The 144,179-nt window shown below is 38.5% G+C and overlaps 6 protein-coding genes and 4 long non-coding RNA genes across 16 annotated transcripts in view; 3 read left to right on the top strand and 7 right to left on the bottom strand.

Moving 5' to 3' along the window:
• LOC112842741 (uncharacterized) overlaps window positions 1-1,575 on the top strand; it is a 2,652-nt gene extending 1,077 nt beyond the window's left edge. The window contains exons 2-4 of one of the 2 annotated variants that reach the window (XR_003214749.1): window positions 387-835; window positions 926-1,044; window positions 1,134-1,575. This is a non-coding gene — a long non-coding RNA (uncharacterized LOC112842741). Of the gene's footprint in view, window positions 836-925; window positions 1,045-1,133 lie in introns of both variants that reach the window. The other variant, XR_003214748.1, reaches the window with a different exon arrangement.
• A 3,595-nt stretch (window positions 1,576-5,170) lies between these two features.
• On the bottom strand, window positions 5,171-7,648 carry LOC106097911 (putative nuclease HARBI1). 2 transcript variants are annotated; one of them, XM_019348013.2, is made up of 3 exons: window positions 7,244-7,648; window positions 6,009-6,822; window positions 5,171-5,911 (listed from the first exon to the last, which is right to left on the bottom strand). In XM_019348013.2, the coding sequence occupies exons 1-3, from the start codon at window positions 7,282-7,284 to the stop codon at window positions 5,705-5,707; spliced, it is 1,062 nt and encodes a 353-aa protein (XP_019203558.1). In that variant the 5' UTR covers window positions 7,285-7,648; the 3' UTR covers window positions 5,171-5,704. The 2 variants fall into 2 exon arrangements, with proteins under 2 accessions (XP_019203558.1, XP_025755812.1); XM_025900027.1 differs by having other exon boundaries at window positions 6,009-7,648.
• Window positions 7,649-38,280: 30,632 nt separating this feature from the next.
• Window positions 38,281-48,262, bottom strand: LOC109195650 (deleted in malignant brain tumors 1 protein-like). Of its 5 annotated transcripts, none has more exons than XM_019348010.2 (9): window positions 47,421-48,262; window positions 44,897-45,028; window positions 44,370-44,411; window positions 44,167-44,199; window positions 41,366-41,689; window positions 40,855-41,163; window positions 40,116-40,430; window positions 38,779-38,870; window positions 38,281-38,688 (listed from the first exon to the last, which is right to left on the bottom strand). In XM_019348010.2, exons 1-9 carry the CDS (start codon window positions 47,485-47,487, stop codon window positions 38,584-38,586), a joined length of 1,419 nt encoding a protein of 472 aa, XP_019203555.1. In that variant the 5' UTR covers window positions 47,488-48,262; the 3' UTR covers window positions 38,281-38,583. The 5 variants fall into 5 exon arrangements, 2 of the variants coding, with proteins under 2 accessions (XP_019203555.1, XP_025755811.1); XM_025900026.1 differs by having other exon boundaries at window positions 38,779-38,861; XR_003214746.1 differs by having other exon boundaries at window positions 38,636-38,688; window positions 38,779-39,823.
• A 7,815-nt stretch (window positions 48,263-56,077) lies between these two features.
• On the bottom strand, window positions 56,078-67,084 carry LOC109195397 (deleted in malignant brain tumors 1 protein-like). Its single transcript, XM_025900028.1, has 5 exons — window positions 66,263-67,084; window positions 66,047-66,079; window positions 58,420-58,728; window positions 57,600-57,908; window positions 56,078-57,503 (listed from the first exon to the last, which is right to left on the bottom strand). The coding sequence occupies exons 1-5, from the start codon at window positions 66,300-66,302 to the stop codon at window positions 57,178-57,180; spliced, it is 1,017 nt and encodes a 338-aa protein (XP_025755813.1). The 5' UTR covers window positions 66,303-67,084; the 3' UTR covers window positions 56,078-57,177.
• A 1,598-nt stretch (window positions 67,085-68,682) lies between these two features.
• On the top strand, window positions 68,683-70,396 carry LOC109195653 (uncharacterized). The gene is made up of 3 exons (XR_002057209.2): window positions 68,683-69,237; window positions 69,321-69,450; window positions 70,329-70,396. It is a non-coding gene; the product is annotated as an uncharacterized LOC109195653 (long non-coding RNA).
• A 6,283-nt stretch (window positions 70,397-76,679) lies between these two features.
• On the bottom strand, window positions 76,680-77,881 carry LOC109195654 (uncharacterized). Its single transcript, XR_002057210.1, has 3 exons — window positions 77,795-77,881; window positions 76,825-76,887; window positions 76,680-76,702 (listed from the first exon to the last, which is right to left on the bottom strand). It is a non-coding gene; the product is annotated as an uncharacterized LOC109195654 (long non-coding RNA).
• Window positions 77,882-88,603: 10,722 nt separating this feature from the next.
• On the top strand, window positions 88,604-113,233 carry LOC100702590 (B-cadherin). Its single transcript, XM_025900443.1, has 18 exons — window positions 88,604-88,765; window positions 90,341-90,455; window positions 94,560-94,648; window positions 94,778-94,993; window positions 95,318-95,461; window positions 96,005-96,160; window positions 98,940-99,081; window positions 99,433-99,605; window positions 100,010-100,138; window positions 100,723-100,908; window positions 101,987-102,237; window positions 105,618-105,760; window positions 109,733-109,824; window positions 110,034-110,166; window positions 110,454-110,651; window positions 110,753-110,865; window positions 111,107-111,220; window positions 113,171-113,233. Exons 1-18 carry the CDS (start codon window positions 88,715-88,717, stop codon window positions 113,231-113,233), a joined length of 2,508 nt encoding a protein of 835 aa, XP_025756228.1. The 5' UTR covers window positions 88,604-88,714.
• An 8,218-nt stretch (window positions 113,234-121,451) lies between these two features.
• Window positions 121,452-122,480, bottom strand: LOC112842740 (uncharacterized). The gene is made up of 3 exons (XR_003214747.1): window positions 122,172-122,480; window positions 121,694-121,776; window positions 121,452-121,603 (listed from the first exon to the last, which is right to left on the bottom strand). It is a non-coding gene; the product is annotated as an uncharacterized LOC112842740 (long non-coding RNA).
• Window positions 122,481-124,744: 2,264 nt separating this feature from the next.
• On the bottom strand, window positions 124,745-137,709 carry LOC109195396 (deleted in malignant brain tumors 1 protein-like). The gene is made up of 5 exons (XM_019347402.2): window positions 137,670-137,709; window positions 133,505-133,828; window positions 126,538-126,846; window positions 125,703-126,011; window positions 124,745-125,607 (listed from the first exon to the last, which is right to left on the bottom strand). The coding sequence occupies exons 1-5, from the start codon at window positions 137,707-137,709 to the stop codon at window positions 125,252-125,254; spliced, it is 1,338 nt and encodes a 445-aa protein (XP_019202947.1). The 3' UTR covers window positions 124,745-125,251.
• A 1,154-nt stretch (window positions 137,710-138,863) lies between these two features.
• Window positions 138,864-143,882, bottom strand: LOC112842739 (scavenger receptor cysteine-rich type 1 protein M130). Its single transcript, XM_025900029.1, has 5 exons — window positions 143,790-143,882; window positions 143,635-143,667; window positions 141,733-142,043; window positions 139,744-139,826; window positions 138,864-139,653 (listed from the first exon to the last, which is right to left on the bottom strand). The coding sequence occupies exons 1-4, from the start codon at window positions 143,827-143,829 to the stop codon at window positions 139,806-139,808; spliced, it is 405 nt and encodes a 134-aa protein (XP_025755814.1). The 5' UTR covers window positions 143,830-143,882; the 3' UTR covers window positions 138,864-139,653; window positions 139,744-139,805.
• Between the last annotated feature and the right edge of the window lie 297 nt (window positions 143,883-144,179).

Genomic DNA, 144,179 nt, shown 5'->3' with positions numbered 1-144,179 from the left:
CCACTTCATTTAATCGTTTGTGTTGGTTAAAGGAATGCACCACCTTTTTATGAAACTGTCACTCACAGTCATCCCTCAAGTTGAACAAGTGGAAAAAGCTTCTAGCAAGCATGCATTGCCCTGCTCTGGCAGCGTCGCCATTAGCTTTAGCTTAGCACAGTCACTGTAAAGTAGAGGAGCCAGTTAGTAAGTCGTTTGCAAAAGTGAACCAAAAATGTCATAATTTTTCCTGGATATAAAGACTTACACAGACATCAAGATAATTTCTAGTTCACAGGCTCAATAATAATATATATATAACATCAGGTTTTTGTGTTTCTCCTAGTTGAGTAAACGTACATTATAATGTCTCATGAAACTGTGTGTGTGTTTCTTTGTAATTTCAGAATGGCTTCATCAAAAAGCCCTCGTAACACCAATGAGGCTGCCACCATTAACTGTAAAAGTGATCTGTCTTAAAGAAACTCAAAAAGTGACTGATTGGCATTTCTCCAATGGCCATGCAAGGCCCAAAACTGTACATAATAATAGTATTGCAGCAGTAAGTGATGGGACCAATCTATTCAGATTTATTGTATTTGAAAGCTTGGCCTCCCAATTTAAAGAGGGCAAATCTTGCACCATAAAAAATTTTGGAATGAGCAAATTTTGAAGCGCAAGGTCGATGCTTTCCAGTAAAGACACAGCCATCTACGTAAGCGCCCACATCCAGGTCAGTCAGCAGCTGGAGGATGAGGCAAGGCCACTTCTGGGGCCACCCACCACTTTGGTGTTACTGAACAACATCAGCCAATCTCAGATGGATTATGTAACAGTAAAAGGATGGGTCACAGCTGTAAGTTTGCTCACATTTATTTACTACTAACGCATTTAGATGTAGCTTAAGGTTTTAAACTTTTCATATAGCAAGTTTTAATTTCATAAGATGAAATGAGAGGTCAAGATGGCACTCTGGAGAGAGGCTGTGTGCTCACCCCAGTCTGTGTAGGATCACCAGTTGAAATAAGTCATGTCAGAGGAAAGAACTCACTGACTGTGATTAAGGTCAGTAAATTACTTTATGCAGTGTGTTGATTCTCTTAATACTGGTCTTATAAGTTATTTTTGTTATCGCCTTCTTTTCTTATCTACAGCCTGGAACTGGGGTCCATGAGGTTAAACCCAAAGGTTACAGAACTATTGACTCGGATAACATACCACATATTGTACCATCAGCTGTGTGACTCAAGGTTTTCCCAGACAGCCCAGAAATCCTTCCTTCACCGATTATGTTGCATTACAAAAATGGCACAGTAATCGATGCCAGAGGAGTAGCACCCTTTAGTGATTTCCCAGCACTTCTATTTATTTACTTATTTATTTAATGTATTTCTTTATTTATCTGTTTATCTATCTTTGAGTAATCAGTTAAAGATGAAAATTAAATAAGTTATGAAAAAAATCAGTTAATCAGTTCATTGTTTTTTGGGGTTTTGTTGTTCCTGACTGTTTTAATAAATGCTTTTCAAACTTGGTGCGTCTTATTTAATATTATGAAAAATGTATTTACTTATACTACAAATGAGTTGAGGGGGCAGCACTAAATTAATAAATTCCAATTGAAATGGCTGTGACGTAATCGGCCTTCAAATGCGGCCTCCGAAGGATGCAGCCTATAAATTGGGACTTAGCTACTGTTTATATTATGCCAACCATAGCTGTGTAGCTAGCCACCTCGTATGATCATATTCCAGCTAGCCCAACTTCAATAACCCCACAAATGTCACTACTGTTTAGTTTTTGTCTTCATTTATGTTGGAAGTGATAGCAGAGCTGTACATTTAAATTTTTCAGAAATCCCTCAGTCAGAACACTGTATATTATGTTTAGTTGGAAACTAGCAAGTTATCACTCTGCTAACTTCTAACTCCATTAAATTTCAGAAATTCGGTTTTCATGGATGTTAAACTTAATTATTACACCTGGTAGGGGAGCTACACTGATCATTTTATTAAAGATGAAATAATTTAGACAGTTTTTAACTCTCAGTGATGCCGCAGTGTTTGTTTGACTTTTGGACCTGAAGTAGAGTTTGTACCAGGAAACGGCTAATGACGTCAGACTTAAAGACCGGACTGAGCAGTGTCCGAAAGCAGACAACATTCTCAGCCTCGCCAGGTTAACCCTTTAACAACTTAACCTTGTGTGTTGACTAAGAGGCTTAAAAGGCTTAACACTTCCGAGTCGTGGACCTTAAAGCTACCAAAGTCTCAGAATGACAATCGAAAATGTTGGCTAAATATTGGTGGTGGTAGTATAATTGCTGTCGCCATCATGTTTTCATTATTAGCGGGTGCCCTTTGCTCAGTCTAGTGAAAGAGGGGAAAAAATGGGTCAAAGGCTATGTCCACACGTACACGGGTATTTTTTAAAACTGAGATTTTCAGTTTTTCGTTTTTAAAAATAATCCTGTCCAGACGTGCAGTTTTGAAAAATATTTCCATCCACATGTAAACACCAAAAAATGCAGTCAAACGTTGTCATGAACATGCCAAATCCTAGCCATGTAGAAATGTTAGCCAATCAGAAGTCTAGAAGCCTGGAAGGGAAAGAGTAAACAGGGTTTTATGCAAACCTCAAGTAAGTTTTTGTGTTTTTCTGGAAAGGCAGCTGATTTTGTGTTACTTTTCAAGTGCCTTCATCATTTCAAATGTTAATAACCAAAGTATTTTGCCTGGTGTAGACTCACAACTTAGGAACGAACAAAATGCATACAGCATGCATAAATTTTAATTAATAAAATTTAATTTATTTAAAACCAACGTCGGGATTTAGGTTGTGAAACCGTCTATGATGCCTCTGTCTTTCTAAATAGAGGGACAGTAACTGCGTGTGTATATGTAAGCGTGTAAAAACTGCAGATAGTCAGATTAACAGCAACAGCATTTTGTGTATAACCGCCATTGTAGAAATCAATCTCATGTAAACAATAACGTAGCGCACAGCGTCGCCTCAAAAGAGGCGCTCACCTTTGACGTTGCATAAGTAAATCTCTGTTTTCCTTGTCCACATGTAAACACAAAAACAGATTTTTCGAAAATCTCCACCCTGGCAGGAGTTTTTAAAAATCTCGGTTTTCAGTGATCGAAAATGCCCATGTGCGTGTGGACGTAGCCAAACTATTAGCGCAATCTGTCTTTTTTTTTTTTTTATTAAAATGGGTTGAATTATCATTGCCTTTACACTTTAAAATGAAAAGATGTTGTTATCAACATAGATAACTTAGGATAAATTACATACTTAAATAGTTTAGATAGACTATGTTCCTTTTTCTTTTATTTTTACCTTTTTTTCAACAAATGCAACACCCAATATATCATACTTTCTTTGTTTTAGATACAGGGGGTGTCCAAATTCATTGGCTGCATCCTCCTGAGGATGCATTTGTAGACCGATTAACTCACAGCGACGCGCCGAAGGCAGTCCAAATTCGTAGACTCCTCCGAATACAGCCGACAAATGCCTCCTCCTTTTCCCCGAATTTGAAGGATGGGTCGGGTGTGTCCTTCGTGGCCCACCATATCCCAGAATTCATAGCGCGGCCCAGCCAAACTCCAGTTTCCGGCAATGGCGGCCGCTACTAAGTTTTAAAATGACTCTTATTAATCTTTCTGGGTCACAAAATAAACTTTTAACATATTTTCAGGCGAGAATGTGGGTGTGTAAACTTCAAATATTTTCTCGGTTTATCAAGATATCACATATTTGCATAAGTGCTTCGATGTTTTCGGAGACGTCTGTTACCCACCAGCTCGATAGCTAGCCGGCCCAGAATTCATTGCGGAATTTTTCAAGTAACGATGGCGGCACAAGAAGATAAACCGGGAGACGAATACACTTATAAATGTAAGTATATGAAAATCTGGTGGTACAAAAGTAAAATTTTTATAGTGGTTATGTTGTTAGGTTTGTGAATTTGCATAGACTTGTATTATTTATTTAAACAAGCTTCATAAAAAGTGCCCGTAAACTAGCTTGTATGGTGGGTCCCGCGGTTTTTCATTGCCGCTTACATACAGCTAAATGTCATTTTTCCCAATTAACTTTTTTGTGATATGTTTATAGGGACCAAAGAGCAAACGGCAGACTTCATAAAAATTAGAGGAGAAAACGATCACCTCTTCACCGGGGTAAAAAATTCAGCCACTGTGGGATGGAGGAACAAGAATAAATCAATTTACACATCATATTCATCTGAGTACGGTTTCAATAACCCTCATTCTCTACAGAACCTGTGATGTCCAGAAGGTATTCCTCTTGTGCTCTGCTGTGAAAACTTTTGGATTTAGGGATTATCATAGTCGTCATGGTTTTCTCTCTTCTCTTATTTTTTTGTGTGCGATCAGGACTATTCTCGAGAAGATGGGCCTGCAAGGGAAAGTCACCCCCTTGCAGGCCAAAAAGAAGTGGGACAACTTAAAGAAAAGATACAAAGTATGTGTGTTGTCAAGAAGATAACTTTTAAGAATAAAATTTAATAAATGTACATTTACTAAAAGTTGTGTTGTTTTTATTTGTCTGTCATTTCTGATTTCCTCTGCCTTTAGGATTGCAAGTATCCAGGGTCAGGAGAGGGAGTCAGTGGGAAGCCCAATGCTGTTACTTGGCCCTGGTTTGGCCTCATGGATGAGGTGATAGGACAGAGGCCTTCCATTAGGCCCGCGGTCCTAATTTCCTCTCTCCCTGAGGACACTCCAGGGCCAAGTACAGCAGTGGGTGACCAAAACGAGAGGGAAGAGGAGACAGATGAGGAAGGAGGTCAGCCACCAACAACAGGAAGGAAGAGGAGAGGGGATCAGAGAGGACATGCGGTAAAGGCCTCCTGAGGAGAGGAGAGAACAGGAGAGCAGGGACAGGATGGACAGACTTTTTTCTATATTAGAAAGATTAGTTCCCTAAATAAGTTAAAAATATATTCAAATAATATTCTTATGTTGTACTATTTGTTATGTCATTGTAAATGTTTTTGATTAATGAAAATTAGTTCCCAAATCGGTTGTGCCTTCAGATATTTTTTTTATTTGAATACATTTCTTACTTTTTTCTATTTGTTGTGATATTTTAAAAGTTTTTCATTATGAATAAATTGATGAAAACAATTTTCACTGAACTCATTTTATTTACAGTTGTTTTTAACATGTATGAACATTAATCAAACTTTGAAGAGTTTTAAATTGATATTTAAAGGTAAACAACAATAAAACAAGAATATTTCTAAAACATGAATTATAGTTAAAGAACGAAAAAATATATACAAATATTAACAATTTTTCACACAGGATTAACCTAAGTGACCTGTTCCTGGACCTTTTTTTTAATATAGTTTGATAGATCACACAAAGAAAATCTCTGGCAGTGTTGCTGGATCTGCCAAAGGAAGATCAGACATGGATGGGGTGGTCGGAGAGTGGAGAATCACAGAGGGTGGTCCGCAAAGAGAGTTTTAGGATGCTTCCTCCCACTGTCCACTGCATTGTCCATCCACGGGTTTGCAGGGCTGGCTCAATCAACGGCTGCCACACCACTAAGAGGTTTTTCAGAAATATGCAAACCGGAGAAAGTGGATTCTATATTACTACTAGTATAATACTTGTAACTCTGTAGCAGACAACAGTTTGAAAAAGTGCTATTAAAAAAGATGCCTAGATAAATGTTTACTTGCCTGTTAACAGTAGTCATGATCTGGTGGTACCTCCTCCAGGCCAGACACCTCGGCAGACAGCTGGTCCCGTAAAAGAGCACCACTGAGTGCCTCCAAACCAGCCTCCCCCTCATCATCCTCTGCTCCATCTTCCTCAGGTTCATCCTCAGGAGCCACAATGTCACCAGCACTGAGGCAGATGTTGTGGAGGACGGCACATGCTGTTATGACCTGTAGTGATATACATACACACATCATATATATATATATATATATATATACACACACACACACACATATATATATATGACATTGGGTGGTCACTTACATGAGGTACAAAGGCGTGGTGCACCTCCAGCGCTTGCAGGAAGATGGCCCTGAACCTGTTCTTCATCATCCCAAAAGCACGCTCTATGATGGAGCGTGCCCTGGAATGATGGCTGTTAAAGCGCTGGGCTCCCACACCTTGGACTGGCCTCTTGTAGGGTGTGATGAGGGGGAGTGGACGCTGGAGGCATGGGTATCCTCCATCTGCGAGGATGAAATGCCCTGGAGGAGGGTAGACTGACTGACTGTACAGTGGGCTGTGGCGGAGCACCCTGGAATCATGCACCGACCCAGGCCAGCCCACGTACGTGTCGATGAAGCAGCCCCTATGGTCACAAACCGCCTGCAAGATGATGGATGGAAACAGTTTTCTGTTCCTATAGCACTGACCATCAGGGCCACTTGGACACTTGATGCGGATGTGGCAGCCGTCGATTGCACCCACCGCTTTCATAAAGGCTCTGTGGCATGCCAGCCCTGCAACCCCACGGGGCACTACCTCCAGGTCCTCTGGGGACGTTGGGAGGTGGATGACCTGGTAGCGAATGGCCAACACCTCTTTTGTGACTTGGTGGACGATGTAGTGGACAGTAGAACAAGGCATCCCAAACACTCTTGAGACCACCCTGTAGGATGCTCCACTTGCCAACCAGAAAAGAAACACCAGGATCTCAATTGTGGCACCCCATCCATGCCGCCAATCCTGGTTTAGGAGATTTAGCAACACTGCCAGAGACTCCCTGCTTAGCAGAAAATCAGGCCTTGGATCCTCCTGGTAAAAAAAACGGTCCAGGACTGGTACACTTGGGTTAATCCTGCAGTACAACGGCATTGTTTGGTTAAGGAAAAAGGTGGAGAACAGCATAAACAGTTTTAATAGAAAGCTATGACTTCATTTATTTTATGACATCAAAGCATTATTCTGATTACTAAGCTTGAGTAAAATATAGTAACACTGAGAAAAGACATTTTATACATTTCATCTGTGTAGCTAAGCTTTTTTGTGAACTCAAAAATAACCCTGTTTTCAGCTTTCTGACAATTTTACTGCCATTTTATGTACACGAATAAGTAACAGGATCATATGAATAATTGAAGATAAAGTGAAACTTATAGAAGAACATTTTCTAAGAGATTTTGTTCATATATATTGAATGACCGCCATCATTCAGTCACTGAAATTATCCATAAAACTAGCTAAGTAATTCCTAAATGCGTCTAGATTAATAGTTTTACCTGGATATGATTGTCTCTGATGAGCCTGCGGTACAAAACATGCCGGCGATGACGATGGCGACACAGTTTTTGTAGCTCGTCGATAATTAAAAATGTACAAAAAAAACGGAGCAAGATTTCAGGGTCCATTTTCGCTTTTCGCGCTGACGACTGGAAATACTCGGAATTAAGGGTGGGAGTAGATCTTGAAGGCTAGACCGTCCAATTTCACAGCCGTTTACTTCCGGCCTACCCGACCTTCTGAGGCCCACGTAGACTGCGAAGGCCGGGTCCTCAGGAGGATGCAGCCCATGAATTTGGACACGACTACAGTGATCTCCTCAGAGTTTTTCAAAAAGAGCAACCTCTACGGCAGCCCTGAGAGGCCAAACAGACTGCAACTTAAGATAACACCAGCAATAAGAAAAATGCTGCAAAAGCACACAAAACACAACGGAAATAGGAAAAAAGAAAAAAACAGATTTCCAAAAGCACAACGGAAGTATTTCTGGGGAGACAATAACCCGACGGACCAGCTGCAGGAACCAAAATATTTAGGCTAATAGGTAGGCTAACATACTTACCTCTCATCTTTTCTTTCCTCACAAAACCGATAGATCTTTCACTTCTTTTAAGTGTCTCCCAGCGCAATTCTTAGCATATTTTGGTTCCTGCAACTGGTCCGTCAGGTTATTGTCTCCCTTCCCTTGTGCTTTTGGAAATCTGTTTTTTCCTTTTTCTGTTTTTTTCTATTTCTGTTTTCTTTTTTTTCTATTTCCGTTGTGTTTTGTGTGCTTTTGCAGCGTTTTTCTTATTGCTGGTGTTTTCTTAAGTTACAGTCCGTTTGGCCTCTCAGGGCCACCGTAAACCTCAGCCTCCTTTCAAATAATAACTTCAAAAGAAAATATCAATCATTTTTAAGTAGAAGTAACTATAACTTTCTTCATCACAAGCTAGCTGGTGTTATCGGTTAAAAGGCCTTTAATGAGTAGGTAAAGTTCTAGAATAAACCAATACATTTTAATTATCAAAAATAACCCTATGATTTTTAAACTGTTAGAATTAATTTTTACTTAGCATGTTTTACTTAATAGTAGAGAAGTCCAGGAATATCTGATCAGGTCACAGTCTTGTTGAAAACGGCAGTTTGTGAAGAATGATGTGGCTTCTTCTGAGGCTCGTCTTCAACCCAAACAATTGGGTAGAATTTTGACCAAATATTTGATCAAAGCTACCCAACCTATGAACCGACAAAATTATTGAAGCCAGTGAGTTAATTAAAGAACCCAGCACATCACCAACCCAACTCCTGAGCCATAACTTTTGAACCAATATTTGATCAAACGAACCCATCCAGGCTTTTTACCCATAAGTTGAGTTATGAAAATATACCAGCATTTTTTAGTGTTATTAAGAGTAAATGCAGGTTAAATAGAGTGGCTGCAGTAATGTGGCTGATATTAAAAAGAAAAATATGATTAAACAACATTTAAACAATTTAAATTCCAACAAAAAATTAGACTTGTGTGTTTGTTTCTATATACACACTACAGGTCAAAAGTTTTAAAACACCAAAGTTTTTCCAGTTATTTATTGCAATTCAAGTCGTTCAAGTCCAAATAATAGCTTGAAATGGTAAAAAAGGTAAGTGGTGAACTGCCAGAGGTTTAAAGAAAAAACAAAAAAGCCACAATGTTACCCAAAACTAAAAAATATTGTACATTTCAGAATTACACAAAAAGGCCTTTTCTGTGGAGTGCCAAAATGAATTAAATACACCATGTAATAATTAAATGTGTCGATAATTAATTATTAATTAAATAAACATTAATAATTAAATAAACATTTAAATAATTACTTAAATGCCCACTCATTTCATTTAAAACATTTAATGAATTATTTATTAAATGATCCAAGATAATCAATAACTATGAACTGGTGGTAGTGTGGACTTGGGGCAGCCAGGTATGCCAGAATGCATTTTAAATCACAAGCAGCAATGGTGGCGACGCTCTAAACTGTAAGTAAAGTTTTAAAATACCCCATTTTCTGTCACCAACTACACTTTAAATATTGTTTTAGCTGCGAATGTAATGGTGTAATCTTCACGTCTGCTCAGGTTGTCAACATAGAACATGTTTGAAAAAGTGCTCCAATGTTTTTGGAGATGTCACTAGCTCCACTAACAGTCAGCTGACAGAGTGTACAGAGCTCACAGCCCTGCTGTTCCAGGTTAACTGTTTTTTTACATTAACCAGTAAGATTTGTTTACATATTCCACTCTCCATGTTCCAGATGTTGCATCCGCAGATTCTCATTTTCACCCAACGGTCGTCTCTTTATGTCAGTGTGTAATCATGTGGTTTAAAAGGTCTCCATACTCTGAAGCTCCTAAAGATGCATACAAGCATCAATATTATCTTCAGACGATAATGAAAATGTTTTAATTAAAATTCCGGTAACTGGCACACAGCTTTAAAACCTCCGGTTAAACGCTGGACTTAATTCACTCAGGTTCTGTTTGTTGGGTCAGGTTTACACCACTGTTTTATTTACAACTGAGCAAGTCAGTTCAGCTCCGATTAAAGTTAAGTTTCATAACTATAGTTTTACTCAAGTTTCACTGGCACACGTGTTAGACTGAAGTCTTAGACCTTCCTTCATTATCTGGTGTTCATATTATACACTATTGGTCCAATCCTGATCTGAGAAATATCACAATATCCATTCATACATTGAGCTTAACAACCTTTATATGGAGCTCGGACATCTGTGCATTGTCATTGCTAAGTCTGACCAAACAATGGATAGACTTAAATTTTAATTACAAAAAAACTGTCTTGCAGGCTAAACAGTTTCATGGTTCGAAAAAAACCCCAACTATAGAAATCACTTTTTTTATACTTAAGTGTTAAGTTTTGTATAGAAATTACACAAAATTCAGTCTCAGGTTACTCTGACATCCATCTTGATCAATGATGAGTGTCATGAAACCGTGTTTTCATTATTTGCCCTGCTTTCCACTCTGGATGTCTATTTATGTTAAGCTTTAAGTATAAAAGGGTCCATTCGACAAACTGTTTTTTTTTCATTATTTTGTGCTGATATTGCACTTCTTTTTTCAGAACCAAAGAGTTTTTGATATTTGCATAAATTGCATTTTAAATATTACTTTAAATACTTAGATTTAAAGTTCTGCTACAAGTTTAAATAAAACTATTAGTATTGCTGAACTGCAAAATATTTTGGGTGGAGTGTATTTTTTGCATTCAAGTTTAAGAAAATAGCTTTAGTTTTTTGTCTTTTTGAATTTGAGTATGAATTTATACAAAATGCAGCAAGATATTAAAAAACAGTTTTGATTATAAAAAAAATCGGATTCATATCGGTATCGGTAGATATACAAATTTATGATATCGGTATCAGTGTTGGACATAAAAAAGTGGTATCGTGCCATCTCTTGATAATATGTGTTGGATTTTTTTGTAACCGTGAATTTTGAGTTAAAACTAACATTAAAAATCTTTTTTATACAAGGAGGAAAGAGAAGGCACATTTCCACCGAAAGGAGCAGCCATTTAAACAAGCATGCTGTTCGTGACGGTACTAACGCGTTAATGTGCTAACGTGTTGACCCTGTGCAGCCCCATGCATGGGGCGATCCACGCTAACTTGCTAACGGAGATTTGCGGCGTTAATGCGGTCATGGCGATAATGTCATTTTAACGAGATTAACACTGACAGCACTAGTACGTATACTTAAAGGTAGCAATGTTACAGGCACCGTTCGAAAGACAAGCATTTGCAATATGTATACCATAACATTTATGTTACCATGTTTATGTTACCATACAGATTAAATTCAAAGTTAAAAATCCTCAGGTGTAATGTCTTTCTGTGTAAATATCTCATATTACAACGTGAGACACGTGGCTTAAAATCCAGTGCAGCCTGTACAAGTACAAAATTTTTCTTTCTAAAATTAGAGTCTGCTGCTTTTAATCAGGTGTGGTCTGAAATCTGAAATTTACAGTAATGGTTTTGACTTGAACAGCATTAACCCCGCCCCCTGAGTTTGATGGCTGAGGCTGACAGGGTCAAGAGTACCAATTTGAATTGAATAAATACATCATTAAATAATTAATTAAATGTATAAATAATTAATCATTTAAATGTGTCCTTAATTAAATACAGTTTTAAATAAATAATTTATTAAATGTTTCAAATGAAATGAATGGGCATGTCATTAATTTTTCAAATATTTATTTAATTAATTTAAATTTTAATCAATTATTGACACATTTTATTAATTATTTATAAACCTACCTCACGAGAAGTGAATCTCCCTGCTGACAGAGTTATCTCATACACACAGCTGTACTCGCCTTCATGTTCAAAGTCAGCTACAGGGAAATTAAAGGAGCTGAATGGTTGACAGATGGCTCAGTGTGTTTGGTGCGTTTCATATCGGAGCCATAGAAGATGAGATTGAAAACTCCTCCAGGATAGTGTTCATTATTTGTGCAGGTGAAGATGCAGCTGTAACCCTTGATGATCTCTGGACCTTCAGGAACCCTGACCATAGGGCAGGGCCATATTATACAGTAATACCAGTATAATGTTAGGCAACGATAAGAAAATGAAATATAGAATATGGGTAAAACGCGCATGCGCAGTGCCTTTGTTTTTTTTATACGCTCATACGCACATGGCAGAAAAAGTATGGCGGTGACGGAGAATGACAAGGACGAAAGCGCATCTTTGAATGAAACAGGTGAACCAGAATTGGTCAGTAAAAATGATGCAACTTCAGTGGTGTGGAACTGGTTTGGTTTTTGTCCATCAGATACCCACCAAAGCCCAATTTTTTGTAGAACGTGCAAGCGAGCCGTCGTGGCGAAGGGAGCAAACACTACAAACCTATTTCATCATTTGAAGCAGAAGGACTTGTTGTACAGCAAGCTGTTAAAGCACGTGAAGAGGTGTCCGTGAAGAAGAGTCAGTAAAGTGATTCTCGAGTATTGAACGATTCGTTCATGATTTGCGCATCACTAATTCAGAGTGTGGAAAGAGAAGGTTTCAAAAAGATGCTTAAAACGTTCGATCCACGCTACAAGCTACTGTGGGGATTAGAGAAATTATTTCAATGCTATTGTTCATATTACCATGCCATTAATCACATAATCTCCAAGTAGGGATAGTGCATTTAAATGTTTAAACATATTGGCACCCAATTAAGCTTTTATTACAGGTCCAGGAAGAACCACTTTAAACTGTGGAGTTGAATCTATAATTTTAAAGGCTTTTGAATGTTTTTATATTCTTACACTGGAGTCTTCGGTGGGGAAGAAATTGAGTTGCAGGCTGACAGGAAACGCCAGGCTTTGCAAAAGTGAAACTGAAAACAGAGTCTGAGTGCAAGTATTTTGAGCAGGTTATTTTATTCTTTGATTACCCAGATAGCAAGACGACATTGAATCTATGTTGATTTTTCATCCAAACCGTCGTATATGGTCGGGGTTGAAATGGCAATGTTGTAACAACATTGAAATACTGTGGTAAACCGACGGTCTTACTATAGAGACGTTGTAACGATGTTGATTCACCGTTGTTTTTTTGTCATTGATATTTGATCTATTTATAGTCGACCAGGTGACAACAACAACGTCGAGAAAACGTCTATTTATAGTTGACGATCATTCGGCTCCGGTCACCATCAAAAACCATCGATTTGTAGTTGAGCATTAAATTGCATTGCAACTGATCAGGTATAAAGTACCAGAGAAAGTAGATTTATTGTTCATTTGTTATCAATGACTTGGTCTAGTTCACCAGCTTTAAAAAATCGTGTCTACGTGCAATTTATGTATAGTTGACCGAAATTAAAGCAGCGATCACTTGGACTATTCCGCAGCACCCCTCTCACATTGGTACATCCCCCCAGGTATTCATTGTCTTCTACAGTAGAGCGGGACATTTGATTTACTCTCAGCGGAATTGACCGGAGGAGGCATCAGGTCATGCACTGCACTGGCCTGCACCACGTTTAGTATAAGGTAAGAATGAATGATTTTTTTTTTTCCTACTCGTTATTTCCATGTTTGCATTTGAATAACAGTAAAAAACTCGTTAATGTTGTACATTAACGAGTTTTTTACTGTTATTTACGAGCCGGAAATTGTGTCTACTTCTTACAATCCGGCAACAAATAAACTGCACTGCGAACAAAGTATATCAACAAAGAAAACATTTTCGTTTCATAATTTCTTCGTTATATTCCCTTACAAAGCTAGCTTTAACGCTTCGAGGTTTCCTTTGTTCTTGCCGTGGCCTCGGCGCTTGACCCAGACTTTCGCTCTGTAGTTGCTTAGTACTACAAAAAATTCTAAATCTGTGATATATGATTGATAAACGTAAAGTTAACTGTATAAACGTGTTCAATGACTTTGTTACTTTTGATGATTGGAGAGCACCCGCTTCAATTCACACACGAAAACTTTAGACTCCGTTTGAATGCTCACGCAGCATGCCCACGTGACTGTACGTTGCACGCGTACATGACTTTCCGTTTGTGCCTTGAATAATGAATAAGGCTACGTCCACACGTACCAGCGTATTTTTGAAACCGCTGGTTTTTCTATGCGTTTGCACCTTTTGTCCACACGTAATGTATGTCTGGCCGTACATTGTGTTTGTATTTCCAGGCACATTTCACGAAGCAGAACGCAGTCGTCAGAGATATCCACGTGAACGCTGTGATACGTCTGACCTTCAGTCCGAAAAAGAAAACCCGGACCAGTCTTAAAAGAAAGCACAAGTAAAACCTTTTTATTCACAAACATATCTTTGATTGTTAAGAATTTATGATCTTGTCTTTTATACATATCTGTGGTGCTTGCATACTGCAATATCACCACATAATATAGTCCAAAAAGTGGAAGTTTGTAAACTTTTTAAAAATGCAAAGCCGTGTACACTTGTGCACTTCAAAAATTCATTGTATACTGTACCTTCTTGCACGTCTCTGTTTCCTGTGTGTGTTGTTAGAAATCAAACTAACTTTAGGAAACAATATGCCAAAAGCATATTTACAATTACTTAAGACCGTTTTTAATTTCTTTTCTTTAGACCAAATCCCCTGTACACATATACGGACTCAGAGGATGAGCAGCCTACAAAAAAACGGTTTCCCCAGGCCCCTCGAGTGAAAATACCAGGTAATAAAATACTGTCTAGTGTCTGTGTACATATCTGTGTCTGACACAAGGAAACTTTTTTGACAAGTTGTCTGTATTCTTAAATACTTAAAAAATTATCTTTTTCTAAACAGCCCTCATCACTCCGCAGTCTGCCCCCCAGCCCACTGATAGCAACCATCATAATGCCCCACCCAGCTTCCGGCACCTTTCGCCACTCCGGCACAAACCGACACAGCTTTGCGATCTCGCCAGCATGCAGAGTCTGATGTCTTCCCTATAGATGGTATGCTTTTAAAAAAGCTTTAAAGCTGCATCACAATGTCATTGTACTCTTATCTAAAAAAAAACAATTTATACTCCTGAATGTCATCTTGTTGTGATTTTTTTTTCTTCTGTAGATTCCAGAGACTCTGTGAGGCCACTATTACAAGGCAAGTTTGAAAATCTTGGAATTTCACAGTTTAGATGGTATGACAAATATATGTGACAGGCAAAAACTAGTAAACACTTTTAGCAGTTACAAGAACTAACAAATGAATATCCAACAAAAGGGAATAGAAATACATTGTACTGCCAATACTTTGGTTTATTCTTTGTATGACTTGAAAATCAGGCTTTAGGGAAAACTAAATGACATGTTTCTATCATCAATTACATGAAGTAAACACACAAGCACTTGCATACACATTTAAGACATGAGACACGCTAATTCCATCTCATAAAATGTGTCTATAGGTGAGACGCTTTGCGTTGATTGGTGCTGCTGGACCACACTGGAGGTGCGAGTCCGCCGTGTAATGGTTTATGCCATTACAAAGGAGCTGGCCTCTGTACTCAACTGGGCAGGGGAAAAAACACCAAGGACCAGACAAAGCAAAAAAGGGCATTTAAAGAGACAGCGCTGTGCAGATGCATATTTGGTAAGTTTTAACATTTATTGTAGTTTTATGAGCCTAAAGTGAACAATAAAGGGATCAATTGATGTGCTGGGTGCGTTTCACATTTCCTATGTCTGTTTTTTGCTACATTACTTTGTCTTTCTTAATAACAAGACTTTCATGTCCGGTTAATGTGGAGATGGAGTCTTTGGTCTTCGGCTTGTTTTGTCCTCGGGTTGTACACTTTGTACAGCCCGAGGACCCCATGTTTTCTTTTTCTTTTTTTTTTTTTAAAGGCTACACGGCACACCATGCTAAGACATATCACATTTTCAGCTTATAGCTCTTTGGGAATCAAATGCGACAGTTTGCTGATTTCCGCCTGGTGACTTTCATGTTTATCAGCCTAGGAGTTTACATACTTTCTCCCTGCTGAAGACAATTAACAAGAGCTTATTCATGTGCTCTAATTCCCTTTTTTTGTCTTTGTTTTTTTTGTGTGTGTGTCTATTTTTGTCCTAGATGGCCTGGCGCAGCAGGTAGGGGCGAACTCTATGTCTGAGTTGGTCTTTGCTCAAGCAGTCCAGAAATGGCTCAGATATGCTCCAGATCGTACGGGTGGCGCGCAGGACGCACATCATCCATCTGCAAAGTGGGGGTGCGTACGTGTTAGTCTGTTCCAGGAAGTACACCAGATGTCCCAGAGATAAGTGACAGCGAAGACGAGCTGAGGGGAAGCACCGAGCCGAAGACGATGTTCTCTGGACTGTGTCAAGGGTTGACAGAACATTTGTGGTTTTGGATTGACGTATGCTGTATTGTGTCTGAGAGGGGGGGGGGAGCAGTATCACCCCCAACCCTATAAAGCCTTTGTTTGACTATTGTACGATAGTTCGACGCTGAAATCTGCACAGCGTTCGGACTCCGCACGTGTGTACATTAAAATGTCGTCTAATTGCACCAGCCCGGATCTGTGATTATTTTTGGATTCCTCCTCAATATCTGAACCTTAACATTTGGGGGCATCGTCCGGTGAGAGGGGGAATTTTGGAGGTGTAGACGGAGAGATCCGGGGTCCGTGGTGATTAGACGGGCAGATACGAGTCAGTGGTTGAAAGTGAGTGACAAGCCGGCTTATCCAAAGGTAAGGCACATACCTGTTGAATTTTCCAAAGTGTGCCAGATCAGATTGGACATGACAAATTAAAGTCTACTCACTGAAAATTACTGGTGAATGTCTGTTTTGATTTTGATGGTAATGTCATGAGCATGCTGGTTGAAGTAATGATAAGTTATAAGTAAAAGTGAGTTAGAGTCTCACTAAAGGTACCGGGTTAAAGTCCCGAAGGAAAAGGAAAAAGAGTTAAAGTGAGTTAGAGTCTCACGTAGAAAGTAGGGAATTTGGTCAGTCTGTGGGTTAGAGTCCCATTGGTCACTGGCCCTATTCTGTGATGGTCATTTTGTGGGTTAGAGTCCCCTATGTCCACAAGGATAGGTCTGCCTAAATCTTACTCCTGTTTGGGAGTGTAGATTGTGGGTTCAAATTATTCTAAATTTTTCTAGAACGACAGCGGCGTCTGTTAAGAAGCGCATTTTTCTCCTTGGTAACGCTTGCGCCTGGGCAGGACGCTGACCCTTGACCTACCCTGAAGAGTAGGGATAGTACGGTACGACAAACCGGGAAGGACTTGGGAACCTTCGAAATTGCTAGGAGTTAGAGTCTCCTATTTTGCGCTTTTTTGGCTACCTGTAAATTAAGTTAGGGCTAGAAATCTGGACAGAGCAGTTAGAGTCTGGTCTGGTGAATTGGTTGCAAAAAAGTCAGGGACTTTATCGGTTGGAGCCGTTATGGTAAATTTATCGAAATTTGTAGGAGCTAAGAGGCCTAAAATCTGTGCAGTTGTAATTATAAGACGTCTGTGTAATATAAACTATGAGATCTATGTGTGAGATCAGTCTCTGTGTCAGCAGTGCACAGCCGGATGTGCACTGGTGGTGTGTGTGTGAGAATGTAAATGAGCAGCGGTGACGTGCATGAAGGGTGTTGCTTTCAGTTTCGAGTGTATGGAGCTTTGTAACTATTGTTTGAAAATGTTGCTAAATGCCTGTAATTAAGAGGCTGGTTTTGCGTATTACGAGAGTATAAATAGAGTTTGAATTCATTACTGTGGATGTATAGTCATTGACTGAGTTTTGACATATATGTATAGATTGAGTGTATTGTACAGTATCTAAGACCACTATATATTTTCTTGTAGTAACCTCTCTTGAGTAATAAATGGTGGTGTGTTTTATTTTTTCAGTTATGTGTGTGTGATGAGAAGCTGTGAGGATGATGAGAGGTTTCAGTTTTTCTTTTCTTTTGACTTGCTCTTTCTGATTATGGAAGGCATGTCCAAAATACTTGTATGAAAGCGTATTTTAACCGTGTGAATGCTGTCAGTATTTGATTTGAGTGACTCTGCATGATTTGTCTGAGTGAGTGAAAAGGGGGAAGTTTGAGAGAAAAGGCAGTGTGTGTGAGACGATTCATGTCTGAAAGAGGTTAGAACGTTTAAAAGTGTGTATGAAATATATTTCTTTTATGATGTAAAGTAGGATGTTTAAAGTTTGAAAGTGCTTTTAATTCAAGAAACGCATGAGTGATGGTATGAGAGGTTGAGTTTCTTTTTCTTTCAGTTCAAAAACACATAAGTATATACACTTAGTACACCCACTCAAGAAATTATTGTGTGACTGATGCTACAAAACTGACCTAAGGAATGGTGATGTGTGTGAAGAAGTGTTAATTGTCCTGATGTTTGAAAGAGCTCTATTTAAATGTGTGTGAGTGAAATGAAGGTGTATGGTTTTTCGATCAAGATTTAGTAGAATTACTGATTGTTTGTAGACTGTGAAATTCAAAGGGAGACAGAGTCTGGCTGTTGCCTGCAGAAAGTCTCTGCAGAGTCTGCAGAAACAGGAAGTGTGTGTGTGTGTGTCTGGGACAGGAACTTTGCATGCCCATAAAAGGGGAAACTCACGGTGACGCACCCGGAGAGGAGAGACAGACGAGTTAACTCTAGGCAGATGAAGCAAATGGAGGTTTTAAGATAAAAAATGAATATGATACTAATTATATGCTTTAGTGTGCCAATACAGGTGGACTTCTCTCAACATTGGAACCTTGAGTACAGCGGCATAACAATAGATTAACAGAATTGGGAGAAAATAAGCCAGTCTTTGGCTCGAAATTGTGCGGCTTGATCTCTCACTTTGTCCCTGAAACTGAGAAGAAACTCAGAGGACAGTCAATTTCCTGATGAAGACCGACAGAACATCGTGGACTAGAAGAATTAACTGAAGCTAAAAGACAGTGCAAGCGAAAGCAGTAACACTGACGACGACTGATGAGTCCAGCAGTATGAAAGAAAGCACGTGATGCAACATGCATGCTGGTGAAGAACAGTGTGATATGTCTGCTTGAAGGCACTGACTCTCATATTTGCCAAGCTTGGAGCAATCTTGGAAGAGAAGACTGAAAAGATGAATGGAGAAGAAAACAGAACAAATGAAAATAAGACTGAAGGAAGAAGAATACTGAAAGATCAAAACAGAGAAGAAACAGATTGTGTTTGCTGGAGCTTTGAAGGCCGAACAGGACACGGTGAATGAAAAAGGACCAGTGAGAGATGAAGCTGGACGAGTTTGATTGCGAGAATACAGGATATGATTGGATTGAAATTGAAGCCGGAACTCATGATTGTTTAGGGATGTCCACCACATCACAACAAAGAGGTAAACAATACAAAAGGTAAAAATAATCAAAATAGCTGACAACTAGAATAATGAATAGAAAACACACATACACAAATTGTTACATGTGAAATTATTTTTGAAATGAATCAGAAGTGAGATAGTTTGAATCTAAAGCTCAGTGAAAAGATGCATAAATTAAATATGAATACATAAAAATGCAATGAAGAGCACAATATGGCATGCAACGAAGAAAGCAGCTTACACTCAATTAACATGAAATGTAACGAGGAAGAACACGCTTATATTCATATTCATGACATAAACATGACATAATTGGTATTTGTGACAGGGAAGAGAGAAAAGTGGGTCGTTTAAGCACTCGTGATAATAATGAAAATGTCTTAGTTTGTTATTTTCAGGAGTAAAGCAGACCCGGACCAGTTCTCCAGATCCAGCAGTCGGAAGGAAATTGTAGGTTAACATCAATGGATAAGTTAAGGCAAGTTTCTGGTTGAATTGTTCACAGCATGATGTGTCCATGAACCTGAAAAGCAAGCCCTAACACCTGGCTGAAGACCAGGAGGGCGGTCATTTAAAGTGGGAAATTAAAATTTGGGTAAGTAATTCGGGGAAGGAGAAAACTGACTGCTTAACTGGAGAATTGGGAAAGTGTCTGGGAGACTGCGAAGCCATAGATGCAAAAATAACACACACAAACAGAAAATGCACTAACCTTACAAAGACAAGCTCAGGAAGATTAATGCATAGATATTGATTAAACCTGGCTAAGAACACAAGCATATGCAATGAAGATCAGCTTGCTACTTGTATGAGTGATAGAATGGTGTGAATCGTTAATAAAATAGACTTAAAGCTTGAAGTTGACTCAAAGAAGTTAGATGACAGGGGAGTGAGTTATGGAAAAAACAAACAAAAGAAAAGTGATTAAAGTAGTCTAAAAGAGTGACTTAGGAGTGCTCTCGTACTGAGTGATTAAAACCAGTGATTATTATAGAGAGAAAATGAAAATAATTGAATAAGGTGATAAGGTTTAAACATGTATTTCTTTTGTCACGTTGACTTGTAGTGATGAATCAGTATGCAAATTACCTGGAGTGAAGACACTTCCTGTGTCTGAGGCTTTCAGTTCAGGAAACGGAGCGGTGGCTGTTGAGGATTATTTGGCAAAATATATAAGGGTAAAGTAACACGATAATTGATTACGGTGGTCAGGTCTGTTCAGAGGTGCAGACTGGGACAGGAAATTTATAATTGAGTGAGGATATGTTGGTGTAATGGGCTTATATCTGAGGCTGAGTCTGAGCCTGAGACATGGTTGTGTGCAGAATGGTGCAGCTTGTGATGAGGTCCATGTTGCAGTGAACGGGTGAACTTTGAGATGGTTTCAGATTTTTGAGGCTGTTGTTTCTATTTCGAGAGAGAGAGTTTGATTAGACATGGATATGTCTGAGAGGGGCCCGAAATTTTTGTAGTAGTGCACTCAGAAAAAACCTGTCAGGTGATTTTGTTTTGTACTTTGATGAGCTAATAATCAGCTCTCTTTTTTCATTTTTGTTCTAAGCAGGCCTGGAAGAGAGTGAACTGACAGCGCTGACAAAATTACCGAGTACAAAAATCAGGTGGGCTTTCCAGATCACAATTGGCGGCGGAGGAGTCTACCGGTGGAGACCTGATTGGTTGCAAGTCTCTGTCTAGAAAAGGATTGTAGCGATTCAATCCAGTCAAAAGTATAGAGAACTATTTTCCTAAGAAGGAAAACGAAATAAAACAAATGATTGAGCTCATTTTGCTGATGTGGAGCATCTGATGACGTGCGCAGAGGGCTGCAGTATCAGCAAAAAATATCATGTGTGAATGCATGTGAGTGAATGCGAGTGATTGGACCAAGGGGGGAAATAAATAAAAGGTTGACAAACAGGAGGAGTGGAAGACTTAATTCTGGGGATGCTGATGTTTCCTTTGAGTGAATTTCTGTTTTATTGATTGGGGGTAGACCATGTTATTACATTATAAAATGCTAAGTGCTAATAGGGAAACATTGTTTGATGTAACTCAAGTTACCATTAACTGAGGTAGCACATGATTAATAACTGTTCTGTTTAAGTTAATTTTTTGTTATGACACAGACTGGATCATAAAGGGGGAGTTGAGTATGAAATGTAAAGTACAGGTTTTGTTTCCAGGAAGTTCCAAGGATCCAGACTTTGCATGGAGCAACGATTTTGAGAAGATCCGATATGATGATTAAATTGATTTTATTCCTTAAACACAGGTTTTCAGGGCCGGAGCAAAATACCGGAGAGGAAGATGGCTGAGCTGTTCTGAGAAATGATATGACTAACCTTTTTTTCCCTTTTAATTTCCTAAGCTTGGGTGGAGCATTTTGAGTTTTTTGCCACTTGAGATGTGTCAAAAAAGAGAGGGATTTAAGATTTAATTTGTTTAATTTGAAATGGGTTTTAGTATGATTTTATAACTATTGGGGTTGTTTGATAATTTAGATATGGTAAAACTGGGGCAGAGTGTTATTTTTAAAGAAAGGATTAAAATGAACTGAATTCTGTTTAGAAGATAAATTGCTGGTGTTGATAAGAAGTTGTACACCAAACTTAAAGGGAAACTGTGGGAATAATAATAATGGGGAAAATAGCGAAGATGTTATGAGTAGAAAATGTGTGATTTCTTTTTGACTTTTAGAATAAGTTGTTATAATGTAGGCTTTAGAAACAGATATTAAACAGATTTATTTCTAGGGTAGAGGAGAGAGCTTTTTACGAGGCATTAACACACATGACAGTATTGATTCCAGGCAAAAGGCCTGAAATCCATTTAGCATTTAACTGAATAGGAGTTCTGCTTGTAACTAAACTGTGTGACATGTAAAATATTGAGATAACACAGGCAGCTCTAAATTAGTCTTATTATATAAAATGCAGTTACAGAATAACAAATGCTTGTTGAAGTGACCAAGTTTTTGCTTTAAAACAGAAGTAAAAGGGGAGAAAGCGTATATATTTTGCTTAAGTCTGATAAAGTATAAATTAGAATGTACCATTGCATTAAGAGCAGCAAAATGAAATAAAATGATATATTAAAACAGGTTATAACACAGGAAATGTGAGTTCTAAAATACAGTTAGAGTTCAGCTTTTAGCTATGATGAAATTTATTTAGGAGCTATTGATAATGTGCTTACACGTAGTGATTAAAGTGGTTGTTTTTTCTTTGATCCTTTAGTAGAATAAGCCGTTATGGTGATTTTCTTGATACATTTTCTTGTGAAAGGTGACGTTAGGTGAGAGCTCCGTGCAGCAGCAACAGTTTTGTGCACAGGAGCAACAGGAAGCACATGCAGAGACGTGAAAGCAGCGCTTTAAGAGTTTTAAAATGATGACTAACTTTGGATAATATATAGAAATAAAAGTCAAAAACCAAATACGTTATTAGGTTCATGTTTTGAGTAATATTAGGTTGAATCAGGTTTGAATAAAGAGAGCAATTGAGGAACAGAGTAAGTTAGAGCCGTAGGAGGAGAAGGTGTTTTCTATCCTTTGCAGGAGGCCAGATTTCCACAAGAGAGGGACCCAAAAAAAGGGATAGACCACTAGAGATTCACAAGTGTAGGGGGTCTCTCACTGGGTATGATTGGGTTCAGGGGTGAGGGAGGAGTGCTGATTGAGCTCTGCTTGCACTCTTATTCTCTCCAGCCATTGACCAACTTTAGGCTCACTGATACTCTGGTGTGATTAACCTCAAGCATGAGTGTTGTTACGACCCGTCTAGGGCCAGGCAATAACATGAACGAGGCACTCGCTTCCCCCCCAAGACCCAAGCAGCCACAGGAAACAAATCCGTTCGTTATATTGTGATTTATTTACAAAGTGGAAAAAAAAGAAAAGGAACAACAGAACGGGAGTGTCAACACTTCAGGGTGAGCCAAGGCCAAAAATAATAAACAAAACAAATCTACACAAATCCCGCACCCCTGACCTTACCAAAACAAAGTCAAAAATAAAGACAGAGTCTGACCTCCTTAACCAATTCAAAACAGGAGAAAAACGGGTGATCAAAAGAAACGGCAGCTCACCCCTACCCACTCCACTTCACTTCCACAACTTTCAGGCCACACTGCAGCCAGCGGCTGCCACAGGTACACTGCTGGGTAATGGGGAGAAAATGCGAGGACCTCTTCCGCCGTAGCACTCCAGCCTCCTTTTAATGGGCGGGGCCTCCAGCTGGAACCAGTCACGTCAGGGCGGTGTATCCACGCACCAATCGGAGCAGAGCCCTGGCACAGCTGAATTAACATAAACAGATATTACCTGCCCAGAACAAACATATGAAAATTACAAGATCGTAACAGTGTTCTCAAGTGGGAGCTGGCATTTTATTACTAAGACCACCTAGATGACATGGGGTTGTCTGGTTCGCTAAGTCACAGGATCCCTAGAGAGGGTCAGAGTGAGAAAAGTGATCCTAATGTCCATGATGTCTTGGATGGACATGGGAGCAGCTGAATGGGTCGAAGAGTGACACAAGAAAATGGTGTGGTGACGTCTCTGAAAGAGACGTCAAGAGAGGGAGTGTGGGGATTAGAGAAATTATTTCCCTGCTATTGTTCATATTACCATGGCATTAATCACATAATCTCCAAGTAGGGATAGTGCATTTAAATGTTTAAACATATTGGCACCCAATTAAGCTTTTATTACAGGTCCAGGAAGAACCACTTTAAACTGTGGAGTTGAATCTATAATTTTAAAGGCTTTTGAATGTTTTTATATTCTTACACTGGAGTCTTCGGTGGGGGAGAAATTGAGTTGCAGGCTGACAGGAAACGCCAGGCTTTGCAAAAGTGAAACTGAAAACAGAGTCTGAGTGCAAGTATTTTGAGCAGGTTATTTTATTCTTTGATTAAGCTCTAAGTAGTTGTATTAGATTGAAACATTTGTTTTATACATTTTACATATAAGTCAAGATAGACACACACAGGATGGCCTTAGCCTGGTTGCTTAAGCTGAGGTCAATTAAGGTGCAGCGTGTATGTACCCACATACACACATACACACACACACAGTTTCAGTTGTGGCCTTCTGTCTAGTGGAAAGGTTACAAGGTCTAGCTGGGGAGCTGAGAGGTGAAACAAAGGGCAGCAGAAGCTGACACACATACACATACATATTAGATAGACTCATTTATATAGGTAAGAGTTTAATCATGTTTTGCTATAACTGCAAAGTGGGGGTGCGTACGTGTTAGTCTGTTCCAGGAAGTACACCAGATGTCCCAGAGATAAGTGACAGCGAAGACGAGCTGAGGGGAAGCACCGAGCCGAAGACGATGTTCTCTGGACTGTGTCAAGGGTTGACAGAACATTTGTGGTTTTGGATTGACGTATGCTGTATTGTGTCTGAGAGGGGGGGGGAGCAGTATCACCCCCAACCCTATAAAGCCTTTGTTTGACTATTGTACGATAGTTCGACGCTGAAATCTGCACAGCGTTCGGACTCCGCACGTGTGTACATTAAAATGTCGTCTAATTGCACCAGCCCGGATCTGTGATTATTTTTGGATTCCTCCTCAATATCTGAACCTTAACACTACCCACCAAGAAATACTTCTCTAAAGTCGCCTTGCGTGCTTTATATGAAGAGGTCCATCTTCAGTGGAATTTTTTGCGTCCACCATGGACACGTGGTCAAGCCGAACATCAGACCTCTTCATGAGCCTCACAATGCATTACGTGGACAAAGACTGGAAGCTACAAAACAAGTGCCTCGAAAGAAGTTTTTTCCCCGAGGACCATACTGGGGAAAATATAGCCAAAGTCTTAAAAGAGTTCCTCAGCTCGCGGAATCTTCAGGAGGAAAAAGAAGTGTGTGTGACGATAGACAACGGGGCCAACATTGTGAAAGCCGTCGCACTCAACAACTGGGCCAGACTTTCATGCTTCGGTCATCGCCTGCACATTGCAATAGATAAGTTAATTATAACGTCAGATTAAGCACCTATTGTATTAGTTTAAATGATGGTAATAATACTGTTTGTGTTATTAAGCTCTGGATGTGGGTTGTTGTACTGCAGTGAGGTCAATAAGTATTTGATCACCCTGTGATTTTGCAAGTTCTCTGTTTTCTGTATGGAGGAGTGGACCAAAATCCCTCCTGCAGTGTGTGCAAACCTGGTGAAGAACTACAGGAACCGTTTGACCTCTGTAATTGTTAACAAAGGCTTCTGTACCAGATCAAATATTTTTTGACACAGTATTTCACAAATAAATTGTTCAAAAATCATACAATGTGATTTCCGGATTTTTCTTTTTAGATTCTGTCTCTCACAGTGGAAATGCACCTGTGCCAAAAATTGTAGACTCCTCCTTGCAAGTTCTCTAAGTAAGAGAACTTGCAAAATCACATGGTGATCAAATACTTATTGACCTCACTGTATATATATGTGTGACTATATATATACATATATGTGTGTGTGTGTATCTGTGTAAATGATTGTGTGTTATACATAAAACTTAAATGTCACACATTCCACACCGCAGTAATATTGCTGAGTAATGAACTCTGTCTCCTTTTGAATAAAGGACCCAAAGATCGAACGAGCAGTTGTGATTGGGGAAAGAAGATTGTTGGTGCTTTTGGCCACAGCTGGAAGTGCCAGTGAGCTCTGCAGGCTACCCAAAAAGAACTGGGCCTACCGGAACACAAACTCATAACTGAATGTTGCACTTGTTGGGTTCAAAGCAGAGAATGATCCAGCGGCCGCTGGAACAAGAAAAGGCTATAACACAGGTTTTAGCTGCTGATAAAACCACAAGGCACCTCATGTTGACATGGAAAGACAGTGTCACAGAGAGGCTTGTTAACATGGCTTCTTTCCTTGATCCATGTTTTCATACAGAATATTTCAGTGAGAGTGAAAGCGTCATCGAAGTTCAAGGCATGAGTGAACTAGAACATCTTGTGTCACACCAGGGTAGCACAGTCACAGGTTTTTCAGAAACACCTCATACATCTGCTGGAGACCAAACAAGTCAGGGAGCTGTTAAAAAACCAAAGAAGTTGGCGGCAAGATAGATGTAACTGCAGAAAGCTTATTGTCTGAACTCAGCAGTTATGTGAATAGTCCACCAGCAGATCGTGAGTATGAACCTCTTTTGTGGTGGAAAGTTCACACTGTAAACTTCCCCACATCAGCAGATTAGCTAGGAAATGCCTCTGCATTCCAGGAACTAGCTCTGCATCTGAAAGGTTGTTCAGCACAGGTGGAAATGTTGTAACTTGTTATAGGTCCTCCCTTAAGCCCACATCTGTGAACATGTTAGTGTTTCTGACAAAGAATGTTAAAACTTGAAATGTAAGAAACTTGCAGGAGCAGTAGCATAATTTATCCATGTTGTGTTTGTTTTGTTTTTACTCAAGAGTTTGTGCAATATTATTATTCGACTTATTGATTTTGCACACTGCAGTTTTGTTGCAAAGTACCTTTTAAGTTTTGTGGATATACATGGTTATGGATAACCATGAATATAACAGGATAACCACTGTTAAATTCTATGTAGCTGCAATGCACATAAAAAACAGCTTCTTGTTTAAGCGAAAAGAAATTGATGGGTTTTTTACACTAATAAAGTTGTATTCTGTCTCGCATCAATTATATCGTCAGTTATATCGTTATTGCAAATTTTCAAATCTATATTGTTATAAATATTTTTTGGCCATATCGCCCTGCCCTACCTGACCAGTCCTTCATTTGGAGATGAGATTAAAAATTCACAGTAACTGCCATCTCCTTACAAATGTTTCTTAAATTAACCACTCTTATGCAGACTGTATGTAAGGCTATGTTCACACAGGTCTTAATGCTAAATTCCTATTTTTTGATCAAATCAGATTTTTTTTTGTCTGGTTGTTCACATTACAAATAAAATCTGACAGCAAACACGCTCTAGTTTGAACGGTTCACGGCCCTAAAAGCTGCCTGCATGCGCAAAAGAAGACGTCACACACAACGCACTCTGTTTACGGAAGTAAAAATGGCGGCTACAGAGCTAGTAGGTGTTGTTGCAGCAGTTTTTCAATTTCTGCACAGTCGTAACCGACAGGATTTTGACAAATTAATTAGAGAAAGAAGGACAATGGGAAAAAAGCCCATGCTTTAACAATGGCCTTGTTTGGAGAAGTGGCTGCTACCTCCGTGCAGAGGTATATATGGACACGGAGACATTTAGCTTGAATAGAATTGTCTCCCCATATGCTAATCAAATCCAAAACCTCAGTTTCTGTCCATTGACTCGCTCCGTTTCTAGTTTCCGCCGCCATGCTTTCTCGTTTGTCTTTTCCGGCACTGATAATTGGCTTCTGTCTTGTGTCAGTGACGACATTAATGCGACATGACCATTCAAACAGCAGTAGCTTTCTAAAACATCAGATATGTATCGGATTCAGTACCACATACAAAAGTGACCTAGGTTGGATTTGAAAATATCGGATTTGTGCTGTTCAAATTGCCATACCATGATTGGATATGGGTCTCATAGGGTCAAAAAAGTTGGATTTGATGCGCTTTCACCTGCAGTGTGAAGGTAGCCTATAGTGATGTGTCGGTCGGGAACGAAACGGCTCTTAAAGCCGGATCTTTGACGTGAACGACGCGAGCCGGCTCCGTATCGCGAGCCGTGTTTTTTATTTTTCCTTTCTCTCACCCTCTCTCTCGCACTTTTTTTCCGCTTCACTCCGCATGCGAGCCTTGTGCTTTGCACTGGGAAGAGGGGGGAGGGGCGGTAGTTACACTCGCAGTAGCACAGGAACAGAGTGGGAGGAAGAGACAGAGAAAGAGAGCCAGGGACAACAACGTCACATTAGAAAGGTATAGTCAATTGTGGATGATAAAGGATTCAGAAAGTTTATTCATGCAGGCCCATATGACAGAGAATATGCATCTTCTTTTTGTTTTCATATTTTAATTTATATTTAATTGTGTTGTGGTTTGCAGTGTTTTGTGTTGTTTCACTTTAAATTTGTTTAAAAGGAAAAAGCTAAAAATTTAAATAGTTAAAAGTTGAAATGTGAATAGTTGGTTTATGTATTATATGATTTATTTATTACATTTTATGTGGAGTGAATAAATAAAAGTATAATTACGGTGGCCCCTAGAGACAAAGCACGTACAAACTCCAAAACACGTAAAAACTCCAAAACACGTTAAAAACTCAATAGCACATACAAACTCCGAAGCAAGTACAAACCCTGAAGCATGTACAAACTCCAAAGCACGTAAAAACTCCAAAACACGTACAAAAGACAACAGAAGTGCTCCAGAATGCTAGGCACAGTGTTGAGCTTTTGTTACCTAGTGGCTACACAAGCCAGGAAGTACCAACGACCGGATTTGGTCTGTGGTAGCAACAGGTAAATGAACTTTTTTTTTAAATTATTTGAATATATATGAGTGCTTGTGTATAAATACACAAACAATACACATGTGCTTTCAATTGTGTAATTTAAGTGATCTAAGTAGCTGGAAGTTCAGTTAACGCTAGAAATGTGTTTTGGAGTTTGTACGTGCTTTGTCTCTAGGGGCCACTGCATATATTTATATATAAACATATATAAATAAAACCACTTTTTTTTACATTAGTAATTCCTTTTGTGCATAATTTTATATTATTGTTAATAATAAATTAATTAAAGCAACAAAACAACCTGAAGAGCCGGTTCGGAGCCAAAAGAGCCGGTTCTTTTTAGTGAGCCGAGCCGAAAGAGCCGGTTCTCTATAAAGAGCCGGAAATCCCATCACTAGTAGCCTAACTAACAACTCTCTCAAGCAGCTGGAGGGGAGAGGGAGGGAAAACGGGGACAAAGAAGGGCGGGAACAACTAATCTGTAGTGCCCTTTTCACTGTGCAATAGTTTTCTATATTCAGCGGTGCAATAGACTCAAAATAGTTGGAATGTGCAATTCTCTGGTATTCCTATTGCTATTTATCTGTATTTATATATGTCTCTGTATTTATATATGTACATATATAGTATATGTCTATTTCTGCTTACATTCTTTTGCAAATTCTGTCAGTGCTGTGCTACTGGAAACAGAATTTCCCGGTGGAACCCACGTGAGGGATTAATAAAGTTTTATCAAATCTAATCTCTAATCTGATGAATTACCTATGATTGCTTAAAATGTTCATTTCCAGAGAAAAGACACAGGCAGACTATGCTAACAGGATGTGATGTTACAACACTAGTCAAATATTAATATATAATACATTTGTTCAAGACATATTTTTCATGGAAAAAAAATATTAAAATACTGAACAATAGGAGTGGTGATTTCTAGAACTTTGTATGTATAATTTGGCATTTCTTACTGATGTAGGCCAAAAACTAAATACATACCTTTTCATTTGGGTTTAAAGGTTTATTTGCAAGGTGCAAAAACAGAAAACATTGAAAGTTACTGTTAGATTTGATTAAAATGGACGAATGAGGAAATGTTTAGTGGAAACAGTTTTGTGATTTGCGGTGTAAAATGTCTGAATGGTCAAACTGACTTTTTTTTAAAATGTTTTTAAAATAATAACTTCATGTTTTTAGATTTTAATGTGTAAAGAGGTTTACGAAAGCTGGTGGAAAAATTATAATTTAATGCTATTAAGAGTTTCTACTGGACATTAAATGCAGCAGAGGGGTTTGTTAAGGGTCCGAAATTGAGGACGAGAGTAAAACAATGATAGTCCAGAAAAGGCCGTTCAAACAATTGATTTTAATGAATACACGCAGCGTGGGGAGATGTAAACTGGAAACCATCAGTTGTAAATCCCCCACCAAAAATACACTTCAGATTGCTTTTATAACATCAGGGTATTATGACGCCCCCTCATGCGTTTACAAGCACATAATTTGCATGTACAGAACATTATTTGGCTCTTCTACAGACACTGATCAATCTTAAGAGATAACTGCAGAGACAGGAGTTCCCTTTCTGGCATCCATCCAAATATGGTGGTGAGGTCCCCATGGACTTGTCCTCCTCTTTGCGTCACCTGTTGCTAGGCAAACTCAAATGCAACAAGAAGCTGACTACATTCAGGCCTTTGCTCAGCCACTATTTTACTGTAACAAAATACTCAGCATATAAGCTTTTAAGATTATAGATTTAACTCAACGATTTAAAGTGGTTATAACTGCACCTGTAATAAATATGTTAATATTTGATTATGATAACCCCTGTAATACAAATTATAACATAATGCCAGCAACTTCAATAAACACTTGAATAAAATGATAATTAATGCAATGATAAAGATGATGGTTATGTAAAATAATCCCTGTAATTCCACAATTCCCTCTCTTGACGTCTTCCAAAGACGTCACATTCCCAGGTCCACTACCTTCGCTCTGACCCTCTCTAGTCGTCCCCTGACTCAGCAAACCAGACAATAACCTCACGACATCTAGGTGGTCCAGTAATAAAACGCCAGCTCCCACTTGAAAACACTTCATGCTTAAGTGGTCTCTGCTCCTTTCCTGGGTCCCTCTCTAGTGGAAATCTAGTGGAATGGACCCTCGTCATCAATCACTAAGTAAACTAAATTGGCGCAGGTCTCAAATAAGAAGCAGAAGACACTTGGGCCCTCGCTCAGGCCTGCTACTAGATTTATGTGTATTGTAAGCATGCATGCAATTAACCTGCTATGTTCCCATCTTCCCTCAACATGTATCACCTGGACACTCTCACCAGTGAAGCTTAAAACCCTCTTGGATAGAACATCAACTCTAAACAAGCACAGATATGCAATGTGTATAAAATGAACTAAACCTGTGAATAGAATGAATGTGATGACAAACATATTCAATGCAATATGAACCCTGTAAACAATATTACTGATAAACAATGTTTCCTTATTATTTTGTCATAAAATAAATCAAACAAATAACTTAAGCCGTGTGACGGCACCTTGCGTTTACGCCAGGCTATGAGCTGCCCTAAATCTACTTGCTACACCCCCTTTTTCACCTAGTTTAATTTTTTCAATCCTAGTTTAAACTTTTCCTAACTTCCCTCAGTGCACACTGTAAAGTGTAAAAGATACAATTAGCTTTCTCCTGGTAAAAGGTCCTACATTATTTTCTCAACCTTTGGAAACCTCCTCTATCGAGTTAACCCATTTCATTTTTCAGACTTAGGCCTGATTTCTTCGCCCCCTTTAACGGGTAGCGCATATCCGGTCTGAACACTGTGTTTGGGCAATTTACGAATTGTTGCAGGATTTCTATGTTATGTAAATTTCCTCTCATCCCTTTTATGCTTCCATTATAACCTACGTCTAACAAGCTTTTGATCTTCTTTGTAACATAAACAACTAGGTGTATTTGTGCTCTGTTTTTCTCCTTTCTCTGGTTGGTTCCGTTCGATCTGGGGCTTCCAGGATTCTCGCCCCCCTAAGTCGCTGTGGTCCTGAAATCTTCTCCTGTAAAAGATAGAAAACAAAAACCTCTCTCTGCTCCACCTCACTAATCTATTGTGTTCATCCAATGTTCCTTTAATTATTCAAACTTGGTTCACAATATCATGTTCTGGGCTTTATCCTTTTTATTAACTTTACTTAATCTCAATACTCTTTATGTGTGTGAGCAACGCTTTTAGTTTTATTAAACACACCCCGGGTAAAATATACACCATCCCCATGTCAGCCTAACTCTCCGCTAGAAAGCACGCTTCAGAATTTCTATCAGGATTTACACCTCTTTTTGCTTCAAGCATATACCTAACATGCAAAAATTACTGTTAATGCCAGTTACACAAGTTTCCATTATTTACAACATTTTGTTTCACCCGTCTCACCCTCACATGTTTCCTGTTCACTTATTACATACTTATCTTTAACACCGTCTGCCTCACTAGTTGCTAAGCAGAAACAAAGCACCATGTGTTCCACCTTTGCCCTATAAACTAAATCTATGTCATGTTTGTGTCTGTAAGCATGTTTTGCATTCATTCATTACACTCCACGCCATCCCTGCAAGTTAAGAGCTATACAGTTAAAAGCTACAGGCCTTTGGCCTCGCCTATTTTAAATCAAGCAGGGGAGTTTCATTTTACTTTAAAAATAACTCTATTTAAAAATAACAATTTCTGCCTCAGTTTTACCATATCTAAATTATCAACAACCCCAAAAGTCATAAAATGATCCTAGAACCCATCTCAAATTACCTCTTAAATTCCCCCTTTATATTTGGACACACCAAATGTGTCCAAATAAATAAAAACTCAAAAAACTCAAAATGCATCACCCGGGGTTAAGAAATTAAAGGAAAAAGGTTAGTCATATCATCTCTCAGAACAGCTCAGCAATCCTCCTCTCCGGTGGATCTGCTCCGGCCCTGAAAACCTGTGCTTAAGGAATAAAATCAATTTAATCATCATGTCAAATCTTCTCAAAGTCCTTGCTCCATGCAAAAGTCTGGATCCTTAGAATTTCCTGGAAACAAAACCTATACTTTATATTTCATACTCAACTCTCCCCCTTTATGATCCAATCTGTGTTACAACAAAGAAAACTTAAAACAGAACAGTTATCAATCATGTGTTTCTTCAGTTAATGGTAGCATGAGTTATATCAAACAATGTTTCCCTTTTAGCATTTAGCATTTTATAATGTAATAACATAATCCAACCCCAGTAAATAAAACAAAAATTCCCTCCAAGCAAACATCAGCGTCCCCAGAATTAAGTCTTCCACTTGTCCTGCTCATGGCAAAAGCAAAACAAAGCATCCCCTTTCTTTTCCTCACATGGTAAATTGTCTGTCCACATTTACTCGTTCCCACCTTAGTCCAGTCATTCACATTCACTCACATGCATTCACACATGATATTTTTTGCTGATCTGCAGCCTTCCGCGCACGTCATCAGATGCTCCACATCAGCAAAATGAGCTCAATCATTTGTTTTATTTCGTTTTTCCTTTTTAGGAAAATAGTTCTCTATACTTTTGACTGGATTGACTCGCTGCAATCCTTACTTGGTAATTTGTCCGCGCCGTCAGTTCACTCTCTTCCAGGCCTGCTTAGAGCAAAAATGAAAAAAGAGAGCTGATTGTTAGCTCATCAAAGTACAAAACAAAATCACCTGACAGGTTTTTTTCTAAGTGCACTGTTATAAAAACTATGGGCCCTTTTAGACATGTCCATGTTTATCAAAACTCCCTCTATTAAAATGAAAACAACAGCCCCACAAAATTTCAAACAATCTTAAATTTCACCCATTCAACCCACTGAAAACCTTGTCCAAACTGCACCGTTTTACACACAACAATGGTCCCTTTACCACAATGTATCTTCACCATACTTAGATTCAGCCTAAAATATAAACACGTTATAACAATGTGTCAACACTAAATTATAAATTTCCTGTCCAAATCTACACCTCTGAACAGTCTACTTTGCTTCCTTTCCTCAAGGCCTCAATCACACACACACAGCAAGCTCCTCTGTCGTCACTCACTCGAGCTAATTTGCATAGTGACTCACAGCTCAACAGCCAACTTGACAAGAGAAATACATGTTTAAACTTATCATATTATTCAATTATTTTCATTTTCTTTCTATACTAATCACTTACTTTGATCAATCAGTGCAAGAGCACTCCTAAGTCACCCTTTTAAAAACTGCTTTAATAGTTTTCTTGTGTTTTTCCATCTATTTTAAATCTTTCCATCAATTTTATTAACCATTCACACCATTCTCTCACTCATACAAGCAGCAAGCAGATCTTCATTGCATATGCTTATGTTCTTAGCCAGGTTTTAAATCAATATCTCTATGCATTAAGCTTTGATTAGACAAGCTTCATGAGCTTGTCTTTGTACGGTTAATACATTTTCTGTTTGTGTGTGGTATTTTGCATCTATGGCTTCGCAATCTGTCAGACACCTTTCCAATTCTCCAGTTAAGCAGTCAGTTTTCTTTTTCCCCAAATTACTAACCCTCTGTTTTGATTTCCCACCTTAAATAAAGCACTCCTAGTCTTCAGCCAGGAGCTAGGGCCTGTTTTCCAGGTTCATGGACACATGATTCTGTGAACAATTCAACCAGAAACTTGCCTTAACTTATCCAGTGATGTTAACTTCTAACTTTCTTCCGACTGCTGCTGTGGAGAGTTGGTACGGTTCTGCTTTACCCCTGAAAATAACAAAACTAAGACATTTTCATTATTACCACAAGTACTTAAATGACCCATTTCTCTGTCTCTAGTCAGAAATACCAATTATGCCATGCATGTAAGCGTGTTCTTCCTTGCATTTTACGTTAATTGAGTGTAAACTGCTTCTTCATTAAATTAATTCATTGAGTTTCTCATTGCATTTCTATGTATTCATGTTAATGTACACTACGTGTCAGCTGTTTCTTCATTGCATCCTATATGTTCATATTTAATTTATGCATTTCACCACTGAGCTTTAGATTCAAACTATCTCACTTCTGATTCATTTCAAAAATATCTCACATGTAACAATTTGTATGTGTTTTCTATTCATTAAGGTAATGACAATTATTTCTTTCATTATTCTTACCTTTTCTAATGTTTACCTCTTTGCTATGCTATGGTGGACATCCCTAAACAATTCATGAGTTCAGGTTTCAATTTTTAATCCAATTATATCCTATATTCTCGCAGTCAAACTCGTCCAGCTTCATCTCTCACTGGTCCTCTCTGCACAATGTCCTGTTCGTGCTTCAAAGCTCCAGCAAACACAGTCTCAACTCAGCTGCTGTCTTCTTCTCTGTTTCTTTACAGTCTTTCTTTCAGATTAAGTCCCAGCATGGCAAAATATCACTCAATGTCCAGTGCTCTTCCACAATTCTTTATCCCACTGTTCAACTGCCCAGCCTGTATTTTCACAGTACATCTTGCATTACTCTTACATGCTGCTGCTGGTCGTCAGTCGTCATCAGTGTTAATGGATCAGTGGCACTGTCGTTTGCCTGCTGTATTCAAGTCCACGATGTTCTATCGGTCTTCATCAGGTGATTAACTGTCCTTTGAACTTCTTCTCCGCTTCAGGGACAAAGTGAGAGATCCAGCCGCACAATTTCGAGCCAAAAGCTGGCTTATTCTCCCAATTCTTTTAATCTACTTTTCTGCTGCTGAACTCAAGGTTCCAACGTTGAGAGACGCCCACCTGTATTGACACACTAGAGCATACAATTAGTATTATATTCATTTTTTTATCTTAAAACCTCGATTTGCTTCATCTTCTTAGAATTTAACTCTGTCTATTTCTCTGGGTGCTCCCCTGACATCATCAGTCACACACACACCTTCCTCTTACACACACAGGAGCACAGTATTTCCTGTTTCTCTTTCCTGTTTCTACAAATTAATCAAACACTTGTTTTTTCATATTTACAGTCTACAAACCCTCTTTTAGTTTTACTAGGTCTTGGTCTAAAAACAATACACCCTCTTCTCACACACACACTTTTAAATATACTAAGTTTTTGCATTTTTGTCAGTTTTTGTCACATCATTCGCACAATACTTTCATAATCATCTCACACCCACTGCCTTTTCTCTCAAACTTCTCCCTTTTTCACTCACTCAGACAAATCATTCAGAGACATTCAAATCAAATACTGACAGCATTCACACAGTTAAAATCACTCAAAATACGCTTTCATACGAGTATCTTGGACATGCCTTCCATGATCAGAAAGAGCAAGTCAAAAAAGAAAAAAGAAGACTGAAACCTCTCATCGTCTCACACACAACTTCTCACCACACACACATAACTGAAAAATAAAACACACCACCATTCATGGCTCAGAATATATACATCTATCAGAATTCAGTCACTTACTATACATCCACTACAGCAACTCAAAACTTTATTTATAACCCTCTAATAAACATAAATGGCGTCTTAAACACACGCATTCAACAATGTTTGCAGCAGTACTTGTGAAACCAACTGTGGTTTAAGCAGTTCACAGCTTCTTAATTTGCATTTTATTGCCTTCTAGGACATTCTAGTCTCTAATTCCTCTGTTTACATGTTATCTCCCGTTTGACACACACAAACACCACCAACACACACTCCCCCTAAAAACCCACAAAAAACTATCCCTAAAAACACACACAAAAACCCTTAAGAAACTTCATTCATTTATCTATTATTTTAAACCCTTAAGATGTTGTACTGTGTTTCCTCTGTGCCCGTTGCAACCTATATTAACATAAAGCCAAAATGTAAACAAGTCTGTCAAATCTAACTACTTATATATCATCGGACTAAAGGAAAAACCACTCACAGTCTTCTAAAGTTCTCCTTTGCCCAACAAACATCAAACAACTTACACCTATATGTATCACTCAAAGTCAACAATGCATTAGAAACCCCAACTGTAACTGTGTATATTATCTCAAACTGAAACGAAACCCATCTAGAAATCCTAGAACATCTTACTTGAACACACCAAAAGAGACATCACTCACAGACATCTTTATTAATGAAATTAGTTCAAAGTCAATTTCAGTCTTCAGACCCCAAATAACGGTCATAAGTATCAACATTTTATATGTCCCATCTTAAAACCCAGCAAACAGTCATACAGTCATGGCAAGAAATAAAAACTTTACTTACAATATTGTAATAAGCGTCTTAAACACAGCCATTCAGCAAAGTGTACGGTCTCTATCTAAACTTCCTAAAACTCTAGAGACCTTGCAGCTGCCTTATTTGCATTTTCACACACACACACACAGTCTAAAAATAATACCAGCCTGACTCACAGACTCAGACAAGTCTCTTAATATATTCACACAGACGTCTTTATAATTACAACTGCAGTATTAGGCCTGTTAAAACCTAGACAATTTAGACAATTTTAAGTTAACCCTCCAAGGGACAAACTCCAAGTTTTTTATTGTCAATTACCCAGTATCAGGTCCAACCTGTCTCTGGTCTAATCTCTAAAATCCCTAACTCAATTTAAAAGCGTCCAACGCCCAAGCTCCAAGCTTTACTACCCAAAAAAGCGCAAATACCGTTCCAAACGGTCAAGTGGTCCAACCACTAGTTATTTTGGAGATTCCCAAGTCCTCCCCGGTCACCAACCGTACTAACCCTATTCACGATAGGTCAAGGATAACCGTCGTCATCCAGGACGGAGCGTTAACTCCGAGAAAATGCGCTTCTTAGCAGTCCAACTGCCGTTCTACAGAAATTTGTAATACTTTGAAACAACAATCAACACCTCAGAACAAGTGTATGACCGACGCAGGTCCAACCTTATAACCAATTGGAAGTGTAAACCCCAAAACGCCCAATTACCTATTATTCTAAATTCTCTTTAGCAGTCCAACTGCTTTTCCTTTAATCAGTACTGTTACTTAACGTTCCATTATCATTACTTCAACTTCAATTCTCATGAGATTTTCACCAAAATCAAAACAGACATTTAACAGTAATTTCAGTGAGTAGACTTTTAATTTTGTCAGAACCAATTCAGCACTGTTTGGAAATAATTCAACAGGTAGTGCCTTACCTTTCAATAAGCCGGCTTATGTCCACTCACTTCGACCACTGACTCGTGTCTGCCTGTTTGAGCACCTTGGACCCTCTCAGTCTCAATCTCCAAGTGTCTCTCCCCTCAACCCAGGCCAATGCACCAAATGTTAAGGGTCCGAAATTGAGGACGAGAGTAAAACAATGATAGTCCAGAAAAGGCCGTTCAAACAATTGATTTTAATGAATACACGCAGCGTGGGGAGATGTAAACTGGAAACCATCAGTTGTAAATCCCCCACCAAAAATACACTTCAGATTGCTTTTATAACATCAGGGTATTATGACGCCCCCTCATGCGTTTACAAGCACATAATTTGCATGTACAGAACATTATTTGGCTCTTCTACAGACACTGATCAATCTTAAGAGATAACTGCAGAGACAGGAGTTCCCCTTTCTGGCATCCATCCAAATATGGTGGTGAGGTCCCCATGGACTTGTCCTCCTCTTTGCGTCACCTGTTGCTAGGCAAACTCAAATGCAACAAGAAGCTGACTACATTCAGGCCTTTGCTCAGCCACTATTTTACTGTAACAAAATACTCAGCATATAAGCTTTTAAGATTATAGATTTAACTCAACGATTTAAAGTGGTTATAACTGCACCTGTAATAAATATGTTAATATTTGATTATGATAACCCCTGTAATACAAATTATAACATAATGCCAGCAACTTCAATAAACACTTGAATAAAATGATAATTAATGCAATGATAAAGATGATGGTTATGTAAAATAATCCCTGTAATTCCACAGGTTGCACTACTGTGGTGGATCTGTTTAAAGTTAGACTACCAATTATGCCAAGAAGAGTGTTCAAATGTCCAACCAGAATATTATCATGAGCTTGTTGATGGCTGCTAAAAGCATCTGATTGAGGTGCAACTTTTTTTTCCCCACAAAGCAAAATTTCTTTCTGAAGGCATCTGTGTGTGTGTAATATTTTATTCTATTTCTTGGACTGCTTCCTCCTCGGCCTCCACTTCTTCAGCCCTGGAAACATCCGTCTCATCGTTCTCCTTTTTGTCTGATTTCTGCTTTTTGATGACCTGGAGAGATGGGACACAATCCATGTTACTGTCCCTACACTTCTCAGCCACTACTCAGTTTATTACATGCAGTTATTTACTCTGATGTACCTTATAGTAGAAATGAAGGGCAATGTTTTCCAAAAGCAGAATCAGTGGCAGGAAAACACATCTCAGGACTGGAATTATTGAATCTGTGGAATCTGTATAGTCAGTTTTTCATTAATTACATGTCTCCTGTGTACATACTTTTACCACCATAAAGAGAAAGGAAAGAGATGCAGAGATTAAAATAACCCCAATATTCTGTGAATAATTATACCTGAACAGATGACACCAGCATTGTTATGGTGTGTACAGCTCCTTTTTACAGCTCTGTGCTGACACTCAGTTAGAGAACTTTCATTTCCTGAACAGGACACATCATCAAGCCAGATTGGCTCACTTCCTTCACCAGGATGAGCTGACTTAGTGGCATTCAGGGCTGTTCCACAGTCTAACTGTCTGCAGACCACCTCAGCATCATTTAAGTCCCAGCCATCATCACAACCTGTTCCCCAACTTTTTTGATAGTAGATTTCAACTCCTCCAGAGCAACGAGTGGTCCCACTGTGGTTTGTAGGCAAAGCAACTGGCAGTTTGAAACTATGATGAACAATAGACATATTCCTCTTTGGATTACAGCAGCACTGGGGAACATGTTTTTACCCCAATACTGTATGACCTCATGTCCCTTGCTTACCCTGAATTTCAGCACAAAACACACATTGACAACCCCCCCCTTCCAAAAAAAAAAACATTTGATAATGAAGTAATTTGAAAAAAAAAATGAGAATTTGAAATGGATTCTAAAAGTATCTCGCCTGAACATCCATTTGTTGTGTGCAGTTCTGTATCCCAAATCCTCTGTGATTACACTCGGTAAGAGATTTCTCGCTTCCTGAACAGGACACATCATCAGGCCAGATCCTGTCTGTTCCTTTACCAAAATAAGTTCGAGTGGCCTTCAGGGCTGTTCCACAGTCTAACTCTCTGCAGGCCACCTCAGCATCATTTATCTCCCAGCCATCATCACAGACTGTTCCCCAGCTGTTCTTGTGATAGATTTAAACTCTTCCAGAGCACAGAGCTGACTGGGACCCAGCTAATCTGATTCCTAACAGAACACACGTAGTCACGTAGTTTCGTGACACAGAATTCAAGACACAGAAGGACAACAAATACCAAAAAGTAAGACTTGCTGTTGCAAAAATTCAAAAGAGAAAACAAAATTAACAAACATCAAGTATGACAACACTGAGAACAATTTACACTAGGACAACACGAGCGCTCAAACAGACCAAGGAGAAGGCAAAAGGACTATGAAATATATAAACAGTCTCTCTGGATTACAGCTGTATGGACCACTTTGTTACTGAACCCTGTGTATGAGATAACAAGCATCTTACCTGAACAGATGACGCCAGCATCCTCATGATGCTTACAGTCGCGCATCCGAAATCCTCTGTGCTGACACTCAGTTAGAGAACTTTCATTCCCTGAACAGGCCACATTATCAAGCAGGATGTCTCCTTTTCCTTCACCAAAGTGAGCTGACTGAAGAGCACTCAGTGCCATCCCACAGTCTAACTGCCTGCAGACCACCTCAGCATCATTTAAGTCCCAGCCATCATCACAGACTGTTCCCCATCTTTTTTGATAGTACATTTCAACTCTTCCAGAGCACTGAGTGGACCCAGAACCAGCTAATCTGATGGGTGCACCTAAACACAGAAAACAAATTCCTTTATTTTAAATATAACACACATTATATTTTAAATGTTTTTTCATTTTTTATTACTTTTTGAAGATGCCAACTACTTAAAAATCTTAATTAGAGACATTTGTGCACAAGTTTCAATTACATGACATTTACTTAAACACAGTACTGTAGTCTTTTAGGGATAGCCACCTGAAGATATAGTTTGATGAACAATGGACATATTTCTTCTTGTATTACACTTTAAGTCATTGTGAAACATGTTATTACTGTAAATTCCATAGTGCTGTTATTGTATGAGCCAAATTTCACCACAAACCACACACTGATAATAATAAAACAAACAAACAAACAGATCAATGACTTGTTAAAAAAAACGTCATTTAACCGCATTCCACATTTTCTGGATGATCCTGAATGTATCTCACCTGAACAGATGACACCAGCATCCCTACTGTGAGTACAGTTATGTGTCCCAAATCCTCCGTGCTGACATTCAGTTAGAGAACTTTCACGTCCTGAACAGGACACGTCATCAAGCCAGATTTGTCCTGTTCCTTTACCAAAGTGAGATGACTGAGTGGCCTCCAGTGCTGGTCCACAGTCTAACTGTCTGCAGACCACCTCAGCATCATTTAAGTCCCAGCTGTGGTCACAGACTGTTCCCCAGCTGTTCTTGTGATAGATTTCAACTCTTCCGGAGCAAAGAACTGACTGGGACCCAGCTACTCTGATTCCTGAACAGAAAACATAAAATGCAAATATTTCATGTTCTTTTAATGTTTAGCATGTTTAGTGAAGGAAACTATTTTAGTATCTGTCAGATAAATCTTTTTTAAACAAAATCCAGTTATTTTAAGTTAGATAAGATAAACAAAGAAAGCAGAAATTCAAAACAGACAGGACTGAATGCAGTGCATGCTGCAAAAAGCATCTCACCTGAACAGATGACCCCAGCGTCCTCATCGTGTCCACAGTTGTGCGTCCCAAATCCTCTGTGGTTACACATAATTAGAGAGCTCTCCCATCCTGAACAGGCCACATTGTCGAGCCAGATTTCACCTGATCCTTCACCAAACTGAGCTGATCGAGTGGCCTCCAGTGCTGGTCCACAGTCTAACTGTCTGCAGACCACCTCAGCATCATTTAAGTTCCAGTCATCATCACAGACTGTTCCCCAGCTGTTGTTGTGATAGATTTCAACTCTCCCATAACACTGAGTGGACCCAGATTTATCAGGGTCCATTAATCTTATCTGAGCATCTAACAAAAGAAAGAACAGATTACACAGCGTGTTTCTTAGTTTATTATTACTCAAAGTAAAACAAGCAATAATGCTGTAAAGGAGCCGCTGATTGTGAACAAATGATTATTACACTATTATATCCAAAATATCTGTATTGGGCTTTTGAGATGGCCTAATAATTACTTAATTTAACTTCTGAGTATGAAGCAAACTTTTGTGTAAAACCAATTTATGTCCTGATAGTTAAGCAAGCCCATGTCTGAGTCCAACAGCAGAGAGAGATAAAATCCTGATAGAGAAGTAGATCTGGGTGTGTTACAAATGAAGCCAACATGAAAGTTGCAAAGACAGTTGCAGTTCCTCTAATAACCACTCCTTTTTGGGGGGGGGGGGCTCCAAAGGAAGTCAAAACAAATAAAAAAAGCCAATGTGGTTGTTGCAAAATGCTAAAGTTGAAACTTGGAAATGTCAAGTCCAAAGCCTGTGGGTGACGACACAGTGGATGTGTTCATCTTTTATGCCATCTGTGAAAGACATATATTGTAGTGAATGTAACAGGAAACAGTGGCTCAAAACTGACTCTTAGCATCAACTTCCATATAAAAATCAAACACAAATAAGACTGTGTAGGTTTTGGTGTGTGGACCCAAATGCAGACAAATGAGCGGTGGAACTGAACTTAACAGAAAGCAAGCCTTTGTTGTGGCAGGTGACAAACAGTTCAAAAGAGGAAACTAACAATACAAAAGCTAACATAAAACATAAATACATGAAACCTGAAAAACTAGGAAAAGCATGAGAAGGTGAAACAAGGAGACACCAGGAGGGTTAATCTGACAATGAAAACAGGGAAACTCGCACAATATACACACATGAGGGTGATGAGGGAAGTGGAAATAGAGGGAGAACACAGCTGGGACGAATTAGGCATGAAGAGACAGGAGAAAGAAAAACAGAACACACTGAATATGGGAAGAGAGACTGTCAAAATAAAACAGGAAACACTCATACTAAGACACAGACTTGACTCTGAGACCGCGGGAGAAACAGGCATGGGAACAGAATTAGGAGACGAAACATGAAGACATGACTAGGACCCAGAACAAGGACAAAAGGGAGCAAGGGACATGGAGTGGAGAGATAGGGGAGACAAACACAAGGAAAGGAACATGTAAAAAGAATAGGGAAACAGGACACAAGGACACACACCAACAGAAAGAGGGACACAGAGGACAAATACAAAGAAACTAAACTGGGATCACAGGGAAAAGAAACTAAATAGGGATCACAAGGAAACTCAAAGACATAGCAAGAATTAAACTCAGAACTTATGGAGGGCCAGGAGTGACAAAATGAATGAATTAAATACACCATTAAATAATTCATTAAACGTGTCAATAATTAATTAAAATTGGAATTAATTAATTAAATAAAAATTTAGAAGGAAAAACATCTCAGAGAAGCTGCTGGTGACCGTTCAGCCATTGAGAGCATCCTAATATACTGCATCACAGTGTGATTGCACACTGCATCCAGGCTGAGCTGAAGCAACTGGCAAACACAGTGAAAAATATCATTGGTTGCCCCCTCTCTGCTGTCACAGACATCTACACATCCTGCTGAGAGAGACTCCAACTCTCCAGCATTTCATCTGCTGCCTTCTGGCCTTCCTACGTCAATCCAAACCAGGAGAAATGGACTCAGGAGCAGTTTCTTCCCACAACATGTCACTATCCTGAACACACACATACATCCCACCCAAACTCACACATCAGTAGGGAAGGGCGTGACTTTTGAATGTTTTTGATGCCCCAAATCATTATTGTCTGTTATCATTAACAGAAATAAGAATAGCTAAATCACCCATTTAGAGATTTTTCTTGCAAAATAGTTAGAAAATAAATAAATGAAAACAAAATAATAAATAAAAATAATATAATAAAAAAAAAACCCCAAAATGTATCATAAGAAAAAACAAAATGAACAGAAGAAATAAATAAATTTAATGTAACTTCATGTTATCACTGCATCATCTTTGTTCTCACATAAACAAAGGCTTGGTTTAACATGCAAGTTATACTTATTTATTATTTAAACCCTGAAACATGAAAACTTTGTCACAAAAAAATCTTTTTTTCTGAAAATTTAGTGTTTAACCTTTTTTCTTTTTCACCTATAAACTGTATTTTACTTTTCAATTTACGGATTCAAATTAAACTGGGAAATTTATTCAGATTTTCTGGAGAGGAAAGAAAAAAAAATCAATGAAAAACTCACAAAAGTACGTATCAAATATGATACACTAGCCATTAAGGGGTTCACACATAGCTCAAGTTCCCTTTCTGTTATTCTCAGTGAGATCAAGTAGTGGGTAGTAGTACGTTCATTTTCTCTTCAATAGTGATATTCTGTTCATTTATATGATACCTTTTACAATATGTGAATACTATTTGCAGTAAACATTTGTATGTGAAACTGATAATACATGACTAACCTTCAGCAGGTGCAGATGTAGACAGATAGAAGACTGTAGTAAAGAAAATATAACTCATTATGCTGAAATCAAGTTTTTCTTGTTCTCTAATTTCGATACAGTAAATAGCAGGAAAAATCATCAAGGAACTTAAACTGAACACTGATTATCAGAGTACTCTGACAAAGAAAGAAAATACTTAAATCAAATACAATTCATCTCACCGATGGCCAAATAGAAGAAGTTTCTCTGTTGTGTCCGCATGTCTGAGAAATAAAACATGTTCTTTGTTAAATCAGTCACTGGTGACAGAAAAGTTCAATCTGTGGTCTACCCAAATACTTCCTTGTGTTCTTCCCTTTGAAACACCTCCTCCTTCCTGGTATATGTTTAAAGTAAAAGCTTACAAAGTACAACACAGTCAACAGAGTCTGCATCAGTATAGCAAGATATCTATTGCTTCAGCAGAGAAAAGTAAGAATTAACTTTGCAACTATAATTCAAATTTATCATTAAAATATAATAATAATTTTAGATTTGTATAAACAACAGCAGAGTGTGGAGTGTCATGTGACCTATCTAAACAAGCACAAAGCAAATTAAAGAATAAAGTTTAGTTTGGTGTCTGTATTACATGTGAGAATTTTTTGAAAAAGTTTATATTTTTTTGTACATTTTTAAATTAATTAATATTTCATCTTGCGGTCAGCCAAATGAAATAAATTAAGACTAAGAAAATTAGTGTTCTTACCAGTTCTGTAATCCACAACAGTTAGAGAGCTAAAGTGAAGTTTGCGTCTTGATATTTGCAGTTCTCCACAGACGTCTGAAGGCTGCAGGTATTTGTTCCATCTGCAGTCTCGAGCAGATGGGATGTTGCATGCTGTCAAACCACAGTTTCACTGATTAAAACACTAGATCTTCTACTTGATATTTCTGCCACACTGTTGCAAAATGACTACAATCCACAGTGTTTGTGAGTACATCAAACATTTTCTTACACTCGAAACACTTCAATGAAACCATGAAAATGTGCAGCTCACTTAAAACATCTTTTTCCAGCAAGTCCCTCAGGACCATCTGTCCTTTTTTATCCTTTCCCTATGAGGATGAAGCAGGGAACTGTTTCCACAAAAAAAGATGATAATAAGCTCTTTCACATGTTTCTGGACTCAAAAACTATGACAAAAACAAAATGACATGCTGGTAAACACCGGAGTGTAGTTTGAGTAAAATGCCATTCATCCATCTAGTCCCTACCACTTATCCTTATTAGGGTCGTGGGGGGGTGGAGCCTCTCCCATCTACCAAAGGGCAACAAAATACTTGTCTCAGGTCATTACAAAAGAATACTGTGTTGACAGTGTTTGGGGATAAACTCACAGTGCAAAATCTAGCATGTGTAAAAAATAAATACATGAAATTTTAAAGCTTTCCACCTACACTTCTCAAGTTCAACTGTCAATTTGACTGAAAACTGTTGTTTCATCTCTGAGACAGAAAAAATGAGTGTCATGGTCTTTCCTTTCTTCCAACACTGACTTGACTGTTCTCTTTCCCCCTGTGTCTTTCTATGTTATGCCACATGGTTCCTGCACTCTGCTTTCTGAAACACCTGCAATAAAATGCCACTTATCTCCTGTTTAAAAGCTCTGGCTCAGATTGTTCTGTCTGTTTATGTGTTACTGACAGCTTAGGGATTTAAAGTTCACATTGATATTAGTGTTTCCATCTTTTCTTTCTTCTCCTCTGTCACAGATTTCTCCCAAGTGTATCAGCCAGTCTCTCAGTGCTATCCAGCATGTTGGCTGCCAATGCTCAATACTTACCAAACTCTACCCACATTCTCTCCTTGAACATTATTTTACGTACTTTAATAAATCCTTAAACGTTCGAATTATCTTGTGTCCTAATTTTGTCATCACATGTTGAAAAGGAGTTCAGACAACTCTAAGTCAGGCAGGTTTGAGTTTTATGATCACCCCTTGTTTACACTGAGATAAACTTGGCACATTGTGATGGTGAGGACAACTCAGTGTTTAAAAGTAGTTTTAAGCTAAAGGCAAAATAGCTCACAGTGACAATATTAATATATCCATGTGAAAACAGTCATATAAAGACATATTTTCCGACTAGAAAATGCTTTTCACTGTTTACCAAGACTAGTTCAAAGAAACCCAATGGCTCACAGCTGGATTTGCATGAAAAATAACAAGCTATGGGGGTAAAGCACATGAAGAGGAAGTACACGTTTCACTCTCTAACCTCAGAGGTTTTAACCACTGACAGTTTTTTCCTGCCTCAGTCATGTTTGTTGGTGACACCTTAAGAAGAAAAAAATATCCAAAACCAGTCTTATCAAATGTCTGATCAAATTTTGCAATCCTACTCATGCATTAGTGGAAGTACAGCTCTTTTGGAACAAACATTAATCAAAAAGCCAAATGTATAATTAAAGTATTTTTATGTTGAGGACAGAGCTTTTTCCTTTACTCAACTAACAACTTAATGAAGTTAAAAAGGCTGTGTATATTTCTGGTTATTATTTATTTTGATATTTTATTTCAGCCTATGAAATAGAGTAATATTGTGATATTATTAAAGAGTAGATCTTTTGCTGTTGTCCATCTTAAACAGGGCTGCCAGGCTTTCTCTAGGTCTGGGAGGATGCCATAGGAACCCCTTGAAAGGAGAAACCTATACAGTATCCCCTAAAAATGAAGAAAAACCACCATCAGAGGCAGCAGAATGCTGGGATTTATAGCGAAAAGAGAGAATCTCAGCTGGGCAACAAAGTAACTGGACTGTGCAGATCTGAGACACCGAATCTCACCGATGAACCTACTGGAAACACTGGACCAAGTCAGCAAAACACTGTGTGGTTTTATTCGGTGATGAATGATAAGATGTTCTAGCTTCTTATAAAGCATCAAACTTGTTTTCTAGGCTAAAAGATGATCTTCTAGATTAGTGAGATGCCATTTCCTCTCCAGCTTATGAGTTATCTACTTTAAGATGCCCATTTGACACTTATACCAGGAAGTCAAGGACTTCTAATTTGAGGCCTTCTTTTTCAGAGCAGCTACAGGATCTCCTACAGTATTCACAGTTGTACATAGTAGGTAATTATTAACAAGATAACAAGGTAGCTGCTCTGCTCTGTCTTGGCACAAGGTGTAGAAGATAACATTGGATGAAATGTATCCTTAAACTTGTTTACAGTGCTTTCAGAAAGACATCTATTGTGATGAAAGTGTAACGCAATCTGTACTTACGCCAATGCTTTAATGCTTGGAAATCAGGACTGTTGACCTTGGGCAGTTCACTAGGTGTCAGTATCATCAATTTCACCCCGATGTCTAGGCCCAGAATCACAGCTTCTCTAGAAATAGGTTACAAGAATTCAAATGTGTCCCAAATATCTGTATCCCATCAGAGGCTAGTTTCGTAAAGGAGATTGGTAGTAGCTGCTCCACCACAGGAACAGTAAGGCTTCCAGCACACAATGGACACCACACTCACTTAACATAAACACATTTATTAAACACAATTTTAAATAATAAGCCCTTTTTTTGTAGTGTCTTTCCACTCAGTGTCCCAAGGAAAAAAAATAAAATAAACACAAATATGTATCCTTCAAGGTCCTTTGGCCAAAAGAAAACCACCTGAGCTCAGGGAAAAGTAAAGTGCACTGTTGGGGCCCTTTGAATTGTTCCTACCGCTCTGTTGGAACGGTGTAGCATCCAATAACAGTATCCAGCAAGCAGAAGCATCCGTCCTCAGCAAAGACCATCTACTAGCCAGGACGGCTCAGCGGAGTCATCAGATGAGGACTTCCACAAGGCAGTTCATCCAGTAGGATCCAGGGTATCGAAAGGGCAAACAAACCAGCCAGAGGGGTTCATGTAATGGCGAATGGCTGTCGAATTCAGCTCAGCTTCACGCTCGTACCGCTACAAGACTCCGAATTTCCAGCTCGCAGAGGGCACGAGAGGAGCATGCGCCTCATCGGACGAACGGAGGAAAAACTCTGTGGCTAAACTAGGGAGTGGCTATGCGCAAGGCACAGTGGTGCGTTCAGTGACTACCAAATAATCAGAAATCCCATACTCAAACAATGACCGGGGTTACAAAAGCGATTTTGTGTAACCAATATTATAAATTTAAATGGTATCAGGAAATGATCAGACAAAAATGCATTTTCAGGAGATACTGTTAAATTCATTCATTTTCGATGCCATATATCAGAAGAACAACATCTAGAGTGTGATTAAAGTGGTGGCTGGGTTCTTTTACAGTTTAAGAAGCCTGTTGAATCCTCATAATAGATTAAATGTCGTATTGAGGCTGTCATTTTTAGCATCTACATGGATGTTAAAATCACCCAAATAATTATTTTATCTGAGCTGAGCACAAAACTTTGAGTAAAGCCCAGGTGGACGATAGATAACAACAAATAAAACTGTTTGAGTTTTCTGGCAAGGGTGTGCAAGGCTAAGCATCACGTTTTCAAATCAATTGAAACTTTCCTACTCCAGCTGTTGATTAACAAGAGATTGCTGCAAACAAGCAATGAATTCATGTTCTAACAAGAATATGACATCATCTGATCATGTCTCTCCTACTTTGAGTAGAACACCAGGACCTGAAAGAGGTGTGCAGCAGGAGGAGACAGCTGTGAAGCTGCTGGAAGTAGCACAGAGTGTGCAAATAAACAGTTGCTCATCGTGGAACAGTGTGTGTGTGGTGTCTTTGGTCAATCACACAGACCTTTAACCATTTGAAAACATCTGATACAAAAAATCCAAAAAGAATAAGAATAGCCGGGGTTTTTGAGCAGTTCGAATCCGAGATCAGACAAAAATGGGACAACATTCCTCTCCAAAAATCCAGCAGCCGGTCTCCTCACTTTCAGATTCAGAAGAGATGCTACACAGTGGTAACACTAGTCAAATATTAATGTGCAATATTTGTTCAACATGTCTTTCTTTTTTACAGGAAAAAATATTAAAATCATCATGAACAATAGGAATGGTGATTTCTAGAACTTTGTGTATATAATTTGGCATTTCTTGCTGATGTAGGCCAAAAATAAATACACAATGACATTTCATTTAGTTTATGGTTTATTTACAAAATGCAAGAATGGAAAACATTGAAAGTTACAAATGTATTGTGGATGAAATGGGAATTAAAACAGTGATAGAGCAGCCACTTTGCCACCGGGGGCACCAGTTGACTTGACTCAATCTGAGTGCACACAAAGTAAACTGCACGCTTTAGTTGTGAGGTGACAACGCTGAAATCGGAGTAATAAAATGATAATGATAGCAGAATGATGAGACAGTAAAGATTAGTCGCCTCGTGCATGAGAATATCACCAGATAAACTCGCCACAGTTTTTAATATTTTATTGGTCAAGAGCAATAATATGGAACGCCAGGACTGCCATAATGAATTACTTAAATACACCATTAAATAATTAATTAAATGTGGCAATAATTAATTAAAATGGGAATTAATTAATTAAATAAATAGTTATGACACATGTAATTAATTAATTATTGACACATTTAATTAATTATTTATGTATTTCATATTTTAATTAATTATTGACACATTTAATTAATTAATTATTGACACATTTAATTAATTATTTATGTATTTCACATTTTAATTAATTATTGACACATTTAATTAATTATTTCATGATATATTTATTTATTTCATTTTGGCAGTCCTGGCACCTGGCTCTCATCATGAATTAATTTTATCTGTCAGCCTCACCCATCAAACTCAGGGGGCGGGGTTAACGCTGATCGACTCAAAACCATTGCTTTGGCCTGGTGGCCATTGTTTTTAGCCCACAACAACCGGCAGAACTGAACTTTGAAAAACCCTGTTTGTGTGTCACCAAATACTGTTTTAATATGTTTTTAGCCGAGAATATAGTGGTTTAATCTTCATATGTCTGATCGGTTTGTCAAGATACAGCCTCTTTGCAAAAGTGCTTCGATGATTTCGGAGATGTCTGCCCAGTCTCACGGCAAAGCGTGGGATAGACCCGCTCGCCTCGCAAGCAATCGAGCTGTTATTACCGCCGACAAAGCGCAGGCCCCGGTACACAGCTGTAATAACCCCTGCTGACACTGACTTCTTTTACTGAGGTTATATTTATCGGGGTTTTATTTCCTGATGTTCTTATGTGTCCTACGTGTTTCAGTCGCCAATTCTGAATTATAACTAACATTAAAAACATGTTTAAGGAGGAGAGAGAGCAAATAAATTCGATTAACAGCTGATCTTTGGGTTTCTGTTCAGTAATCAGCGTGACCTGTGTATAAACGTATAAAAGAGAAAACGTTGGTGTTTCCGTCGTGTAGTAACTGCTGGCTTTAACTGTACAAAGGTTGTTCGACACTATGAAACACATACAGACTTCATGATGTTCGGCTAATATTTTTATTGTGAATATTAATCATGAGGGTGACCTGTACACCACGGAGCAAGATCAGCATCTCTCCACGATATCTTCAGATCTCTGAGTTAACACAGAGTTTCCCAGCTGACTATCTAACTGTCATCTACGAATATGTCATGGGTCATATCAATATGATTTTACAGAAAAGCATCCTTAATACTGCCAACTATTCCAGAGACGTGAAAATCTACAGCATAAAGAACACAAAAATATAGCAGTCTAACGCAACACTGTAACAGAGATGAACCGTCAGTTTGTCGCAGATCAAAGTGGAATGAAAGTGATTGGTTGAACAGGTGTTCGTGATCTGTGTTATCTGCATTTTCATCAGCGTAAGAGACTCAGCAGCAGATTAGACTAACAGTTATACATTTAATAAATTACCAAATGAATCCACGATCGAACCTGTTCCGACAATTTGAGTTTGTATTCCCTCAGCTGCAGACTCGCTGCTGTTTAAATGTTTGAGAGGAAGATTAGATATAAAGCAAACATCAAACATAGACTCAGTCTGCGGTCACATTTGATATGAGGCCAGCACGGATATTGGCTGTGTCCTGTTTTAAGATCATACATGTAAAATTGTTGTCTGACCTCCGTCGATCCAGCCGCTCAGAGTCCGTGGTTACCATGGTTACTGCATAAGCAGCTATAATGTAAACATTACGCAGCATGGGTGTTTATGTTTTTCATTGCAAAAGAACTGTCTGAATGGTTAACTGACGTTAACTTGGATAAATTATAGTTAAGGAGTATCACAGATAACGCCCATGTGAGCTGCTGAAATCAGTAGGCTATTACTGAAATACACGTGCTATATCATAAACTACGATATAAATAGGGAGGTCCTATTAACATGTTTAGTTTTAAAGGACACCTTCCTGCCTTTAGTCTCATTCATGAGCAGTATTAGTTTTCTTCTAACATCCAGAAGTCTGCACGATGTGTTTCATAGTTTGTAACAAACCTTTTACAGTTAAACATAACATGACCGAAAAAGCACAAAAAAAAAAAAAAGAGAGAGAGAGAAATCACACAAATTATATGTTAAGCTCATTTATTTTTAGTTAAGTAAACTCTAAAAATTCTAACATAGCTGGTGCTTAGAATACAGTTAAATAACTATTAAAAACAGATGATATAATATTTCTGTCCAGGTTGCAGTCTTCATGATGAACATGCTGTTGCAAACTCTGCTCCTCTCGGTGGAAATGCGCCTTCTCTTTCCTCTTTGTATAAAAACATTTTAAAAGTCAGTTTAATCTCAAAATTCACTGTTAAATCCGAAACACACCAGATAAAGAAAAGCGAATAGTTCAGTCTAACACATGTGCCAGTGAATCATTAAACGTCTGTAAAACTCTGCAGTTATGAAACATAACTTTAATTTGAGCCAAACCGATTTGCTCAGTTGTAAATAAAACAGCGAAGTAAACGTGACCCGACAGACAAAACCTGAGTGAATTAAGTCCAGCGTTTAACCACTGAGAGCTAAAACTCAGGTGAGGTTTCAAAGCTGTGTGCAGGTGATTGGACATCAGCTGCCGATAAAGTGGGTTCGCCTATAAAGTCCTCTGTAAGGAAACAAGCTCCAGCAGCTCTGCGCTCGGGAAAAATACTATATTTACTTATGTTGTGCAGAAAAATGCGCTGACATTGCGTTATATCAAGCACCGGCTGCCCAGTTAAACTGTGACTATCACCAGGTAACGTGGGCGTGTTTCTTGAATTAGCAGCAGGTGTTAAACAGCTGACAGGTGAGGAGGACGCATGCAGGTAAACTGAGGGCCTGCTGAGCTGATCGCTGGTGTCCTGAGAAACATGTCAGCTCGTTCTTTATGTTACAGAAGCACAGAGACACAAGAGCAGGCGGAAAGAGACGATCGTTCGGTGAAAATGCGAATCTGCAAATGCAACATGTGGAACACGGAGAGTGGAATATGTAAACAAACCGGTTGACGTAACCCCCTCGGTGCACTCTGCATGCTGACTGTTAGCAGAGCTACTGAAATCTCTGAAAACATCTGAGCACTTTTGCAAACATGTTCTATGTTGACAACCTGACCAGACATGTGAAGATTACGGCGCGACATTCGCGGCTAAAACACTGTTAAAAGTGTAGTTGGTGACAGAAAAACGGGGTATTTTAAAACTACACCACCACCATTGCTGCCTGTGATTTGAAACGCATTCTGGGATACCTGGCTGCCTCAAGTCTACAGAAGCAATCGATTATCTAGGATCGACCTGTTTTGACTTACATTGCACGGCAACCAATCAAATGTTAGAGAAGCTGCATGGGCAGCGTTAACCCCGCCCCGTGAGTTTGATGGGTGAGGCTGACAGATAAAATTAATTCATGATGAGAGCCAGGCGCCAGGACTGCCAAAATGAAATAAATAAATATATCATGAAATAATTAATTAAATGTGTCAATAATTAATTAAAATGTGAAATACATAATTAATTAATTAAATGTGTCAATAATTAATTAATTACATGTGTCATAACTATTTATTTAATTAATTAATTCCCATTTTAATTAATTATTGCCACATTTAATTAATTATTTAATGGTGTATTTAAGTAATTCATTATGGCAGTCCTGGCGTTCCATACAATAAGACTATGGACTGTGTTTAAATTAACCTCACAAATGAAATATGCAGTGTTTATTTGCTGGATTGCCAAAAGCAGAGAGACAATACCCCACATCTGTTTGACCGTAACCAGTTAATTTGCTACACCAGTTAATCTGGACCAATGGAGCTTCTGGTGCCTATGACACCTGCTCCCTCCTCCCGGAGGAAGCGGCATCCCCGCCGCCGGTATTCTATATGCCTAAGCCTGAGACTGATTCCCAGCCCACATCAGCTAACGCTGGGGCCCCCATGATCCAGCCAGCCTTCAGAAAAACTGTTTGTTTTCCGAAAATCTGAATCTCCTCAATCTGAACTGGCTAATCCAGTGTTTAGTCCATAAGGACATAATTTCTCCTTCAGAAGGCAGAGCACCAGCTGCTCAAGGAACGGGTGAGACAAACAAATTTTACCATTAAATTTTTGAACAGAATCAACCTTTTGGGGTAAAAAACGAATGTGTGAAAACTTCGCTGGCAGAGATGGAGGAAAATGTAAGAAAGTGAGGACTGGAGAGGATGAAGGATTATTTTCAAACTTAAGTCACAGTCATGCTATTAAGAGTTTATACTGGACAGTAAAGGCAGGTTAAATAGAGTCGCTGCAGTAATCTGTCAGACATTTAAAATACAAACATAATTAAACAAGATTTAAACAATTTTAATCTAAATTCCAACAAAAAATTAGACTTGTGTGTTTGTTTCTATGTTTCTATTCTATTTCTTGGACTGCTTCCTCGTCGGCCTCCACTTCTTCAGCTTTGGAAACATCCGTCTCATCGTTCTGCTTTTTGTCTGATTTCTGCTTTTTGATGACCTGGAGAGACGGGACACAATCCATGTTACTGTTCCTACACTTCTCAGCTACTACTCTGTTTCATACATGCTTTCATTCACTCTGATGTACCTTATAGTAGAAATGAAGGGCAATGTTCTCCAAAAGCAGAATTAGTGGCAGGAAAGCATATCTCACGACTGGAGTTCTTGAATCTGTGGAAAGAGATCAGTCATTATCAGTATATCAATTGTGTCAATTGTTTTAACTACCTCAAAACATAAACCATAAACCATCTATGTTAACATGAACAGATTATGAAACAATGGGCTCCCAGGGAATGGCAAGTAAAAGTCTCTCCTCCCACAAACTTCCTACATCACACTTAGAAACGTCAGAAGCACATGGTTTAGGAGGTGTGGCTACATCTGACCAATATGATGACCACATTGCATCATCATCAGACTGAACAGCAGCCACTAATGAACTACCTACAGTACATTTAGATTTGGAAATCTTTTGATAGTCAAACAGTTTTTGTTATTTCAGTTGTGTAGTTACACTTATATGATGTACAAATGTTGAGTTCTGTCATGTACTTACATATCACAGAAACATAAAGCCAATCTTTAGGAGAAGTAAATGTCCCTCCTGACAGAGTTATCTCATACACACAGCTGTAGCTGCCATCATGTCCAAAGTCAGCTACAGGGAAACTAAAGGAGGCTGAGTTGTTGACAGATGGCTTGGTGTGTTTGGTCCGTTTCATATTGGAGCCATAGAAGATGAGATTGAAAACTCCTCCAGGATAGTGTTCATTATTTGTGCAGGTGAGGCTGAAGCTGTAACCCTTGATGATCTCTGCCCCGTCAGGAACCCTGACCATTCCTACATCTGGAGATGTCACAGAGATCCTGGACTGCTGCAGCGACACTGAGAACAAAATAAACAACAAATAAAGAAGCTGTAGTAAATAAAACAGGCACCAGCTGGTGGCAGAAAAAACCCAAACTCTATTCCACTGCTTTGATGTTATATGAAGACATTTTATTTTCAGTGTGTGCAGGTGGCATTCCTCCAACTGCACACACTGAAAGGAGTTTAAGTATCTCGGGGTCTTGTTCACGAGTGACAGCAGAAGGGAGCGGGAGATCGACAGACGGATTGGTGCGGCGGCCGTAGTGATGCGGACGCTGTACCGGTCTGTTGTGGTGAAGAGAGAGCAGAGTGTAAAAAGCGAAGCTCTCAATTTACCGGCCAATCTACGTCCCTACCCTCAGCTATGGTCACGAGCTGAGGGCAGTGACCGAAAGAACCAGATCGCAGATATCTCGCGGCTGGCCTGGGAACGCCTTGGTGTTCCCCCGGATAAGCTGAAAGAGGTGGCTGGGGAGAGGGAGGTGTGGGCTTCTCTGCTTGGGCTGCTGTCCCCACGACCCGGCCCCGGATAAGCGGAAGAAAATGGATGAATGGATGGAGGTGGCGCTGAAGGAAAAAGAGAGTGTCATCTCCCACAACAGCATGGCTTCATAGAGCCTTCATAGAGGTGGTAAACTTGGATTGTCTGCAGTCCAGAGCTTTCACCAATTAAAAACAACTGATGCATTACAAAAACAAACAAACAAAGAAAAATATTACAAAGAAGAGCCAGGACTCTAGATCACCTTGAATCTTTTATCAGTCTGGGACAACTTTCCTGTCTCAAAAGTCCAGCAGTTGGTCTCATCAGTTCACAGTTGGTTACAGACTGTTGGTTACATCCACTCTTAACAACTCTTAACTGTTGTGAAGAGTGGATGCCTCACAGTGGTCCAAGTGGCCCAAATTTTGAAACACGCTGTCATTAAATTCAAGCTCAGCCAATATTTTTCTTAAATTTTTCTCTTCTGTTGCTGCCCCTCTCACTGACTTAACCAGTCCCTCAAAGCCTTTCGTTTGGTCTGATGGGTGCCAACAAGCTTTTGAAAGCCTTAAGGGCATACTTTGTTGCACCCTCATTTTGTCTGCTCCTAACTTCTCTTTACCATTCAAACTGGAAATAGATGCCAACGCAGTTGGGGCACGAGCAGTGCTTCTCCAGGAGGATAACCAGGGCACTGACCATCCTGTGAGTTAATTCTCTCGCAAGTTTGATAAACATCAGCTCAGGTATTCTACCATTGAAAAGTTTATATAGAGGCAAGTCCGAATCCAGTTCAAGTTTTCATGGATCACAACCCTTTGGTGTTCCTGTCTAGGATGTGTAATCACAACCAGCGACTTATTTGTTGGTCACTGATTATTCAGAATTATGTTCTCGAAATCTGTCACAAAAAAGGTTCAGAGAACATTGTAGCAGACGCACTCTCCCGTGTTACTTAGACATGTTACCAAACCCTACGATTGGATCTTAATGGGTGGGGGTGTTACATGCTAAGATACGCTGCTTTGTTTTTCTGCTGTTCTTATCTTTCAGGTTTCAAGCCTCCACCTACTGGCCAATTCAAAGATAATTGGCATGTGTCTATTGGCTGGTCTGAGCACAGTAGGCCAATTACTCGCCAGGGATCATTACAAAAGAGCAGCTCCCTGGCCAGCTGAGCGTCTTCTGACTCTTGAGGAACTTTTGTTTGAAGGCTTCTGTGTATGTAAAACAGAGTGTGTTGGTGGGAGGCTGGACAGGTAAGCTTGGCGTACCCCATACACTGGCACCAGAGGTTTGACTGTTACAGACAGTAGGGTTATGCAGTTAATGCCACTTTTGTATGTTTTCATTGACCTTTTTTTTCAAGCAGCTAGGCGGGCCTTTTGTTTTGCATATTGTTTTATTTAGACCTAGTGAAGTGTAACACTTCTCCTTAGCAATTATCTATTAAAGTTCATTCAGGTGAGATCCCAGTCAGACACAAAAGCAAAACTTGTGAATATGGGTATTTTCAGCTTTTGCAGACAAGACATTAAAGATGTTTATTCACTTAGTGTGTGTTTTGATTTTGGTTCATACCCTCTAAGAGGTGACTTATGAGTGACCTTTGAGTGTTGCTGTTATTAAGTGATAAACTATTGAAATAAAGACTTTAGTTCTTATGTTAATAGATGTGATATCATGCTAATAACCTGTAGTGGGTGTTACGAGTAACAACAGTATTTCCCTGTCACTTAATCACTGTAATATAAGCAATAGTACATTTTATTACCAGTAACGGAGACGTTGACAGAGTCACTTGTGGAGATGCTGGAGCTGTATGAATATTCACACTGGTACAATCCATCCTTGTCAAAATCTACTTGGAGGATCTTGAATGTAGCAGAGTTGGTAGTTGATGTTTTTTTCTGACTGAATGAGCCTGAAATCTGCTTCAGAGTAAATTCTCCTTGTAGAAGCTGTTGGCTTTTAGGTGATATTGAACAAGTGATGCTGACGTTGCTTCTGCGCTCAACTTTACCAGCAGGAATCATGAAGATTCTGGGCTTTGGGAGGATCACTGAGAAAACAGCAGTCATGGAGAGATGACTCAATTAAAAATGGAAAAAATACCTTATTATATTAAGAATTATGAATATTTTTTTTAAATTCTCACCTGAGCAGACAACACCAGCATCCTTACTGTGTGTACAGTCATGTGTCCCAAATCCTCCGTGCTGACACTGAGTCAGAGATCTCTCACTTCCTGAACAGTCCACATCATCAAGCCAGATGGATCCACTTCCCTCACCAAAGCTGGCTGATACAGCAGCACTCTGTGCCGTTCCACAGCCCAGCTCTCTGCAAACCACCTCAGCATCATTTATGTCCCAGTTATCATGACAGACTGTTCCCCAAGTGTTGTTGTAAAAGATTTCGACTCTTCCAGAGCACAAAGTGCTTCCAGATAATTTGACTGGCACACCTAGGCACAGTAAACATAATTTAAAAATCTAATTAATAGATAAATAACATCAATAGCAATAATATTGAACATTTTGATTGAATGAGTGTTATTCAGTGTGTAATTATTTCATGACTGCAATCCTTGGCTTAGTCTACATACATGAATTATAAAAAAACAGTAAAGGGACAGATTCATTTCGACTCTCCCTGCCAACACTTGTACTGTTTTTCCAGAGATCTGTTATGAAACACAATGAGGTTCTATTTATGGAAGGTTCTCATATCTGGAATTAAAATAAAACAAAAGAAAAAAGTCTTGGAAGGAAATCTATTGTTTATGAAAGTTAAAGTGCTAAATCCAGATATTGTCAAACAAATTTTCAAACAAATTGCCATTGTCATGGTCCCCACCTAAATGCAGGGGTAGATATAAACACACACTACATGAGATAATGACTCTATTCTAAAACTGTAAAAATATTGTAACAGTTATTATTTATTATTTACCTTTGATCGATAAAGTTTCTCACCTGAACAGATAACACCAGCATCCTTACTGTGTGTACAGTTGTGTTTCCCAAATCCTCTGTGCTGACACTGAGTCACAGATCTCTCACTTCCTGAACAGGACACATCATCAAGCCAGATTTGTCCTGTTCCTTCACCAAAGTGAGCTGACTTAGTGGCATTCAGAGCTGTTTCACAGTTTAACTCTCTGCAGACCACCTCAGCATCATTTAAGTCCCAGCCATCATCACAGACTGTTCCCCAGCTGTTGTTGTAAAAGATTTCAACTCTTCCAGAGCAACGAGCTGACTGAGGCCCAGCTAATCTGACATCTAAGCAAAGAAACATAAAGCATATACTTGATAGTGACTTTATTGAAGGTAAATAATTCAACATTTGTATTTGATACATTTATTTAAATAAACTCAGTAATTTGAATTTAAACGAGAAAAAATTACAATATCTAAACACCGTCAACCAAGTCAACTGAGTATCCAGAAGTAAGACACAAAGACAGAGCAAACATGAAAAAGTGAGCCTTCACTGTCTATTGCAAAAATCCAAATGAGAAAACAAAAATAAAAATCCAAAACAGCAACAAGGAGAAAAAGTAACACTGGGAGAACACATAAGCTCATATAGACACTCAAAGGCTGTAGAGCTGTACTAGTAAAAAGACTATTGAAAAACAATTTTAAAAAAGCATTATTACCACAACATGCTGACATCAGGCTGCTTTTATTACAAAATGATGATGTCAACATGTTATGGCTTCATTATGATGCCGTAACAGCTCTCTCTATGCCCTTTGCTTATGACATATCACTCGATATGGTTGCTGGACATCTTTTCCATGATCAACTTTGACCTTAACATTAACAGCTAAAGTCACACCTAAGTGTTTAGCTAACCTAGATACTCATAATCCCCAAGGCGTAGTATATTGGTGTAAAGTTGGAAGACGATTCTGATTTTTACATTTGGTGTGACCTTGACTTTGACCTGATTTTCAGTCTCACCTGAGGCACCAAATTCATTATCAAGAATAATCTATGTACACAGTGACTGGGGATGAGAAGCTGGTTTCTATAGAAGAAATCAAACACAAGCGAACAAGTAAAAAAAACATTATTACCAAAGTCAAACCAGAAAAACAAACACAAATTAATGATGCCAAAAAAATAATAGCCACATAAAGTGACGCAGGAGATTCTTAAGAAAGTTAAGTCATTTTTACATTATAAGTAACATATATATTTCTCTCCTGATTACAGCTACATGGACCATTTTGTTACTGAATAATAATTACAATAATAATAATAATAATAATACAATTTTGCTGGAGCGGGGAAGCTAGGAGGAGGAGTTGGCCGTCCAACTGGGGTCTGGAATGTGGGGCCTCCCTGCTGCTGCGGAGTCGGGGCGGTCTGCTTCTCCCCAAGGGTAACACCACCTGGGTCTGGGTGCAGTTTCCCCTTCCAGGGGCAAGGGTACCTAGACCCGGTTCTTAGAGTACGCTTGGGGAGTGTGATTGTGTGTACAGCGTCTCTTTATGTCTGTCTCCACGTTGGTTGAGTGTGGAGTAATTGCCTATGAGAGCATGAGGGTGGGAATGGATGTTTGTATCTGTGTGTGCCTGTATGTCTGTGTCTATATGTCAGGTTGGGTATCAGACGCCACATCTCTGGGGACATCTCAGGCCCTCCAAGGTATGGAGGTCTATCTCCCCCCACCACTTCCCCTGCCGGTGGCGGACGCCCTCAGACATCGGTTCATTGGTGGTTCTTTGTGTCCGGGGATGGGCGTCCAGGTACACACCAGCTCACTCCTTGGTGGCTCCGTCACTCAGGCACAGCTGGCTGCCGGCGGAGCTCACGGGCACGTCACTGCAACCCCCCCTGGCTTCTGCTCCGCGGCTGCTGAGTGACCCCTCATCTGGGACTCTCCTCAGCTCTTTCTGGGATAGTGGCACGGCTGCCCCTCTGTTGGTTTTCCTTGGTCTCTTGTGTTCTGAGGGCCTCTGGATGTCTGGAGTCTTGGTCTCCTCCATACCTGCTTCATGCCCTCGAGGACGGGGCTGTGGTCCCCCACACCCTCTAGCAGATCATTACATGAAGGAACCTTTTAAAAACCAGCGCGTCCATGCTCACAGGTGTACACACGGGTGCTCACACACACAAACTACACCCTTTTTGGCTCCTACCTCAAAGCACACTGTGCGCTGTCGATCTTACGTGCTGCACAATAATGTTTAATATTTAGTATTTACTGTCATATTCCCATAGATCATTGTGATGATGTTTATTCTATTACTCTCGTTTTCTTCTGCTTGTTTTCTTTTTTCTTTCTCAACAGGTGATCCAGGTGATCGATATATATATTTTTTGTCTGCTTATTCTGTTGGTTTTTGTTTTTTGCCCTTTTTCCCCGTCCCTCTTCTCAGCTGTTTTTCTTTCCCTCTTTCTTTCTCCCCTTTCTTTCCCCCAGTCAAGTGTGTCCCGTATTCAGCAAGTGAAAATAAAATAAACAATAAAAGGTGAATCAAATGGACCATTACGGCAAGGCTGGGATGGTCCATTTGGTAAAGTAAATCCATTGGGCATCTTTCTTCGCCTTTAGACAATAATTCTGATGGCAAAAGAGCCAAACGGGACAGGCAAAAATAAATAAATAAAAAAAATAAATAATAATACAATTTTTTATAAGCACCCTCAAGGTCACCTTACAATAGTACAAGAACATACTGTGTATGAGACAAAAAACATCTCACCTAAACAGATGACACCAGCATCTTTACTGTGTGTACAGTCGTGTGGCCCAAATCCTCTGTGCTGACACTCAATTAGAGAATTTTCACTTCCTGAACACTCCACACGATCAAGCCAGATCAGTCCTGTTCCTTTGCCAACGTGAGATGATCGTGGGGCTTTCAGTGCTGGTCCACAGTGTAACTGTCTGCAGACCACCTCAGCATCATTTAGGTCCCAGCCATCACCACAGACTCTTCCCCATCTGTTGTTGAGATAGATTTCAACTCTTCCAGAGCAATGAGCTGACCCAGACTTATCTGGATTAACTAATCTTATCTGAGTGTCTAACAAAAGAAAGAGGAGATTACACTGTGTGTTTCTTATTTTATTTTTACTTAAAGTCAGAGAAATAAGCATGGTGTATTTTATTCACTGAAAACAAAAAAGTAGAAGGTAAATGAGCTAAAACCTATCTATGTTAGGAGGATCAGAATGACAAAGCAAATCTAATAATTAAATAAGAAAGGAAATGCAGTGAGGAAATGGAAAAAAATAAATTAAATTTTTTTAAAAATTCTAAATTCAGATATTTTTTTAATTGTTTTTTATTGAATTGTTTTTTACTTTTCACTTTATTCATGCTTTCATAGTTTAGTTAGAAATGCTTGTTTCACTTTCAAATGTATTTCCCATTAAAATATCAAATAATCAATTTTCTTTCTTTGTTGATGTTTATAAACTAATTTGTAATTGCTTTAAGAATGTCTAATATTATCATACAATTTATTACTAATTAATTAAATGAGTTAATGATTTATTTTCATGTCTTTTCAAGTTCTCCATATTTACAAAGTGCAAGTAAAGTTGTTGCAAGTACGGCAAAACGGTGGGTGGAGCTGTAAAGTATCTGTAATTGATAATTGTGTGGTACAAACATTAAGATGCACAGGTTTAGTCAGCAATCTGAGAGAAGGTAGATTGGGTATTGTTCCAATCTCCACAATTGAAAGGTCATAGCTTCCAAACAGCAAGAGATGCCGGGATCCAACAGTGGCCAACGGTATGGTGTGATAGGTCCTGTTTTGCCAGTAGGTGGCACTAAAAGATCTGTTTTTACATATTTGTGGGCTACACCAGTGTTTCCCAACCATGGGCCACGAGAAACGATCAGGTGTGCTGTGGAAGATTATCTGGTTCCACCTGATTAGTACTCTAAGCCAGTGGTCCCCAACCTTTTTTGCACCAGGGACCGGTTTGTCCGACAATATTTTCACTGACCGCCGTTTAAGGTGTCGCGGATAAATGCAACAAAATAAAACCAGTACCGGTACCAAAAAAGATTTATTTATAGCACACGGAAAAGACCCAAGGAAACCGAGTTAACAATAAAAACGATTTAAAAAAATAACGCTAAAAACCCTGAAAACCATAAATTTCACACCTGAGCCTCAACTAGGGCTGGGTATCGTCACTGATTTCTAGAATCGATTCGTTTCCGATTCACAAGGTCCCGAATCGATTCGATCCACGATTCGATTCAATTTGATTCGATTCGATTCAATTAAATTCAATTTGAATCTGGGAAATTTTGACAGTCAGAAATATTATAATTCAGATCAGTACATTTACATATTTTTGTATCTATAAAAAGGAAGCTGACACACGCAAGACTTTATCAAAGGTGTAAGCGTCACAGCAGATGCCTTTGTGTCAAAGTAGCTGAAGATAAAACACAGAAAAACATGAAGGTGGTTTTCCTGGCCTGGGATTTTATAAAAATATTCTGCAGTACATCAAAAACGAAAGAAAACCATTAATCAACATATGAACATTACCTCTGACGTTACAGCGGTTTTATTAGAGACACGGCTAAGCGTTTTGCATTTTGCATAATTTTAAAAAGTTTAAATTTGTTCAGTATTGAACGGCAGAAATTAGTTTTCTTTTCGGAAGTATGTAAAACGAAAAAAAAAAACCCAGCGGCGACAGCGCTGTAAACAACGGTAGACTTGTGCGTAACAAGCAAGCGAATAATGCAGAAAACAGATTTTTAGACGGGAAACTGTTCTTGAAGTACAGAGAGAGAGAGAGAGAGCTGTGCATCGTGGTGGAAGCAAAACAGTAAAAGTCAGAGTGATTTCATGACGATGTTTATGTGAAGCGTAGTTTGGATCTTCTTTTGCTGCTGGTTCGGTCAATATTGTTTGGAGAGAGATAAAACTAACAGCTTTAGAATCAGCGCAAAAAGGGCGTGAACACAAAGCGCGGACCCGCCGACAGCTCAGAATCAGCGAGCTTTCGGCTTTCAGCCCCGACCGTGTCTGTGCAGTTGTTGTGCCAAAAAGTGATTGTCTGCCAGAAAGTGATTGCCAAGCTGCAGCGCCCGTCGGGTGAGAAAGGTGACATCTCACTGATTCTGATCCACGGGTCCGCGCTGTGTGTTTACGTCCTTGTGCAGAATCCGTGTACCTGCTCTCATTTACTGTCTTAGCTGTTTGGTGGTTGTTGAAATTTTGTGAGGTTTCACCTGAGATTCTGGCGTTTCGGGCAAAATAAATTTATATTAAAAAATCGATTCAGGATTTTAATGAATCGATTTTACGTTATCCAAGCCAGAATCGATTTTAATCGATGAATCGATTATTAAAACCCACCCCTAGCCTCAACTCTCGCGGGCCGCTACCAAACGTGGCCCTGCTCTAAGCAATTGGCATGAGTAACCAGCAGAACAATTACATTCTCTTCCACTAGAGGGCAGTACAACTACCTGCTCTAATTAAATGGGTTGCCAACTGTCAGTAAAACAGAGAAGAAGAAATTACATAATAGTCATGCTGTGAGACAACACAGTGTGTAATAGCAATAGATAAGTATTTAAAAAGAAAAAGCAGTCAATCTGACCTGGGTACTGGAGAAAATTCTGACCCAAATGAAGGCCCTAGCATGAGTAGTGAGAGCAAAAATGGTATACCAGGGAAAACTGAGCCAATTCCGCTATACCTAGTGAACGGGGGGAAATTGTCAATATGCTTTTATGATATTTTTGTTTGGTGGTTTACTGTGTGAAATATGTGTAAGGTTGGGAAACACTGGGCTGCACCAACATTTCCATGAGGACTACTTAAAGTTTGCCTTCTCATGTATGAAAATCTAAAGTACACTGGGTATTCTCCCACGTCCCAGTTATTAAAGGACACTTCACTGTCCTGTTGTAAAAGAATAAAATGTTTTATTTTTCAAAAACAAATATTATTTTGACTTAAAGTATCATAATAATGTGACTGCTCAAGTCTTTTTGACTTTCCATTTTTATTCTGTTTCCAATGGTCTGTATGCTGCTGTTATAGAATGCAGTCTTTTTGTATTATAAAGACACACACAGCTTTCCGAGCCCCTTGACAACAGTTTGAACTGCACCTATTTTGAATTTTTTCTTTTATTACTTATGGTCTGCAAGTTATATTCATTCAGATATAATGAGCCATGCTTGAATTTGAGTGTTTATGTTCAGTTGAGACAACTGAACATAAACACTCAAAATAATATAATTTTTCAGTAGAAACATTTTTATTACGATTTTTGTAGTGAAAACTTCAGTAAACACACAACATGCAAATACATATATTAGACAAAGACCTGAAGACCTAAATGTGTCATTATTTAAAAATTATCATCTGTCACCTTTTAAGGAGGGTGGACAACCTTTTCATGATGTTTTATTGTGAACCCAAATTGTCTACTGCACTTGCAATAAAAAATAATTTGCTAAAAAGTGTCCAAACATATTCAGGTGTGCAGAACCAGGTGGAATGGATCTTCCTCTTAATTTTAAAATAGTTCTAAAGACAAGTATTTTCTTCAAATCAGCAAAGAGAATTGGGGTGATAATCTTTAGAAATATATATTAAATTATTGAAATTAATTAATTTGATACTGAAGGCACCGCATGTATTTGGCTAATAATATTTGGCCAAGTCAGAAGTCAGTTTGCTAATATTTTAGCACCATTACATTACAGAGTAATGCTGTGCTTTTATTTGATTATGATTTCCCATGCAGAATCAAGTTTTAGTGGTGGTGAAATTAAACTTTTGCTAAATTTCAGGCAATTGTGTCTGGAATTATTCACTCAGTTTTTTGTCCGCAAATGATCTAATAGCGTGGTACCAGACAACCAGTCCTGATGTGATATTTTTTTCTTTTTGCTTTGCATTATTTTTATAATATTTTTATGATTTAAGTTAAAAAATCATATTTGTAATAAATGAGTTGGAGGATTGTGTAATAATTATAATTTTTCTGAAGTATTTAAATTATTTCTATAACATTTACATTATATTGCCAGTAATTTAGTTTTCTTTTAAAAGCTTAGAGACATTTTTTTCATAAAATATGAATGCTGCAGACTGCAGCTGTTTACTATTCTTTTTATTATATTTTTTCTATTTCTATTTTTTGCTTTATTGTCCTTTTTAATCCAATTATGCATCCAGTACTGTGCTTTGTGCTATGCGTTCAGTACATTCACATTTATTAGAATTAGGTTTATAGCACATTTTAAAATATTCACTAGATATTTGGGTTTTATATTCTAACCAAGTCACTTAATTATTAAAAGAATATAGTAATTTTAAAAACCACAACAACATGCTTTGGCGGGACTGGAAATTACAATAAAGACAAATAAAATTGCAGAATTAATCAATGTAAAATCATTACATTCAGATAAAACACTGCATGTATCATATGAACAAAAGAGAGGAGAAAAAATATTTCATGTAAACAATACCAAAACAAAAAATTTTTTGTGGTGGTTGGTGAAATATTTATCAGTGTGATGTTTTCAGTAATGCCTTCAACCATGTACAGTTTATTTTTAAAATATGACAAATTGACTGACCTGCAGCAGCTGAAGATGCAGACAGATATGAGACTGTAGAAAAGAAAGTATAACTTTAAATCATTTTGAAATATAAAACTGTTCTTGTTTCTAATTTAGATACAATAAACAGAAACCCTTTGTGGAGCTTGAACTGAACACAGATTAGTCCTCTGACAAACTGCGTTAGCATAGCAAAGAAAGAAAAATAATTAATTGATGTAAAGTTCATCTCACCGATGGCCAAATAGAAGAAGTTTCTCTGCTGTGTCCACATGGCTGAGGCTCAAAATGTGGTCTATGTGGAATTAATGAATTAGTATTGTTACCACTTCTGTAATCCACAACAGTTAGAAAGCTAAAGTGAAGGTTAGTTGTTGATAGCTCTAGTTCTCTGCAGACGTGGGAAGGCTCCTGGTATTTGTTCCACCTGCAGTCTCAAACTGATGTGATGCTTTGTGCTGTTACACAGATTAGAAGACATTAGATCCTCTGATTGATATTTCTGCCACTCTGCTGTAAAACAACCACAGAAACCTCAGTGTGTGATGTAGCTCAGTACATCAAGTTCCACGCTGAAAACACTTTAATCTGAACCATGCAAATGTGCAGCTCACTTAAAACCTCTGCAGGAAGTACCTCAGGAGCATCTGTTTCTCTTTTTTCTCTCCCTGTCCCAAACAGAAAACTAGGTTTCCCCAACAATATATTCACAAATAAAACGTTTGAATGTAACCTAGTTTGAATCATTAACATTCAAACATTAAAAAGTTTTTGCATCTCTGTGTGTGGAGTGAAGCTGTGGAACAGACTAAGTAAAGATATGAAGCAATGTCCAAGCATGGCGCAGTTTAAAAAGCGGCTTAAGGATATGGTTTTTACAGGGTACAGGGAGGAGGCAGAGATTTGATAGGGTGTTCTTGTCCAATATTTTCATGTGTGTGCGGGTGCACGGGTATGTTGGTATGGGTATATATATCTGTAGGTTGTGTATCCTTTGAGGTGTTACTGGGGTTATTGAAAATGTGTATATGTGTGTATGTGTATATACGTATGTATGGATAGATAGAAACATACATGTATATATATGAAAAAATTAATAATAATAAAAAAAATACACATAACATATAATGTAATTGCAAGGAGGTATTTCTGTAGTCTATTGATTACTAGATAGTGGAAAAGGGGTGGGATTAAATAAGCTTATGCTTCTTCCTGCTCCTTTTTGAACATGAAAGTTATTTGTAGTTGTGGTTGCTCGTTTTCCTTTTGTCTTGCTTTATTTGTCTCTTTTAATTCTATGTTGTTGTACTTTTTCAACATGTTCAAAATAAAGATTCAATCAATCAATCAATCATTGCGAAGCATGCACAGAAAACATAATGACTACAGGATGTTTAACATGTTCAACAACACTATAAAATGAGATCATTAAATGGCTCGACTGACCCAAAAATTGTATCGAACTGAGTTCATGTTATTAAAAACTCATACTGACGTGCTGGTACAAACCAGTGCTGTATGGTGTTATTTTTGCAAATGTTGCATTTTGAGGAGAAAATTATTTTGAGTGAAGAACAGCTTAACACTGTCCAAAATGTAGCTAAATCCAGTGGAGGGGTTTGGTTTAAATTAGATTAAAACCAACAATGGTCTTTAAAAATATATATATTTTAAAATAAAATAATTAAACATACTAACCGAAAATGAGTTTAGCTACACTTTGGACAGTGTTTCCGGAACGCAATAGCTAGTGAGCTGATTGGAGAACAAAACAGCCAATCAGAATTTTTGCATCCAACTCTCTGATTGGTTGGTTTTGTGGCAAATTCATAACGGTGTACAGGAAGAGTTGAACGTGCAGGGAGCAGAGATGTTGAGAGCGGAGCGACTCACTGAGAGCAGGTGGCAGATGTCTGTCAGATCACAGAGCAGAGATCTGAGCAAGAGCAAATGCCAACAACTGAGCAAGAGGGCTGTTATTGTGTGTGTATATGTATAATGCAAACAATGAAATACATTTCTTGCACGCAGCAATTAATTTTGTTCACTCAAATTAAGCTGTTCTTTACTCAAAAAAACTTTCTCATAAATGAGTCAAGTCCTTGTGAACTCTCCAGTGTCAGTGATGACGACAGCTCAGTGTTTGATGACATTAAAATAATGAATGCATTTGCGTATATGCATATATTTTTCTTCTCTGTTTCTAAAGACTGGTGAAAAGAAATCCAAAGGCTTGCAGCAGAATTTGCATCAACAAAGATAAAGAGATATACTACGAGGGTAAAGCGCATGAAGGGGAAGTCAACATTTCACACCAGCCTCAGAGGTTTTAACCGCTGAGAGTTTGTTCCAGCCTCAGTGATACTTGTTGGTGACAGCTGAAAAAAAGGTGTCTGAAACCAGTCTTATCAAATGTGTGATCAGATGTTGCAACCCTACTTAAGTACATATTTATGAAAGCACAGCTCTGCTGGAACAAACACTGCTGTTTTACAGACAGATATCTTTTTTTCTTTTACTTAACTACCAACTTAGTAAGGAACTCATGCTGTGAATATTTCTATTTATCATTTAATTTGATATTTCTTTAATTTTATCCACCATAGATTAGAACCAAGGGGTGTTTAAAAAGGGTCACACCCAAATGTATATCGTTCTGATGCCATGTAATATTAAAAACATACCATACTTCAATTTGAGCCCTGACATTTTCATGAATATTTTCTGGATAATTGTTAGACAAAGATCAGCCTGTGTGTCATGGTCTGGGTGAATCGTAGTAAATTTCCACAGTGCCTGTTCTCTGCCTTTAGGCGGAGCCTTAGCTGCTCCTCCCCAGAGTGCCACCTGAGACTGATTAAGCCATCTGTATTTGAAATTTCAGACCAGCGTCCACAACCAGCCTTCACTAACCCACGTTAGTGTTTGGCCTCATGTTTCTTACAGCGCTCATTGTTCTGGTACTCACCACTGTGTTCTTGTCTTTCCATTTGTTTCTTGACTTGCATTACAAACTTGCAATAGCCTCGCTTGCCTGGATGCTGGACTCCATTGTACTCCAAATAGCTGATAAAAAGTCTCAATCAGTTTTCTCCGGTCTCACCTGGCTGCCTCCCTCCTCTGTTTTGGAATCATGGATCACTACTTCACTGGACTCACCCAGGCCTCATCCTGCTTCCTCCCTCTCGCATGACACCACCTGCAACCAAGTAAGACTGTTCAGACTCACAGTTTGGATTAACTCAGTCTTTTCCCCAAGGACCAACCTGACTCTGTTTTCCCTCTGTTTCAGTGACTTTCCACCACCCACTCCCGTACCACTGTTCCCCCTCGCTGAGTCCCATCAACCACCATTCATGTTCTGGGACAATCTAGTTTAAAGCCCCTAAGTCTATGAACATAGTGCTCCACGTTAGGGCTGGGTATCGTCACTTATTTCTAGAATCGATTCAATCCCGATTCACAAGGTCCTGATTCGATTTGATCCACGATTTCGATTAGATTAGATTTGAATCGGGAAAATTTCGCCTTAGACATTCAGAAATATCATAATTCTGATCATTTATTAGTACTGGCACTTGTGAGACTCCATAAGAGGTGTGAGCATCACAGCAGATGCCTTTGTGTTAATGTAACTGAGAATAAAACACATAAAAATATGAAGGAGATTTTCCTCTCCTGGCTTTTAATAACAGGTAACGTTAAAAATATTCTGCAGTAGATCAAACACTAAAAAAAACCAAAAAACAAACACGGCTCAACATATAAACATTATCTAATGCTGCTGGAGTGATGCAGAGCAAAGTCACGGAGGTTTTATCAGAGACAAAGCTAAGCGTTTTGCAATTTGTCATAATTTTAAAAAGTTTACATTTCTTTGGTATTGAACAGCAGAAATGAGAGAGAGTGAGAGCTCTGCAGGAAGTGTGATTTTTTTTTTTTTTTTTCTTTTTCTTTTTTTTAATCATGGAGGAAGCAAAACAGCAAAAGTAAGAGGAAATTCATGACGATGTTTATGTGAAGCGTAGTTTTGATCTTTTGCTGTTGTCAGTGTTGATCTTGAGCAGCAGGGGCCGTAGCTTTGGCTTTTTATAGCAGTAGCAGTGAGAGAGCTCAGCAGCAGGAAAATACAGGAAGTGCAACAAAAGAAATTGTTTGGTAGGAAAATGACATGAGAAATTTCACTGATCCTATACTGTGTCAGAAGCAATCAGCACAGCCTCCAGCCACATCTTGGATCAGTGGTGTCTGATATGCTCTCAGAAATCAGTACATTTTCCTTGATTTCTTTCCTTTGCAGATGGTTGTGGAATAAAAACACCACATATGTCCCACCAGGATTTGAGAGCCACAAGGACGGAGTCAAAGACAGGGCTGATATCATCTGTCAGGGGATTTAAGTGTTCCCACTGAACTCCTCCAGCCTGAAGTGTTTAGATCCCAACAAAGTAAAGGGTGGTCAAAGAGGATTTTGTGTTACTGATGGTGAGAGGTGGTTTAAAATTTTCATATATCTGTGTATATTTTTCCACCATCAGTCTCAGATAAAATTTGTCCCCCCAAAATGTAACAATGAAAAACGTTGATTTTAGAATAAAATATAAAACAAACATATATTTGTGCCAACAACAATACGAAAATTTCCTGCAGGTTAGTTTGATGACAATGAAAGTAATGTAACCAAATTCAGGCCCAGCATTTAGTCTGTTTTTGTCCAACATTACACAATCACAACATCTCAGGTTTATTAGCTGTTCATACCCTTATCTCTCTCACTGACTTCCTGTCTCTGCTGTCAGCTCTTTTCCCACACTTTATGTATTTTGTTGTCAGCTGCATGAATGTGAGACAGCTTCATTTTCCTTATTACAGTACTGTGCAAAAGTCTTAAGACAATTGTTTTCTTTATACAAACACAGTATATGAGGAAAAAGCAGTTTGTACAATTCTAACGTGCAATATTCAACTTTATTGATCAACACAGCCTGAACTCTCTTAGCCAGCGTTCTTCTAATTTCTTCAGTAGTCTTCAGGAAAAATCCTCCAGGTGTGATGATGATTCAAAGCACAAACAACACTTTTTACTGCCTTTTGGTTTTTTCTCTGCCAATATATTGTTGTACAGAATAGGATGCTATAATTGCAGGAATTTTTTGTAACTGGCAGATAATTTGAAAGAATTTCAAAAATATCACCAAACATAAAAACATGTTTATGTACAGATTGACACACATTCTGTCTGTTAGCCAAAGATACAGTTTAGTGAGAAGTAAAAAACTTAATGTGTGAAAACTTCACTGGCAGAGATGGAGGAAGATGTAAGAAAGTGAGGACTGGAGAGGATGAAGGATTATTTTCAAACTTAAGTCACAGTCATGCTATTAAGAGTTTATACTGGACAGTAAAGGCAGGTTAAATAGAGCCGCTGCAGTAATGTGTCAGACATTTAAAAAACATAAACATAATTAAACAATATTTAAACAACTTTAATCTAAATTCCAAGAAAAATTTAGACTTGTGTGTTTGTTTCTATGTTTCTATTCTATTTCTTGGACTGCTTCCTCGGCCTCCACTTCTTCAGCTCTGGAAACATCCGTCTCATTGTTCTCCTTTTTGTCTGATTTCTGCTTTTTGATGACCTGGAGAGACGGGACACAATCCATGTTACTGTTCCTACACTTCTCAGCTACTACTCTGTTTCATACATGCTTTTATTCACTCTGATGTACCTTATAGTAGAAATGAAGGGCAATGTTCTCCAAAAGCAGAATCAGTGGCAGGAAAACACATCTCAGGATTGGAGTTCTTGAATCTGTGGAAAGAGATCAGTCACCATGAAACAAACATTGCTGGTTTTAAAAAACCTAAAACAAATTATGTGAAAAACCTAATAAATCATCCATGTTAACATGAACAGATTATGAAACAATGGGCTCCCAGTGAATTGCGTGTAGAAGTCACCCCACCCACCCACAACCTTACTACATCACACTTAGACACTCCATACGCACACGGTTTAAGAGGCGTGGCTCCATCTGACCAATATGGTGGCCACATTGCTTCAGACTGAACAGCAGCCACTAATGAACTACCTACAGATAGGTTTGGGAATCTTTAGACAGTCAAACAATATTTTGTTATTTTAGCAGTTTAGTCACAGTTATATGATGTAAATGGTCTTAAAGTGAGTTTCTGCTTGATTTTGAAAGATTCAACAAAAGTATTCATTGTGCTGTGAAGGAATTAACATTTTATATCCACAATTTTCAGGGTCTTAACAGGTGTGGGTGTTACAGCCAGTGGCCATAAGAAGTCTGTGTTAGCTGTTCCTGTGTGTTTATGTACTTTGATTTAAGGACCTCTGCAGGTTATTTTCTCTGAGGAAGAGCAATAGGCTGCTGATTGGTTCCTGGATCATGTGACTGGGTTTAAAGCCGCTCCAACAGCTGCCGAGAGAGAGAGAGAAGTGAGGAAGTGATCAGATTGACAGCGGACTCAGACCCAGGATTCATTCATTCATTCATTCAGCCCTGGCTTCCAAACTTTTCGTGTTCTCTGTGTATGTGTGAGCGTGACCTCTTTGAGAGCCTCCAGATTTGTGTAAATAGGTTCAGTGCTTATGTCTGCATAGGCTGAAGCTGAAGGGTTGAGCCACCTTTTGTTTCCTAACTTTTTTCTCCTCTTTCTGAGCTATGAAGCTAGGGGTAGCGATTGTCATTCATTATTTGTGCAGGTGATTATGAAGCAAAATTGGAGTTTAATCTATTATAATAACATGGCTTTGATAATGAAAGATGTACCTAAACAGATGACACCAGCATCACAATAATGTCCACAGTAGTTTCTTATAATCCTCTGTGCTGACTCAGTAATTTGAAGGCAAACAAGAAACAAATGACAACATCTGAACACTGTCAACTACGTCAACTGAGCATCCAAATGTAAGTCATTGAGACAGAACAAACCCCAAAAAGTGAGCCTTCATTGGCTGTTGCAAAAATCTGAGCATATCTCCCCTGATGGACACGTGCTGTACCGAAACGTTTTTATCATGCCTTGTTGATGTCAGCCTCCCTTTATGATGATGTCAGTCAGTTATGGCATCTCAAAGATGCTGTAACAGCTCTCTTCAGGCCTTTTCATATGATATATTACTTGATGTGGTTGTTGGACATTTCCTTTCTAGGTCAACTTTGACCTTGTACTCGAACAGTGAAGGTCAAGATCAAGTGCTTAGCTAACCTAGATACTCATGATCCCAAAGGCCTATGTATTGGTGTGAAGTTTGAAGACATAAAAAAAATTGTAGGTAATATTAAGTTTTTACTGATTTTCACATTAGGTGTGACCTCGAACTGATTTTTATAAAAATGAAATCAGCTCGAGCTGTCATTGGTATCTACCATCACACAAAATTTTAAAAAGATATCTTGTAAACTGTGGACGCTGACTGCTAACAAATAGACAGAGAAACAATTACAAACTCCTTCCCTTTGGGGGAGAATAAAGTATAAACACACACACAGTGATTGGGAATGAGATGCAGGCTTCTATAGAGTAAAATAAACGAAGATGAACACAAAAGAGGGAAAGAACAGGAAGTGAAGCTAAAAAGCGACACTGTATACATTATAATAATTAACATACAGATTTCTGTCCTGATTATAGCTGCATGGACTATTTTGTTACTGAATACTGTGTATGAGATGAAAAGCATCTCACCTAAACAGATGACACCAGCATCTTCATGATGTCTACAGTCGTGTGAACCGAATCCTCCGTGTCGACACTCAGAGAACTTTCACTTCCTGAACAGGACACACCATCAAGCCAGATTTGTCCTCTTCCCTCACCAAAATGAGCGGACTTAGTGGCATTCAGAGCAGTTCCACAGTGTAACTGTCTGCAGACCACCTTAGCATCATTTAAGTCCCAGTCATCATCACAGACTGTTCCCCATCTGTTGTTGTGATAGATTTCAACTCTTCCGTAGCAACGAGCTGACCCAGGATTAACTAATCTTATATGAGCATCTGACAAAAGAAAGAGCAGATTAAACAGTGTTTTTTTAATATATTTTTTAATTATCTTATTTATTTATTTTAAGTCAAAGAAGCAATAATGGTGTAAATTGGTCATTATATGAGCTAAAACTTAGAAACATATGTGTGGAGTATCAGGATGACAAAGCAAATCTAATAAATAATTGAGAAAGGAAATTAAATAACTTTAAAAAAACAATCGTTTTTTAAAATTCTGAATTCAAATTTTTAAAAATTGTTTTTGTTGAGTTTTCAATTTCTTCTGTAAATCTTTTCCACTCATTTTATTTATTCATGTTTTCATAGTTCAGTTAGAAATACTAGTTTTACTTTAAAATTTGTTTCAGACCATTGTTACGCTGACCAGTGCTGGACGCCTCCCCCAGGTATGAATCAGGTGCCCCGGACACTCACTCAGACCCCCGCCTCTCACGACCATTCGCCCCCATTATCAAGTAAGACACTCACCATGGTAGGGTTACTCTCTTTCTGACTCCTTCTCACTCTGATAAGTAACCGATCTCCCATATTGAATCATACTTTCAAATTTAAATCATAAAACATTTAAAATATTTTAAAAAACAAACGTAATGAACTGAAAACTAGTACTGTGTTGCAATTTTATTATTATGTTAATAGGTTATTAATATTTTATATAACACGTGAACGTTTCAGGCAATGCAGTCTACAGTTATTCAATCTGTTTTTATGTTAAGTTAAAAATCATATTTTAATAAATCATTTTGAAATAATTGCGTTTTTTAAATTGTTTTTGTAACATTTAGATTATGTTGCCAGTAATTTAGTTTTCTTTTAAAAGCTCAAAGACATTTTTCTTCATAAAATATGAACACTGCAGACTGCAGCTGTTTTATATTCTTTTTATTATTTTTTTCTATTTCTGTTTTTTTATGGTCTTCTTGGTTTGTTTCTTTTTCTGATTGAATTTACTTATTAATAAAGTTTCTGCCATATGTATTCAATGTTTTTTAAATAATGTTTTGACCTCCAAAAACTAGAATCCCCATGATAAGGGAGAAAAGATGATATTTTCTATGAGTTCTGAGTTTTATGAGATTTTACAAACAACAAATTAATTTAATAATAATTTCAATTTCTTTTTTTTTTAATTTATTATTTTTCTTTTGTTTTGTTGTCCTTTTTAGCTTAGTTATGCATCAAGTACTGTGCTGTGTGCTATGCATTCAACAAAATCTAGGTGTAAAATTGTATTGCACTAGAATTAGGTTAATATGTAGCTTTCAAAACACGTTTTAAAATATTCACTAGACCTGTGGGTTTTATATTTTTTAACAATTAATTTAATTATTAAAAAATATAAATATAAAAGAAATATAACTCAAAATAGAATTAATCTAATCAAAAAATTAGATAAACATGAGGCACTGCATGTATCAAAAGAACAAAACAGAGGAGAAAAAATTTGATTTAATGTAATTTAATATAGCAAAACTATTTATATGTTGGTTGGTAGAACAGTTGTCAGTCTGGTGCTTTCACTCATGCACAGTTTATTTTAAATATATATTATCATTCACCAGAGATGGGCAGTAACGCGTTACTGTAATCTGATTCCAACAAAAATTAATCTGATTACTTTTTTCAAGTAACGAGTAATGTAAGGGATTACTATTGCAAAAACGGTAATTAGATTACCGTTACTTTCACGTAGGAACGCTGCGTTACTGCGTTATTAAAACCGTGATTTTTTGCGAGAATGTCTCATGACAGTGACGTAAGCGAGTGCGACATTCGTGACAACAGCTGTGTGCAGATCAACAATGGATAATATATGGAGTGCGGGAGAGAGTATGAGCATGCAGCGTTTAAAGCGTGGAAGTACTGACCTTATTTTGAGTTTGATTCCATAAAAAGTGACAAAAACATTAGTGTCCGTTGTGCGTGGGAAGAAAACTTCTTTTTACAGCGAAAAAAACCCCTTAACTTCCAAGCAAGCACCGAGTGCGCTACGACTTAATGTGAAATTCACAGAGAAACTCGCGGATTCTTCCACTGACCGCTGCGGCACACCTGCACCAGGGTAAACCTCCGCCTACCCCACCCCTGCTTTACAGGTGAAAATAGAGCAACAGGACCGCTAGTCTTTGATTTTATTTATTTTCTGCTGTGTTTTACTTGCATCTATTTGAAAGAGTGAGTGTAAACACAAAAACATATTTTATTTTATGTGCTGGAATGTGCAGAAAATAGGTTTAAATGTTAAACAAATTTCTTCCAGTCAGAGAATGTTGCATATAATTAAATTTTTGCTTGATGCATAAAGTTAAAAGATTAAAGTTTAGTTTTAAAAAGAGACTTTTCCATTTGATTACATTTTGTATGATGGATTATGCAGAAAAAGTAGAATTGGGCTGAAAGATCTATTGCTTTATCTATTCAGGTTGTAAATCGTGTTTTTAAAAAGTAACTAAGTAACTAAGTAATTAATTACTTTTGAAAATAAGTAATCAGTAAAGTAACGGGATTACTTTTTGGGGGAAGTAATCAGTAATTAGTTACTGATTACTTTTTTCAAGTAACTTGACCAACACTGTCATTCACAGAAAAATTGACTGACCTGCAGACACTGAAGATGCAAACAGATATGAGACTGTAGAAAAGAAAATATAAGTTATTATGCTGAAATAATGAACTGTTCTTGTTTCTAATTTGGATACAATAAATAACAGAGCAAAGAATGAAAATAATTAAGTGATATAAAGTTCATCTCACCGATGGCCAAATAGAAGAAGTTTCTCTGCTGTGTCCACATGGCTGAGACTCAAAATGTGTTCTCTGTAAAATGAGTCATCAGTGACAGAAAAGTTCAGTCTGTGGTCGACCCAAACACTTCACACTGTGTTCGTCCCCTTCAAACGCCTCCTCCTATTTCCTAGTATTTTAAAGTAAAGACTCTGTATAAACTTTGTGGATTGGTTTATTTAAAAATTATTTAAAAAGTTATTATTTAAAAATATAATCATTTTAGATTTGTATAAGTAGAACAGCAGCCCTGTGCAGTGTCTTGTGAACCTTTATCTAAACAAACACAAAGCAAATTGATACAGAAGTTTCATTTGGCACCTAAATGAAATGAGAGAAATATGTATGTGCAGCATTAGAGTGAGTTGAACACCTGAATCTAGATGAAATGAAGGACTGTGTTTCAAACTGTGTTCATCTCTGAAAGTTACTGACAGACGGTTTATTATTACAAAACTCCACGAAAACAGCTGAAACACCATATTGATGTGTGGTAAATGGCCTGTATTTGTATAGCGCTTTACGCATCCAGTCATCCACCCATTCACACAGTGGTGATGGCAAGCTACGTTGTAGCCACAGCCACCCTGGGGCGTACTGACAGAGGCGAAGCTGCCGGACACTGGCGCCACTGGGCCCTCCGACCACCACCAGTAGGCAACAGGTGAAGTGTCTTGCCCAAGGACACAACGACCGAGACTGTCCAAGCCGGGGCTCGAACCGGCAACCTTCCGATTACAAGGCGAGCGCCCAACTCTTGAGCCACGATCGCCCCTGGTGTGTTCATAAACTGTTCTCAGAAATTGTTCAAATAAACTGTTTCCTCAACTTGTACTTGGTGAACTTGTTGAAATTTGCGTGACCATGACAAATGAAGCTAATATTTGCAGTTTCATTTTACTGTGAGGCAGATGGAATAACAATGAATTTGTATTCTTACCAGTTCTGTAATCCACAACAGTTAGAAAGCTAAAGTGAAGGTTACTTCTTGATAGTTGCAGTTCTCTGCAGACATCTAAAGGCTGCAGGTATTTGTTCCACCTGCAGTCTCAAACTGATGTGATGTTGCTGTTAAACCACAGTGACATTAGATCATCTGATTGATATTTTTGGCACTTTGCTGCAAAATAACCACAGTTACCTCAGTGTGTGATGTAGCTCAGTACATCAAGTATTTTCCCACACTGAAAACACTTTAATCTGAACCATGCAAATGTGCAGCTTACAAGTCCTTTAGGAGTATCTGTTTCTCTTTTTTCTCTCCCAATCCCAAACAGGAAACTAGTTTTACCAAACAGCATATTCAATGGTAAAATGGTAAATGGCCTGTATTTATATAGCGCTTTACTAGTCCCTAAGGACCCCAAAGCGCTTTACATATCCAGTCATTCACCCATTCACGCACACATTCACACACTGGTGATGGCAAGCTACGTTGTAGCCACAGCCACCCTGGGGCGCACTGACAGAGGCGTTTTATTCACAAATAAAACATTTGTTCAACAACACTATGAGATGAAATCATTAAATATCTGGACTGACCCAGACATTGTGTCGAACTGTGTTTTTGTCATCAAAAACTCATACTGACATGTTGGCACAAACCAGTGTTGTTTGCACAAAATGTTTTTCCTGGAATGCCTCAAGACTTTACAACAGAAAACTGTGTTGGCACTCTTTTGAATGCAACATTGCAAAATCATGTATATGATGCATATGTCCAACAAAAAAACAATAATTGAACCAATCTCCTAGTCACACTTCTCACCTGATGCACCAAATTCAAACTGTGAAACAAACTGAAGTCTCTGAGCTGGAGTCAGAAAAGTGTTTGCGTCTTTAGTGATTTTAAAATAGCAGCACTGGAAGCCCTGAAACATTAATGTCACGGTCCGTCCTGTCCTCCACCACTGACTCGTCTTTTCTATATTTCCCTCTGTCTCTTTCTATGTTGTTTGTCTCGTGCTCAAACTGTGGCCTTCACATGTTTCCTGCACTCTGCTTTCTGAAACACCTTCAATCAAACTCCACTTACCTCCTGTTTAAAATCTCTGCCTCAGATTGTTCTGTCTGCTTATGTGTTAGTGACACTCAGGCTCTTAGTTACCTCAGTGATTCAAAGTTCATGTTGATGTCTGTAACAGCCACAATGGTGTGGTGTCCCTTTAAGACACTCAGGTCGAGGGTTGATGGTGTCATCAGGTTGTGCCACTGCTCTCTCTCTGCGATTCTCTGGACATGTGCTTGCACGCTAGTGCATGAGGAGAGACCTTTCTTTTGTTTTTCTTTTTGTTTGCAACGTATGGGTTGTACGAACACTGCGCATTATGTTTGTTAATCTGCAGCCGTTCAACCGGGCTTATATGGTTGAAGAAGAGAATGTGCATTAAAGGACACGCTGTGGAATTCCTAGCACCAGTGTGATCGTGTATTCTTTTGACTAGCCTGCTAAGTGTTTTGCCGCCTCCTCTCAACCACTAAACACAACCCGACGTTACAAAATGGCGCCCGAACATCTTTCCTTGGACCTCAGCATGCAGTGTCTTCGAGCAGCTGATGACTGGTACATAACAAGGTACGACGCGGCGAAGTGGATGTCCGCCAGGTTTCGCGGGAACGGACCAGGCTGGCCTGGACGCGGACGTCGGGAGGCTCAAAGGGTCGCGGCGGTGCCTTTCCATGGCAACGACTGGAGCCGCTCCAGCGCTGTTTGTGGACTGTGGTGCCGTTCTCTGTTTGGCCTCTTCGTCGTGGCTCCATTGGATGTGCGAGGACCTGCATTTCCTGCGCGTGGGTTCGATGCAGCTTGGCCATAGTTCCTGAATTTGCATTTTTTTTAAGTGTATTTCGTGTTGGTTACTGTTGTAACATGACTGTTGTTTAAGTTTTCTACAGTACATTCTGGTACTGTTTTCACATATTGTGCTGCCTGTTGCAGTTTTTGAAGAAGAAGAAAAAGCTACGAAAAAGAGGGAATTTCATTCTGTACTTGTCCTGGCTATCCTAAGTTTATTTTATTTCTATAACATTTATTTAAATGGACATTCACCATGTGGGACACTGTCATGTATGCCAGTTTGTCGATTTTGAACTGTACATTTCCCTGTTTTGGTTTTAACATCTTATCCTGCTGACCATGTATGGAGGCTGGTTAAGTCTTGACTGTACCACTGCTGTAAAGGTGTCTAACAATTCCTCCACAACCTGCTTACTACCTAAAGTAGCCATGTGTGGTGAAAGGGGGTAGCGGGAGGAGGGTCACCTGGGTCCGGCTGAGGACAGCCTTTGTTTAACCCGGGGGGAATATGTAACAGCCACAATGGTGTGGTGTCCCTTTAAGACACTCAGGTCGAGGGTTGATGGTGTCATCAGGTTGTGCCACTGCTCTCTCTCTGCGATTCTCTGGACATGTGCTTGCACGCTAGTGCATGAGGAGAGACCTTTCTTTTGTTTTTCTTTTTGTTTGCAACGTATGGGTTGTACGAACACTGCGCATTATGTTTGTTAATCTGCAGCCGTTCAACCGGGCTTATATGGTTGAAGAAGAGAATGTGCATTAAAGGACACGCTGTGGAATTCCTAGCACCAGTGTGATCGTGTATTCTTTTGACTAGCCTGCTAAGTGTTTTGCCGCCTCCTCTCAACCACTAAACACAACCCGACGTTACATGTCGTTCGTCCTCAGTGTATCAGCCAGTGTCTCAGTACTATCCAGGGGCTTGTTGCCTGCCGATCTTCCTCAATCACTATTGGATAACAAATCTTCCTGGATTCCTTCTTTCACATTATTTTACTTCATTTAATAATCTTTTTACGGATAATCACATCCTGCATTTGGCATTATTGGTTTACAATAACTTGAAACACTCAGAAGGGAGATCAGCCCACTTTAAATCAGGTATGGCTTGACTTCTGTGAAGCAAGTCTTTATAAACTCTCCACAGTGTTTCACGGTAATAAAATAATGAATGCATTTGCCAGGACAAGCTCGACTATCATGACCATATCCGTTTAATGTCATCTGCAGTCAAAATTCCTCATAGTGACAGCATTAATATCCACATGTAAAAAAAAAAATACTTTATTTTTCTTCTAATACACAGGCTCACAGCAGAATTTGCATCAACAGAGATAAAGAGATATAATGTGAGGGAAAATTGCACGAAGAGGAAGTCAACATTTCACACCAGCCTCAGAGGTTTTAACCACTGACAGTTTGTTCCAGCCTCAGTGATACTTGTTGGTGACAGCTGAAAAAATGTGTCTGAAACCAGTCTTATCAAATGTCTCATCAGATGTTGCAACTCAACGTAATTACATATTTATGAAAGCACAGTTCTGCTGGGACAAACACTGCTAAGTGTTTTACAGCCAGATATCTTTTCTTCTGTTACTTAACTACCAACTTAGTTAGGAACTCGTGCTTTTAGTGTTTCTATTTATCATTTAATTTGATATTTATTTTATTTTATCCACCATAGGTTAGGACCAAGGGGTATTTAAATGAGCGTCACACTCAAATGTGTATGAGAAACAGTGAGGAAAGCCACAGGCTGAAACACATTCATGTCTTTCTGATGCCATGTGATATTAAAAACATACTGTACTTAAATTTGAGTTCTGACAGTTTGTTGAAGTAGTTTTTTAAAATTGTGAAACTTTCTTCAACTGTTTATATTTAATGAGAATGTTCAGCATTCATGGACCAACCAAAACTTATTTATGCTGGCCTACTGACTAAAAAAATCTGTGTAGCTTGTTTAAAAAAAATAATCTAATTTTTAACAGATTTTAACAGATTAAATCCTCTAATCACATGCGCCAAGGTGTGAAAGCGGGTGTGGGACCTAATCAGCCAGGGTTTCGGGTGAGCCCATTGTGAAACCTGGTCCCACCTTGTCATGTGAATTCCTGAGGTCAGATGGCCCAGTATGTGAGTGGGCGTTAAAGCGTCTGGGGAGGGAACTCAAAACTGGATTATAGATGGCAGACAGTTGGTGTCGTAAACCACCGCCTCTGTTCAAAGATGGTCGCTCACAGTGGACTTAGATGGCCTCTTTCACTCCTCTTTCAAACCATCTGTCCTCTCTGTCCAAAATGTGAACATTGGCATCCTCGAAAGAGTGACCTTTATCCTTAAGATGCAGGTGGACTGCTGAGTCCTGTCCTGTGGAGGTGGCTCTTCTATGTTGTGCCATGCGCTTTGCTGACTTGGAGTAATTAGGACCCTACACCACCGGGCAGAACATGTTCCCTCTAAGCCTGAGGGAAAAAAGAAGGAACACACACATGTAAAGGAAGCACTGAAAACATGTGGTTATCCTAACTGGGCATTCATAAAGTCAGCAAAGAGCCACAGAAAAGAAGATCAGACACCAGCGAGGGAGGATAAGAAAGACAGACGCAACAACGATGCAGGTGGACTGCTGAGTCTTGTCCTGTGGAGGTGGCTCTTCTATGTTGTGCCATGCGCTTGTGAAGTGGCTGTTTGGTCTCGCCAATGTAGAGGTCTGGGCATTCCTCGCTGCACTGTACAGCATACACCACGTTGTTCAGTCTGTGTTTAGGAGTTTTGTCTTTCGGGTGAACCAGTTTCTGTCTGAGTGTGTTGCTGGGTCTGAAGTACACTGGGATGTCGTGCTTGGAGAAAACTCTCCTGAGTTTCTCTGATACACCGGCTACATAGGGGATGACAACATTGTTGCGTCTGTCTTTCTTATCCTCCCTCGCTGGTGTCTGATCTTCTTTTCTGTGGCTCTTTGCTGACTTTATGAATGCCCAGTTAGGATAACCACATGTTTTCAGTGCTTCCTTTACATGTGTGTGTTCCTTCTTTTTTCCCTCAGGCTTAGAGGGAACATGTTCTGCCCGGTGGTGTAGGGTCCTAATTACTCCAAGTCAGCAAAGCGCATGGCACAACATAGAAGAGCCACCTCCACAGGACAAGACTCAGCAGTCCACCTGCATCTTAAGGATAAAGGTCACTCTTTCGAGGATGCCAATGTTCACATTTTGGACAGAGAGGACAGATGGTTTGAAAGAGGAGTGAAAGAAGCCATCTAAGTCCACTGTGAGCGACCATCTTTGAACAGAGGCGGTGGTTTACGACCAGTGTTGGGTAAGTTACTTTAAATTAGTAACTTAGTTACATTACTAGTTACTTCTATCAAAAGTAACTCAGTTACTTCAAGTTACTCGTTACTTTCAGAGTAACTAGTTACTAGGGAAAGTAACTTTGGTTTTACTCAGAATTCTCTTGTTAATGTGTTGCTTCCGTAACTGGATACCCAGCCAGACTGCCAGTCTTCTAGCTTGCTTACTTGCCACAAGTGCACTGTGCCACCTACCAACAGAAAGGAAAAAATAATGTGCACATTTCCACGAGAGAAATCCCACGCCTGGACCGTCGTTGACCGCCGCCATGATTCTAGCCTGCTTTTTACATCCAACACAAAAACTGCAGTCGTGGTGCTTTTGATTGTACTCAGAACTTGGAAATTCTGCCTTCTGAATAGGAAGATGTAGGTAACACCAGACTGCAGATGAGCTGCATACAGAGCTGGACTGGGACAAAACAATCGTCCCGGGCATTTTGACTAGAGACCGGCCCGCCATTATAGGAAAAATCATAAAGCCTTTGAATGAAAATAAACACTGTTGTGACAGTGATGTACACTGTTCTGATGGTATATATGTATCAATCTATCAATCGTTTGTTGTAAGACTCAGATAATTATTTTTTTAAAAGCGAGACATTTTAAATGAGAATAATAAAGAAAAGTATTTCCTTGTGCCCCCCTTTCCCTGTTAATGCCCTACCTGGCCCCCTGGCAAAACTTTGCTAGATCCGCCCCTGCACAGTTACCAGCTGTCAGCTACATAGAAAAGGATCCTGGTGTTATTTGTCTCTCAGAAACAGTTCATAACTTCCCTTCAACTCATTCATGTCACCTAAAAGGTAAACCTGTTTCTCCATCACCTGTTCAGCTCTGACGATTCAGTAATGACATCTCCTGGTTTCATCTTCATGTTTCCCTCTCACCAGATAACCAAACCGATATCATGACCAGCAGCTTTACAGCTGTGGCTCCAACAAACATCAGCTGATACTAGAAATTAATATTAAATAAATTCTAACAACAGCTGATCAAGCTTAAACGTGCTGCTGTTGTTTAACACGACATCCGCTGGTTTCCTCTTTCTGGCGCAAAGTGGGCGATAAATAAACAAGAGAGAAAAGCCGATCAGCTGATCATTGATCAGTTTCGTGATTGAAGTAGAAACAGGAGAGGAGAGAATGAGAGAAGAAGAGGCAGCTGTGCAGCTTCAGCTTTGTGTCTTTTTCATTGTAGCTGAAGTCCGGGACAAACTGTGTTCCTTTTCACCTCAGTACGAAACGCGTAATATTTTCTCTGAATACCAGACGATTCTGTTTTTTACGGGACGGTTGGCAACTCTAATAATTAACCGTATGAACAAAATAAAGTTCAACATCAGTAACATAGCACTCACACAGCTGTATAGAAACTCCGTCATGCTAGCTAGCACGCAGTACGAAAATGTCAGCATACCGAAAATAAACTCCACCTAAACTTGGTTTATATCTGACCCAGATAGACTGCAGGTCATAACTTCTTACCTGAAGTTCAGTTCACCTGACACTCGGACCGGCGGCCGCTTCGGGTCTCTCCTCTTGCCTCCCTTTTCCTTCATCCACCTGCTGGCCTCCACCACTTGCTAATGTTATTGAATCTGTGGAAGCTCTGATAGCCACCACACGAAGTAACGAGTAACGAGCCTATCTAAATCCCAGTAACGAGTAACGCGTTCCTGGTTTTGGCATAATAACTAGTTACCGTGCTCGTTACCACAATAATAACGTAGTTACTGTAACGCGTTACTTAATAACGCGTTAGTCCCAACACTGTTTACGACACCAACTGTCTGCCATCTATAATCCAGTTTTGAGTTCCCTCCCCAGACGCCTTAACGCCCACTCACATACTGGGCCATCTGACCTCAGGAATTCACATGACAAGGTGGGCCCAGGTTTCACAATGGGCTCACCCGAAACCCTGGCTGATTAGGTCCCACACCCGCTTTCACACCTTGGCGCATGTGATTAGAGGATCACCAGGGGGTCCTTTCTCCCTCCTTGGGGGGATACTCCCACTGGGTTTAAATCTGGGACTCTCGGCCATTTGACCTTAGAACTGAAGAAGCTTCTCGGATGAGAGGTGAAACGTCTTCAAGCAACTTAAAGAAGTCCAGACGCTTTTTTCTTTGCAAACTCCTTTGACAACCCTCAAAAATGTACGGAAGAGGATTAGGGCCACTGGGGGGAAAAAAAAGTGGGCACATGTTTTTTTTCTTCTTTTCCAGAATTCTGAGAAAAAAGTCAGAATTCTGACTTTAATCTCAGAATTCTGAGAAAAAAGTCAGAATTCTGAGATTAAAGTCAGAATTCTGAGAAAAAAGTCAGAATTCTGACTTTAATTTTTTTCTCCGAATTCTGAGAAAAAAGTCAGAATTCTGACTTTTTTCTCAGAATTCTGACTTTAATCTCAGAATTCTGACTTTAATCTCAGAATTGAGATAAAACTTAGATAAAACTAGATAAAACTTTTTAGATAAAACTAAAAAAGAAAAAAACTAGACAATTTTCACTTGTTTCATTGGCAGATTTTTTTTACTTAATACAAGATATTTTAGCTTGAAATAACTGAAAAAATCTGCCAATGAAACAAGTGAAAATTGTCTAGTTTTTTTTCTAGTTTTAAGATTTACTGTCTTGAAACAAGTTCCTTTAGCTTACTGAAATGTTGCCCTTTAGCTGATTCTGTCTTATTTTAAGTGTAATGAGATAATTTTGACTAGAAATGAGACAAATACTCTTGGTAAGAGTTTGCGTTTTTGCAGTGTACATCTTTAAATGAATTGAAAAGCAGCAATGTTTTAATGCAGTTTAATGAAAACCAAAGGAAGAGGGAGTGATGGCAAAAAAAAGAAAAGAAAGAACCACACCAGGCAAACCAGTGAGTTGTGGGATCTGGGCTTTTCTACAAAATTAACGAAATACCCTAAAGAAAATTTACCCAAAGGAACCAAAACTCAAAACAGGACTACCTGTGACTCCTAATTCAAACAGAAACAAAACGATGCCTCAAAAATAGCTTTTGTTAAGCAAATAAAATTATCTAATCAGTTTGTCACTCATTAAATAAGCAATTTCACAATGGCTTAATGCAAGATTACATTAAGGTGATTTGGAGTTTATGGTGCCTGGATTTCTTGTAATCATTAATGTTGGGAACATCTTTAAAAAAGTAAAAAGTAAGTGAATAACTCTATATTAAAAGTAACTACGTTGTAGGGAAAGTAACGGTTTGTATTACTGTAAAGAAAGTTGCTATACAGAGAAATCTGAACAAAGAATCCACATCCCAGCATGTGCTCCTCCAGCATCAGTGGATAAGATGCACCCGTCTTTGTCCGGCGCATAATGCGCCCAAATGCCTCGGTAACTTTCCATGGTGCTATGAGTTCACGATTTGAAATGCATTGAGTAGGTGTCCAGATGTGAGATGATGCTCTGGTGTTCTCATGGGAATCTTTTTTGATTAATTCAGTTCTCTAAACTAAAAGTGTGCAAAGTTGAAAAATACCCATGCTCTGCACCAAAGGGATTGTGAATACTAATCTTGGTGCGGATGCGCAAAGCTTTTCAACTTTATGCGCGTAATACAGGTGACAAAATCAATATTTTTAAATCCCATGAGGGGATCCAATATCATCTCAGACCTGAATGTACCAAATGCATCACGGTGACATGATATGATAGACCGCTGAAGAGTTACTGATGCGTGAAGCCTCTGACTGTACCTGACAGACTGGCAGTGACAGATCGGTAGCTGCAGCATAACTGCTGATGCAGAATGAGCGCAGACAAGGATAATGTCCTCCGATCAGAAAAAAACAACAACATTTAAGTCGTGCTGATTTCTGATCAGTTCAATTGGCAAAGTGTTCCCTGATTTCAAAACTTTGGCTGGGTTGATGCTTCAGCCTCCATTACGCACATACAGAGCGCAGTTGACCTACTTCCACAACATTAGGATTACATTGCATTTACCGTTCGGTAAAGGTAACGGCATTTTAACGATGTAAACAGTAATTTTGTTACCCTTACCGCTAAAACAGCATAATTTAATGTAATTAATTACCACCACTGGTTATCATAATATGGGCATATGAATGATTGGCATGAAGCAGAACTGTGACAGAGCTTTGTCAATGAAATCCCCAAAGAAGAATCCTTCGTCCTTCAGTTCTCCTAGAAGCGTGATCCATGGTTCGACTCCTTCTTTTCTCATCACTCCCCACCAGCTCTCAATTCTCTGGTTTGCAGTACTTGCTCCTGTGACGTAGCTTCTGTCTCCTGCTCTATCATCCCCGTCATTTCTCCATAAATAATGCTGGAGGTCTCTGACCAACACGTTCTCAGTGCCCATGTTAGTTCGTACGAGCCTGGGGAAACCTCCACGACTCTCCACTGCTTCCACAAAGTAACCTCCGATAACCTTTGGGTCACTGTTAGTGTGTGCGGCCCGCAGCCAAATGATGTTGCATGAGAAACCGTCGATGCATCCATTAATACATATCCCATATGGCTTCAGTTTGTCATAAGAGTCTATGTGCCACACAAAGTTAGGCCCCTGAGCAAAATATTGCCTCCTTCTGAGACGTGTGGTCTGGTGAACCTGGGAAGCTACTGGGTCCAGTAAAGAGATGAGGATCCTGACGTCTTCTTTTCTGATAGCAATGCCGTGTTGTTTGCACTTTGTAAACATCCACCGATAACCGTGATCCTTCCCAGGCCCTTGCAGTTGGTTGACAATAAAATCTATCCCGGCGTCCAGGTCGTACTTCTGTCTGTACAGCAACTTCGCTCTCAATATCCGGTTTAAATGTCTCTCCATAATAATGGTTCCTTGCATTACCAGGCTTTTCAAAATGCATTTGTAGCTCATTCCCAGCCTAAAATAAAACTCAATCAGACTGTCTCTGTCCATGGTGTATAGGTTTAGCCTACTCTTATGCTTGTGTCTCTACGCAGCTGTCCAGGAATTGTATCAATATGATGTGCGCACGTTACCTATTTCATGGCCACAAATGCGTAATTCGTTGCCACGCTATACCCAATTCGTGCCCACGAATTAGCATTTCGTGCGCACGTTATACGTATTTTGTGCCCTCGAAGTAGTATTTTGTGGCCACAATTTATTTATTTTTTGGATCATGTCATCAGAGGGGCTCCGTACAGATGTGACTAAGAAAGACTCTAAATGAGCACGCATCATTTGGTCTCTCTCTCTCTCTTTTTTACGATTATTGGTTTCACATTTTTACCTTTATTGGATATTGTAGCAGTGAAGATAGGAAGTTAGTGAGAACGAGAGGGGGATGATGCAGCAAAAGACCGCAGGTCAGACTCGAACCCAATCCCCTACACATGCTATGTGGCATGTGGTCGCCTGCTCAACACTGAGCTAAAGTGATGCCCGGATGCTGGTGGTTTTGAGGCTGTTTCATAACAGTTTAATGTTTTTTTACTGACTCTTAGTAAACAACTGTGGCTGAATTTCAGCGTGTGTGTATGGGTGAGAAAACATGGGGTGTGAGAGACACATTATCAGGAAGAGGAAATGAGACTGAGAACTTCTGAATGTGGATGGCTGAGCTGGGACTCAGATCATTGCTAATAATACTGTCTATATAGGTCTATATTTCGAATTCTTCTCATTATCATTGGTTTCAATCATATATGTGCAGGGAATATTAAACAAGAGGATTTACACAGATGGGGACCGCTTGGCTCGCAGTTTTTGGCACTTTAGTCATCACTTCTGAGGTGAGACTTCCTTCTTTTTTATAATTTGGCACTCTATATTCACTCATTTCTTACTGTCCATTCTGTTTAAAGTTATGTAAAATAAATTAATCTTGTTACTTGTTCAACTTGCTGTGGAACTGGGAATTCAACTGAATTTGATAGCACCATTTCTTTTAAAAAGCAGCGGGGCCGTGTTAACAATCTCTTAAAATTTGGCTCACATCTACCAAGGCCTTCAAGGTCAACATAATGAATTATTGGTTGAAAATTGACAAAAAGCTTTATAACTTAGAAATTAGGATTCTTACAAGTGTTGTGTCTGTTGTCAACATAAAGAATTGTACCATATGAAGATTTAAAATATCATGACTGGATTCTCACCTCTCCTGTACAGTCATTACATTAATCTGAATGTCAAAGTGATAATAAAGTGATATAGACCTATTTTTTAACTGTTTTTTTTACTGCCATTTTTTGTAATGACAACATGTTGAGATTTAGGGAATGATGTGAGGATTCTAAATAGCATCTTACTTAGGACCTCTGAACTAATACACTACACACAAATACACTACCAGTCAAAAGTTTGGACAGCTTTTTCTTTATTTTCATGACTCCCAAAAAGTTGATTCTGTTCATCTGGACGTAGCGTTTTCAGTGGGAGAAACATTTTGTCACTCATCCACTGACTTCTTCAGTCGCAGCTGACTGCAGATTTCTCCAACCTTATAAACAGTACATTTGCACATTGACTGAAACTAGTGTAACCATTTACATACATACCAATTTAAATATATGTGCAATGGTCTAAGGAGCTTGGAAAGAAAAGCGTCTGGACTTCTTTAAGTTGCTTGAAGACGTTTCACCTCTCATCCGAGAAGCTTCTTCAGTTCTAAGGGTCAAATGGTGGAGAGTCCCAGATTTAAACCCAGTGGGAGTTTCCCCCCAAAGAGGGACAAAGGACCCCCTGATGATCTTTCTTTCTTTCACCTTTTCCTATACCCCAGTCTTTCCGTCTGTAACAACTGAAAATAAAATAAAATAAAATAAAATAAATGCATAATAATAAAGGTCAATCAAATGGACCAATATGACAAGGCCATGATGATCCACTTGGTAAAGTAAAGCCATTGGGCATCTTTTTTGGCCTTCAGACAATAATTATGATGGCTAAAGAACCAAACGGGACAGGCAAAAAAAGAAGAAGAAAAGGATAGACCACCCGCAGGGGTGATAGGGGATTTTTTAAAAATAATGTTTTATATATATAATATATTGTGGTTACAGCTTGTGATATCGGCTAAATCCAGCAGAAAATTAGAGTGAAAATAACATATTCTTCACTTTTGTGAATAAGAATTTCATGTTAAAATGTATTGATTTCTTTTTTTGTTAAATGTAACTGTATAATATATAATTGACTCTTTATCATCATTATGCAATTTTAAGGCAATATTCCTTCACATGTAGTAAAAAAAAAGACTTAAAAAGTATGTTATTTAAATATTAAATTCTACTACCATTAAGAAGTGTTCTCTTTTTAGTCAATTTATTATTGTAGGTCCAACTGAAAGGCTGTTTCTCCTCTCCTAGATCTCAGCACTAGAGAGAGCTAACAGGACAACATGTGTGCCTGGATTTGAATCAAAGCTGCTGATTTTCAGAGTGTCCAGGGAACATCTGAGGCCGGGCATGAGGCTGGGCAGAGGTAAGAACAACTCAGTTTTCTTTTCTTCACTCCGGAGTTTGTTGATCAGGTGATTTGGTGAAGGACTTCTGCTTGCTTTATCCCAATAAAGGTTTTAATGGTGATCACAGGAACAGTGCTGCTGCTTTCTTTCACTCAACCTGAGCTCACTGTCTCCGTAATGGCTCCGCCTCTTTGCGCTTTATGGTGTGTAAACTCCAACTGACATCTAACAAAAGCAGGACCGAGCTGGAGCAACTGCAAAACATTTCTTTACTACAAGTCACTCGAATAACAACTTCTTCTGGCCCGGAAGTCGTGGCGCTTACCTCACATTTCATTTAATGACAGGCATAACATGGAAAATTCCATATTCTTAATCGTCTTATTAGTAGTCCTCCCTCAAATCAAATCACTGTGCTACTTAACCTGTGTATGTGTGTGTGTCGGAGGGGGGGTCTACAGAAATTTCCTTAGGGTGCCATGGAAATGAAATGGGGTAGTGAAGTCAATTCTATTTCTTTACACATACACAGGTGTTACATTCTGCAATATGCATTACATGTGGCCAAAATAGATCAAATGTATAATGTGTAAGTGTACACGTTTCACATAAACATAGTCTGTAACTTATTTGTCATTAATAAAATTTTCACCCAATAATTTCACCCAATAATTTCATCCTAATTTTACATGATTTATTGGATTCATCACACCGTGTTGTGTTGAAATCTGAAGTGCTCACGGTGCTGACTCAAAATGTGCTCTGGCACAATCATAGTTGTCGGTTGCTACTGACAACAAGAAATGAAGCCATCGCTATGGGCTGAACCTTTTTCTAATGGCAGGGGATTTTAGAATATACAGGGAGTGCAGAATTATTAGGCAAGTTGTATTTTTGAGGAATAATCTTATTATTGAACAACAACCATGTTCTCAATGAACCCAAAAAACTCATTAATATCAAAGCTGAATGTTTTTGGAAGTAGTTTTTAGTTTGTTTTTAGTTTTAGCTATTTTAGGGGGATATCTGTGTGTGCAGGTGACTATTACTGTGCATAATTATTAGGCAACTTAACAAAAAACAAATATATACCCATTTCAATTATTTATTTTTACCAGTGAAACCAATATAACATCTCCACATTCACAAATATACATTTCTGACATTCAAAAACAAAACAAAAACAAATCAGCGACCAATATAGCCACCTTTCTTTGCAAGGACACTCAAAAGCCTGCCATCCATGGATTCTGTCAGTGTTTTGATCTGTTCACCATCAACATTGCGTGCAGCAGCAACCACAGCCTCCCAGACACTGTTCAGAGAGGTGTACTGTTTTCCCTCCTTGTAAATCTCACATTTGATGATGGACCACAGGTTCTCAATGGGGTTCAGATCAGGTGAACAAGGAGGCCATGTCATTAGTTTTTCTTCTTTTATACCCTTTCTTGCCAGCCACGCTGTGGAGTACTTGGACGCGTGTGATGGAGCATTGTCCTGCATGAAAATCATGTTTTTCTTGAAGGATGCAGACTTCTTCCTGTACCACTGCTTGAAGAAGGTGTCTTCCAGAAACTGGCAGTAGGACTGGGAGTTGAGCTTGACTCCATCCTCAACCCGAAAAGGCCCCACAAGCTCATCTTTGATGATACCAGCCCAAACCAGTACTCCACCTCCACCTTGCTGGCGTCTGAGTCGGACTGGAGCTCTCTGCCCTTTACCAATCCAGCCACGGGCCCATCCATCTGGCCCATCAAGACTCACTCTCATTTCATCAGTCCATAAAACCTTAGAAAAATCAGTCTTGAGATATTTCTTGGCCCAGTCTTGACGTTTCAGCTTGTGTGTCTTGTTCAGTGGTGGTCGTCTTTCAGCCTTTCTTACCTTGGCCATGTCTCTGAGTATTGCACACCTTGTGCTTTTGGGCACTCCAGTGATGTTGCAGCTCTGAAATATGGCCAAACTGGTGGCAAGTGGCATCTTGGCAGCTGCACGCTTGACTTTTCTCAGTTCATGGGCAGTTATTTTGCGCCTTGGTTTTTCCACACGCTTCTTGCGACCCTGTTGACTATTTTGAATGAAACGCTTGATTGTTCGATGATCACGCTTCAGAAGCTTTGCAATTTTAAGACTGCTGCATCCCTCTGCAAGATATCTCACTATTTTTGACTTTTCTGAGCCTGTCAAGTCCTTCTTTTGACTCATTTTGCCAAAGGAAAGGAAGTTGCCTAATAATTATGCACACCTGATATAGGGTGTTGATGTCATTAGACCACACCCCTTCTCATCACAGAGATGCACATCACCTAATATGCTTAATTGGTAGTAGGCTTTCGAGCCTATACAGCTTGGAGTAAGACAACATGCATGAAGAGCATGATGTGGACAAAATACTCATTTGCCTAATAATTCTGCACTCCCTGTATATTCAGTGTTAATTCTATCTAGGCTTAAAGTGTTTATGCAAAACCAGAGTGGCACTAATATGGCAAGAGGTTATTTTAGGGTGGCACAGACACCCCATGCCACCACTAGATCCACCCCTGGAAACAAAGTATTGATAATATCGTGCTGATGTTGATCTGATACGAATACTAGCGTTGGTATCGATACGACCTCTAGTGTTTGCCAAGCAGACAGTCTACAAGCTGATAGTTGCTTTGTGTGCTTGGGCTGCTTAGTTCTATTGGCACAGGAGTTTGAATTTATCCTATTCAGAGTTGCGGGGGAGTTGGGGCATATCTCAATGTGGCAGCACGAGGTGGGAATAAAGTAAATACTCTTCACAGTTTAAAAAAAAAACCCGCCACCCTGGGAATTTCACCCAGAGAATACTGGAAGTAACACTAATCACCAAGAAGGCACTTAGGTTCGTTATACTCAGTACAGAGATGAGGTTCAATGATAAAACAGTTTGACAATTTATTAATAATTATTTAAAACAACATATAAAAGCACAATCATAAATATCAATGTAGAAATATGCTTAAAAAAAAAAAGGTATTCAGAGCCGAGGCTTACCAGTGGAGGGGCAGGGATGCCACGCACAAACTCAAAAAAAGAAAAGAAAACACACCAATACACAAGTGCAGCACACTATCACACATTCACACTAATAAACTAAAAGAAGACAAGTGTGTAACACTCAAAAGTTCCCACCACCAAGGCGACTATAAGTTAATCATCCAGTCAATCAATGTAAATGATGATGCAAATGGCCGCTGTCCACGCCGACGTCCATTTTAAAAGGCTGGCAGCAGCAGGAAAAGAAACCTCGCAACAGGAACAGACGGTAAAAGCAAAGCAGCAGCACTTCAGTTAGCGTAGCGTTGTGTAAAACTAAGGCCCACACTTCTGAGTAAACAGCATCACAAATCATGAGCAGAGTGGCTCATAGGAGGCTTCTACAGCTATGACCAGCTGTGATGGAGGCTTCAGAAGGGTGACCTGCAGATGATCTCTGCAACACCAAGGGAAGTCAGGTGACCAAAAAGGAGATCACAAGTAAGCGATCCAGGAATGCTCAAATGGCCACTAGTTATACTAGCGCCCCCCTAATGCGCCAGGCCGAAAGTGGGTTGAACCAGTATGCGAGAATATGAATGAGCTCCACCTTCATACAGGAGCACTGACCAGCAGGATTTATTGCTGCCAATTTTTTTAGTGTTTGTTTTTTGCTTTGTTTTTGCTAAAAAAATTTTTTTTAAATTAACTGGGGTGGGACTTTTAATGAATATGTATGTTATCTAAAGTTCAGGGATATTTGAAGCATAAAGACTTGATTTAACAATGTAAAGTTATCCTGATGAAACAAAATGTTTACAGATATGTCTGAAAACAATCACAATATAATTTCTTTTCTTTAAGGGCCCAAAACTCTAGATGTTTTAAACATTTCCTCGGTTAAGCCTTAAGCGTAAATCACTATAATTTTTTTGCCATGAAATAATGTTAACCTGGCTTTGAGTGCTGCAGGTTTGTAAAGTGTGATTACCTATCTGGAAGAAGCAGTAATGATCATTCAGTACTCACAGCAATAAAGACATGCCAGTCATCATATGTATTATATTTTATATTATATATATTTGTAATATTTAATTCTTTTTTCTATAATTTCTCAGTGGACTTCACTGACTGCACAGACCACACAATATTTCTTTTCAGCACTGACGACAGTCGCTTTGGTGTAAAGGCAGATGGTGTGTTAGTGGTGAGTAGACTTAACAGCAAAGTTGGAATAATTTTAAAAATCGCAGTAAAGTTTGTGGAATTATTCTAATGAAGAATGTAGTGGATGCTTCTTGTATTCCAAGTAAAGGTTGTTTTTTAAACCTTCCAGGTAAACAAAGAAGTTGTTCTTCATAAAGGACTTGAGAACTTCTTCATCCACTCCTGGGATTCTCATGGTCAGAGAATAACAGTTCCAGTCAGTGTAGTTCATTCTGAGCATCACCATGGACACAATAATGGCCATGAATGTGGAAAGCACCACCATGAAGACCACACAAACATTCAACATCGCAGTACAAACGTGGACTCTGCTAACCACACAGAGGTAGGTTTAGAGATAATATTTAATGAAACATGAAGGAAAAGTACAAATCAGTAATAAATATTCTTTCAATACGATTTAAAAAAAAAAAAAGAAAGATACATTTACAGGTTCCTTGTGCTTCATAGTGTGGCGGTTTTGGAAGGAAAAGACTCTACATGCAAAATACTTGTTTTTCTTTAAAACAAACTGCGTCTCTATGGCTGTGCATAAATGGGAAACTTTTCCAAGTTTTCTTTTAAAAAAAAAGTAAACTCTGGGCAGTCACAGAGCCATCTGACTGTGAATCATTCAGAACTTGCTAACAATATGTCTGTGTTTTCCCAGAGTGCCACTTATCAACAAGTGCCTGTTCTTCAATTCCCCAAGTCTGGTAGAGGACTGAGGAGAAGGAAGAGAGCAGGCTGGGTTATTCCTCCACTCAATGTTCCTGAGAATCAGAGAGGAATCTATCCTCTAAAAGTAGCTCAGGTAAGGAGAACTGAATGACCTTGTGATTAATTTGACACTAAAGTGCATTTTAAATGTTTATTTCCTTTGCAGTGAAAAAGTCTTCTTTTTTTTTTTTGCTTAATTTTAAATATCACTATTGAATCTCCAGAGTTTTCACTTTTCTTCAGTGTTTCTTTGTCATAAGAGAACATTGTTCACTTTAGATAAGTAAATTAAGAAGATTGTTGGCAAAAATGCTTCAAAGTGGTCATGGCAGTTAGCTGCCCCTCCTGGTTTTACTAGAAGATTCAGCAACAGTAAGCCGAATAGTTTAAATTAATAATTATAGGTTGTCTTCAGTAAAAAGAAATTAAATAAACAAAAATTCCAAAATGCTTAGACAATCTAATAGTCTTGTTAATTTGAGATCACGAGATGGGTCAGTCATTCTGATATATATGTCCGGATAACTAGGAATCTCTTGAATCTCTGAGATTAATGTGCATAGCCTCTTTATTGTTGCATAATTGTTAATTGTTAATGTAAGAGTAATCTAACTCAGTCCGGTGTTTTTTTCCCCAGATCCGCTCTAATGAAGATAAAACATGGAGGGTCTTTTACAGCCTCACTGGTCCAGGAGCTGATCTGCCTCCTGCTGGTCGTTTCATTATGGACAAACAGACTGGCAATTTGTATGTAACACAACCACTCGACAGAGAGGAAACAGCCATGTATACAGTAAGTATCGCGACTTTGTCCAAATGTTTTCCAAAGTGTCTATCTTTCGATGATCATTTGATAAAGAAATTTTATTTTAGCACCATGTTAAAATGGTTATTTTTTTCTCATCAACCCATCAACTACAGACTATATTTCACAGTTAATATGATGGAATTAGGTATTTTCTGTTCTGCAGTTTGCCCTCTAGCGGTTGTTTTGTGTATTTTACTCTGCAAGATCTAGCCAGGTGCAGTTTCACCTGTGTTAATCTGTTGCCATCTATGCCTTTACAAGTTAATAAACAGCATCATCTGTAAGTAATGTTGTTTTTATCACTGAAACATCTTTTGTGCAGTATTATTTGATGCTAAAGAGCAGTGTTGTGCAAGTTACTTTGAAAAAGTAATTCAATTATAGTTACTAGTTACTTCTTCAAAAAAGTAACTGAGTTAGTAACTGAGTTACAATATTCTAAGAGTAATTAATTACTTGAAAAGTAACTATTACTTTAAAAAAAGCGTTTTTTAAAGCGTTACTTTAAAAAACAAAAACAAAACATTTAACCCTCTGGGGTCCAGGGTATAATTGGCCATTTTTTACTACTTTTGATTTTCCCTCCACATTTTACCTTTAAAAACTATTTACTTTGCCTTGTGTGGTATCATTCTTTTCAGCACAACCTCAAGTGTCTGAATTTACAGTCATGTTTTCATTTTGACATACTGTATTAACACAATTGATCTAAAATTAGACAAAAACCATAAAATCCAAGTAGAAAAAGTTATATTTTTTACTGTAACAACCACAAATATATTTAATGAATCATATTTCATAACTTCAAATGCAAATATTAATTGTCAATTTTAAAATCCTATGCACAAGTTTTGCAAACAACAAATTTATTTGCATCCATTTACCTTTTACCCTTTTTTAAAATAACCATTTCAAACTATTTACAGAACAATCAGCTGTTCTTCAATAAGATGCCACACAAATTATTTGTGCCACTCCAAAAAAATAACTTCTGTCCACTATAAAGGAGAACATCACAGCCTGATACCTGCAGGTCTGACAGCAGCAGGTGTATCACTCCTGTTTCTACCTGGAGACAGCAGTCGCCTCATTGTTCTAACACACAACACAAAACTATCCACAACACTACACACTAACTACAAAAGACAACACATTAACTACACACTCCAAACACGCTAAACGTCACAAATCTCACATCTCAAAACTCTCTCTCTCCTTTTCTGCTCTCTCTCTCTCTCTCTCTCTCGCCGTCACTCCTAAAACTTCCCCCTGGTTTGTTTTGTTTTTTTGCTCATAAGCAGAGAGTGACGAAACTATTGAGGAAAAAACGCCGCGTATATATTGTTTATCATGACTCTGGTTTTACGTGGCCTATCAACACAATTTAAAAACTGGTATACATCACCTTGTTGCTTTGTCATCTTAAAGTGGTCATGTGATTGGCTTACCACGGCTACTTTATTCTTCCTCAGTCAAACAGCAGCACTCATGTGATTGTTTTGCCCCCTGAGCTCCAGGTGTTGTGCTAGACAGTGATCGTGATTACTGTCCGCGGGAGCGCGCAGCTGCTTAAAGCTGTACTTACGTAGTCAGCTACTTCCGCGCAACTGATATAAGATGCGGTAAGGTGAACACAGCTTTAACCGTCTGTTTGTTGAAAACTAGTAACGGACCTCGTTTCCTTGTTAGTAACTGTAACGGCGTTGTAACGATAGGAATAGTAATTAGTTAGATTACTCGTTACTGAAAAAAGTAACGCCGTTAGTAACGCCGTTACTTGTAACGCCGTTGATCCCATCACTGCTAAAGAGTGATATAGTTTGTGGTTTGAAATTAAATTGAATGGGTGTATAACCTAAGCTAGTAAGGTTAAGTTAGCTCATATGCCATGAGATTTCTTTGACATTTTGATAATAAGTGTGATTTCATTTGATGTTTTATTTGGGGACTCACTAAGCAGATAAATATTTCCTCATGGTTTTGAGTATGTGCTGTGTTTGTTATGTTGCATATTGATGCAACATTTTTATTGGTTTATTTCTGGTTTGTCAACAGTTTCACAATTTTTCCTTATTAAATCATGTCTGTGAAGGTTCTCAGTCATCCAGGTCATCGTAGTCAAAGGAGCTTGCAAAGAAAAGCGTCTGGACTTCTTTAAGTTGCTTGAAGACGTTTCACCTCTCATCCGAGAAGCTTCTTCAGTTCTAAGGTCAAATAGTGGGGAGTCCCAGATTTAAACCTAGTGGGAGTTTCCCCCCAAAGAGGGACAAAAGGACCCCCTGATGATCCTCTAATCGCCTGAGCCAAGGTGTGAAATTGGGTGTGGGTCCCAATCAGCCGGGGTTTCGGGTGAGCTCATTGTGAGACCTGGCCCCACCTTGTCATGCGAATTCCTGAGGTCAGATGGCCCAGGATGTGAGTGGGCGGAAATCAAAACTGGATTATAGATCCAGAACTCAAAACTGGATTATAGATCCAGTTTTGGATTATAGATTATAGATCCAGTTTTGAGTTGCTGGAAATGACAGAAAGCTGGAATGCTGGAAATGACAGAATTTTCTGGTTGTTTTCAAAAGGAACATGCAAAAACCCTTTTGGGAGACAGAAACAAGCAGTCAAATCACAACAGTCACCTCAAGACACTCTGAATCTTTGCTTTGTTTATATCATCTGTAGATTGAAGGTGTAGAGATAATTTAATCAGTTTAAAGGTGAATCTGAAACTTTTATAAATTAAACATTTTGAAATCTTCTGCCTGTGTAGTTTGAAGCACATGCTGTGGCAGAAGGAGCAGGACAAGATATGGATCCTATGGAGATTATAGTCAATGTGATAGACCAGAATGACAACAAACCTTACTTTACGACAGAGTACAAAGCAGATGTTGCTGAGGCCACAGCCATTGGTATGTATAGTGAATTTAGTTACCTTTTAAATATATTTAACAAGCATCTTGTTGCCAATTCTTTTGATGTTTTCTTCATTTTTGTTTGTGTGTATTAATCTTATCTACAAAAATCAAAGCAGAGGCTTAAAAATCCTGCTGCACTATATGTAATGGATCTCAAGATATTTGGAAAATTCAGAAAATTAAAATGACACCTAAAGCACCAGAGAATTATTTGGGTTGGAAAGAAATTAGTAGAGTTTTTGCAGCAAGTCCATTTTTATTTAGTAAATCTCGTAAATGAAGCAGTGTGAAGACCTTCAGACACTACTGCTCTTGATTTCCTTTTTCTGAATTCCTCCACTTCAGGGACTGAGGTGGTTAGGGTTGAGGCCAAAGATGATGATGAGCCAGATAATCTCAACTCAGATCTCCGCTATCGTATTCTAAATCAGGACCCACCGCTGCCCACGGACCACATGTTTGAAATCAACCCAATTACTGGAACCATCAGAGTCACTGGTAAAGGACTAGACAGAGAGGTAAGACTTGTTAAACACATTTAACACACAAGTGTCCTTTTACACCTAAGGGCTGAAAAAAAGCATTTTATAATGAATCAGGATCAGTAGTCTGCCTGTCACGGCTAGAAATCAGTCACAAAGCAGGTGCTGCACCAAAACACTGCTTGTGATTTCTTGGATAAGCCTTCAAACTTAAACTTAAAATTGAACTTAAAACTGCCATCAAGTTTGCAGATATTTGTCATAAGCAAAATATAAATTGAGTTTAGCTTCAGCTTTTCAGCAGAATGCCAGGCCTTCATAGATGAAGGACTCTAGTCAGTTTGAAAGCTGTGTGTTACAGAGGTCTTTAAACTGATGTCAGTGTTTCCTCCTTCCTGCTGATGAGCTGATCTACCTTAACAGTCCCTGTCTCTTAACAGAAATATCCACAGTACACTCTGACAGTACAAGCAGCAGATATGGCGGGAGAAGGGCGTACTGGACAAACAAAAGTCATCCTCACAGTGACAGACAGCAATGACAACGCTCCAGTCTTCACTCAGAAATCTGTAAGTATGAAAGCATAACACAATCAGTCTGTATCTAATTGCATGACTAATGTTGCACTCACATACTGAAGTCGCTGAGTGATAGATGGATGTTTGTCACATTTTGGGGGGTTTTCTTTTACCTCCTTAAAATGTTGACATGAAATGTGTCTGACATAAAATTCCTATTTACAGCGCAGTTAACACTGCTACTTCCTCTGGCTGACTGTTGCCATTTCTTGTGAGTTGTAGCTTTGTGTCCCATAACAAAATCATCAAATAAACAAAAAAATAACAAAATAAAACAAGTAAATAAAAGTAGTAATAATAATATCTTGATTGGGTAGCCTGAGCCAGATTTTTTTAGTGTGTGTTGTATAGGGAACAGTCAGTCTTTACCTGCTCATATAAATTTGTTGATGCATTTAAAAAGCAATTTTTGGGCATGTTTACTGAATGAACTTTATTTAATGAATTTTCACAGCTATGCAGTAAGTAACGAACACAGACTACAAAACAAGGCCATTATTCTCCATTCCTAGGGAGGAGGCTTCAGATCTGTTTTCACTGCCATGATTTCTGACCCATCCTTTATTTTTTCACAGTACAGTTCAACAGTTGATGAAAACAAAAAGAATGTTGTGGTGGTAAAGATGATAGCAACAGATGAGGATGAACCACAAACTCCAGCCTGGAACACCAAGTTCAAGATCGTCAGTGGTGATTCTGATGGACTTTTCACATTAAAAACAGGAACTAACAAACAGGAAGGGATCCTTTCTACTGCAAAGGTAGGAAAAAAATCAGGAATTCATTCATATTATTGGGAAATATTTATCATCAGTGAATATTTTATTTAGGGGATGGAAGCTTTTTCTTATAAATAAATGAAAATCTGTGCTTTCACCATAATGATTAGGTAATTTCCTGATTCAAATCAGTTTTAATTACAATAATCTGATATTGATTCATTAAATCCTGATATCCATTTTAAATATAAATGTATTTTGCCAGAAACGCCAGAATCTCAGCTTAAAGCTTACAAAACTATTTCAACAACCACCAAAAACAGCTGAAACAGCAAATGATCAAAGAGCAGCTAAACTGATTCTGCAAAGAGATGTAAATACAAAGATTGGATTCCCCCGTTCACCCGATGGCATGCACGTGGACATGCTGTGGGACATGCTGACACTTCCTACAGCGCTCTCTCTCTCTCTCTCAGTGTACCACAAGAGCAGTTTACCATCAAAAATTTCTGTTTTCGGCGTTATTTGCTTTATTATTTGCTTACACACCAGTCTACCATTGTGTTCAGTGCTACTGGCCACAATTTATTTTTTCCTTCAAAAATGACCTCTGACAAGAAAGCCTCGCCTCTGCTGTTCAATACCAAAAAAAATTTAATTTAACAGATTATGCCAAATTGCAGAATGTTCAGCTGTGTCTCTAATAAAGCATCAGGTAATGTTCATACATTGAGTCATGGTTTTCTTCAGTTTTTGATCTACTGCAGAATATTTTTATCTTAGCCTTCATGTTTTTCTGTGTTTTATCCTCAGTTACTTTAACACAAAGGCATCTGCTGTGATGCTTACACCTGTGATGAAGTCTCAAAAGTATCAGCTTGTGATGGCAGAGAAATAGTCAAATAATTTGAAGTTAAATATTTTTAATTTACAAGGTTTAGAGGGTTCTTTCGACAGTAAATATCCAAGATAAATGATCATAATTATAATATTTTTGACTGATTGAATTGAATTGAATCAAATTGGGGATCAAATTCGAATTCGATCGACTCAAACCTTACTTATGATGTGTGTTTTTTGTTGTTGTTTTGTTTTGTTTTTCTCCCTTCCTTCCAACCAGGAGCTGGACTTTGAGAGGGTCAGCAAGCACACTCTGTTGGTTTCAGTGGAGAATGAGATTCCTTTTGCTTGTGGTGTTTCTGTGGTCACTTCTACCGCCACAGTGGTGGTGAATGTGAAGGATGTGAATGAAGCTGCAGTCTTTGATCCAAAGGAGAAGCTTGTGGTAAAACCAGAGGACCTTGCTGTGGATGAAGTCATTGTGCAGTACAGCGCTTCAGACCCAGACACTGCACGCAAGCAGAAAGTTGTGTAAGTCAAACAGGACTTTGAGCAACTTCCCACTGCTAGAGAAAATGTATCACTGACCTCATAAGTGCTGCAAACATTCAGTTTTTCAGTCAAACGTACACTATATAAACACTTCAGTAGTACCCAGACTTTGTTTTTCAGTACCTGACAAACTGACAGAGGGCCTTGAAAAAAGATGTGTATAGTTTCCCCACAGAGAATAAAAGACTCCAGGTCTGTTAAATGTCTCATATTTCCCTGTAAATTCACGTAAATATTCAATTGGTGGAAACAAGTGATTTTGAGATCCTTTTTTTGTAATTCAGCATTGTTTCTTAATTGTTGATGATCACAATTACTTTAGATTGTAGTTTAAGGGCAAATGTACTAGGGGACACCAGCCTAGTATAGAAATTGTGTTCATCTTTTACTGTGAATTAGTACCTCCACAGAAGCATCTTTTGTTCTTAGTCCATGCGTTAAAGGGGAAAAAAGGAGACTCATTTCACTTCCAGCATGGAAAATACTGGAGCTATGTACCATTGAGATCAGATCTGAAACACTATTAACCTTTTTCATATAGCAATACACCTTGTAATAGTCTAAGAAAAGAAGTGAGTAGATATTGGTTGATCATTTGAAGGTAAAACTGTATTATTTATATCATTTAATTTTTGGCTCCATTGTTGGCTTTGGCAAGTCGTTGTGGCAATACCAGTCTAAGATACAAATCACTGCAGGGTTGCATCAGGAAGGGCATTTTGCATAAAATGTTACCATATTAGAATATGCAGAATAGTGTTGGTAAATTTGATTCTTTTTACTGAATCGAGTTAATAAGTCACTCCCCAAAGTGAATCGGGTTTTTTGAGTCATTTGAGTCACTGAGTCAGTTGACCAGAGAGTGCAAAAACTGTACATTTTCACTCAAACTTAATTTGTTTCTCTTTTCATGTATATCCTACTGCTAAGATGAGTGATTCTAAAAGAAAACAACTATTTTATAGAGCAAAAAAGAGCAAAAACATTTCTAAAGGGAACATTTATTTTGTTTATTTTTATTTTATTAGTATTTTCCTTAAATGTGTCAAATATATATTTTCTCATCTAAATGTCCACTGAGCTGTGAACCAGGGGGCGGTAATGCGCCTTAACATTGGTTGCCAACCAAGAAGAAGAAGCTGTGAGCCAGGAGTGAGGGGGTGAGTGAGTCCTGAGTGATTCGTTCGCACTATGGTCGTGTCCAAATTCATGGGCTGCATCCTCCTGAGGCCGCATTTGTAGACTGATTACATCACAGCGACGCGCCGAAGGCTGTCCAAATTCGTAGACTCCTCCAAATGCAGCCGACAAATGCGTCCTCCTTTTCCCCGAATTTGAAGGATGGGTGGGGTGTGTCCTTGGTGGCCCACCATATCCCAGAATTCATAGCGCGGCCCAGCCAAACTCCGGTTTCCAACAATGGCGGCCGCTACTAAGTTTTAAAATTACTCTTACTAATCTTTCTGAGTCACAAAATAAACTTTTAACATATTTTCAGGCGAGAAAGTAGCTGTGTAAACATCAAATTAACAGACGGTAACAGACGGGTAACAGACGTTTTCGGAGATGTCTGTTACCCACTAGCTCGATAGCTAGCCGGGAGCTCGAGGGTCACTGAAGCCGCCGAGAACGGCACAACTCCCGTCACATCATTTTCAGATCACCACGGACTTTCGCTACTTAGGTTAAACGTAATATATGTCACTTAGGCAACCTAAAAATTTTATTGTTTGGCTTTTTTCAGTGTTTTGTTTATTTATGAGTAAATCGGTTTGGCTGAAATTAAAGTTATGAGATTAGATTAGATTAGATAAAATAAAACTTTATTAATCCCTCAAGTGGGTTCCTCCTTGGTTTTCACACAGCTGACTAAACGTCAAACAGAAAACTGATTAAAACGAAGTATGAGACGGTCGAGAATTTACGCCAGTGTCTTGTTATATTTTAGATAGCAAGGAGCAGACAGCCGAGTTTATTAAACTCCACCGAGACAGCGGTGACGCTAATCAGAAGACTAGACCGTCCAATTTCCCCCGGCCTACCCGACCTTCTGAGGACCCGGCCCACGTAGACTGCGAAGGCCGGGTCCTCAGGAGGATGCAGCCCATGAATTTGGACACAACCTATGATTCAGCACAGGAGGGAGGGGGTTAGTGAGTCCTGAGTGATTCGCGTCTACGATTCAGCACAGGAAAGGAGGGGGTGAGTAGCTCAAATGTGCTGTTAGCATGTTAGCAGAGTGATGCTACTGTGAACCGAGGAGCTACTGTCTTGATGTGAGCTTCTTCTCAGGGTTTTTTCTTCCAGTTCAGAGCAGAAATATTTTTGTTAAGATACTGGATGTTGTGTTTTTCTCCACAATTTTAATTATAAGCTAGATATATTTCTACTAATGAAATTATTTTGCTAACAGCAACAGGGATGAGTCAGTGATTCAGTTGGGCTTGTGAATCATGATTCATGAGTCAGTAAAGTGATTCTCGAGTATTGAACAATTCATTCATGATTTGCGCGTCACTAATGCAGAATATTAGAATATTTTCTAATCTTTTCACACAACTCTAGGGTTTATAGAAGATGTTCTGAAAAAGGGCAAACGCAAAGTGAGCAACATTTCTCTGGATTATTTGTTGATATCAGAAAAGAATTCCCAGACTGTTTTGAGTAACAGTGACTCAAATAGGCACTAGTTACAACCATCATATGTAGAGCAACTCTGAATACACAGCACATCCAACCTTGAAGCAGTAAAAGACCACACTGGGTGACACTATTGTTAGCTAAGAACAGAAATATACAGTTCATATGGGTTCACCAGAGTTGGATGAACAAAGATTGGAAGAATATCGTCTGGTCTAAAGAGTTTTCATTTCTGTCCGAATCAGAATTTGGCATAAACATGAAAGCATGGCTCTATCCTGCCTTATGTCAACAGTTCAGGATGTCAGTGATGGTGTGGAAGATACATTCTTGGCACTTTCAGCCTCTTAATAGCAATTGTGTTTGAATTCCACGGCCTGCTTCTGGCCGTATCCCTGCCTTCGGTGTACCAATCTTCATATTGCTGCTTCCAGCAGGATAATACACCATGTCACAAAACTCAAATCATCTCAAACTGGTTTGTTGAACATGACAGTGAGTTCACTGACTGAGATTTACATAATGGATGTGCAGCTGACAAATCTGCAGGAACTGCATGATGCTGTCAGATCATTATTGACCAAAATCTCGAAAGAATGTTTTTAATCAAAATGAGGTCCAGCCTGGTAAAATCAAATAACCTATTGTGAAACATTCTTTTGTAATCATCCTGCCTGCACAGTATTATCATCTTTCTGTGACTGTCTGTCAATGCGCAGGTACAAAATAATGAATGACCCTGCAGGCTGGCTGAATGTGGACAAGGACACAGGCCTTATTAAAGTGAGACGACTCATGGACAGAGAGGCTCCCTTTATCACGAACAACAGATACATCGCAACCATCGGTGCATATGATGATGGTAGGTGGGAGTTAAGACTGATACAGATTATTATCATATACAATGACCACTGATATGATTTTATAAAATTACCAGTGTTTGAATAATTACACTGGTAAACAAATGTTTTGTTGCAACTCTTTAAGGTGGTACTTGTTGTGAAAAGTCTGAGAACCACTGGGTTTTTCCAAAACAAGACAGATGTGCAGTAGGAGCACAAAAACAAGTGCCTTTGACATATTTAAGCACAGTGACCTCATAACTTGACAGAAATATGCTTTAACACATTTCCGGTACCACCTTGTGATAATAATAAATAAACACATTAAAACAATTTTGGTTGAAAATGATTAAAATTACAGACATTTTGTTGATTATTCTATATTGATATTCAAGTGTTAAAATGTGGGTGATGTGTATCTAAAAAAAACTGATGTGCAAGCAAAATCTGATTTCATATCTGAAATCAGTGTTTAAAAAAGAAAAAAGAAAAGAAAAGAGAGAATAGGAGTTAGTTACTATATAGTTACTAGTTACTAGAATAGTTACTAGTTACTTCTTCAAAAAAGTAACTGAGTTAGCAACTGAGTTACAATATTCTAAAAGTAATTAATTACTTGAAAAGTAACTATTGCGTTACTTTAAAAAAAAAAAAAAAAACATTTAACCCTCTGCGGTCCAGGGTATAATTGGCCATTTTTTACTACTTTTGATTTTCCCTCCACATTTTACCTTTAAAAACTATTTACTTTGCCTTGTTTGGTATCATTCTTTTCAGCACAACCTCAAGTGTCTGAATTTACAGTCATGTTTTCATTTTGACATACTGTATTAACACACTTGATCTAAAATCAGACAAAAACCATAAAATCAGAGTAGAAAAAGTTATACATTTTACTGTAACAACCGCAAACATGTTTAATGAATCATATTTCATAACTTTAAATGCAAATGTAAATTGTCAATTTTAAAATCCTATGCACAAGTTTTGCAAAAAGTTATTTGCATCCATTTACCTTTTACCTTGATTTTTTAAATAACCATTTCAAACTATTTACAGAACAATCAGCTGTTCTTCAATAAGATGCCACACAAATTATTTGTGCCACTCCAAAAAAATAACTTCTGTCCACTATAAAGGAGAACATCACAGCCTGATACCTGCAGGTCTGACAGCAGCAGGTGTATCACTCCTTTTTCTACCTGGAGACAGCAGTCGCCTCATTGTTCTAACACACAACACAAAACTATCCACAACACTACACGCTAACTACACAAGACAACACATTAACTACACACTCCAAACACGCTAAATGTCACAAATCTCTCATATCTCAAAACTCGCTCTCTCTCTTTCTCTGCTCTCTCTCTCTCCGTCACTCCTAAAACTTCCTGTTTTGTTTTGGTTTTTTGCTCATAAGCAGAGAGTGCTTGCTAGCGCTAACGTGACGTAACTATTGAGGAAAAAACGCCGCGTACATATTGTTTATCATGACTCTGGTTTTACGTGGCCTATCAACACAATTTAAAAACTGGTATACATCACCTTGTTGCTTTGTCATTTTAAAGTGGTCATGTGATTGGCTTACCACGGCTACTTTATTCTTCCTCAGTCAAACAGCAGCACTCATGTGATTGTTTTGCCCCCTGAGCTCCAGGTGTTGTGCTAGACAGTGATCGTGATTACTGTCCGCGGGAGCGCGCAGCTGCCTAAAGCTGTAGCGTCTAGATTGCGTTACTTCCGTGCAACTGATATACGATGCGATAAGCTGAACACAGCTTCAACCGTCTGTTTGTTGAAAAATAGTAACGGACCACGTTTCCTTGTTAGTAACTGTAACGGCGTTGTAACGATAGGAATAGTAATTAGTTAGATTACTCGTTACTGAATGTTATGACCCAGGTCATTGTTGCCGTGTGGTGCTGTTACTCGCCACACCATGCGGGGGCATTGTTTGTACTCTGTGATGTCTGTGTTATGTAAGTTTCCAGGTGGAAGCTGACCATTGGTGGAAGAGGGAATGAGGCCAGCTACAAATTGGGACCTGACTGGGCCAGCAGCCTCCTCCTACTTCCTGTTTCCAGTGAGCTGCGCGTTTGGGGCCCTTCGTGCTGTGCGACAGAGCTAGGCTGCAGTAAAAACAGTGTAGAGAGTCGTTTATCTGGACATGGTAGCTGTAGGGGTGGGAAGCCATTTCTTTTACAACCTTTTTCTCCTGTTTCGGGTAGGGAGACAGGTTAGAGGTTTGTATTTTCTTTTGGGGTTGACTCACTATAGGTAAGTTAGTTCTGATTCATTTCCAGCGTGTTTTGTTTGTTGTTTTGGCCGTGCCCACCCTGACGCTCGCTACCTGTCAAGTTAATAAAACGACTAGTCAGTGTAAAGCTGTGGTTGTGTGATTTACTTGTTTTTATTATTTTTCTTGTGTTGCACTCCAGTAACGCCGTTACTTGTAACGCCATTATTCCCATCACTGCTAAACACCATCGAACAGTTTCACCCTATAAACAGCAAGGACCTGGAGGACATCTTAGGTCAACTGAACTCCTCCTCTTGCTGTTTAGATGTCCTGCCAACAAGTTTTTTCAAAAAGGTCTCAAAGACTTTGGAGTCAGACCTGTTACAAATCATCAACTTTTCTTTAATATCAGGTGTGTTTCCAGAACCACTAAAAACTGCTGTAATTAAACCTATACTGAAAAAGGACAATCTTGACAAGACACAAATGAACAACTCAATTATTCTTAAAACAGAATAACTAATAATTAATGACTCGTTGTGCCACAATTTTCTCCAGCTAAACAAAAACAAAACTGAACTAATAGTCTTTGGTGCCAAAAAAAAAAAACGATTACAGGTCACCAAAGAACTTCAATCTATACACCTAAAAACCACAAACCAGGCGAGAAATTTGGGTGTAGTGATGGACGCAGACCTAAACTTAAAAAAACACATTAAGACAATAACAAAATCAGCTTACTATCACCTCAAGAATATTTCAAGGATAAAAGATCTGATGTCTCAACAGGACCTGGAAAAACTAGTCCATGCATTCATCTTTAGTAGGCTTGATTACTGTAACAGCATCTTTACAGGTCTACCTAAAAAATTAGTCAGACAACTACAGCTCATTCAGAACTCTGCTGCTCGAGTCCTCACTAAGACCAAAAAAGTGGACCACATCAGTCCAGCTCTGAGGTCTTTACACTGGCTGCCTGTCTGTCAGAGGATAGACTTTAAAGTTCTGATGCTGGTCTATAAAGCTCTGAATGGTTTAGGACCAAAATATATCAGTGACCACCTGACCCAGTATGAACCTTCCAGATCCCTCAGGTCATCTGGATCCGGATTTTTATCAGTTCCCAGAGTCAGAACCAAACACGGAGAAGCTGCATTCAGCTTTTATGCTCCATATATCTGGAACAAACTCCCAGAGAGCCTCAGATCAGCTGAAACACTCAGTTTATTTAAATCCAGGTTGAAGACCCACCTATTCTCAGCTGCATTTGAATAAAACACCAAATCCACACTTTTAAGCTTAAATTTCTAAACTTAAATTTTAACTACTGATTTTATCTACTGTTCTGATTTTATCTATTGTTTTTTTAATCAATTCTAATCATGCTTTTTATTTGTTTTTGTTTTTAATGTCCCTGTAAAGCACTTTGAATCACCTTGTTGTTGAATTGTGCTGTATAAATAAACTTGCCTTGCCTTGCCTTAATGTTTTCTGGACTAAGGTGTGTTTTTATTTTTTTCTCTCTATGTAATATAAATTTCAGTACAAACAGATGTTCCTGGGATACGCACAGCTAATAACATTGTAGCCCTTTATTGCAGTGCCTTTAATTTTTGTGTTTTAAAAGTCAAATGTCAGTTATATAAGAACTGGAAGACCAGATGAAAGTTGATAACTGACTTTATTTCACTTTGTTTATGTAATCTTTATCTTAATAAACGTCATTTTCCTGATGTGTTTGTTCTATGACCAGATGCAGTCCCAGCTACAGGAACTGGAACACTGATCATTCAGCTGGAAGATGTCAATGACAACGTTCCCGTTATTAAGCAGCATGAAATCAAGGTATGTCCTATTTCCAATAGTTTAACAGGTGTTTTGTGTTGAACATGTCTAATAGTGGTGCAGGATGAGTGTTTGTAAAATATTTTACTTCTACTTACTACTACTGATGCAATCAGTTGAAAAGTGAAACCAAAGTCCCATGTGTGCAGTCATGTGATACAGCATATCAGCATAAAGAAAAGCTTCACCTTGACTTTGTGTTTCCTCAGATGTGCAACAAGGATCCAGCTCCTCAGCTGCTGTCAGTAACAGATAAAGATGGACCAGAATTTGGACCTCCGTACTCGGTGTCTTTACAGGACATGTCAAAGACACACTGGACCGCTAGGATGAATGACTCCAGTATGTACACTGCTGACATGTGACAAGTATAAGCTGATGCTGTCCAATCAGATGGCCGTATTTTTTAATATTTTGAAATAGAAGCTTCAGATATTTCATCACTTGTGATGAGATAAAATATTTTCTGTGAATATCTGATTTGTAAATATCAGGATTGCCTTTTCACAAAGATTAAAGTTTACATCACACCTGATTCACTTTTCATCACTAAGATTAAAGTGATTGGTGCTCATGTCAGGACAGTAATTACTGCCAGAGAAGACTTTAGGTTGTTTTGGTTATTTCAGGAACAGGCATCATCTTGAATTTAGCCACTGAGCTGCACAGTGGATATTACAGTGTTATCCTGAGAGTGGCAGACAAACATGGCCTGGAGCAGGACAGCATCATCAAAGCTGAAGTGTGCGACTGCAGGGGAGAGGATGTGATGTGTACTCAGCGTGTGCCCATTATTCGGGGAATACTTGGAGGCATTCTACTGCTTGGTGAGTTGTGAATGGATTTATAATTTGTAGCCTCTGTTTTCTTTCCCAGCTAAGTGGATTTGGCTGGTTGTTGTGTGCTAAACTTTGTGCTCTGTGTTAAGTGCTGGTCCTGATTGTGCTGTTTGTAAGTCTGAGGAAAGGGGAGCAGAAGGAGCCAACATCTAAAGACAACATCTTCTACTATAACAGAGACCAAAGTAGAGAGGATGATCAGGTAAATGGGCATCAGTTTTGATTACACATTCAGTTACAATAATCAAATCTGCACACACAAATCTCAGGGCCAGAATACCTTGGAAGTGATAATGTCACAGTTTACTGGAGTGTGTTATCTTTTAGTGACAGAAAAGCAATGGAGAACAGGCCTAATACAGTGAGTGGATGAAGAGTGTGATAAAGAATTACAGCAAAAAATATTCAGCGTAAAAATAGATCATTAAATCACTTTCTATCAGGACTATGATCTGAGTGTTCTCCACCATGGTCTGGACAACCGACCTGAGGTTGTGGGACTCTCGAGGCAGCTAACAGGTACTGACAGGCAGAGTTGGCAAAAGTACAGAGATTCTGTACATAATAGAAGTACAAATACTGCTGTTAAAAATACTCCAGTAAAAGTTGAAGTACTAATTCAAAATCTTTACTCAAGTAAAAGTAAAAAGGTAGAGGCTCTGAAATATACTTAAAGTAAGAAAGTAAAAAGTATCTCTTTTGAGGACATTTCTATTTTTGTGGAACGCTAACGGAACCTTCTGCTATATTAACATGATAACAAAATAATATCAGTAGATGGGAATACAAACTTTTGTTTATTTTTTTCATTTTCAGCTTGAATCTCAAGAAAAAGAAGGAAAATAAAAAATATATCTCTGTTTTCTGTTGCAGACATTGTAGAGGGTGACTTTGTCTCTAAAGCTGGGCATACACTATGCGATTCATAACATGAAACTTATAACACAAAATCTGCCTCTCGCCCTCCCTCTCTCTCCCTCTCTGTCTTTGACTCACACAGACACGCACACCACCACCATCAACTTTGCTAAATTGCTAATGAAAAACATTGACCAGGCAGCTGCGATTGAGCAGCAATGTCCATCAAGTTTTTTCACGGTTGTTGCGGTCGTGTTAATTTTGTAAGGCCACATCGAAAAGGCTCGGATGAGCTTCCCAAAGTTCTACAAGTTGTGCCTCAATCGCTTGTGTCCAGATCACACGCTGCACTGTTGTGCTACTCCGTCTTTTTCACTTACATTTCTGTGTTTGTGCGTGCGCAGTGTGAGAGGCTGCATTGACACTCTCACGAGGGCCGACAGTATTTTAAAGAGGTTTGACTTTCTTGCGACCAAATGATTGAAGATCGGGAGCTGGTCGTGAGGTGTTAATCGCTTCTCTTTACCCCATGAATACTACACAATGCACGACACACAATTAAGATGAAACTCGGGCCGATCCCCAAAATGGTCACATGACTGAAAAATCGGCACAGTGTATGCCCAGCTTAAACAAGGAAATGTGTACAGTCATGGGTTAAAGTAAGATTCAGCAGGTGGGGAACCCTAAAATTGCTTGTAATGGTTCAGTGTGAGGAAAAGGATCAGAACTCAAAAAAAAATTCTGATGAGAGCTCCAGTAGATTTTCTTAGTGTACAGGCTGTGATCAGATGACCTGTTGCTCTTTGTGGATGTACACAACTTAATTCAACCAGATGTCAGCAGATGTTTCATGAGTTGTCCTGGTCAGTCAATGGATCTAAGCGTCATCAGCAAAAATCCATATGAATCTCTGCAACACTTGTAACCTGTGCACCAGTCACACATTGTTATTTACTGTAAATCCTTCACGGTGCAGCAAACTAACCTGTTTATCCTGCTCTAACCTGCAGAGGATTTTCATGCAGACTTTAAACAACACAGTTTGTCTACCTCAGTTTGATTTGCAGAACGTTTGACAATATGAAAAAACATAATATCACATGTGCAGACCCAATATTTGATTTAAAACCATGAGGACCTACATGTAACAGTTTATCAAAAACCCACTGAGCACTCCTTACCTTTACATCTAAACCTGTCTTCTTCCTCTCCTGTTCTCCTTCTTATCTTTCTTCATCTCTGAATAAAGTTGAGGCAACTTCATACGTTATACAAGCTCTGGTAAACATATGTATATACTTACCACCTCTTGCCAGTGGGTCGATCAGTTATCTTTTTTGACTCCAAGTGTTCCCAATAAACACTACATGATTGTCCCAGGTGACTACAGTTACACAAATGTAATATACAAACTCACTACTCCATCATTTCAGATGATTTTCAGAGAAAAGACACGTGCAGACTATGCTAACAGGATGCGATGTTACAACACTAATCAAACACTAATGTGTAATTTTTGTTCAAGGCACTTGGCCACAGGTGGCGCTAGTGGACTTTGTTCAAAATGATGCTGATGTTAGTCCTCTAACTAAAACCAGTCTCTTCTGCACAATTTGGGCTCTGAGCTTTTTGATGTGATCCCTCAGAACCTGAAGGCAGCAGACAATGACTGCAGTGGAGAACGAGAATACCAGTGCCTCAGTGAGTGAGGTCCCCGTTTCAAGAAACCGGCCAACATGTATGGAGGAGGAGGAGATGACGATATGATGTAATCATACCACATGGCATGGCTGCATGTTTAATTTGTGAAATCAACTTTCAGCTATATGTTAGTGGCTTCGTTTTGGTTTCTGTCTGCATTGTGTTTTGCCTTATCACTGCAATCCCATTTGCAGTTACAAAGTAATACTCAGAAGCTTGATTTTGAAATCTCTGTTTTGAATTCATTAAGATCTCTTTTAATAATAATAATGGATTACATTTATATAGCGCTTTTCACATCCCTGTTGGCCTTTGACCTGAAGGCTAAAGACATAAATGTTTTGTTAGTTTCTGCTAGTTTTCTGAATGAGTGCAGGAGCCACAGTGCGCACATTTGTATCTTTTCTAGGTTACTCAGCCACACTTGAAACATCGCGAGGCTCCTCAGTGACACTGAAAATATGTTGTTGTTTTTAAATATTAGCAAGTATGTTTTGCTTTGTTCTATAGCCTTTGTACTACTGACCTTTGTTTGTTTAAAAAGTAAAATTAGAAATGATCAGGATGAATTTCAGGTAGCTTGCCAGTGCCACATCACCCTTTAACAGTGTGCTCAACGAGTTTTAAATACTTTCTAAAATTGTTTCCTAGGGGTTTGTTAAATAGATGTCTTTATTACAATGCTTTGTAAAAATGAAATCTTTGAGATACTTTGTTATAAATACTTTGTGAAATTAGCTTCTTTATAAAATATTTTAGATTTGTGTGGTCTCTAATTTCAGTTCATCACTATGTGCATTAGACTTGCAGAAGTCACAGTGCAACAAACAGCAGTGACAAAAATGTCTATGTGAGAGAAATTCTTTAATCTCAGTGTATCTTCACTGCAGGTGATTGCAGAGAAAGCAGACTGACCCACACAAGATTTACTTTTATTCTTTGCTGATCTGAAATCTGTTCAGCTTCGTATATCAATTTAGACATGACTTTGATGCTATATAAATAAAATTTAATTGAACTGTAAACAGCAAAGCACAACAACAGTTGCCTCAATGTGCTTTATATTGTAATGTGAAGACCCTATATAAGTTTACAGAAACACATTTCAGTCACAGTTACATGAATACATACAGTCTTTAAGTGTAAACTCCCAACTTTAAATTTAGTGACTGAACATTGAGGAAGTACAGCACTTTTATGCACTCTCCTATTTTGTGCAGGTAGAAAATATTTTTTCAGAATCACATTTTTTTAATTCTTTAGAAAGACTCCTATGAGCTTGAATATGAAAGGTTTTCGTCTTTGTGAAGACCTTTGCGGCATCTGTCGTCAACTTGTGGTCTTTCTGCCTTTAATTACGTCTTCAACAGAAATGTAGTTCAGATTGAAATCAGGTTCTCCTGACTTACTTTCACATCATGTTTTCACATCATGCATCTGTCTGACGTGCCGTCCAATCAATTTTGCATTCAAGAAGTTCAGCTCAATACATTTCTGAATTCATGCAGCTGCTTCTGTTTACTGTCACATAATGACCAGACATGGTGAAAGGTATACAACACTACCTCTGTCATGTGGCTGGGGTGGCTGTAGCTCAGGAGGAAGAGCAGTTATCTACTAATTGTATGACCCACTAATCAGGTCAATTTTTTTTAGTAAGTAATTAGTTCAATCAATTAGTAGATGACCTCATTACACTGTAAAATCTAATTAAATTGAGTAAAGTTTTACTTAAGATGATTAAGCTAGGGCAACTTACCCATTTTGAGTACACTGTACAGCCTCATTAGTTCCCAGAACTAAAAAAAAAATGAGTAAAGTTTACTTAAGATGAAGAAGTTAAGGCAACTTATTCACTTTGAGTATAGAGTAAAAACCTATGTAGTTTCCAGAACTCAAAAAAATATGCAAACTCGTTGCCTCAAAAAAACTAAGTAAAGCTTACTTAAGATGACTGTTAGGACAACTTATTAATTGCAAGTATGCAGTATTAAGAATAACTTGATATTTCTGACTGTACAATACTAATTGTTTACCTACTGACAAACATTTTAAGTTCAACTAAATGAAAAAACAATTTGTGGTAACCTGAATGTGATTAAAAATAATTAACAACACTTTTTGTAATGATGTTAAAATGAGCCCAGGTTTTATTTTCAAATGCAAAAAAGTATAACAACCAACATACTGGACACTGTTCTCTTGAACAGCAAACAATTATATTGCCATCACTGTTATAATCTTACAATGAAACAAAGTCTCAGATTTAATTATTCTGAAAATAAGCTTAGGTCTACCACAAGTTTGTTTTGTACTTACATTACTTATATACTCAAAATGAAATATTTGTTGTTCTGTCACAAGTGCAGTCTCTAATTTAAACAACACATTTGTTTTTCATTCCAACACATGAGCTGGAATGTTCTAATATTTTAAGGATGCTTGTTTCCAGTCCAGGCATTACTGCCTGAATGACTATCATGGATCGAGGTGATCCAAATGTAAGTGCAGAAGAAAGTCTTTAACTTCCCTTAAGTACAGTGGCAGTGGATGTGGGTTGGAGATGCAATGAGCTTGAACCTGCAGGCGACCATCTTCACTGACCACATCATCTGTGACGGAGGACTCATCTCTCCTGTTGTCCTGCAAGCAAACAATCATATTTTTTGGAACATGAACTTAATTGCTTTCTTAAAACGTTTTTTTCTGCATTTGGTATAAAACAGACTCCAATTTAGACAATCTCAGGCTCCCTCCCCACCGGAGAGGTGACATTCAATGTCCTACTTGTCAGTCTAGATAGCCCTGACTACCACCCAACATACAATAATGTCATGAAAGCATCATTTTAAAAAGGGCTATGCAAACATGGCCAATAACTTTCATTCTAATGATGTGCAAAATGATTTGGGCACAAAACAAATTTTGCTGTTAAAAAAACTTGCAGACTTCACTATATACAGTGTAGACCCTCTAAACTAAGTTTGGGGGATGTGATCTTTCAAGAAATGCAGACCAAACTGTTGTTGTTTGTTTACTTACACAGCGTGTCTTGTAGAATTAACTGGAGTCAACAGCAACAGCATAGTGCAGTCATATCTCAAGTCTAATGACAGAAGACAGGAAAAGATCAGTAAAGAAACAACTTCCCCAAACCAAAGCACAAATAAAACAATAAGTAAAACAGGCTGATCTAAAGTATGATTAAAGTTCAGCCTGATTAATATAAATGTTACTGATAGTTGCTAATATATTGGAAAACCAAAATACTTACCACTGAGTTGATGTCTTTCTGTCCAACAGCAGGAGTGCTGGTCCCGAGCCTCAAAGACAGTAAGAAGCAAGCAGAGGGAGAAAAAACAGAACATTTTTTAGAAGCTGATTTGATCTTTAATGGCTGTGCAATCATTATAACTTACAACACAGAAGGTCAATGTAGACCCCATACAACCAAAGACTAACACATATAGTATTTAAAACACCATCTACTACTGTGTCTGAATGTGTGGTATTGGCACTGTCAGTTTAGGCCTAAAGAGATATGTGTTTGAAAAAAGACCACCTAATTTAAACATAATCATTACATGCTTGTTAAAAGTTAACTTCCAATATATAAAGTTTCTAATAAGCAAAATGACCAGATCTAACATATGGCAGGGTTTATATGTAACATAATGTTTCTTATGATTCAACTGTGGAATTTAACTTAATTCTTTAGAAGGACAAGCTATATTACTTTATTCTCAAGTATAAAGCCAACCTAGACTTTAACCATTTAACAGGCCACTAATCTGGATTATAGCTTTCACAACAAAACTTGTTTTTAAACACATTTTTTAACAACATAAATACTATTGTTATTATTATTATTTAAAATGTAATAAAACAGAAAAGTCGGTAAAGTATAAAAGCAGATTGCTTATGTTGTTAAAGAAAGGCTAGATTTGACATTAATAGATGCCACAGATGTTCAAAAGCTGACACAAAGCATGAAAAAAATAGACGTCTCCGAAAACGTTGTAGCATTTTTGTAAATATGTGATGTCTTGATAAATCGAGCAGATATTTGAACTTTACACAGCTACATTCTCACCTGAAAATATCTTAAAAGTTTATTTTGTGACCCAGAAAAAGTAATATTTAAAAGTTTTTTAGCCGCGCTCCTCCACCATTGCCGCGCTTACAAGTACATCAAGTACTCACAGGTTCCGACAACTGCGGCCGACAAATGCGATCCTCCTTTACCACAGATTACCCTTTCTGGGTCACAAAATAACCTTTTAAGATATTTTCAGGCGAGAATGTAGCTGTGTAACGCTCAAATATCTACTTAATTTATCAAAATATCACATATTTTCAAACGTGCTTCCACATTTTCAGAGAGCTCCGTTATCCACCAGGGTGATAGCTGACCGGGAGGTCAAGGCTCGATAGAGCCGGTGTTGTGCCAAAAAGTGATTGTCTGCCAAAAACTGATTTCCGGTATTTGCCAAAAACTGATTGCTCGTATTTAAACTGCTATAAGTAACTTGTTGGGCTATAATATGTGAAACATATGTCAAATGCATCCCTTATGGATGACATAGAGTCATCTTGAGCCACAAACAACATTCGTGTAACAAGGTAGAAGCCGTAATCACTTTTTGGCAGTGACTTTTATATAACCTTTATTTATGCAGTTAAAAAATGTCATTAACATTAAAAATCTCTTTTGTAAGAGTAAGTTGGCCAAGAGGACAGCAGAAATGGGAGCAAGTATTACAGTAGTTCTGTAAAAATATTTTAAGTGGCGATAAAGGACTGGTTGGTTATATTTTAAGTACAATAACACAGAGTTGTAAAGATACTTGAAAAACAGATATTTTTTAAATTCTATATATAACCCCTTTGTAAACCCTTTTCACCAAAGTCTATTTACCAACATACATAAAGATATTACAGAGAAAAAATACACAGAAACATTGGAAATCAGCTTTTGGCAGGTGTTCCAGATCAACTGGCGTTTAGATCAACTGGCGTTGGTCGAACAGATGTGTGGCAGTCTTGCGTTTCAGGAGCTGCTACCGACAAACCAGCAAAAAAAACGCCAAATGTGTCATCGCGACATTTTTAAACATTTTGTTGTTCGACGGCATCAAGACTGACAGAGTGTGTTTGAGATAACCTCACAAGTGTCACAGATTACACGTTTGGCGTTTTTTTTTTTTCGGTAGCAGCTCCTGAAATGCAATACTGCCAAAAAATATCCAAAACCAGTCTAATCAAATATCTGATCAAATTTTGCAATCCTACTCATGCATGTATAGCTCTTTTGGGACAAACATTAATCAAAAAGCCAAATGTATAATTAAAGTCTTTTTATTTTGAGGACAGAGCTTTTTCCTTTACTCAACTATCAACTTAATGAAGGGGAAAAGGCTGTGCATATTTCTGGTTATTAGTTATTTTGATAATTTATTGCAGCCTATGAAATAGAGTAATATTGTGATATTATTAAAGAGTAGATCTTTTACTGTTGTCCATCTTAAACAGGGCTGCCAGGCTTCCTCTACGTCTGGGAGGATGCCATGTAGGAAGCCCTTGAAAGGAGAAACCTATACAGTATGCACTAAAAATAAAGAAAAACCACCATCAGAGGCAGCAGAATGCTGGCATTTATGGCGAAAAGAGAGACTCTCAGCTGGGCAACAAAGTGACTGGACTGTGCACATCTGAGACACTGGATCTCACCGATGAACCTACTGGAAACACTGGACCAAGTCAGCAAAACACTGAGTGGTTTTCTTCAGTGATGAATGATAAGATGTTCTAGCTTCTTATAAAGCATCAAACTTGTTTTCTAGGCTAAAAGATGATCTTCTAGATTAGTGAGATGCCATTTCCTCTCCAGCTTATGAGTTATCTACTTTAAGATGCCCATTTGACACGTATACCAGGAAGTCAAGGACTTCTGATTTGAGTCCTTCTTTTTCAGAGCAGCTACAGGATCTCCTACAGTATTCAGAGTTGTACATAGTAGGTAATTATTAACAAGATAACAAGGTAGCTGCTCTGCTCTGTCTTGGCACATGGTGTAGAAGATAACATTGGATGAAATGTATCCTTAAACCTGTTTACAGTGCTTTCAGAAAGACATCTATTGTGATGAAAGCGATTCTGTGTAATCAATTATTATAAATTTAAATGGTATCAGGAAATGATCAGACAAAAAAGCATTATCAGGAAATACTGATAAATATTCATTTTCGATGCCATATATCAGAAGAACAACATCTAGAGTGTGATTAAAGTGGTGGCTGGGTTCTTGTACAGTTTAAGAAGCCTGTTGAGTCCTCATAATAGATTAAATGTCGTGTTGAGGCTGTCATTTTTAACATCTACATGGATGTTAAAATCACCCAAATAATTATTTTATCTGAGCTGAGCACTAGATCAGAAAAAAAGTTTGAGAAATCAGAAACTTTGAGTAAAGCCCAGGTGGACGATAGATAACAACAAATAAAACTGTTCGAGTTTTCTGGCAAGGGTGTGCAAGGCTAAGCATCACGTTTTCAAATCAATTGAAACTTTCCTACTCCAGCTGTTGATTAACAAGAGATTTCTGCAAACAAGCAATGGATTATTAATTCATGTTCTAACAAGAATACGACATCATCTGATCATGTGTCTCCTACTTTGAGTAGAACGCCAGGACCTGAAAGAGGTGTGCAGCAGGAGGAGACAGCTGTGAAGCTGCTGGAAGTAGCACAGAGTGTGCAAATAAACACTTGTTCATCGTGGAGCACTGTGTGTGGGGGTTCTTTGGTCAATCACACAGACCTTTAACCATTTGAAAACATCTGATACAAAAAAATCCAAACAGAATAAGAATAGCCGGGGTTTTTGAGCAGTTCGAATCCGAGATCAGACAAAAATGGGACAACATTCCTCTCCAAAAATCCAGCAGCCGGTCTCCTCACTTTCAGATTCAGAAGAGATGCTACACAGTGGTAACACTAGTCAAATATTAATGTGCAATATTTGTTCAACATGTATTTCTTTGTTATAGGAAAAAATATTAAAATCATCATGAACAATAGGAGTGGTGATTTCTAGACTTTTTGTATACAATTTGGCATTTCTTGCTGATGTAGGCCAAAAATAAATACACAATGACATTTCATTTAGTTTATGGTTAATTTGCAAGATACAAGAATGGAAAACATTGAAAGTTACAAATGTATTGTGGATGAAATGGGAATTAAAACAGTGATAGAGCAGCCACTTTGCCACCGGGGGCACCAGTTGACTTGACTCAATCTGAGTGCACACAAAGTAAACTGCACGCTTTAGTTGTGAGGTGACAACGCTGAAATCGGAGTAATAAAATGATAATGATAGTAGAATGATGAGACAGTAAAGATTCTCCAGATCAGTGACTCTTGGCACCTTGTGAACAGCATTGCCGTGGTGATGTTTATTAGTTTGCCATTTTCGCAGTCGCCTCGTATATCAGAATATCACCAGATAAACTCGCCACAGTTTTTAATATTTTATTGATAAAGAGCAATAAGACTATGGACTGTGTTTAAATTAACCTCACAAATGAAATATGCAGTGTTTATTTGCTGGATTGCCAATAGCAGAGAGACAATACCACACATCTGTTTGACCATAACCAGTTAATTTGCCACACCAGTTAATCTGGACCAACGGAGCTTCTACTGCCTATGACACCTGCTCCCTCCTCCCACAGGAAGTGGCATCCCCGCCGCCAGTACTCTATATGCCTAAGCCTGAGACTGACTCCCAGCCCACATCAGCTAACCCTGGGGCCCCCATGATCCAGCCAGCCTTCAGAAAAATTGTTTTGTTTTCCGAAAATCTGAATCTCCTCAGTCTGAATTGGCTAATCCAGTGTTTAGCCCATAAGGACATAATTTCTCCTTCAGAAGGCAGAGAACCAGCTGCTCAAGGAATGGGTGAGAAATTTTACCATCAAATTTTTGAACAGAATCAACCTTTTGGGGTAAAAAACTAATGTGTGAAAACTTCGCTGGCAGAGATGGAGGAAGATGTAGGAAAGTGAGGACTGGAGAGGATGAAGGATTATTTTCAAACTTAAGTCACAGTCATGCTATTAAGAGTTTATACTGGACAGGAAAGGCAGGTTAAATAGAGTCGCTGCAGTAATGTGGTTCACATTTAAAATATAAACATAATTAAATAAGATTTAAACAATTTTAATCTAAATTCCAACAAAAATTTAGACTTGTGTGTGTTTCTATATGTTTCTATTCTATTTCTTGGACTGCTTCCTCCTCGGCCTCCACTTCTTCAGCTTTGGAAACATCCGTCTCATCGTTCTGCTTTTTGTCTGATTTCTGCTTTTTGATGACCTGGAGAGACGGGACACAATCCATGTTACTGTTCCTACACTTCTCAGCTACTACTCTGTTTCATACATGTTTTTATTCACTCTGATGTACCTTATAGTAGAAATGAAGGGCAATGTTCTCCAAAAGCAGAATTAGTGGCAGGAAAACATATCTCAGGATTGGAGTTCTTGAATCTGTGGAAAGAGATCAGTCATCATCAGGATATCAATTGTGTCAATTGTTTTAACTGCCTCAAAACATAAACCATAAACCGTCTATGTTAACATGAACAGATTATGAAACAATGGGCTCCCAGGGAATGGCATGTAAAAGTCTCTCCTCCCACAAACTTCCTACATTACACTTAGAAACGTCAGACACACATGGTTTAGGAGGTGTGGCTCCATCTGACCAATATGATGACCACATTGCATCATCATCAGACTGAACAGCAGCCACTAACGAACTACCTACATTTAGATTTTTTAAATCTTTTGATAGTCAAACAGTTTTTGTTATTTCAGTTCTGTAGTCACAGTTGTATGATGATGTTGATGATGACAAATGTTGAGTTCTGTCATCAATTTACATATCACAGAAACATAAAGCCAATCTTCAGGTGAAGTGAATGTCCCTCCTGACAGAGTTATCTCATACACACAGCTGTACTCGCCCTCATGTTCAAAGTCAGCTACAGGGAAACTAAAGGAGGCTGAGTTGTTGACAGATGGCTTGGTGAGTTTGGTGTGTTTCACATTGGAGCCATAGAGGATGAGATTGAAAACTCCTCCAGGATAGTGTTCATTATTTGTGCAGGTGAGGATGAAGCTGTAACCCTTGATGATCTCTGCACAATCAGGAACCCTGACCAGTCCTCCATTTGGAGATGTCACAGAGATGCTGGGCCGCTGCAGCGACACTGAGAACAAAATAAACAACAAATAAAGAAGCTGTAAATAAAACAGGCACCAGCTGGTGGCAGAAAAAACCCCAAACTCTATTCCACTGCTTTGATGTTATATGAAGACATTTTATTTTCAGTGTGTGCAGGTGGCATTCCTCCAACTGCACACACTGAAAGGAGTTTAAGTATTTCGGGGTCTTGTTCACGAGTGACAGCAGAAGGGAGCGGGAGATTGACAGACGGATTGGTGCAGCGGGCGCAGTGATGCGGACGCTGTACCGGTCTGTTGTGGTGAAGAGAGAGCAGAGTGTAAAAGCGAAGCTCTCAATTTACCGATCGATCTACGTTCCTACCCTCAGCTATGGTCACGAGCTGAGGGCAGTGACCGAAAGAACCAGATCGCGGATATCTCAACTGGCCTGGGAACGCCTTGGTGTTCCCCCGGACAAGCTGAAGGAGGTGGCTGGGGAGAGGGAGGTGTGGGCTTCTCTGCTTGGGCTGCTGCCCCCACGACCCGGCCCCGGATAAGTGAAAGAAAATGGATGAATGAATGGAGGTGGCGCTGAAGGAAAAAGAGAGTGTCATCTCCCACAACAGCATGTCTTCATAGAGCCTTCATAGAGGTGGTAAACTTGGCCTGTCTGCAGTCCAGAGCTTTCACCAATTAAAAACAACTGATGCATTACAAAAACAAACAAACAAAGAAAAATATTACAAAGAAGAGCCAGGACTCTAGATCACCTTGAATCTTTTATCAGTCTGGGAGAACTTTCCTGTCTCAAAAGTCCAGCAGTTGGTCTCATCAGTTCACAGTTTGTTACAGACTGTTGGTTACATCCACTCTTAACAACTCTTAACTGTTGTTAAGAGTTGTTAAGAGTGGATACCTCACAGTGGTCCAAGTGGCCCAAATTTTGAAACATGCTGTCATTAAATTCAAGCTCAGCCAATATTTTTCTTAAATTTTTCTCTTCTGTTGCTGCCCCTTTCACTGACTTAACCAGTCCCTCAAAGCCTTTCGTTTGGTCTGATGGGTGCCAACAAGCTTTTGAAAGCCTTAAGGGCATACTTTGTTGCACCCTCATTTTGTCTGCTCCTAACTTCTCTTTACCATTTAAACTGGAAATAGATGCCAACGCAGTTGGGGCAGGAGCAGTGCTTCTCCAGGAGGATAACCAGGGCATTGACCATCCTGTGAGTTAATTCTCTCGCAAGTTTGATAAACATCAGCTCAGGTATTCTACCATTGAAAAGTTTATATAGAGTCAAGTCCGAATCCAGTTCAAGTTTTCACGGATCAGAACCCTTTGGTTTTCCTGTCTAGGATGTATAATCACAACCAGTGACTTATGCGTTGGTCACTGATTATTCAGAATTATGTTCTCGAAATCCGTCACAAAAAAGGTTCAGAGAACATTGTAGCAGACGCACTCTCCTGTGTTACTTAGACATGTTACCAAACCCTAAGATTGGATCTTAATGGGTGGGGGTGTTACATGCCAAGATACGCTGCTTTGTTTTTCTGCTGCTCTTATCTTTCAAGTTTCAAGCCTCCACCTACTGGCCAATTCAAAGATAATTGGCATGTGTCTATTGGCTGGTCTGAGCACAGTAGGCCAATTACTGCCAGGGATCATTACAAAAGAGCAGCTCCCTGGCCAGCTGAGCGCAGTGTTGCCAACTTAGCGACTTTGTCGCTATATTTAGCGAGTTTTCAGACCCCTTAGCGACTTTATTTCTAAAAAAAAGTCGCTAAAAAAAGACGTGAAAGTGGGTATCGCTTTTACTCTCAACAAGCAGCGGGTGCTGTAACGCAGTCAGTTCTTCTTTTACTCTTTTACTCTTTTGCTGTTTTGTGGATCACAAGGTTTAAAACTACTTATAAACACACACACACACACAAAGTAACTCCACCAGAGTGCCTATTTCGGGTCACTTTTGCCGGTCCAAGCCCGGGTAAAGGAGCAGGGTTGGAATTGTGACATTAAAAAAAACAATAATTGCTATAATAAATTTAATTTGTAGTTCTAAATAAACTCTAAATGCATTTAGGACGTTTTTTACTCACTTTATGTCTCTTCCACGATGTTATTTCTCTCTCCAACAACATAGGTTACAATTAGATTAGCATGACCAATTATGCAAATTAGGCGATGACGTCATTTAGCAACTTCTAGCGACTTTTAGGACAGCCAATAGCGATTTTCCTTACTGAGGAGTTGGCAACACTGGCTGAGCGGCTTCTGACTCTTGAGGAACTTTTGTTTGAAGGCTTCTGTGTATGTAAAACAGAGTGTGTTGGTGGGAGGCTGAACAGGTAAGCTTGGCATACCCCATACACTGGCACCAGAGGTTTGACTGTTACAGACACTGGGGTTATGCAGATAATGCCACTTTTGTATGTTTTTATTGACCTTTTTTTTTGAAGCAGCTAGACAGGCCTTTTGTTTTGCATATTGTTTTATTTAGACCTAGGGAAGTGTAACACTTCTCCTTAGCAATTATCTATTAAAGTTCATTCAGGTGAGATCCCAGTCAGACACAAAAGCAAAACTTGTGAATATGGGTATTTTCAGCTTTTGCAGACAAGACATTAAAGATGTTTATTCACTTAGTGTGTGTTTTGATTTTGGTTCATACCCTCTAAGAGTTGACTTAGGAGTGACCTTTGAGTGTTGCTGTTATTAACTGATAAACTATTGAAATAAAGACTTTAGTTCTTATGTTAATAGATGTGATATCATGCTAATAACCTGTAGTGGGTGTTACGAGTAACAACAGTATTTTCCTGTCACTTTATCACTGTAATATAAGCAATAGTACATTTTATTACCAGTAACGGAGACGGTGACAGAGTCACTTGTGGAGATGCTGGAGCCGTATGAATATTCACACTGGTACAATCCATCACTGTCAAAATCTACTTCGAGGATCTTGAATGTAGCAGAGTTGGTAGTTGTTGGTTTTTTCTGACTGAATGAGCCTGAAATCTGCTTCAGAGTAAATTCTCCTTGTAGAAGCTGTTGGCTTTGAGGTGATATTGAACAAGTGATGCTGACATCGCTTCTCCGCTCAACTTTACCAGCATGACTCATGAAGATTCTGGGCTTTGGGAGGATCACTGAGAAAACAGCAGTCATGGAGAGATGACTCAATTAAAAATGGAAAAAATACCTTATTATATTAAGAATTATGAATATTTTTTTAAATTCTCACCTGAGCAGACAACACCAGCATCCTTACTGTGTGTACAGTCATGTGTCCCAAATCCTCTGTGCTGACACTGAGTCAGAGATCTCTCACTTCCTGAACAGTCCACATCATCAAGCCAGATGGATCCACTTCCCTCACCAAAGTGGGGTGATACAGCAGCACTCTGTGCCGTTCCACAGCCCAACTCTCTGCAAACCACCTCAGCATCATTTATGTCCCAGTTATCATCACAGACTGTTCCCCAAGTGTTGTTGTAAAAGATTTCGACTCTTCCAGAGCACAAAGTGCTTCCAGATAATTTGACTGGCACACCTAGGCACAGTAAACATAATTTAAAAATCTAATTAATAGATAAATAACATCAATAACATCAACATCAATAGCAATAATATTGAACATTTTGATTGAATGAGTGTTATTCAGTGTGTAATTAGTTCATGACTGCAATCCTTGACTTAGTCTACATACATGAATTATAAAAAAACAGTAAAGGGACAGGTTCATTTCAACTCTCCCTGCCAACACTTGTACTGTTTTTCCAGAGATCTGTTATGAAACACAATGAGGTTCTATTTATGGAAGGTTCTCATATCTGGAATTAAAATAAAACAAAAGAAAAAAGTCTTGGAAGGAAATATATTGTTTATGAAGGTTAAAGTGCTAAATCCAGATATTGTCAAACAAATTTTCAAACAAATTGCCATTGTCATGGTCCCCACCTAAATGCAGGGGTAGATATAAACACACACTACATGAGATAATGACTCTATTCTAAAACTGTAAAAATATTGTAACAGTTATTATTTATTATTTACCTTTGATCAATAAAGTTTCTCACCTGAACAGATAACACCAGAATCCTTACTGTGTGTACAGTTGTGTTTCCCAAATCCTCTGTGCTGACACTTAGTCACAGATCTCTCACTTCCTGAACAGGACACATCATCAAGCCAGATTTGTCCTCTTCGTTCACCAAAATGACCGAACTTAGTGGCATTCAGAGCTGTTCCACAGTTTAACTCTCTACAAACCACCTCAGCATCATTTATGTCCCAGCCATCATCACAGACTGTTCCCCAGCTGTTGTTGTAAAAGATTTCAACTCTTCCAGAGCAACGAGCTGACTGAGGCCCAGCTAATCTGATTTCTAAGCAAAGAAACATAAAGCATATACTTGATAGTGACTTTATTGAAGGTAAATAATTCAACATTTGTATTTGATACATTTGTTTAAATAAACTCAGTAATTTGAATTTAAACGAGAAAAACTTACAATATCTAAACACTGTCAACTGAGTATCCAGAAGTAAGACACAAAGACAGAGCAAACATGAAAAAGTGAGCCTTCACTGTCTATTGCAAAAATCCAAATGAGAAAACAAAAATAAAAATCCAAAATAGCAACAAGGAGAAAAAGTAACACTGGGAGAACACATAAGCTCATATAGACACTGAAACAAAGGCTGTAGAGCTGTACTAGTAAAAAGACTATTAAAAAACAATTTAAAAAAAGCATTATTACGGGGGGCGCAAGCAAGCCAGCAATGGAATAAGACGTGTTTCTGAAGGCTCCCGCTAACCGAGTTTCAAAAATAGTTTTTTTTCAACCTACAAAATCTCATTTTGTGTCACAGGGGAAGCTAACAGTTTTATATACCATACTACAGCTTCATTCGAGACAGAATGGCATCTAACCTAAGAAAATATAAGTACACAGGAGGAACGGCGGCTAGGCCCGGCACATCCTCGGGCGAGAGTACCAATGATGACCCAAGGGCGGCGCCCAGCTCAGCGACCACTGAAGAACATACTCAGCAGAGCGATGGGCGTTTTGTGGATACTGATGCCCTAAAATTGGAGCTTCTTCGATCCATCAAAGACGATATCAGTGCGGTGTTAAAAGAAGAACTCAGGAATGCTCTGAAAGAAGATTTTGATAATATTAGGGCTGACGTGCAAGAAGTGAGAAATGAGATCGCTAACAGTACGGCGGCAGCGCGCGCTGAAATTGATGGACTTAAGGCCACGGTGAAAGAAGTAGTCAATGTGGCGCGATGAGGTGGTCACCTTGCAATCTACAGTGAAGACTTTGAGGAAGGAGCTGTGTGACCTGAAGGATAAATGTGATGACATAGAAGGCAGGATGCGGAGATCTAATCTCTGTATCATAGGGGTACCGGAGGGCCCGGATTCGAGCTCCACCACGGCCGTATCCGCGCTACTATGTGAAATGCTGGGTATGGACAAAGATGTTATTGTCGACCGTTCACACAGGAGTCTGGTCCCGAGAAAGCCAGGTGGTAACCCGCGGGCCATCATAGCCAAGCTTCATTACTGCCAGGATTGTGTGGAAATTCTATGCCGTGCCAGGACCCAAGCTCCGCTGAGGTTCAATGGACAACCAATTGCAATATTCCCGGATTTTACGACCTCGGTTGCCCGAGCTCGGGCTGCTTTTACAGAAGTCCGGAAACTTCTCCGTGAACAAGAAGGTGTCCGCTTTGGGATCAGGTTCCCGGCGCGACTTTGTATCACGCACAACGGGGAGGAGAAAGAATTTCTGGATGCGGCGAAGGCAATGGAATATGTTAAAGAACATATTATTAATGTTTGAGGAGGCTGCGCCTGATGCCCTATGTGGGAGCGCCCTAAGTTCAGCACTATGGTTGGTTGTCTCAGTTACTGCTGACTCTGTTTATCGCAGCGTTCACACTGTGATGAAAAGTTTAAAGAGACACTTCTTGTTAAGATATTTAAATTTATTTCATAAGCACATTTTGGTTCATTTTATTTCATGACAATACCATTGGGTTTCGAAAAGTTCTATACCCTGTTTGGACGTCGATTTTTTTTGTAGGATATGTTATGTCACGCGGTCAGCGGGAGCCTAAGGGTCTGGCTTATAGTAAACCATACAAGCACTAGGCTATATGTGTGGATCTGTTTGCAGGGGGTTTGGCAGTCACCATGTTCAATCTGGTGTAATTGCACATTATGTTCTTGGTTTGGGCTTCAGCCAGATATGTTTATTTTATTTATCACTGTGTGTTTTCTTTTGTTTTGTTTTGGGTTTTTTCCCTTCTCTTTTCTTTTTTCTCTATGCGTGTCTTGCATCTGGGGCTTTCATATTTTACTATTTGAGCAGGGATGAGTACAGCGCGATCATTTAGTGATCGGGCGGTAAATTTTGTAAGCTGGAATGTAAAATCACTTAACCATCCGGTCAAGCGGAAAAAGGTTATTACTCATCTACAACGACTTAGAACAGATATAGCATTTCTTCAGGAAACGCATCTGCATACCTCTGATCATTTTCGAAGCAAGTCTGGATGAGTAGGCCAGATATATCACTCTAAATTTAATTCTAAAGCTCGGGGGACAGCGATCTTGATAAGCAAAACTACCATTTATAGCCACAACTGTAGATGAAGACCCTGCAGGCCGTTTTGTTGTAGTTGTAGGACATTTATATGGTTTCCCCTTGATTATAGCAAATGTCTATGCCCCTAACTGGGACAACCATAGTTTTTTCACTAACGTCTTTGCACGGCTTCCCAACATGGCAACACATAATATTATTTTTGGTGGGGACCTAAATTGCTCATTATCTGCTATGGACCGCAGCTCGCACAAAAGCACGCCTGTTTCAAAATCAGCACGTGTTATTCAGCGTTTTCTTGATAACTATGGGTTAGCTGATGTATGGAGATTTCGTAACCCAAATTCAAGTCAATATTCTTTTTTTTCTAATGTCCATAAAACATATACTCGCATAGATTATTTCTTTCTGGACAAAAAACTCCTCCCTTTAGTAACAGACTGTGATTACAAGGCCAAGGTGATTTCAGATCATTCACCTGTTGTTCTTTCAATGCATATTCCCAATGCCTACTCTAATTATCAGCCATGGAGATTCAATCCAGTATTGTTAGCAGACGAAGAGTTTGTTAATTATATTAGGTCTCAAATAGATTTCTTTCTTGCTATCAATCAAACCCCAGGGATGTCACCATCAACTGTTTGGGAATCCCTAAAAGCATATCTGAGAGGCCAGATAATCTCATTTTGTGCGAACAAAAAAAGAATGATACTGAGCGACTCTCTCAATTAGCTGACGAAATTACTAAACAAGACGCTGTATATAGCCATTCCCCTGATCCGGTATTATATAAACGTAGGCTGAAATTACAAACTGAATATAATCTTATATCTACACAACAGGCTGAGTATCTAATTTCGAAGTTGCGTAGCTACTCGTATGAACATGGAGAAAAAACAGGCAAGCTGCTAGCTCATCAGCTACGACAAAGAACAGCTAATCAAGCTATCCCTGAGATCCGGAATGACCAGGGAATAAGGTGTACGGATAACCAAGGTATAAATAATAGTTTTTTTTAAATACTATCAGACTTTATACAGCTCACCCCCAGCTAAAGATGACCTGGCACTAGAAAATTTCTTTGAGAAACTTCATATCCCTTCCTTAGGAGAAGATGCGGCCACTGGTTTGGAGGAGCCCATTTCTAATGCTGAAATTGAAATGGCCATACGAAGTATGCAGTCTGGAAAATCTCCTGGGCCCGACGGGTATCCTTCTGATTTTTTCAAGAAGTTTTCTAACCAATTGAATCCATTGTTAAAGTCAACTTTTGAAGAATCTTTCCTCTCACAATCCTTGCCTCCAACAATGCGTCAAGCAGTGATCTCCCTAATTCTAAAAAAGGATAAGGATCATTTAGATTGTGGCTCATACCGTCCAATATCTTTGCTGAACATGGACACCAAGATCCTTGCTAAAGTGTTCGCCCACCGTTTAGAGAAACATCTGCCCTCCATTATCTCACCCGATCAGACAGGCTTTATCAAAAATAGGTATTCGTTTTTTAATATTAGACGTTTATTAAATATAATCTATAGCCATGTCAAAGATAATGTATTGGAAACTGTAATTTCGCTTGATGCAGAAAAAGGGTTTGATCGGGTGAGATGGGACTTTCTTTTCCATACGCTTAAAAAATTTGGCTTCGGGAGTAATTTTGTATCCTGGATAAAAGTATTGTACTGTTCCCCTGTAGTGGCCATTCGGACCAACAATAGTCTGTCCCCCTCTTTTCAGCTTCAGCGTGGCACACGACAGGGGTGCCCTTTGTCACCTCTTCTTTTTGCCATCGCAATTGAACCTCTAGCTATTGCTCTGAGACATTGTGTTGATGTTGAGGGAATACGTCGTGGGGATGTCGAACATAAAATCTCTCTGTATGCCGACGACATGCTCTTGTTTATTTCCAACCCTTCAAATAGCCTTTTGCTAAACTTTTAGATATACTTCAGGAATTCGGAACAATTTCTGGATATAAGGTGAATTTCGGGAAAAGCGAGGCAATGCCTTTAGGTACAATAACCGGGGAACTTTCGTCTATTTTAGCACCTTTCAAACTCAACTATAACAAGTTCAAATACTTGGGCATTTGGATTACGCAGAACCATAAAGACTTGTATAAAACTAATTATCTTCCTTTATTGTCTAAGCTAAAAGAGGATTTTGGAAAGTGGGAGTCCTTGCCTCTTTCGCTGGGTGGTAGATTAAATATCATTAAGATGAGTATATTTCCTAAATTTCTATATCTTTTTCAATGTCTTCCAATTTTTTTAACTAAGTCATTTTTTAATAATCTAAATAGTCAAATCTCTTCCTTCATTTGGAATAAAAAGCCACCTAGGCTGAAACAGAGTGTATTACAAAGACCACGGAGCGCAGGAGGCTTAGCACTCCCAAATTTTTTGTTTTATTACCGGGCATCTAATATAAGGGCATTATTGTACTGGATAAAAGATCATGATAATTTATCATCATGGGTAACACTGGAAAAGCTGTCAGTGAGTCGATCCTCCCTGATGTCTTTGCTGTGTGCCAGATTACCTCTGGCGGGACCGATCTCCAGCTTCACCACGAATCCTCTTGTTATCCATTCACTGAAATTATGGTACCAGCTCAGAAGGCACTTTAAACAGACTGAACTCTCTCTTAATGCACCACCGCATAGACATTGCATCTTTCTCCATCCTTAACAGACAAGACATTTAACATATGGACAAAGCTTGGAATAACTTCAATGAATGCTCTTTTCACGGACAATATCTTCTCCTCATTTGAACAGTTGGTGACCAAGTTCAAGGTCCCTCAGTCACATTTTTTCAGGTATCTACAACTCAGGAATTTTGTTGCTTCTAATACTGAGTGCTTTCCGTCCTGTCCACCTCCATCCCTTTTGGATGATATTTTTGATTTTAAACCAAATGCCAAGCGGGTTATAAGTGATGTTTATGAGCTGTTAAGTAATTTTAGGCTGTCCACATTGCAATCACTTAGGGAACGATGGGGAAGAGACCTTGGCCAACGGATTGCAGATGAGACTTGACATAAGATAATCAATAGAATTTTTTCGTCATCTATCTGCCTTAAACATGTGGTGATTCAGTTCAAAGTGGTTCACCGTCTCCATTGGTCTAAAGCTAGATTGAGCAAAGTCAAGGATGGGTTTGACCCCACATGTGACTGGTGCAAACAAGAGCCTGCTTCCCTATTTCACATGTTCTGGGCATGTCCAAAACTGGGTAGCTTTTGGAAAAGTATATTTGAAACCATGTCCAACATATGTGGTGTTCCAATTGCACCCTGCCCATTTATAGCCATTTTTGGGGTGACGCTTTATGATGCCAGTCTTTCTAAATCACACTCTGATCTTCTTGCTTTTTGCACTCTTTTGGCCCGTAGAATGATCTTATTGAAATGGAAAGAGCCACTTCCACCTGTATATGGGCAATGGGTTAAGGATGTCATGTACTATACTCAGCTGGAAAAGATCCGCTACACTGTAAAAGGTTCGGCTCAGAAATTTTATGACACATGGCAACCTTTTCTTACTCACTGTAATTTTCTTTTATCTTATCTCTTCCTTCCTCTCTGACTGGGTTTTAGTTACACTGTTCTGGATGGGTGGGGGGGGGCATTTGTTGTTAATACTGCCGTAATTGTTGTTAAAAGCAATTCTTTGTTCAATAAAAAGACCTTGATCGAGAAAAAAAAGCATTATTACCACAACATGCTGACATCAGGCTGCTTTTATTACAATATGATGATGTCAACATGTTATGGCTTCATTATGATGCCGTAACATCTCTCTCTATGCCCTTTGCTTATGACATATCACTCGATATGGTTGCTGGACATCTTTTTCATGATCAACTTTGACCTTAACAGTAACAGTTGAAGTCACACCTAAGTGTTTAGCTAACCTAGATACTCATAATCCCCAAGGCCTAGTATATTGGTGTAAACTTGGAAGACAATCCTGATTTTTACATTTGGTGTGACCTTGACTTTGACCTGATTTTCAGTCTCACCTGAGGCACCAAATTCATTATCAAGAATAATCTATGTATAGACACACAGTGACTGGGGATGAGAAGCGGGTTTCTATAGAAGAAATCAAACACAAGTGAACAAGTAAAAAACCATTATTACCAAAGTCAAACCAGAAAAACAAACACAAATTAATGATGCCAAAAGAATAATAGCCACATAAAGTGATGCAGGAGATTCTTAAGAAAGTTAAGTCAGTTTTACATTATAAGTAACATACATATTTCTCTCCTGATTACAGCTACATGGACCATTTTGTTACTGAATAATCATAATAATAATAACAATAATAATAATAATAATACATTTTTTTATGGGCACCCTCAAGGTCACCTTACAATAGTACAAGAAGATACTGTGTATGAGACAAAAAGCATCTCACCTAAACAGATGACACCAGCATCTTTACTGTGTGTACAGTCGTGTGTCCCAAATCTTCTGTGCTGACATTCAGTTAGAGAACTTTCACTTCCTGAACAGGACACATCATCCAGCCAGATTTGTCCTCTTCCTTCACCAAAGTGAGCTGATTGAGTGGCCTCCAGTGCCGGTCCACAGCCTAACTGTCTGCAGACCACCTCAACATCATTTAAGTCCCAGCCATCATCACAGACTGTTCCCCATCTGTTGTTGTGATTGATTTCAACTCGTCCAGAGCAACGAGTTGCCCCAGACTTATCTGGATTAACTAATCTTATCTGAGTGTCTAAGAAAAGAAAGAGGAGATTACACTGTGTGTTTCTTATTTTATTTTTACTTGAAGTCAGAGAAACAAGCATGGTATATTTTATTCACTGAAAACAAAAAAGTAGAAGGTAAATGAGCTAAAACTTCTCTATGAGTGGAGGGTCAGAATGACAAAGCAAATCTAATAATTAAATAAGAAAGGAAAAGCAGTGAGGAAATGGAAAAAAATTAAATTACATTTAAAAAAAAATTCTTTTTTAAAAATTCTAAATTCAGATATTTTTTAAATTGTTTTTTCCTTCAGTTTTCTTCCGTAAATCTTTTCCACTCACTTTATTCATGCTTTCATAGTTTAGTTAGAAATGTTTCACTTTCAAATGTATTTCCCATTAAAATATCAAATAATCAATTTTCTTTCATTTAAACTTTGTTGATGTTTATAAACTAATTTGTAATTGCTTTAAGAATGTCTAATATTATCATACAATTTATTACTAATTAATTAAATGAGTTCCATCTTCTTAATTAAATGACCATCACTCTATTTTGTGATGGTCATTTTGTGGGTTGGAGCCCCTATGTCCACAAGGATAGGTCTGCCTGATTCTTACTCCTGTGTGGGAGTGTAGATTGTTGGTTCAAATTATTCTAAATCTTTGTAGAACGACAGCGGCGTCTGTTAAGAAGCGCATTTTCTCGGAGGTAACGCTCCCTCCTGGATAAAGACGTTTATCCTTGACCTAGCGGCGACTAATGGGATAGTACGGTACGACAAACCGGGGAGAACTGGGGAACCTCCAAAATTGCTAGAGGTTGGAGCCTCTATTTTGCGCTTTTTTGGCTACCTGTAAATTAAGTTAGGGCTAGAAATGTGGACGGAACGGTTGGAGCTGGTCCGGTGAATTGAGCAAAAAAAAGTCTAGGACTTATCGGTTGGAGCCGTTACGTAAATTTATCAAAATTATATAGGTGTTAAGAGGCCTGAAACCTGTGCAGTTGTAATTAATAAGACGTCTGTAATATAAAATATGAGATCTATGAGTAAGATCAGTCTCTGTGCCAGTAATGCACAGCCGGATGTGCACTGATGGTGTGTAAATGCAAATGAGCAGCGGAGACGCGCAAAGAGGGTGGTTTCAATTTCGAGAGGACTGAGAGCTTTTTGCTAAATGCCTGTATATAAGAGGTTGGTTTTGCTTATTATGAGAGTGTAAATACAGTTTGAATATATTAGTGTGGATGTATAGTAAATGACTGAATATGGATAGATGTATATTTCGTGAGCCATAAATGTTGGTGTGTTTTATTTTCAGTTATGTGTGTGTGTGGAGAAGCGGGGTGTGAGACGATGAGAGGTTTCAGTTTTCTTTTTCTTTTTTCTTTTGACTTGCTCTTTCTGATCATGGAAGGCATGTCCAAAATACTCGTATGAAAGCGTATTTTGTGTGATTTTAACTGTGTGAATGCTGTCAGTATTTGATTGGAGTGACTCTGCGTGAGTTCTCTGAGTGAGAGAAAAGGCAGGGTGTGTGAGACGAGAAGTGTTAGCTGTTCTGATGTTTGAAAGAGCTCTATTTAAAAGTGTGTGTGAGAGGAAGGTGTGTGTGTGTGACTGATGATGTCAGGGGAGCACCCAGAGAAATAGACAGAGTTAAATTCTAAGAAGATGAAGCGAATGCATGTTTTAAGAAAAAGTAATAAAGTAATAAAATTATATTAATTACAGGGTTTAGAAAAGAGACAGACCGAGAGAAATAAATACAGGAATTAACAATTACATTAATGAATTGAAAATGCACGTACACAAACTGTTACATGTGAAATTATGGTTGGAAAGTTTAATAAATAAAAGGTTGACAAACAGGAGAAGTGGAAGACTTAAATCTGGGGATGCTGATGTTCCTTTGAGTGAATTTCTGCTTTGTTGATTTGGGTTAGACCATGTTATTACATTATAGAATGCTAAATGCTAAAAGGGAAACATTGTTTGGTGTAACTTAAGTTACCATGAACTGAGGTGACACATGATTAATAACTGTTTTGTTTAAGTCTATTTTGTCATGACACAGACTGGATCATAGAGGGAGAGTATGAAATGTAAAGTGCAGGTTTTGTTTTCAGGAAGTCCCAAGGATCCAGAGTTCGATGGAGCAACGAGTTGGAGAAGATTTGACATGATGATAAAATTGATTTTGTTCCTTAAACACAGGTTTTCAGGGCTGGAGCAAAATACCGGAGAGGACAATTGCTGAGCTGTTCTGAGAAATGATATGACTAACCTTTTTTCCCTTGTAATTTCCTAAGCTTGGGTGGAGCATTTTGAGTTTTTTGCCACATGAGATGTGTCAAAAAAAAAAAAAGAGAGGGATTTAAGATTTAATTTGTTTAATTTGAAATGGGTTTTAGTATGATTTTATAACTATTGGGGTTGTTTGATAATTTAGAGATGGTAAAACTGAGGCAGAGATTGTTAATTCTAAAGAAAGGAGTAAAATGAACTGAATTCTGTTTAGAAGATAAATTGCTGGTGTTAAGAAGAAGTTGTACACCAAACTTAAAGGGGTAATTGTGGGAATAAAGGATATGCTTTGGGGAAGATAGTGACGATTTTATGAGTTGAAAATGTGGGATTTCTTTTTGATTTTTAGGATAAGTTGTAACAGTGACATAATGTTAGAATGTTGTTATAATGTAGGCTTTAGAAACAGATAGTAAATAGATTTATTTCTAGGGTAGAGGAGAGCTTTTTATGAGGATGTTAAAAGTATTATGGACTCAAATGAATAATATTGGAGATTATATATGGAGAAATGATTTTTCTTACACATTGCAATCGTGCTCATTAACAGAGTTGAGGTTCGGTCCATTTGAAGGTCATAAGCTTCGATGAGCGTTATGTCTCAGTCGATATATTGTAGGGGACTTGGAGCAACAGAAGGATAAACAGCATTCACGCTTACAAACACATATGGTTTAAACATAGGTGAGGCCTAGGGCCTGAAATTCATTTAGCTTTTAACTGAATTTGAGGTGGCCCAATAACAAATGACAGAAAGAGGAACTGAATAGGAGTTTTGCTTGTAACTAAACTGTGTGACATGTAAAATATGGAGATAACACATGCAGTTCTAAATTAGTCCTCTTATATAAAATGCAGTTACAGGATAACAAATACTTGTTGAAGGGATCAAGTTTTTGCTTTAAACCAGGTCCAAGGGGGGAAAAAGCTTATGTATTTTGGTTAAAACTGATAAAATATAATGACTGATAAAATATAATTAGAATGTACCATTACATTAAGAGTAGTAAAATGAAATAAAATGATATATTAAAACAGGTTATAACACAGGAACTGTGAGTGTTACAATGAAGTTAGTGTCAACACACAGAAGTTGTTCCTAGGGAGCTTTTAGCTATGATGAAAGTTATTTAGGAGTAATTGATTGTATGCTTAAACTTAGTTGATTAAAGTGGTTGTTTTTCTTTGATCCTTTTAGTAGAATAAGCCGTTATAATGATTTTATGATGATTTTGCTTGTGATAGGTGACTTTAGATGAGAGGCCCTTGCAGCAGTGACAGTTTTGTGCACAGGATGTTGATGATCAGATAAGGAGCAAAGAGGAAGCACATGCAGAGACGTGCTTCCTTCGATTCTCTTGAAGGCAGTGCTTGAAGAGTTTTACAAATGCTGAGTACGGTTGATTAAGATTTGAAAATAAAAGTCAAAAACCAAATATGAAAGTAGGTTCATGTTTTGAGAACAATTGAGGGACATAAGGTAGGAGAGCCGTAGTAGGGAGAAAGTGTTTTCTATCCTTTACAGGAGAAGATTTCCACGAGAGAGGGACCAAGGACGAACCTGACTTTACCCATGGAGTGTTCTTAGGGGGAGCTGGCATTTCTAGAGAGGGTCAGAGTAAGGTTATAAGTGTGTGGTGACCCTCTTCGAGGGCCACCACAAGAGAGGGAGTATCGAGAGGAGAAATATTTTACTGCTATTAGTTGCTGCTATTTTTATAATCATCATTACCATTTCATGTGATGTTGCATTCAGATGCATTCAGATGTTCAAATATATTGGTATTATATTAGTCTTTATTACAGGTTTAGTTATAATCAGTTGAATCTATAATTTAAAGGTTTTTGAATGTTTTATATTCTTACACATAGTCTTCAGTGGGGGAGAAAACTGAGTTGCAGGCTGACAGGAAACGGTGTGCTTTTGCAGAAGCGAAACCGAAAGCAGAGCGAGTGCAAGCCAAAGAGCCAAAGAGTTATTATGCATTTATCTTTGATTTAAGCTTTTAGTAGAGGCTTTTGATCAAAACATTAATTCAGTAGAGTACACATATATAGTCTTGGTTCGGACATACACGTAACCACATGCACACTTAGTTAGAGGAATCACTGATAGGGGAAAGTTCAAGTTGCTTAAGTTGAGGTCAACTAAGGTTCAGAAAAGCAGATGCAAACTCTGCACGTACAGACAGACAAATAGTGAGAGGTCATGACACGTACGCAGTACACAGCATGCACGCGCCCTCGCACGTGTACGCACAGACACACATACACACACACTGTTGGGGTGTAGGTGAAAGTTGACTGATGAAGCAGTAGATGCACGATGCGAGAGCTGAGCTGGCTTACGGGAAACCACCGGGGAGAAGATGGAAGCCAGTGTACTTTTTAATTGTGCCTTAAGTTGTCAAATAGAACATTTGTGGTTTTGAAGCTGATGTATGTGATGACGCAATGAGGGGGCGTCACTAAATATACTCTGATGCATATAAAACTGTATTTTGATGTTAGGAGGATGAGATTGTGGGGCTGTCTGCTTACAGAGTCCGCTCATTCTCCCACGCGTGTCATTTCATTAAAATCATCGTCTTTACCCTTTGGACCAGTGTGGTTACTTGCATTCCTCCTGTGTTTCCTTCCCTATATTTTTGAACCTTAACAATACCATTATCTCTCTCACTGACTTCCTGTCTCTGCTGTCAGCTCTTTTCCCACACTTTATGTATTTTGTTGTCAGCTGCATGAATGTGAGACAGCTTCATTTTCCTTATTACACTACTGTGCAAAAGTCTTAAGACAATTGTTTTCTTTATACAAACACAGTATATGAGGAAAAAGCAGTTTGTACAATTCTAACGTGCAATATTCAACTTTATTGATCAACAAAGCCTGAACTCTCTTAGCCAGTGTTCTTCTAATTTCTTCTGTAGTCTTCAGGAAAAATCCTCCAGGTGTGATGATGATTCAAAGCACAAACAACACTTTTTACTGCCTTTTGGTTTTTTCTCTGCCAATATATTGTTGTACAGAATAGGATGCTATAATTGCAGGAATTTTTTGTAAGTGGCAGATAAATTGAAAGAATTTCAAAAATATCACCAAACATAAAAACATGTTTATGTGCAGATTGACACACATTCTGTCTGTTAGCCAAAGATACAGTTTAGTGAGAAGTAAAAAACTTAATGTGTGAAAACTTCACTGGCAGAGATGGAGGAAGATGTAAGAAAGTGAGGACTGGAGAGGATGAAGGATTATTTTCAAACTTAAGTCACAGTCATGCTATGAAGAGTTTATACTGGACAGTAAAGGCAGGTTAAAAAAATTGCTGCAGTAATGTGTCAGACATTTAAAAAACATAAACATAATTAAACAAGATTTAAACAACTTTAATCTAAATTCCAAGAAAAATTTAGACTTGTGTGTTTGTTTCTATGTTTCTATTCTATTTCTTGGACTGCTTCCTCCTCGGCCTCCACTTCTTCAGCTTTGGAAACATCCGTCTCATCGTTCTCCTTTTTGTCTGATTTCTGCTTTTTGATGACCTGGAGAGACGGGACACAATCCATGTTACTGTTCCTACACTTCTCAGCTACTACTCTGTTTCATACATGCTTTTATTCACTCTGATGTACCTTATAGTAGAAATGAAGGGCAATGTTCTCCAAAAGCAGAATCAGTGGCAGGAAAACACATCTCAGGATTGGAATGATTGAATCTGTGGAAAGAGATCAGTCATCATGAAACAAACATTGCTGGTTTTAAAAAACCTAAAACAAATTATGTGAAAAACCTCCTCATGAATCATCCATGTTAACATGAACAGATTATGAAACAATGGGCTCCCAGTGAATTGCGCGTAGAAGTCACCCCACCCACCCACAACCTTACTACATCACACTTAGACACTCCATACACGCACTGTTTAAGAGGCGTGGCTCCATCTGACCAATATGGTGGCCACATTGCTTCAGACTGAACAGCAGCCACTAATGAACTACCTACAAATAGGTTTGGGAATCTTTAGACAGTCAAACAATATTTTGTTATTTTAGCAGTTTAGTCACAGTTATATGATGTAAATCGTCTTAAAGTGAGTTTCTGCTTGATTTTGAAAGATTCAACAAAAGTATTCATTGTGCTGTGAAGGAATTAACATTTTATATCAAGAACTTTCAGGGTCTTAACAGGTGTGGGTGTTACTGCCCATGGCCATAAGAAGTCTGTGTTAGCTGTTCCTGTGTGTTTATGTACTTTGATTTAAGAACCTCTGCAGGTTATTTTCTCTGAGGAAGAGCAATAGGCTGCTGATTGGTTCATGGATCATGTGACTGGGTTTAAAGCCGCTCCAACAGCTGCCGAGAGAGGAGAGAGAGAGAGAAGCGAGGGAGTGCGAGAGTGATCAGATTGACAGCGGACTCAGACCCAGCCCTGGCTTCCAGACTTTTTGTGTTCTCTGTGTATGTGTGAGCGTGCCCTCTTTGAGAGCTGCCAGATTTGTGTAAATAGGTTCAGTGCTTATGTCTGCATAGGCTGAAGCTGAAGGGTTGAGCCGCCTTTTGTTTCCCAACTTTTTTATCCTCTTTCTGAGCTAGGAAGCTAGGAGTAGCGATTGTCATTCATTATTTGTGCAGGTGATTATGAAGCAAAATTGGAGTTTAATCTATTATAACAACATGGCTTTGATAATGAAAGATGTAGCTAAACAGATGACACCAGCATCACAATAATGTCCACAGTAGTTTCTCCCAAATCCTCTGTGCTGACTCAGTAATTTGAAGGCAAACAAGAAACAAATGACAACATCTGAACACTGTCAACTACGTCAACTGAGCATCCAAATGTAAGTCATTGAGACAGAACAAACCCCAAAAGTGAGCCTTCATTGGCTGTTGCAAAAATCTGAGCACAGCTCCCCTGATGGACACGTGCTGTACCGAAACGTTTTTATCACGCCTTGTTGATATCAGCCTCCCTTTATGATGATGTCAGTCAGTTATGGCATCTCAAAGATGCTGTAACAGCTCTCTTCAGGCCTTTTCATATGATATATTACTTGATGTGGTTGTTGGACATTTTTTTCTAGGTCAACTTTGACCTTGTACTCGAACAGTGAAGATCAAGATCAAGTGCTTAGCTAACCTAGATACTCATGATCCCAAAGGCCTAGTGTATTGGTGTGAAGTTTGAAGACATAAAAAAAATTGTAGGTAATATTAAGTTTTTACTGATTTTCACATTAGGTGTGACCTCGAACTGATTTTTATAAAAATGAAATCAGCTCGAGCTGTCATTGGTATCTACCATCACACAAAATTTTAAAAAGATATCTTGTAAACTGTGGACGCTGACTGCTAACAAATAGACAGAGAAACAATTACAAACTCCTTCCCTTTGGGGGAGAATAAAGTATAAACACATAGACAGTGATTGGGAATGAGATGTAGGCTTCTATAGAGGAAAATAAACAAAGATTAACACAAAGGAAGGAAAAGAACAGGAAGTGAAGCTAATAAGCAACACTATATACAGTATAATAATTAACATACAGATTTCTGTCCTGATTATAGCTGCATGGACTAATTTGTTACTGAATACTGTGTATGAGATGAAAAGCATCTCACGTGAACAGATGACACCAGCATCTTCATGATGTCTACAGTCGTGTGAACCAAATCCTCCGTGTCGACACTCAGAGAACTTTCACTTCCTGAACAGGACACACCATCAAGCCAGATTTGTCCTCTTCCCTCACCAAAATGAGCGGACTTAGTGGCATTCAGGGCAGTTCCACAGTGTAACTGTCTGCAGACCACCTCAGCATCATTTAGGTCCCAGCCATCATCACAGACTGTTCCCCATCTGTTGTTGTGATAGATTTCAACTCTTCCGGAGCAACGAGCTGACCCAGGATTAACTAATCTTATCTGAGCATCTGACAAAAGAAAGAGCAGATTAAACAGTGTTTTTTTTTATATTTTTTAATTATCTTATTTATTTATTTATTGTAAGTCAAAGAAGCAATAATGGTGTAAATTGGTCATTATATGAGCTAAACCTTAGAAACATATGTGTGGAGTATCAGGATGACAAAGCAAATCTAATAAATAATTGAGAAAGGAAATTAAATAACTTTAAAAAAAACAATTGTTTTTTAAAATTCTGAATTCAAATTTTTAAAAATTGTTTTTATTGAGTTTTCAATTTCTTCTGTAAATCTTTTCCATTCATTTTATTTATTCATGCTTTCATAGCTCAGTTAGAAATACTAGTTTTACTTTAAAATTTGTTTCAGACCATTTTTACGCTGACCGGTGCTGGACGCCTCCCCCAGGTATGAATCAGGTGCCCCGGACACTCACTCAGACCCCCGCCTCTCACGACCATTCGCCCCCATTATCAAGTAAGACACTCACCATGGTCGGGTTACTCTCTTTCTGACTCCTTCTCACTCTGATAAGTAACCGATCTTCCATATTGAATCATACTTTCAAGTTTAAAATCGTAAAACATTTAAAATATTTTAAAAAACAAACATAATGAACTGAAAACTAGTACTGTGTTGCAATTTTATTATTATGTTAATAGGTTATTAATATTTTATATAACACGTGAACGTTTCAGGCAATGCAGTCTACAGTTATTCAATCTGTTTTTATGTTAAGTTAAAAATCATATTTTAATAAATCATTTTGAAATAATTACGTTTTTTAAATAGTTTTTGTAACATTTAGATTATGTTGCCAGTAATTTAGTTTTCTTTTAAAAGCTCAAAGACATTTTTCTTCATAAAATATGAACACTGCAGACTGCAGCTGTTTTATATTCTTTTTATTATTTTTTTCTATTTCTTTTTTTTTATGGTCTTCTTGGTTTGTTTCTTTTTCTGGTTGAATTTACTTATTAATAAAGTTTCTGCCATATGTATTCAATGTTTTTTAAATAATGTTTTAACCTCCAAAAACTAGAATCCCCATGATAAGGGAGAAAAGATGATATTTTCTATGAGTTCTGAGTTTTATGAGATTTTACAAACAACAAATTAATTTAATAATAATTTCAATTTCTTTTTTTTAATTTATTATTTTTCTTTTGTTTTTGTTGTCCTTTTTAGCTTAGTTATGCATCAAGTACTGTGCTGTGTGCTATGCATTCAACAAAATCTAGGTGTAAAATTGTATTGCACTAGAATTAGGTTAATATGTAGCTTTCAAAACACGTTTTAAAATATTCACTAGACCTGTGGGTTTTATATTTTTTTAACAATTAATTTAATTATTAAAAAAATATAAATATAAAAGAAATATAAATAAAAAATAGAATTAATCTAATCAAAAAATTAGATAAACATGAGGCACTGCATGTATCAAAAGAACAAAACAGAGGAGAAAAAACTTGATTTAATGTAATTTAATATAGCAAAACTATTTATATGTTGGTTGGTAGAACAGTTGTCAGTCTGGTGCTTTCACTCATGCACAGTTTATTTTAAATATATATTATCATTCACAGAAAAATTGACTGACCTGCAGACACTGAAGATGCAAACAGATATGAGACTGTAGAAAAGAAAATATAAGTTATTATGCTGAAATAATGAACTGTTCTTGTTTCTAATTTGGATACAATAAATAACAGAGCAAAGAATGAAAATAATTAAGTGATATAAAGTTCATCTCACCGATGGCCAAATAGAAGAAGTTTCTCTGTTGTGTCCACATGGCTGAGACTCAAAATGTGTTCTCTGTAAAATGAGTCATCAGTGACAGAAAAGTTCAGTCTGTGGTCGACCCAAACACTTCATACTGTGTTCGTCCCCTTGAAATGCCTCCTCCTATTTCCTAGTATTTTAAAGTAAAGACTCTGTATAAACTTCGTGGATTGGTTTATTTAAAAATTATTTAAAAATATAATCATTTTAGATTTGTATAAGTAGAACAGCAGCCCTGTGCAGTGTCTTGTGAACCTTTATCTAAACAAACACAAAGCAAATTAATACAGAAGTTTCATTTGGCACCTAAATGAAATGAGAGAAATATGTATGTGCAGCATTAGAGTGAGTTGAACACCT

This window comes from Oreochromis niloticus, linkage group LG18 (genome assembly GCF_001858045.2).
Source record: "Oreochromis niloticus isolate F11D_XX linkage group LG18, O_niloticus_UMD_NMBU, whole genome shotgun sequence".
In the NCBI taxonomy this organism is placed as follows: Eukaryota; Metazoa; Chordata; class Actinopteri; order Cichliformes; family Cichlidae; genus Oreochromis; species Oreochromis niloticus.
Note: the sequence above shows the minus strand (reverse complement) of the source record. Positions and strands in the feature narration are given on the sequence as shown.

Excerpts from the sequence above, each read along its gene's own strand:
- LOC106097911 (XM_025900027.1), bottom strand. The coding sequence starts at position 6,872 with ATGCTGTTCTCCACCTTTTTCCTTAACCAAACAATGCCGTTGTACTGC. Across the intron at positions 5,912-6,008 it reads ACCACGCCTTTGTACCTCAT|GTCATAACAGCATGTGCCGT; the intron begins GTAAGTGACCAC and ends ATATCACTACAG.
- LOC109195650 (XM_019348010.2), bottom strand. The coding sequence starts at position 47,487 with ATGATACTGACACCTAGTGAACTGCCCAAGGTCAACAGTCCTGATTTC. Across the intron at positions 40,431-40,854 it reads TGCTGGTGTCATCTGTTCAG|GTGCACCCATCAGATTAGCT; the intron begins GTGAGATACATT and ends TTCTGTGTTTAG. Across the intron at positions 38,689-38,778 it reads CCCTTCATTTCTACTATAAG|GTCATCAAAAAGCAGAAATC; the intron begins GTACATCAGAGT and ends CCATCTCTCCAG.
- LOC109195397 (XM_025900028.1), bottom strand. The coding sequence starts at position 66,302 with ATGTGGACACAGCAGAGAAACTTCTTCTATTTGGCCATCG. Across the intron at positions 66,080-66,262 it reads CTTCTTCTATTTGGCCATCG|TCTCATATCTGTCTGCATCT; the intron begins GTGAGATGAACT and ends TCTTTTCTACAG. Across the intron at positions 57,909-58,419 it reads TGCTGGTGTTATCTGTTCAG|GTGTGCCAGTCAAATTATCT; the intron begins GTGAGAAACTTT and ends TACTGTGCCTAG.
- LOC100702590 (XM_025900443.1), top strand. The coding sequence starts at position 88,715 with ATGGGGACCGCTTGGCTCGCAGTTTTTGGCACTTTAGTCATCACTTCT. Across the intron at positions 105,761-109,732 it reads CATCGGTGCATATGATGATG|ATGCAGTCCCAGCTACAGGA; the intron begins GTAGGTGGGAGT and ends TTCTATGACCAG. Across the intron at positions 110,167-110,453 it reads CGCTAGGATGAATGACTCCA|GAACAGGCATCATCTTGAAT; the intron begins GTATGTACACTG and ends TGGTTATTTCAG.
- LOC109195396 (XM_019347402.2), bottom strand. The coding sequence starts at position 137,709 with ATGCCAGCTCCCCCTAAGAACACTCCATGGGTAAAGTCAG. Across the intron at positions 126,847-133,504 it reads TGCTGGTGTCATCTGTTTAG|AAATCAGATTAGCTGGGCCT; the intron begins GTGAGATGCTTT and ends TTCTTTGCTTAG. Across the intron at positions 125,608-125,702 it reads TGCTGGTGTTGTCTGCTCAG|TGATCCTCCCAAAGCCCAGA; the intron begins GTGAGAATTTAA and ends CTGTTTTCTCAG.
- LOC112842739 (XM_025900029.1), bottom strand. The coding sequence starts at position 143,829 with ATGTGGACACAACAGAGAAACTTCTTCTATTTGGCCATCG. Across the intron at positions 142,044-143,634 it reads TGCATCTTCAGTGTCTGCAG|ATGCTCAGATAAGATTAGTT; the intron begins GTCAGTCAATTT and ends TTCTTTTGTCAG. Across the intron at positions 139,827-141,732 it reads TGCTGGTGTCATCTGTTCAC|ATTCAATCATTCCAATCCTG; the intron begins GTGAGATGCTTT and ends CTCTTTCCACAG.